Source organism: Myiozetetes cayanensis, unplaced genomic scaffold, assembly GCF_022539395.1.
Source record: "Myiozetetes cayanensis isolate MyiCay16 unplaced genomic scaffold, myiCay2020 scf5-8, whole genome shotgun sequence".
Classification (NCBI taxonomy): Eukaryota; Metazoa; Chordata; class Aves; order Passeriformes; family Tyrannidae; genus Myiozetetes; species Myiozetetes cayanensis.
The window spans coordinates 85,811,987-85,956,165 of record NW_026087742.1 but is presented as its reverse complement, the minus strand read 5'-3'; the positions used below and the strand labels follow the sequence as shown (position 1 = coordinate 85,956,165).

Genomic DNA, 144,179 nt, shown 5'->3' with positions numbered 1-144,179 from the left:
TTTCATCATAATATTTGTAAGTGATTACACCATTTTTTTTTTCTCCATTCATTCTTCAAGATGGAATGTGGTTGGAATTCACAGTAGCACTGAGCATCATCCTAACTCTGTTTACTCTACTCTTAGATTTGGACTAAAACTGAGAGCGCTTATTAACTCAGCCCAAGAGTCTGCTGTGGTGTCATTAAAACTTTATATTCCACAGCAGCCTGTCGTGATCTGGATACAATATCTGTTTTAATAGCTTAGGGTGAGGAAGCAAAAGCCATTTGGCAGTGGAGGTGAGAAAGTTACTTTAATAGGAACAGGCAACCTTATACAAGAAGGTTCGTAATCAAAATTATGTTGACATTTTAACTAGTCTTTGCAATGTTTTTTATTAAACTCTCAGCCACTTTGCTTAGGAACAGCAGATTGTCAAATACCAGGTGAAAGCACTTCAGTTTTAAAATGTATTAATTGCTTCCATTGCATGTGTAATTCCTGATACCTGTAATGCCTGAAACGCCCTGACAACTTTGTGCAGACTGCCTGAAAAGAGCATTATTTACTTTGCTGAGTCAAGCCACAGGCTTGAGTGTGTCAGAACCAAGGTTCACTGTGCAGTCATAACCTGCCTCTTGTCTGTGGGGTGGACACTGCAATTACACCATCACAAGCTATTTATCTGTTTGTCCCCCCACTCGAAAGACCTAAAAGTTATACCACCTGCCAAAGTTACAGGCAACTGAATGTAATGAAGGAAATTAATACAACTTTCACTGTTACCTCATCTCTAATAAAATATCACTGACTTACGGTGAAAGCCTGAAGGGAAGTTAATCAGGAAATCAAGACATTGTGTGCTGCATAAATTAATGCTATTTCATGTAGCTGTAAAAGTGAAGGTGTAAATTGTTTATATGCAACTGTCAATTCTAAGACTTTCAAGACCAACTTAAATAGAGGGAAAATTGCTTTCTCCTGGGCATACATGTCATTGGAAAAAATAAAAGGTATTTAAGCCCCATTTTCTTAAAGGCACTGTAGAATTTAAAAGTTTATTCGAGATTAGGAAAGTAGTTTGCTCTGCTGTATAATTATCAAATCATACAACAGTAAAAAGACCACACCCAACTTATTTGAGAACAAACTATTAAGAAACGTATCTTGTAGCGTGGAAACAAAAGATGAATTTAAAAAGAAGAAGGAGGTTTTCTGCTCCTGTTTGGATGTTCAGATGACTTTTTGAGTATGTTAAGGTTTTATTACCTTGGTTTTCTTTCTATCGCCCTTCCTTTTTGAAGTCACTTTTTCTTGCCTGTAGTGAAGACCAGGGAGAACCTAGACAAGGAAGGAGCAAGAGAAATGGACCATGTGCAGAGAGCTGTCAGACTCACAAATGGATAAACTGGAATTTGTGGCAGGGGCAGGAGAATAAGAAAAGGAGATTATTAAAAGCAACTGTATTTATAACAAATTTTCATCCCTTTACTTCAGAGATTACATAGAGCAATAGGGCAGATGGTGCCTATTCCTTTTGTTCTCTTTGACCTCCTACCAGCAGCTCAGCATGCAGGTACCAAGCATCCATCCACATGGGCTCAGTCAGTGCTGGCTGCAGCGCCTCCCTCTGCCCAAATGATGTCTGTAAGGAGATGGACGGAGATGGCAGATGGATTCTGTGAGTGTAGTTTGGAGAACACAGAGGAGTGGGAACTCAAGGGGTTGCCCTTTGAATCGTGAGTGATAGAGTAGGCACACGTGTGAGAACACTGGTATCTTTGTGTGTTGCATGGAAATCCCAGTCATTTAATTGCTTCTGCAATCGCTCGTTCTTTCTCTGGACGTTGTCCTTCAGTAGTAATAGAACTTTTATGAATAGTTACAAGACAGTAAAGGTTGTTAAACCTGGCCTAGAGTGGATGCAGTTGCATCATCGTAAATGTATTCAGAACATACTCGTATATACAAAGAGAAACGAGCAATACTGGTACTTAGCAATGCCAGGTTAATGGTTGGACTCAGTGACCTTTAAAATATTTTCCAATATAAATGATTCCATGATTCATGACTGAATACTGTATATTGAGAGCTGCATAGCAGGCCATTGTTTCTTTCTTTAGCTTGCACACCCCAACTCACCAGTGTATGTTTTGGGTACTGTTCTGTATTGTGTCTACTATAATGGGTTGTTTGTAGTGTGACTGGGTGTGTTTGCATCAGCTTCACCCTAGGTGGAACAACAGCTGTGAACATGCAGAGGCACGGACCGCAGTGCAAGCTAGACAAGCCCTCTGAGGGCTGAAGATGCCATATTGTTCTTTTTTCTCATTGCTCTTGTAATCCAGGGGTGAACATGGCCCCGGCCTATATAATCTTGCTAGATAGTGTGAAAGCTATTTAGCCCTAAGGCAAAGGGGAAAAGAATAAAGCTCCTTTGTTTCCCATCTCACAACTTCTTTTCCCAGGAGATCCTCTCTTGGTTACCATGGATATGCAGACTGGTGGTACAGTCTTCTGCTCCTTTATTCATACACCTACTAACATCTGTACCAGTGCAGCTTTCAAATATAAACCTGGCTTGTGCTGGATCTGGCTAAATCTGGTACTGTTTTACACATTTCTGTGACACATTGGTTTTGGCTGGTGGTTTTGCCTTCTTGAGCAGATGTAACATTTCACAACTTATCACTGAATTTTTATCCTTCCATTCATGATGGTGACAACCAGCAGCCTCATTGTGAACTAGCAACGTGAAGCAGATAAAGCAGCTTGGGAATTTCAGGAGATCTGTTTCTCAGCACCACACCCTTGAATGCTGGGTGGTGTACGCCGTGTCAGGTTACACGAAGACCTGGAGCAGGCGGGTCGGTTCAGTAGTGAAGGAATTTGCGTTTACATCTTGTTCTCAGTGGCACTTAGTGTCAAATCAAGCTCAATTAGACTCAACTGGGTAATTAAGGAACCTTTCTTTTGGCTTCAGTGGGCATTGGATCAGGGCTGCTGAGACCAAGGACACTGAAGTGATGGGTTTTCTCTATTAGTTTCATAACGGAGGTTGGAAGCTCTGGAAAACTAGGAGCAGCTCCGTAGTGTCAGCATTTATCTAAACATTAAGAGATTTGAGACCCTGCAGACCTCACGCTGTTCCCACTTACCTAACCATGTGGTGCAAAGTTGAGAGCAGGCAGGCTATTTGGATGTCAACTGAGCCACCAAAATCGTAGGAGAAACATAAAAAGGCAAGTGTATATGCAAATTTAAGCATACAGAGAAGCATTGAACCAGGAATTCTCAAGCTTTTGTTCCCTTAGACTATTTGTATAAACTCTTGGTCTTTTGTGGCATTCAGATATTAAATGAAATAAATACTTTTTCATGAAAGGAATGTTTGTTTCTCTCTTTAAAATGCCTTTAAGAGAAAGCAACAATAATAATGAGAGGATTAGAAAATGTGTTTGAGTGTTGCTGTGGCTATGATTTGTCCAGAGCCATGCAAGATCTTCTCAAGTATGAATAACACGAAGCTTTTTACTGCTCTTATTATTTAATTGTATTCTTGCAGCACTCAAAGGACTCAGCCAGCACAAGGAGCTATTGTGCTTCGAACTGTGCAAACACTCAAGAGACAGAATCGTCTCTAAAAAATTCTGAGTTTAATGTAACAGGATGGGTAAAACATGCACATTTAGGTAACTCAGTAATACCTTGCTGTTGGGCATTTAGGTGGGGTCATAACAAGACTTTTTGCCACCTTTCCTTTCCTCCTCTTTCTGTGCTCCTCTGTCCTCTTCCTCACGCCCTTCCCAGCCAGCTGCTGTTGCAGTTTTGCAAGCCCTTGCTCTGGCCTTTCCCCTGTAGTGCTGCCCAGGCCGTGTACCCTGCAGGGCACAGGCATGATGCCCATATTCACACCAGTTATTTCACAGGAGTCCTCATAGATTTTCACTGGAGAGAGGGAGACAATTGCTGAAGACTGGATAAGGATTCAAAGGCTCCAAGTCAATCTTTTTTCCACACAGTATTTGTTTCTTTTGGAAGTGCACATGCCATTAAACTGCTGTACAACGTGATGTCTTCTCTTCGTACAAAGCCACACCCAGCTTCCTGGGCTGCAAATCCTGCTTCCAAGAAATAGCCACAACACAGATCACTTCCTGTTATCGAGACAGTGTGGTTCAGTTCCTCTTGGTACCTGTCTGTCACTTTGGCTTTGTGCTTTGTTCCCATTTTAAAAAGTTTGCTACTGCAGTAACGACTCTCAAAGGTACAAGGAGACAATTCCTGTTGGAATTGGGTGGAGCAAGGCCTTACCCAGAACCTGCCATACTATTTTGGATGCCACGTTGACAGCAAGAATGAATCAATGCTATGAGATTGAGAAGTAAGCGTATTGTTTAGCTGTTTGGACCAGCAGATGGGAAGTGTAGAGGGAAGAAATCAATCTAAGAGCCAATCCAGGGAACAGACACTAAATAAAGCCAGCTGGCAAACATATGAGGGGAAAGAAGAAGGGGAGACCGAGTTCTGCTTCAAATATCTGCTCACACTGAGAGGAAGGTGGTGGGAACTCATGCCATGGGAGAGCAGACTTTGACCCTCTAGGGAGTACTATATAGTGTCAAAACCTGTGACAGTGTTGAGGGCTTATAAGAAGGACCCTAAACTGCCAAGCAGAGAGAGCCCAAGCAGCAGCATTCCTGCCTGTGTGAAATCCTGGTGATACTCTATGTAAAATAAGGAATACGGGACTATTTGGTTTCCCTATGGTGGGATTGAGAAGATCATATCTAGGAACCTGGTTTGTAAAAAAGGACTAGAAAGAAGAGCAGGGAGTAAGGAAAGAGGGTGATCTAATGTAAGTTGTGGATGCCCCATCCCTGGAAGTGTTTAAGGCCAGGTTGGATGGGGCTTGCAGCAACTGGGTCTAGTGGAAGGTGTTCCTGCCCATGGCAGGGTGGTTGGAAATAGCTAATATTTAGTGTCCCTTCCAACCCAAGCCCTTCTAGGATATCACAGATTTGGGGAGACATTAATAAATCTATTTTTATGCCAATGCCATGACAGTTTGTAGCTTTGCTCTACTACTTTAGTTCCTGGAGAAGAAAGATATATGTGGTTTTACACTCCGTCTTTTAAGTAAAGTTTCAAAAGAGAAGCATAATCCATTGAAAAGGGAAGTGGTATCTTACATAAGTGCCCAGCCTTCCTTTTGGAAACTTGCTCTCAGGGAATGTGATTTCAGAGCCCAGGAATCTAGCAGATGTTATTACTATTTCTGTTTCACAGGTCAGTGCTTTTGGTTTTTGTGCTCTGAGAAATGCCTGCAGCTGCTAGCCTGTCATTTGCGTTACAAGAACAAGTCAATTCTGTATCTTATTCTTAATTTATACATGTGATTTTTTTTTTTCTGGTGAAATGAGGATACTGTGGGACATCTGAAAAATTTAAGTTCTCTAGAAACCAACAGTCTTGTTGGCAGACTGTGTTGTCTTCTTATTTCCATGTAGAGCAAGAGTGGATAATTTTACAGTGAATTTTCTTCTAGATATCCAGGCTGGTGGCATTAAACAGGACAAATAATCCAACCACTCAGACTTAACTGCAATAAAAGGAAAAAATGTCAGTATTGCAACCTAATTTTTTAATGCCTGTGTTGATAATAAGGTTCATATCATTGGTGTAGTAGCTGTATTATGTGCATTAGCTATTGGTGTCAGACGCTTGTATGGGAAAAGGTTGAACAAAATTTTCAAGTATCTACTTCCTTTCCACCTCATCTGTGTTGCTACTGATTAGTTACTGTATCTGAGAAAGTTGTCTTTAGTTTCCCTCAGCGTCCAACAGCCAGACCAACAAAAAGGCAGTATTTCTGTCCCTCTGCTTAGATGAATAATTCATTGCCCTCCATTTTTTGTGTAAAGTAAATTTGAACTGTTTCTTTTGTAAAGTTGATTTACAAGAGGTCATGGAGGCACAGAAATAATTTTGCTGCCTTCAGGCGTATCATAATCTTTTTACTGAGAGGGAAGTAATAGTTTATTTCTGTTAAAGTTTGGTTAAAGAATTTACTATATCTAGTGTTAGAGGGATAGTATTCTTTAATTGAAGTCGAAGTCTGGCAGGTTTTCAGTGCTGTTCTGCTGCTATTCTCCCCAGCTCAGCTGAACAATGGGCTGGAGAGATGCTGGCAGTGTTGCTTGGTTACAATTCATCAGCGTGAATCAGTGCTTCACGCAGCTCCTTCTGCGGCTCAACAACCGGGAGGCTTCTCGGCACTGTATTCCTGATGTGTGCGGAGATGTGACCGGATTACGTACGATCTCAATCACTGCGATACTACACTTTTGCAGTGAGATTTGTACACCAGTGTTTGACTTCCAGTGGTTGAAGTCAAGCAATTTAGAACTGTCTGTTTTACATGGCTTTACAAAAATAGAGCTGAGTAAAGCAAATTTTTAAAAATGTGTTCTGTTGCAAGGTGCGTTTGACAGGTACTCTAGCATCCTTCTGTATTTATCAGGAAGATCAAATCCTTTATTAAGCATCTTCCCCTGGAATAGACACACTTTTCTGAAACCTACCTGTGGGCAAAGGCAAACATGTAAGAGGCACTGCCACCTTCCTCTTACTCATTGCATTTGATCAGGTCTTAAGCTGGCATCAAATGAAGCTGGTGGAGTTATGCTACTTTAGACAACAGGAAGATGTGACAGGTTATTTTTAACACCATGGAATGTATTTCCTATGCCCCACCCTGATTAATTTTACTACTTACCCATTCTTGCTGTTCAAGACATGATCGGAGGAAATGTTCAGAGTGGAAAGATGCCCAGTTTGGGCTCTCCCTGGAATCGTCATTTGCAACAGCTTTGTTACCATCTACATCCTTTTTTTAACTTTTATAAAGAACTGCTTTATTGTTTTGCAGTTCTCATTGTTTAACTGTCTGTTATCACTCTAGTCCATGTACCATTTGCACTTGCTTTTCTGCACAGGAGAAGTTTAAATCAAGGACCCTACAGTAGCTTTGCCAAGAGGGTCAATGGCAAATCACTAACTAAGCCATTTGCTCATCTGTGGCAAGGAGATCACTGGATTCTGGCACTTACCTGAAGCATCTCCCATGGCTCTCTCTCCAGTCCTCACAATTGCCCTTCAGTCTGTATTCAGAAAAATCTGAAGTATTTTTCTCATCTTCCTTCACCCCTTTCACATCTAAGTTCTTGCCCCTGAGAGGTTTTCCCTCTTCCTGTCTCTCACACTCAGCAATTCTCCATTTCTTCTCAAATCTACCATACTTGTGTCTTTTAATTTCTTTTTACCTCTGTTAAGGACCTTGTTATTAAAAGCTTATATTGGCTGCACCTTTCATTTTGCCAAGCTTCTTCTGTTTTCTCTAATTTCTTCTATTTAGTGTCAGCTTGTTGCATTGCTGTACATTTGGAAGAATTTGTAGGAAAAGATGCACTAAAGTACCAAAAAGCGGAATCTGGAGTAAAAAAATTAGTCTAGTGCTGTCTAAAATACAGATATTTCTGTGAGCAGATTCCCTGCATTGTTTTGCCTTCTGGTGATGATATCTGTAAGATGGCCTTTCGTCAGAAAATTGTTTCAGGATATCTGGACTACTTAAAAATCAGTTGCAATTCACAGAGCTATGATGTCCAATTTGCACTTAGATTTGTTACGTAATCAGCTTTTCTTTAGCAGCAAGTGAGTATATATTTAACATCTTAAAATTTCGGTTTGTTTCCTCCCAATGTCTCTTGGTTATCTATATGTTTTGGGGTTTTTTTTATTGTGACTCTATTTAAAGCCTGAATTAATTCAGCTTTGCTGAATTCAGGTCATGACATCCATAACTATTTTGTCTGAAAATTTAAGTGCTTTTGGGATAGGACTTAACACTGAGCTCTTCCTGTTTCTGCAATAAAATGAGAGAAGGGAAATGAACAAAAGAACTATAATTTTCCTATTAATGTGATGGGTTTTGGCACTTGTTCAGAAAGGTACTTGAAGCACCTTAATACTTATCTGCTTTTGGACAGTTATAATTGCTGCAGGGATAGACTGATTCCCTGAGTAAATATGGACATTTTTGGGGGAGGGAGAGATTTCAAGCGTAGCTAAGAGACTGCTTTCTGACCAGGAGCCTGTGCTGAACACACTGAACCTGGCTATATGAAAAGGACTGTCTTTTTTGGGGCCACACTACGTGCATTAGGTGTGCCATTGTACAGCTGAGCTGGGCTGGCATTCTGCAAAGACACTTGTGTGCATTTCCTTTCCATTAAAGTATTACTCTGTTTCTACCAGATAAAAGTTTACTGTGGAGTAATGTCCTTTTAAGGTCATAGCTGGATTTCTCTAGATGTGACAGGCCAGTCTTTCTGTGCCTGAGACCGCTCTTTAAAAGAGCTTTTGTCCATGTGGTTGCTGGGTGGCAGGTATACCCACTGCAAATCTCTCCTGCAGAGAGTGTGCCCTACAAAGGTGATAGGGGAGCTACTGCCCTGGCTGAGCTGCACGTCCTCATAGATATTCCTATTTGGGACTGGCAGAACCTACTTGAGCAAGGAGGGAGCTGCCCACACGTGAGAATGTGCCCAGATGCGAAGCAGCCAGCTGGAATGAAAAGATTTGTTTCTGCACTGATACCCCTGAGCCCTCCCAGCCCCTCCAGCCTGTGGGAGCCATGCCACGTGTGGTGTTCACAGCATTGCTTTTATGCTGTTTTTGCCAAGATGTTCCTTGGAGTCAGTAGAAAGGAAACAGGCATTTTTTTCCAGATAATTGCGTCTTCGACATTTATATTATGCTGCATATGAGGAGGCATAATTTCCTTCCACTCACTATACAGGTTGACTAAGGTCAGGTATACCCCATCCAAGGGACCCAGAGGCACTTTGGGTATAGCTCAGCCCTTACTTTTCATCTTTTTGAAAACACATCCTAAGGAGTTTGCAAGCTGAATAGAGTAATTAATATAGTGCCATGGCAGTAACTTAAAATATTTACACGGACAGAAAATGAAGAGTTCTTCTGTCATCATTAACTTTCTGATTTGCTTCTCTTCAGTTTTCTGTGTTATGATTCATAGCATACGTGTCTGGGATAACATTTATTTTTTTACTTTCATATGCTTAATATTCTGTCATTGCATTTGTTAATGCTGAGGCTGTGCACATGATGAGTAGCTTCTTCCACTTTATCTAATGACCAGATTTGAAATAGGAGGATATTATTTTAATGTTAAAAATTTTCTAGTTTCATTGGCACAAGGAGCATTTTTGCATGCGTTCCTATTTTCAGAACAGGTGCCTTTTTGTCATAAAAATAGAGCAGCTGCTGTCCCTTTGTCCTGCGTGATGTTACACCATGGCCTTTGCAAAGCCTGGAGGAACTTTTTGGCATGGCGTTCCCTTTCCAGGAGGGACCCAGCTAAGCTTCCTGAGCAACATCAGCCTCCACTAAGAATTCAGGTCAGGATCTCCCTGCTTGTAGTCTGTTTGTTACCTAGCAACTGGGGTATACTGGTGCTTTCTCCTCTGACCGACTCCTTCCGCATTAGATACAGGGATCACTTGGTGAAAGGATCAGGGCAGTGCTAATAACTCACACTTCGGGAAGGCAGAGAGTAGCCCTGTGCTGGATAACTGATGAGACACAGGGTGCACTGTCGAAGTCGAGCTAAATCAAGACTCAGAATTCTCTGTGGAAACTTGAAAGTATCTTTGCTGGGTTTGCTGCCACTTAAACGTTTGGCAAGGTGACAGATCCCTTTTGAAACACCAGTAGCCTTTTGTGAAGGCTACTTTTTGAATCTGGCAAACAGGAACCTACGCAGGTAAGCAGCTGAAGAAAGTTTATGTCTGAAGTGTTTTAAAGGTTGTTTTCTGACAGGTGAAATGTGTTTCTTGGTTACACAGGTGCACAGCGTTCAGTTCTGGGAGTATTGACCAGCCTTTGTACTTATTAAAGTTTCATCATAGGGTAAGTAAAAAAGTTAAGTGGAAAGATGAACCGTCTTCCGTAGTTCCTCGTGGTGGGTGTTTAGAAATTGTTGAAAACAACCTTTACACTTCTCTAGTTAATTTATTGTAGAATTGGCTAATGGCAAATCTTTAAGTGATCAAGAGTTATAAGTTGCTATGCTCTTGCTGCAACTCACTTCTTGTGCCACATTTACGAAATGGAACACAGTAAGTTCCTCTAACTATGTATTGTTTGCAGAGGCCAGCAACCATTGTCTCTGGTTGGTAACACAATGGGATTTGTCACTACTTTTTGTTTTCCTCTGATAAATTACAAGTAGAAGCCCTTTGTCAAATGTAAAAATTAAAGTGATATGCCATTCTAAGAAAAATATTTACAAAAAAAAATTGTCTTCCTTTTGCTGTATCTTCTCTACTCACAGATAGCAGAGATGGTGGGAATTAAACTACTGCTGGCACAGTACCAGCATAATAGTTTTGTGAAGGACCACTCCTCAAAGAAAATACAGTTTTCGTATTTTGAAAAACATGGAGATTAATCTCTCCAGGTGCATGCAAGCTATTTAACTTGCCTTTTTCAGAAGGCTGTAAGGAGTCCGTTCCAGCTCTTCACCATTATGATTTGGTACAGCTCCAGTTAACTTGAGCAAAGGCCTGCCAAGTGACCAAAGATCTGGCTGCACATCTCTGCACATGTAGGACATGTACACTGCAAGCATGCTTACAAGTTTTTTGCACAGGAGGTTGTAGTGGTGGATTTTGAATAGGAACATAAAAGATCAGATTATTTTTAAGCAATGTATTTTCATTATCTCTAATATGAAGCTGTTTAATTTGACTGCTGACTTGAAGTCATTCAGAAGCTGATTTCTTCAGAGGGGCTAAGTGCAGTTTCAACTGATATTTTCCACATTTAGTATTCAGAAAAACAATTCTCAGAGTCTCACATTGCATACCTGATACAGCAGCTGCTTTTCAAAGCGTGCCTGTCCAATCTGGTTTTTGTCTCTATCATACATACGGGAGATACATATGGGAGGCTCATACATTCATTCCTGGGACTTACAGGGTATGCGTCCACTTAAGACGAGAGGAAAAAAGTATGTGTCAGGGCAGTATCTTCATGCAGTTCAGGACGTTCTTTATTACAAAAAGCTCTCCCAAGTGTGTAACTTCATACTACTGTGTGGTTAGGTGATGTAGGACAGAGAGGGAGAAATACCTGTTTGAGGAGGTGCTTCACATTTCATTTAATTGTTCCAGTCTCAAGGTCAACAGCTTTCAGGAGAAACTTAACAGCAGAAGCCTCTTTAGGAGCTTTGATCTAGCTCTTTTAGTAAAAGAGAACCTTCATAGGATAGGTGGGACACAAGAGATTAAGTCACCCAGCACTTCCTGATCTTTCCTCTATTCACAAAGCCTGATAGTGTCCTCTTAATAATGCTTTTCTGCCAGAGCTGGGAGCTCTGTTAGATATATCATTTCCTACCTCTTGCCTCTTGTGACTCACAAATATTTTTTAAAATACTGAAAGGAAGGAGACCCCTAAGCAAAGAGGGTCAGAATTTCCTCAGGCTTGAGCTAGTATATTTGCCAACTGCATGTGAAGGGCTAAATGTTTCACGTTATACCTACACCAGAGACACTCTGCAGATACACAGATGGCCGGGCCCTTGCAAATCCAGCCAAAGGAGCGTATGCCGGCACTTCGGGGTTTGAAAAGAAGCTGGAATGGGTCCTGTAGTCTGGCATTGGCAGCCAGCATCAGCATCTGGGTGCTTGGACATAGAAAAGAGCCAAGTCTGGGGAGGTTATTGGAACATTGTCCTTGCACGGAATAGCGTTTCTTGATAGTAAATAGCTCAAACATGTCCTTGGACTCTGCAGTAGAGAGCAGACCAGAGGCAGCAGGTAAATGCTTTCCTCTGTGTTTGTCTGTCAACATGTGCAAGCTTAAGTAGGAGCTGGAGAGCTTAAATCCAAGAATGACTTTTGTGTCATCTAGCTATCGAGGCTGCCTGGGATCCAGTGTCCAGTTCTGGACATCTGACTGCCAGAAGAGATGAGCTCAGAGTAGGGTGGGTGCAAAGAAGGGTAAGTAAGATGGCCAGGATAATAGAGAGCTTATCTCTGTGAGGAAGTTAAGGTGCCATGGCTTGTTTGGCTTTGCAGATGAAGGCTGAAAGGGGAGATGGCCATCTTTGCTAAATACCCCTGGCAGAACAGAAAAGCTGTTACAAAGAATGTATCGCATTGACACAAAAATAAACAGGTATAGACTAGTCATTTAGTCTGGGAATTTCTAACCATAAGAGTTACAAAGTTCTTGAATAGCATTTGAATTTGAATAATTTTCAAAATCAGACTTTAAGCAGCCTGTGAAGGGATTATGTGGAGTGTTTGCCAGCAACAACAGGGGATTCAATGCTCAGGAAATTCCCCCTGGTAGCATGTTCCCAAATTTTATCCTGAAACACCTATATGAAGCTCAAAGATTTAAGTGTACCAAAATATACTGCTCCTCAGGAGAGTTTACCATATGAGAGAACTGAAAAAGTCCAGGCTGTGCATGCAGTCCCTGTACTAGAAAGGGCCTGATAGGTCGGGGATGCATATGATAGTGATAGATCTTGCAAAAACACAGAGGTAAAGAGCCTTTGTGGGCAAAATGATTCATCACTGCCTTTGGACCTGCCCAAGGGATCAGAAAAGACCAAGAAATGCTGGGACACTTCAAAGGTGCCATGAGATTGGTCACTTTGGACATGAGCTTTAATTTGTTGCTGTAACTAGCTCTGTGCACACAGGTTTTTCATCAGCCTCCCTGGGAAAGCAAGCAAAGCACAGCAGTTTGAGGCAAGGAGTTCCCAGGAATGCTGAGATGACCTTGAAGGTCTGTGCCATGCCTGAGAGACAGGTTGCTCCTAAATAAAACCTCTTTACTGGTTTTAGTCTGCACCACCTGCCTCAATAGGAATCATGGCAGACCCATGGGAGGTGGGAGGAAAGCCCACGCAAGCAGCTTTCATTTGCATAGCTTTGATTAGGAACAGTGCTCTGCTACCCTCTCTCCAAATGGTGTCCCTTTCACTCCCCAGGGGGAGATTGTGTGCTTCTCTGTTCCACTTCCTATGTCTGGGCTCCTTCTAGAGTTTGAATGCCAGTGCCATTTAATCTGTGAATGCTGCAATACATTTTGTTGTGCTCATTTAAATCAGGCAGAGCTCAAGCATTGTACAGGCACATGTAAAGGTGATGACAGATGAGCGCTCTTTATGTCACGCTGGATTTCTGCTGCACTCTTCTATATCTGCCAAATTACAGGCAGGAAATTTTTGAATTAATGACAAATATTTCCCAACAGTAGTTAGTTAAGTGCCTGCACATGTTAAATTAACCATAATAATCTTGTCATAGTCATGAATTAATAACCTGCATCTCATTGGGCTTTGGAGAATTGAAGTAAAACATTTGTGGTGTATTCAAAGAAAGGAGCCTGGGGACAAGTGCGATAAGTCTTCAAATGGCTCTACATTCCCATCCCCACCATCCTACCTCCCATTCCAAGTAAGCTCCAGAGGCTATACAGGAACCTGAAAATCATGTTTACAAAGGGCAGAAAGGAAGAGATACCCTCTGCATAGGGCTGTCTTTTGGAGTAAACTGATTTAGACTTATTAATTCGTGAAGTGTCTTCCTCTTTCTATTGTCTAGAGGGAGATGCAGCCAGGGACAAATGTGCACATGAGAGCTTTCTGCCAGAGATCTTAAACCAGTGAGGGGTTTTACAAGGAAAATGTTTCTCAGGTCAGAGGAGGATAGGGAGAGCTTCTGTCCCAGTGGCAGAAATGAGAAGACTGAGGGCGATTGCTGATGTGGGAAAAAGGAGACATTTCTCCCCCTGTATTCCCTGCCAGTGATCTATGGAACCTCTTCCTGGGGAGATGCAGGGAGCATGATCGAGTTCCCTTTGCCTCCTACATTTCACTACACCACAGGGTGCCATGGGGACCTGGGCCCTAGACCAGAGAGGGCACCTCAGTCTATACCACTGGCTCCGGCAAAGCTCAGCCTGGAGCTGAGCGCTGTTTCTACATGGCAGACTGGTCCCTACTCTGAGATGCTGCTTGAAGAACATCAGGAAAAGCATTTGATCTCTCTTATGAGGAGAGACTCGGGGAGTTGGACTTAGTCTAGAGACGGCAGGACTGAAAGGGGATCTCATTAATGCATACAAATATCTCAAAGGTGGGTGTCAAGATGACGGTGCCAGGCTCTTGGTGGTGGTGCCCAGGAACAGGACAAGGAGCAATGGCCATAAACTAAAACACAAGAAGTTTCACCTCAACATGAGGAAGAACTTCTTTACGTTTGAGGGTGACAGAGCAGTGGAACAGGCTGCCGAGGGAGGTCATTGAGTCTCCCTCTCTGGAGACATTCAAAACCTACCCATCTGGACATGTTCCTGTGTCACCTGCTCTGGGTGACCCTGCCTTGTTGGGGGGGTTGGACCAGATGATTTCCAGGGGTCCCTTCCAATCCTAATAATTCTGTGATTCCGTGAAATGCTTTCTATTTCCTGGTCCAAGGGAATAAGTGGGCTTGTGCAGGTGGTGTAGAGTGCACTGGAGACTTGGCTCTAGATTTCTGTCAAGATGGCAGTAAAAACTATTAAGCTGCATTCAGGATTTTGACTTCCGAAAGTCTGTAAGTCTGAAGTGGCGACTGGAGGTTATACATGCAGAATGACTGGCCAGAGGTTATATTTGCTGAGATTGTTGCTACAGGGAAGGAGCAAAGGAGAAAACAAGAATCTGAGCAAGTGGCAGTTATTTCTATTTGCTTATATCCTTGCTTTGGAGCACAGATTGTCGTTTGGAGCACAGACCTGCAAGCATATGAGGAGAGAAGAGCTACAAAGTATTTTTTGTCTTTCAAACACATGAAGACAAATATGTCCTGAGTGGATAGTAAGAATTAAAAGTTTGGAAGTACACGTCATGAAGGAGTAAATGACAAAAAGTTACGTTTGTGGAATCCTGTTTTTCCTATAGAGTGTGAAGGAAGGTTCCAAACAATGATGAAGGGACTCAGCCATGATGTTTATTGTGGTATGGATAGAAAGCAACCTTCCAGTCTTTTCATGTAGGAAATTATTTGGGTTATGAAGACTGTCCAAATTAACTGGACTCCTATCTGAAATCCCTGAGGTAGTCATATATTACTGTGACCTTGAGTTAAAAATCTCATGCTCTTTTCTCAGGAAGTGCTCTGAGTTTTACTTGGAGGAAAGATAAAGGAGCCCCTGGCTCATCTGTCTCCCATCAGGGCTCAAGAAAATGATTATCAGTTGAAAGCTGAGAGGGCCTGAATTAGAAAGGGTCAAAAGAGACTAAAGAAGGTCCTTTCCAAATAAGAGCCTGCTACATGTACTGCCTCAGAGCAAGCCTTGTACAACAGTCAGACAAGAGGCTGTTCAGCTTTGCATTTGACCTGTGGGGTTTAATGCAACAGGAATGTGGAATGTGTTTACAAGGTAGCAGTTATTGCTGAAATATGTGAGTGCTGTTGCCCGGGGAAATTTCAGAGGATTGAGATTGCGCTGACAGTGGCTGTACCTCTTGGGCAGACCGTGTGGATGTTGGGTAGGAAGCTGGCCTCAGAGTCTGCAGTCTACAGAGGGAGTGCAGGGGACAATGCTCCCCTTCCCCACCACGTCCCGCTGCCATCCCGTGGCTTCAGATGGATCTCACTCCATCCTTGCCGCTCCTTCGTGCTAGGATGACCCAGGAGGGCGAACCAGTCCTTGGGCTGAAGACATGGCTTCTTGTTATCCCTGCATCCGAGGTGACTCCAGGTTAGCGCACGACTGCAGCTGGTTCAGCAGAGTGGTGTGGGCTGAAACGAGGTAAAGCTGAGGACTGAGGGCCCCTGATGGCACCTTTCATGAGCAGCTCCTGGAAATCAACCTGCTTACATTCTGTCTAGTCTCAGCTGGCTGGCTGGTGTATCTCTGCCTGGAAGGGCTTTGGTTTCTCTTAGAAATGTTTATTTAATTCTCTTTGCATTCACTACTTCCTTTTTTTTTTCCTTCTACTTTAAATATATGGTATTTAAACTGTTCTGCACATGGTTCATAGATGATCACAATAATTATTTCATCCTTCCGGCATAGGAATTCCTAAGGAAGCTGGTAAAACCCAGCTTAGTCTCTTTATTTCATTCACTTTCCTCTTTAATTGTGCCCAAACCAGACTCTAATTTTCATCACACTAACAGCAAAATATTTGGAAGTAGGCCTGGGATATAACTATATTCTGTGTTCAAATGAACATGGCATTTTAAAAGATTTGTCATTAACTTTCACAGAAACTTAATAAAACTGTTAAAATGACACTGTTGACAACACCACTGATTATATACCTGTGAAAGTTGGGCCAAGTTCAGCTCTAGATGTTAGCAATCGACTTCCTTATCTGGTTAACTTGGCCCACCGAGTTGCCTTCAGAATAGCAGATAAAGCTGAACAGGGATCTCATTCCATGTACTTCTAAACACTTTTCTGCATCTTAAACTCCCATTAACCTCTGCACTGCACAAGAACACACTTACATTAGGCTAATTAATGGGGCAGCAGGTGTCAGTGAGCCATTGCTCAGGGCTTGCTGTGGTTCCAGGGGAATCTTACTCTTTCTTTACCACAAAGTACGTGTGTGTGTGTGTGTGTGTGTACAGAGGTGTATAGGCAATTTATTGTATTCATGGTTCAAAAAAGCAAGGAAGGATCAATGAAAGCCCTGTTCTATTTCCTTGAATTTAAAGGCACTGAAACCTTTATAACAGTGTTGATATTTCTACTCATTCTGAATACCAAAAGACCTGGTATAATTATTTTTGTGAAATAGCTTCAGGAACGTTCCCAATGCTGAATTCAACAGTAATTGCAACTGCGACATGTAGAATCAAATGTAATTTTGTTCTAACTAAAGCAAGACATTTTACTTTTTTTTAATTGCTTTTCAAGGAGAGGCACAGTGAATTTTTAATACTCCACTGACCCTTGACTCTGAGTGTCGTTAGCCTTCTATTGTACAAAAACTATGAACTTCTTCAGGACGTTATTAACCAAAGTACTCTATGTGAACACTTGATATTATTTAAGTTAAAAATACAGATTGTGCTTCTGTCAGTAAAGATGGCTGGTACAAACCTAAAACTCTGGTAGTATGTTGAGCTGTTTGTGCTCCTAAATATAGCAGAGGATCTCTGGTAGGGAGCTAGCTGGGAGAGGTCTTGTGTCTTTGTGTAAAACAGTGATGTCTTTATTATCCCTTCATGCTGAGGAAGAAGGAGACCCAATGTGACTTTTTTTACTTTAGCAGATCTTAATAATAATGCTTTCCATGTTGGTAGAATAGATCTCCCAGCCCCTTTATTAAATCACAAAAAATAAACAAATGAAAGCAAGAGGGAAAGGGTTACTGCGTAGCAATAAGACATTTCACATGAGTTTGCTTTATTATTTGCCAATGCAAACTCCATCCCCTTCCTGTAATTCTTTCATATGGTTGTTTGCTTTGCTTTGTTTTTGGTGTGTTGGGTTTTTTCATTTGTTTAAAGAAAGCATGCAAGTCAAGCTAAGGCTTTTCCCATTAACAAAATACAACCTTTGTCAAGGTGTTTACCCTCAACTTACTGAGCTCTATCAGGGAAGAAAAGTTCCCTTCACCCTTCTGGGGGAACAGTCTATTCTCTGCACTATGCTGGACATCAGACTAGGCAATCCTAGGTGTGCCCACTGACCTCTTATGTTTGTGCGTTCTGTAGCAATGCAGTGTTTTAAAAACAGAAAGCTCCCTCTTCAAAAGCTGCTAGGGAGGAAAGTTTATTTTATGGAATGTTTCTCACTTCTCTCAGAAACGCTGGGGGAAGGAAGGACTATTAATTCTTGAAGAAAAAAAACCAGGTAGAAATGCAGTGTTTCCCCCCCATCCTTTGGAAATGCGTCGTGCTTGTAATAGGGAAAGGAATGCGCTGTTGGCAGGGGCATGGCAGAGGGGCTGGTGAGGATCCAACAAGAGAATCTGCACAGCTTTGGAATAATAGAGGCAGATGCACCAGACTGGAGTCTGGGTTGGTAAGACAAAGGAAAACACACATTGCCCAAGAGCAGTGAAAGAAGCACGTGAGAACAACTGAATACCCAGAAAGCCCATTGAAAGGCTTGGGAAGATGCACCTGGTACATCTTCCGTTTTTCCTGTTGTAGCCCCTAAAGCCTCACATGGTGTTCATGGCAGGCCTTGCCCTGTTTGCACAAAGGCTCGGATGTAGAGCCCATGCAGCAAACTCTATCCAATGTCCTCTCTCTAGTCTTCCTTTTAGGAGGTATTTTATTACTCAACATCCTGTGGTCTCTTCTCTCAGTGATCACAGGGACATCCAGCACCACCATACACGACCATATGCGACAGGGATTTGAGTGGTAGATATGAGTACTGCAAAAGCAAGGGCTGGTGCAGAGAGGCAGGAGTGTGTCAGTAGTTACTCATAGCTGGTCCATGTACCACAGCTTCCTACTCCTCCACCTCCACCAATGCTGGGGGTTGAAGGAGTAGCAAACTCTGGCACAAGGAAGAGGATTAGAAGAGATTATGTGCTGGGGCAGCTAACTTTTGTTAGCCATTTCTGAGAGAAAGGGCAAATCAATCACAGCTAGCTCTATTAATTTTGTCAGTGACTGGGAACAGGATCGGAGGATCCCTAAACGGCAGAATTTTAAAAGAGAAGGACATTGACTTTGTGTTCAGGCTGGGTGCTCTCACCTGGATGCTGGCCTAGGACCTGTGCAGCCATGGAGAGGATGCTGGCAGCAAAGCTAAGTGCAGCCAGCCTTGCTCTGAGCGTGAGGAGTGGCACACAGGCTCTCCCCACACCAGTGTGGTTGTGCAATATGCAAATTTTCTTTTACCATGAGAGCATGCTACAAGGGTAGCATTAGCTGGAGAAAAATGTTAGCCACAAGCAAAGAAGCAATACCTTTTATTTGCCAGTAATGCACATAAGAAAAGATTGGGAAAGTGTACCAGCTTCAGTGCGAGACAGATAAGGATGGATAGCAAACTGTCACTTAGACAGCAAACCATTTGTGAAAATACCACATTTTGAAGATGATGTCCCCATGGACATCAGTCGGCATAAACAAGTAGGTGCTAACAGCATCTGCACTAAATTATTAAAACAAGCAGAGAACACATGAAGTCAGAGCCTTTGCAAAGTAGTAGTTTTTGCTTGCTGATTCACAACATTTGAACAAAATGGAAGGAGGTGATTGCCTGCCCAACTTTGAAAACAAAAGTTAAAGTCATGTACAAAAAGTGAAAGGGTGTTTTTCTTCTTATTTTGGCATGAAGTTTATTTTTGATATTTTATATAGATTTTATAGTGGAAACCAATGTAGTTTTCTCAGGAAATGTCTTCTTTAGTTAAATTATTTTTAATAATCCAAAAAGGATGGGGACACAGGTAGAATATGTACAGATCTTGTATAGGTGCTGACATATGGTAGAAAGGCAGTCACAGTGTTGGGAGTCTGGATAAAACTCCTAGGATGGCTGTGTGTATGTAAACATGCACTCAGGTGCAGTTGTTCTCTTGATTTAAAAATTGGAGGCAGAATAAAAAATGAAAAGTGAAACTCCTTTGACATAAAGAAAGGCTTGGAGCAGGAAGATGTATGGCTTTGGAAATGGAGTTGCAGTGTTATCAAATTCTCCTGTCCTTTTTGTGAGCTTTTTGGATGTGTTTATACAAACTAATTGGATTCCCAGAGACTTGCATCTCACTCATGTGGACACTCCTAATATTTGGGCTCATATGTGCTGTGCTAGCTCAGGGATAGCACTTTCACTATGCTTCCCAGACCTCCTGTTGCAGGAGCAGGGGTGGAGAGAAGAGGTTTATCTTAGTAACATAAGCTCAAGATGATGGATGGCTTTTGGAAAGGATTTTGTAATTGGGCACACTCTGAGAGGTTTAGTTTTGTCTAGGCCTCAAGCATTATCACCTGGGAGCACTGAAGGTTGTTTGGGAGCTTGAAAGGAGGGGCTGATGTTGGGATCTCTGTTAGTAGGAGAAAGCGTGAGCAGAGGGGGCGTGTTGAACAGCAGGGTTTCTTGCACTGTGTGAATACCTGTCTGCTCTCCTGCACTTCCTTCTATCACACTCCGCTGTGCAATGTTTTCAGCACCAGGTCTCCCCTAGTTGCAGGGATAAACCTTTGCGTGGGAGGCAGGTGATCACAGCACGCTTTTGAACCTATGCTATGCCGAGGCATGGAGTCCTGGGGCTGTGTTTGGGTGGTGCTCTCGCTAATACACGTGCTGGAGAGCTGGAGCATCTCCAGAGTTGGAAAAGCACTGCTGACATTCCTGGAGCTGGCAGGGGGTCATAGCAGGCACCCTGGGCTTGCTACCTCTAGAAACTTTGAGCTGTCCCTTTTCTGCAGTCCAAGTGACAGAAGAAGGGGCTGTGTGGCCCCTGAATGGTGCCTTAATTTCAGGTCTGAGCCCTCAGAGAGTGGGAGGATGAGAAACACCTGCCTGAGTCTTTGCCCCTGGTATTTTGGATGGTTTTGGTTTGGTTACTATCTCAGCTAGAGGAGAATTCCTGTTTCTTTTTTGCCTTTTTTTTTTCTTCCCCTTCCTCCCCCTTGATCTTTAATGCTATGTAATATCATTCTCTGCTGGGAGAAGCCCAATATAGCAAAAAATACTGTTATAAATGGGTAATATTTAGCAGTTTAGTGTCAGACATTTTTAGCTTATAAAATCTCATAATAAATTGATAAACGAGGCACCTCTGCTATTCCATTGTGAAAAAATCCACACATATAATGGAGGGGGAAAAAAAATAAAAGAGGAAAAGGGTGCAACTGCCAGCAGTGTGGTGAATCTTGCCCTTGCTAACAAGGGAGAAGTGATGCAGGCTGCTTCTTTAGGATGCAAATCCTACTGAGTCTTCAGATCACAGGATGATTTAGTTAAGTGATGGACTTCAGTAAATCCTTGGGGAAACTAGAAATGAGAAAGCTCGGCAGTCCTGCTGTGCAGCCAAGCCTCTAGATCCAAGCATAAGTGCACAATGAATACCCCCTATCCCAGTGGGTGCTGATTCAAAGCTGCTGGATTTTGTCAGTGGTGTCGTTGCACAGCTGCTAAATTTGTAGACCATCACAGATTTTAAACAAAGCTTGAGGAAGAAAAAATTTAGCTCCAGAGCAAAAAATCAAGTCTCCTTTTACATCAGGGAAGTAAGAAAGTGAGAAGCAGTTATAGCCATACCAAGGGTAAACTCTGGACTTTGGGTTTTTTTTTTGTTTCTCCTCTTAAGTATCGCATTTTGATCAAATCTTTCCTGTGATGAATGTATTAATATTGGAGGGTTTGTTACAGACATTGAGCAAAAAGCTTGAAAGATTGAAAAAAGATATTGTTCAAATACATTATAGTGAAGGAAAAAAGGGAAGATACAGATAGAACAGTTCTCTGAGTTTATATATTTGGGAAAGAAAATAGAGTTATCTCCTGGTGGTGGTATTGAACAGGTGAGCACCAATGTTTCTCTAGCAGTGTTCAGCAGAAGAAGCATTTAAAAGAAAAAACCAGCTTTCCTCTATGTTAATAAAAATGTCATCATAAATTTTAAGGTGGAAATGAATGTGATTGTCTACAGCTAGGTTTGGTGAGATACTAAGCCAGGCAGCACCTGCTTGCAGAGCATTGTGGAGGGATCTCTGGCAGCCACTGGATGCTCAGTGGGGGCCAGTATCTCTTCACACTGTGTTGGGATATTGCTCCTATGGGAACCTCCCTTGGCAAAACTCTCAAGCAAGTGATTAAGTCTCAGCTTCAGTATTTGCTTTAAACCAAGGTTTGCTAAAAATGGATTTGTTGACTTTCGAGGGTATTTCTGAAAACTGATCAGCAGCACACTACCCCACAAGTGCTTTGCAAGTTCTTCCAGTCTCCTCTGCTGATTCCCCCTGCCACCGTTCTCAGGTTGAGGAAGCATGTGTGACACAAACAAATCTCCCCTTGGTAATAGCAGCAACAAAGCTCCTCCCTCACCCTTGGTACGGGGCAGGTGGCCGCGCCTCACTGTCCTTGTAATGCTTGTTTGCACAACATAGTGACTGCTACCAGGGCTGCTGCCACCTCCTCCTTTATGTCAGCCACCATCAGCCTGGGACAGTCACACCCAGCTGCAGGTCTGGGCTAGAAACTTGCCTTTTCAACTGAAAACCAAATCCTTACCATGCTGAGTTGAGGGGTTGTTTTTATAAAAGCCTTACAGTCACACCACTGCAAAAACAATATTGCTTACCTGACCCAAATGTCTGGGGCCATAATTTAAAATAACCATTTCCTTGCTGGGTATATCAGCCTCTGGGTTCCTGTGCAGAAGGCAGAGACCCTATGTCGTCTCCTGCACCCTGGGTGCCACTGACCCTCACCTTGAGTTGCTTTCTGCTTCCATCCAAAGTTATCTTTTCTGGACGGCCTTCCTCCCTGCCTAGGTCTCTTCAGCAGCTCCTCCCACAGCAAAGCAGACATATCTTCCCCCAGGTGGACACTGAGCTGTCTAGGGATGACTCTGGCAGTGCTGGTGGGACCTGGTGTTATGGAAATTACACAGGCCAGCCACTATAACTGGGTTCAACTAGTTTTCCACTGAACCAATAAGCTGAAAGGCAGACTTCTCTGTAAAAGTACATTTTAAAAGATGCCCTGAGCCGGGCATCTCCCAAGAAAGTCCTTGAACAAAGAAATCCCTGGATGACCTGCTAAAGCAGTATATGGACAAACAGTATCTTTCAAACAATCTTCATGTGTCTTGCTTGGCAAGTAACAGATCGTTTAGGTATTGTACAAGTCTAGAACCTCCAGGTAATATAATATGTTTCTAATTTTCTCTTTGTCATGCTGGCATGTAATCCGTAAAATAGTTTCAGTTGTCAGAGGCAGCTTGGTCCCAAATACACTTGCTGCTGTATTTTATTATAGTAAATAATAACATATTAAAATTGTGGTGAGTCATTCCTCCATACCTCAACAAAACCTGTTACAATCTTTCTCCGTAGTTGCTGAGCTTTCCTCTGGCCTCTGTCTACATTTCTGTAGTTCAGTTCAATTTACCCTTGTCTCCTCACAAGCTCTAATCACATTTATCAGATCTCCAAACACTGTTTGGCAATTACCTGTGTCTGACCAGCATCAATCTGAGGCCAGAAATCTGACCACTGCCTGGCGGTAGGGTCAACTTCATGTTTTTTTCAAATGTCTCATCTTGCTCATGTAGATGGAACAACTCCCTCAGCAGCAGGCCAGCATTGGTCCAGGATGGATCATATCCAGAACAATTAATATAAAATAACAATGCATATCAGCTTGAACCTAGGCATATGATTTCCCCAGGATTCCAGGGGTGATGGGTGTGTATACATGTAACACTTGAGGTATGGGTGGAGCGTTTCACACAAAATACATGCACCCCACCACCACTGCCTCCACTGTGATAGGATTAAGGATAGCGTTAGACACCACAGCGTAAAGCCCAGCAGAAGCGTTGGGGACAGCAGAAATAATTGGTGAAGAACCAGCAAGCAAGAAGGAGGGAGAAGTATAGGGTACTGCTGAGACTGGTTCTGCAGGCATCTTGGTTAAATTACTCACAATTGCTGCAGCTAAAGTTCTTCCACAAGGTTTTCATATTCGTTTTCTACCATCTTCTTCATGGTGGTCATATGCCCAATTATCCCATACATACCAATAATCCGTTTGCTGCAGTTTTTCATTTTCCAAAATTTCCTGTATCATAGCCACCTTTTTAAATTCAAAGGGTCCTTAATGGAGCCATACCCCCGCTCCTCTAAGTGCTGGCCAGTCTTCCTTATGCTATGTTATTGTTGATTTTTTTGGTAGACCTGAAGTGACATCTATTTTCCTTCAGTTTTTTGGTACTTTGGCTAAGGGCATCCCTTTCTCTTTCCTGGGTATGTTCCCCGTAACTGTATGTGAAATTTGTGTGCCTTATGCGGATAAGGCCTCACACACTTCTCCTAGCATGCTTCCAAGGTGGGAGTCAAACCCACCTGGACCCAGAACACCTAGAATTTGGTAGCAGAATTTTAACACTCACTGGTTGGTGCCTCCTATCCCCAAAGTTCCCAGGTGAAGTCACTCAGGGCCAGGAGTTGGACATTTGGAGATGAGAGGATCTGATGGCGGTTGCCTAGAGTCCCACTGCATTGCCAGACTTACGAAAAACTATACATGCCAGCCATCACAGTAGGGTTTTACTCTAGGTTTCTACTGAATTTGTAAGCTGAGAGGTAGATTTCTCTATAAAAGTAATTTTTTATTAATGCAACTACGACTTGAGCTGGGTGCCTCCAAGGGGGAGCATCAAACCAAGAAACCCCATGGCAATTATACCCTTACAATCAAAATTCCTCACCCTTCATGCAGCAGTTCAGATCAGTAGTACTAGGATCTGGGGTCTTCTGTTCTGCTTTGTATCCTTTCACTGCCTCTAGGCAGGACATTTCTTATCTCTAAAGCTGTGCAATTTCTGTTAATGAAAGTTGCTTCTGTATCTTCTGTCTTGACCTGGCTCTGCAGCCTTCTTTTACTTGACTAGATAAAGTTCAACATATCTAGGTGAAAATTCACAGCTTGTGGCCTAAGGCTTCAGCAAATTTAGCTCCTGATGCTCAGCAAGTTACGCTAAACAAGTTCTATATGAGGAGTTCACCAAATTGCACAACACGGGCCAGGTACCTCACTCCTTCTTTCTGCACCTTTGCAAAAGACATGCCCAAAAGCACAGTGGAGGCAGGCTGCCTTCCTTGGGTCCTGGGTGTTTCCTGGAAAGACACAGTAATTCTTAAACAAATGTTAGAGAACAGCAAAAACATGGCAGACCTGAGGAATTGCTGCATGAGGACAGAAGGTTGAGGATCTTACTTCAAGACACATGGCTGGCAAGGAAAGAGCTCATCGGGGTTCAGTGTCCTTCTGTTTCCTCTATGTGTGCTGCACCCCTGGCCACATATTAGTGTCCCTAAATGTTTGGGGCACCCAGTGGAAACATTCTTTGTGACCTCAGATGTCACAAATCAGTCACACAAATTTTCTCACACATTGTGGCAGAGCTAACTTTTTTTTAAATTGGTTTTATTCTCTAGAAATTTGGCTGCCAAGGTTTGGGATGTGATGGGACAGCAACACAATTCTGGTTTGTCAGAAATATAATATACTATCTGATTGAATTTTGCCAGAGGGAACTGGCTCATACTTGCCTGAATGTTTCAAACTAACATTTTCATTGTGTGGGTATTTATCCCCCAGTGGCTTTGCTATTGAGCACTAGTGAAGTATGGCGTACGAACATTTGGATAAAAAAACCCAAAACACCCTCACCTGAGTGCAGCTGGATGCAGTGGGGCTCTGCCAGTGGGCCACAGATGGGGATGTGAGTTATGTCATCCATAATTTATATAGAGACTGACTGTAGGATCCCAGTTCTGGATGTGTGTAGCTTATGAGATGCTACAGGGCATGAATATGACAGCTAAAGCTTTAAAGGTACTGATTTACACTCCTTCCATTGCTACTGCAATGTGACAACATGAATCTGAGACACCTTCTTTAATAATTGACAGGATATGCCGCAGCCCACAAAACATATTTATCTGTCATCTCCCAGTGGGCATTTACTTTAAAAATAAATGTATCCTAGAATCACAGAATGGTTTGTGTTGGAATGGACCTTAGAAACCATCTAGTTTCAACCCCCCTCCATGGGCAGGACACCTTCCACTAGTGTTGCTCAAAGCCCCATCCTGCCTGGCCGTGAACACTGTCAGGGATGGGGCATCCACAACTTCTCTGGGCAACCTGTTCCAGTGCCACACCAACAGGGTTGATTCCTTACTGATTTTTCCTACATTTCCAACCAAAAGTTGTTCATGATTGTGTTTAATTCTGATTTGTTTTCCCAACGGGTGGTGGCAGGGGGTGTTTTACAACCAGGGTGTGGGTCCAGCTGTCACAGAAGCCCCGGAGCCTGTGGGAGCAGAGGGGCCTTTGCTGTGGCTGCCGTGCAGGCATTTGTCATGGCCCAGCTCAAGTGGCTGCTGACTGTTCAGGTGATGCGTTGTGATTTAGATTTGAGTAATAAATGTTTCATTCCCATTTCACTAACTCTTTGAATTTACGAATCTAAGTCTCCTGGTACTTCAGGGGATCAAAACAACCACAGTGTATTCACCCTCCCATCCAGGTTGTGGCATGAGCATCTGTCACCACAAGAGCCCACAGAGGGACTCTACAGCACTTAACTCACTACCCAGTCAGTGGCGTCCATGACTATTCTGCCCTGACCATGAAATTTTGGCTCTTCAGATGAAGAAAAGAGAGCACAAACAGACTGCTACTCTGGAAATGCAATTTAAATTACAGATAAACTGTCTTCAGGCTTGGGGCATGTACGATTTTGGAAATATATTTTAATTTAGGAACCTTAATAAGCAAAGTGATACTTTACTTCCAAAAATATCCCAAAAAGAGGAGAGAAGAAAATAAGAAAATTAATTGTTTTGTTACTTGTATTTTTCTGTTGACTGTACGAACAAACTATTTAGAAGAGTCATTACCTTTTCACAAGTTGCTTAAAAAGGAAGGAAAACTACAATCTGTAGAATGCTTCAAGTTGGCTGTAAATATAGGAAAAATACATGGGGTTCTTCACTATTGTTACTTGTACACTTACCCAAATTGCTATAATTATCATGTTGTCTGTGGTCTTAAATAGGCTCAGAAAGGGAGAATCAAAGAAGCCCACCTCCTCTGATGCATATTTTTAGAAGCATTTGAGAATTCACCAATTTTCAGACTGGAGGGGCAAGTTGGTCAACTGAACTGTCATGTACTATTGTCTCCTGAAAGTGGAAATAGTTTGTGGAATTTATTATACCTTAACCTAATAAGTATCACATGGGCTACTTTTACACTTTATGTACGTTTATTTATATACACACATATATTTAGAAGTGTATGTTTACATATACCTACATATGTAGGCATATGTAAACATACACATATTATTCTATTTTATATTTTTATATTTTAGTAGCTTGTCTGTCTGTATGTATGTACATATATAGTGAAGTAGTGTTATTTTGTTGATATGACTTAACACTTTTTTCCACCTCCTTTAGTGATTGTAACATGAGTTCCTCAAGGATAATGGACCCTAAGGTGCGAGAGACTGAAGGAGATGGAGAGGACACTTCAGGTAGAATTGCACCCTTTCCCAGTGAATGAGAATTGCTGTGATTTCTTGAGCTTCAGTGCTTTAGTTCTAACATAGAAGTGAATCTATTTGTTTAGAGAATGCATTCTGCCTTTCTCTTCTCCCGTTTCCAAGAGCTGTTATATATTTTTAACCTTTGCAGTGGCTTGAAATAAGAATTTTGTAGCATCTTGTGACGAAGTTAACTTTTTTACCCAACAAGATGTGAGAGTAAGTGAAATGCTGACAGGGATGCCTCACAGGGCTGTCATGCCAATTTAAATGGGACAGGCACAAGTTGTTGGAATGTCCTGTGCAAAACACTGATTTAATTTTAAATAGTTTCCTTCACATAGCTTGCAACTGATCCTAATTCAGGTCTTCCCTCACTGAGCAGACTAGAATTGCTTTTCAAGGTTATTGCTTGATTTCTAGTTTAATACTTTGTGATCCATTGAGTCTTATAATTAGCATTCAAAATATTCTGGGATGTGTTATAAAACCAACACTTTAAAAGCATTAGCCTCCCGACACTGCACATTCACCTATGTAAGCCTTTTCTACATTTAAATTGGTTTTGCTAACACTTCCCTTATCACCACTGTTTAGCTTGCTGAACAAAGGCAGTGGGTTTCCAAGTTGTAATTTCGTTTCCATATCCCAGGCTGTTAAGACCAAATTTTTCCTTCACAGTTTAATTACCTGAAGAAGCAAGTAGAAACTCTATTAGGAACGATTCTACACCATCGGTTATTTCTTATGTCTCATAAACATTGCAATCTATTCTTCAAGATAATAGTAATTTCATGCTAACAGGATAGTCTTGAAAGACGTTAATGCAAGAGTGGACTGTATTGCATTTTCCAGGAAGTTTTAAAGGAATTATCATTGTTCCCAAATTTGCACACACTGCTGGTTGCATCTTATTTATGTTTCTTCACTTAGGAAAGAAAAAATCAAAGTTCAAATCTTTCAAAAAGTTTTTCGGTAAAAAGAAAAGGAAAGAGACGCCGTCTTCTGCAAGCAGCAATCTGAAGTTGTGCCAGTCAACAAGTGATGTTGCGGCCTCTCATGAAATGCGCATTAATTATGACTCTGAAGATGAACTTGAGTAAGTCTTTGGACTCTCTCTGGTAAACAAATACAGAATTGCTACAATGTTTGTACATTTAAGACACACCAAAGTTTGCCTCCTCTTGTTCAGCACGCTGAATTTTCAAGCAGTTGCTTTTTCTAGGAAAGTGCAAATTAAAATGGCTGATGCAAGACAAATCAGAAGGTAATTGGATAGGGTGCAGCAAGAAATATGAACTAAAAAACTTTCATTTAATCATAAACAAGGCTTTGGTTATCATTTCAAAAGAACGTCATTCCCATCTTCAGAAATGAGTTAGACACTCAGCTTATATCCTACCAGGGTTGCCTTATGCCCCTAAAATGTAAGTCCTAAGGATTTTTAAAGAAATTTAGTTGCCTAACCATTTACATGAGGTTTTGAAAGCAAGGAAGGAGTAAGGGGATGACTGCAAATGAAGTCAGCAGTAACCAGAGGCTCTGAAGATTTTATTTCCCCTGTTTACATGGGATTCATTCGACCAAAGGACAAATGTCTGCGCCTGAGTTACAGATCCGTGGATTCTTAGATTAGTTTGAGTTGGAAGGGACTTTGAAGATCATCCAGTTTCATCCCCTCTGCCATGGACAGGGATTGTTAGTCACCAGCATTTTATAGTTATCACAGAGAAGTTAACATTAGTAAGAAAGCTTGTATCATCCTTGTGCATGATACAGGCTCCAAGAAGTGCCTATATCTCCCCACTGAATGTAAACAGGAGCCAGAGCTGACCAACTCTGATATAAATACCTGTGGTTTAATGTCTGAAGTTAGACCAGATGAATCCCAGCCTGTGTATCCATCTGCCTCTGAAAATCCTGTCTTCATTCTGGCTTTGCCAAAAATGTTACCCACTATGAAAGGTAATCACGAGTAGCCCAGTCTAAAGTTCAGATGTGTTCCTGGATGGAGAGAGGGACTGAAGAGTCCCTTGGCTGCCTAGAAAGCATGTCCTTGCATTGGTGGATGTTTTGCCTTTCAGAACAAGCCTCCTGGTCCTCAAGCGAGAGACTGCTGTGTTCAGGGATGAGAAAGAAAAACCATCCTGTCCATTTTAAAACATTATACGATGTGGCCACCAGGCAGCGCCAAACAACCAAAAGAAATTATTAACAATTAATTTTTGTTTGTTTGGTTTGGTTTGTTTTGGGGTTTCCTTGGGGGTTTTTTCTTCGCTTTTGTGTCATTGGCAACAGTCGCGTTAGTCCATCTTAAAGCCCCAGGAGTTCTGGGCTGGCAGCATCAAGTGGTCTGTAGTGTTGTTGTTTGACAACATATTAATAAGACATAGATGATGAGATTTTCTTTGACTTGTGAATGACTCCACGAGGTTATGTCCAAGTGAGTACAACCTTTGGCTGTTTTGGCCGTGTTGCTGTGCCCTAAATTTAAGAGTTGTTACATTATTGTTTCTTAATATTTGTTTAGACAGACAAAGACCAGGGAATTCTCTGAAAGGAAGGAAAATTAATTTGAACACTCATAATCTGAGGAGACATCCAGAGTACCTCCTTTGTGCATATGGGAGCTATGCATCTGATAGAAGGAGAAAAGGAGGATAACATGCTGGGATAAATGTGCACTGCTTATCTGGGTGCTGTCACAGTCCTTGTAAAATGTTGGTGAATTGGGCAGCCACTGCAGCCCTGACTGGCACCTACTTTGCAAATTGCTATAGATCTGTCTGACCTTGGATGCATTGCAGAGATCACCTTTTCATTTAGATAAAATGTTCTTCTAATGTCTCTAATGCATTAAGCAGAAGTAGGAAGCTTTCCTTCCTTCTGCAGCAAGAATACAGATCAACTTTTTCCTGCCATTGTTTTATCAAACATATTTATAGCAGCCATTATGAGAATAATGTTACTTTCTGCCAGGTTTGTTTATGTTTGTCTTGAATGTCCCTATGATGGTATCTAAGATCCAAAAATACACAGGGTTTTTGTGTTTTGTTTTGGTTTTTTTTTACGAATGCATGGTCAATTAACTTGACAGTTACATGAACCCAAACAGTTCTGTGTTCTGCACTCTCGTAACAGAAAATCCCAGGGGTCTTGATATAAAGCACAGCACCTTGTAAGGATCTTGTAAGGATTTATGCAAATGATTCTATGTGAGACCTACACTGCCTGAAATATTTTTGCTAATGATCTGTATGGCAGAGAAACATTAAATGATGTACCACATTTAGATAATAAAAGGTACTTATTCTCCCTGTAGTAATGGTCAGTCATTTCCAAGACACGTTCTTACATTAGCGAGAAGTCAGTCCAGGGTCTGGTACAGGCTCATTTATGTGAACTCCTTCGTTTTGCGTCTGGGCTTGCCTGTGGCACTGTCACACCACCCAGCTGCTGGATTCCAGCCAGGGGGCAGTAGCTTTTTCCATAAGATATAACTCATTTTCTGGGGTTAAACTCTCTTTAACCTTGATGCAGTTTGTTAACGTGACTGGTTACAGCATTTGCAAATTTTTTTTTTATTTTTAAACGATGTTACTTAGATTAGCCTGAATATTGTATTCATGGAGAAGTCTGGAATCTTGTTTGCGAAGTGTGCTGTGCACACCTGTCTCCCGCTCCACATTCAACAGACCACCCCAGTTAAAAGAAGTGGTGAAAAATTCTGTATGTTTTCACTCATTTGTTATATTATTCTAGGACACATAAAGGCGTTATGGGAAGCAGAGCTTTGTCACATGATAGCATTTTCATCCTTGAGACTGGGCAAGAGCCTGCAAGGCCAGTAAGAGTGTTTTCTCAAGAAAACATTTCTGACCGGATTAGAGCTTTACAGGTAATTTACACAACATATTTTTTTTCAAATGCAAGAGGTGGAATTTGTTTACAGACTTGATTTTTTGGGGGCTAATATTTGTAGTTGAACATTTGATTAGTAAGTAATATCTGTCTGCAGCTTACGTTGAATGTTACATTTGTTAATTTGACAGCAGTATCATGTTTGACAGCAGTATCTTGGTTCTACTTAAGTGATAGCTAATAATTGGATAGATTGTTGGGCTCCCTAAGAGAATATCTGAAGTCAGATGTCCTGTGCTCTGGATCATTCAATTGTGAAGTTAAAATAACGGTAACTCATTGACCCGAGCTAAAAGATGTTCTGGGAAAACCTCCATCACCATCATATGCTAATGTATTTTATGCCACACTAAAGCTGAAACTCCAGCCTACCATGAAATTGGGACCTCCACCTCCGTTTGGACTTCATGCAAAGCGAACAGAGGATGCTGGGACCAGTTCTGAAGATGATGGATTACCCAGAAGCCCTCCAGAAATGTCTTTGCTCCATGAAAGCCTAAACTCAGGCACAAGAACAAGAGTGAGTGGTTCCAGTGTTGACAAAATCAGTGTTCAATGACCTGTTTTACCTATGTGTGGAAGGCATAATAAGTTATTTGGTTTGCTATATGTATCCCTATTTTATCACTGAACAATTCAGAAATACCTTACTCAAAATGCTCTCTCTTTGTGTAAACAGCTACTTAGAATCGCTGTTCCTGTTAAAATATAAATATCACACCAGAAAATGCAGAACTAGGAAGAAGAGGATGTGTTTGTGTGCATGCATGGGAATGCTGTGGTTTTTATAGGACTACAGAGAGCTGCCAGGCATAAAAAAAAGGCTGAAAAATCTGTATTCCCCCTTGAGTGTGTTGATAAGAGAGCTCTCTAATATTTTTCTAGGTTGTCATTGGAAAGAGACACAAAATAATTTGAAGCTGTTTTTTTTTTAAATGATAGTTTTGTTACACATTATTTCATTCTTTATCTGCATGTCTTACACTTTATGTTTGCAGTGTCCTTGCTAATCTTTAAGACTATAGAGAAAAACAGCTTACATTGTCAGTACCCTTGTGCACTTTGTGTAGATGGTTTCTGCGATTATATCCACCTTGTTTGTCATCTTTTACTGAATCTCTTCCTCATTCCATCCCACAGTTCTTTGACTCTCACAAGCACCTTAGCTCTTTGAGTTTAGCTGGAACAGGCAGTGAAGAAGAAGAACAGGTAACTTCTGCCAATGTATTAAGGGACAAGCAATTACCCATAATAGTTTTTTAAAAGAAATTTAAGACATAAATATTGTTTTGTTGCCTGTTTGTTGCAAAAACCAGCTTTGTACGTATGTAATTGCATATCTGTGTGTTTACTGTGCTTTTTTTTAATGCCTGTCCATCTAACATAAAAGCTGTGATTATTTATCAACATAATTCTGATGCCACGTAATATCCTGCTGATAATAATTAAGATGTCTAGAATAGCTCATATCCTTTAGCAGACTTTACAGATATGATTTAATATCTGAGCCACAGACACTGAAACAGTATCCCCTTTTTTTACAGATGGGAAATTGCAGTAAAGGCTGCATGAGTTACATGCATAGGGTAAGGGAGAAAGCTAATTGAAGAGATGTGAACAAACTCTTGATCATATGAAATCTCCCCAGACCATGTTTTAAGTACAAAGTTACCTTGCACTGATACAGAAAGTGTTTGGCTGATGCTAGTGGCTGACATGACGGTTTATGAGTCTGAGGCTCAGCCTTCAGCAGGATTCTGGCTGTGAATTTTGCTGAAGTGATGTTTTCAGGGCTTGAGTATAGGGGAATAGATGACTTTCTTCAATCAGCAACCAGCCGTTCTGGCTGATTAAAGGGCTGTTTTGAAAAGCTCTGAAAGAGTCCCTTTTAGCTGTCCACAGCTGGAGTCATGGTGGAAACAACACAGGGGGTAGAGGGAAGAGTGTTTTCTAGAAATAGGAGGAAGGGTGAAGGGGAATTGCAGAAGAGAAATAGAGAAGCTAGTCCTGAGCTGACCATTTCTTGGTAATTATGCAAAATGCATTTCAAGGCCAGCTGCAGTAGGGCTCAGTAAAGATTTCTGGCCATACATTTTAGATTTCACACGAATCTGTTTAAAAAACCTGCTAATATGCAGTGAAATTTTAATATTTTTCAAAGAAAAACAACCAAACACATGAAGAAGGTATTTCTTGAAAACTCATTTGGGCTCACTGTAATTTTGTCCAGTCCAGATTCATGTTTGCTAAAGGAGGATTTATGTCTCCCTGTTGTTCCATTAACATGACTTTCTGACTCACTCACTGACTCCTGAGGCATGGTAGTGACTACACAGTTGCTTAGCTTTTTCCATATGCCCCATCACTTAGCTCAGAGCTCTCTTCATCCCAGTCCAGTTGCAGGGTCCAGCCAGAACGTAGCTCCATCTGAAGGCTTTCCTCCCAGACCACAGGAGTGGCATTTCAGAGAGATTAGCCCTCCTGAAAGTCAGAGGAGACCAGTTTGCAGGGCCGAGGAATTTTGCACAATGCAACCCTGAGGTTTTGGACAGCAGTGACACCTTGCTGTATCTTGGAAGCTTTCCTGAATTGAAGAAAGGAGAAAGGAATCATGACTGTCCTGTCTAGGCTTTGGGGTTGGAGCTTCCTCTTGGCCTCCCACCTTGTGCCACCCACTGTGACCAGCTGAAGGACAACTGAGCCATATGCACATGAGATTTGGAGAAAGGGGTCTGCCAGCTGTTTCCTTCTCCAGCAGGCTTTGCCAGAGCCACACTTCATGGGACAGCAACTTCTGCAGCCAGCTCAGAGCTGGCGTTCACTCAGGCTGCTTTAATTTAAGTAAGAAACCAGATTTTGGATTTTCCAGCGTAATGGCCAACACTGAGCACTGCCAATGAGAAGACATGCAAAGTTCTCAAGGAGAAGCAGGAGCCAGAAGAAAGGCAGGCAAATAATGACATGCCTTGAAAGAGAACATGTGCTGCATCTTTATCATGGAGCTGAAATGTCAATGTATTCACAGTTAGGTACTAATGTATAATGCAGCCACGTATCGTTTGTTGTACATTAGTCATGTTTGAGTAGTAGACTGCAGATATTGTAGAGTGAAAATTAATGAGACCATCCATTATTCAACATGGCTGAGCTACTTTTTTTCTTAGATAGAAAGTACGACCAGAAGCTGTGGATCCAGCCTCTGCTAAAATCAATGGGAGTTTTCCCCTGGACATTGAGGAAGCTGTAGCAGGCCCTCACTACACTAGAGTGTCTTGGCCACAGTGCATAGTGCAGAATTCTACTTGCAGAAAACACTTATGCTTCTTCTCTCCCAAAAGAAAACAAACACTAACCTGCTCTCCCCATCTCCAATCTAGCCCCCTTAGTAAAATACCACTTCTAGAGGAAAAAGAAGAAAGAAAAGAATAAGGATGCGTGACAAAGCAGGAAAGCTCCTCGAATTAAATGAATTAGAATTTTAAGCCTACCAAGGAAGTGCTATCACAGTTGTCAGAGGTCATATTAATGCTGTGACAGATAGTTTGGAAATAACATTTTGCCTATTTGCAAAGCTGAAACTTAGAGAAAAGAGAAACCCGTTTTAGAGTAATTTTTCATAAATTTTTCAGTCTCATTTTTGCATCATCCCTGGGACCAGGGTAGTTTTTGATGGAACTCACAGGTAAGCTGGATTACAGCTTCATGAAAGTACTACACCTCTTTCAGCACTCAGGAGCTGTTTCTGGATGGGTTATTTGCCTCAAGTAGGAGTTATCCATCACTTCCTTCCCCAGAATAGTCTACAAATGAAATTTTACATTTCAGGTAAACTGCCTAGTTACTTTGCAGATATATATGTATGAGGTAAAAACACAAGCTGACTTAAGTGTCAGTGCCACTAATGTTTGATTCTTTTGTCTTTAGGAGGTTGTTGTAGAGTTTGAAGGGACCTGATGACATACAGGAAGCTAAAGTTGCTCAGCACAGCACAACTGTGGGTAGGAGCCTAGACACAAATTCCAGAGGACAGACCCAGAAAGGAAAATGGCTCTTTAGGTTCTGTAACAGAGTACTCTTCATAAATCTGTCTTCTAAAACATGCTGGCCATGTATTTGTGTGCTTTAGATCTTTCAGTTAAATGTGACTTGCTCCTTCTCACTGGACAGCATATCATGATATTCAAGGAGCTAAAAATGCAGATTTGCTAACAGTACATCACGTGCAACATTAGGAAATGCAACGTATTTTAAAGGGAAGTCAAAAAGAAAAAGAGGCAAAGTTAAAATACTAATAAACATGGCCATGTATTTGTAGAATTGTTATTTTCATATCTCTGTTTCTTTGCTTGATTCTCTGTTTGGGGACTTTTTTTTTTTCAGGTTACATTGCGTCCTTCTAGAGCTCATTCTACAGATGGTCAGCTGTTCACTAGGCATGGAAGTGCCAAAACTGGATCTCCGCAGACATCTGACAGTACCATCTCACCTACTGCCAATTTTGACACTCCACCTGAACTTTCCGTTTTCTTGGATAATTCTGCTGCTAAACATAAGCTTTTAATAAAACCCCGGAACCAGAGATCCAGTAAAATGAGAAGATTTTCTCAGGTACTTGTGAAAATAAACAGTGTCACCTTTGACACAAACCTAGAAAGTTCTTACTGGACTTTGTATTTCAAACTCTGATATGATAAAGTCAGATTGTGGCATGGATGTTTCATTGGGTTTTCATAGCGATTATCTAATGAGGCTGCATATCTGGAGTAGACGTTAGGAACAGAGTAACTATTATGAGGTTACCTGTTAACTCTTGATGCAGCACTTTGTATAACAATTTCTTCTTAAATTTGCTGTGCAATACAATTTAATATCCTGTTTGTGATGCAGAAGCTGGTCTGACTGCTTAATTTCTTACTGTTTTTTAAATTGTTACAATCAACTTGTGTTCTCTTTCTAGTCTGAAAGATCCTGTAAAATCTTGGGTCTTTGAGAGACTAACTCATGGAAGAGCTGTTTTAACTTCACAAATATAATTGGGCTACTGTTTTCATAAAGTACAAAAAGAGCACGTTTTGACCTATGAATTGGAGCCAGATTCTGTACATAAAAACTGTTCTAAATTCAGACATCTCCCTGCCCCAAAACTTGTGAATCCTTTAAGTGCACTATAGAGAATTAAAGTAAGTTTTCACAGGAAAAAAAACAAAGCAAGCAACCAACCAACCAAACAAAAAAAAAACCTCTAAACAAAACAAACCCACAATGGAAAGCAAAGTGTATACTATTAAAAATGCATATAAATATAGAAACTGTATAGTATTAAAAAAAATTGTTGTTTTAAAGCATACTTTTAAACACCATTTATCTGATTCTTTGTCATATCTTATGACAGGCATAGCTTAGTTTTTCTTCTTTCCCTGTTCTCTTTTATCACTGAAGTTTGCAGCTCTTTTTACAGTATTTGTGCTTTATTGTTCTTGGGGCTTTTCCATGTTTTAAATACAGTAAAAACATTATTTAGCTTGCTTATTACCAGAAATATTATTCCCTCTCTCTCAAAATATGACTTAGTTGATATTCTGTATTTCCAAAAATCCGTGAGTGACCTTTCAGCTCAGTAGAGCACTGCTGTGAGCAACACAATGATAAGGCCTGTTATTTAGAAAAGCATGTAAAGCAATAATTCACTGGTCAAACCTCATCTTCCATTCTAACATTGTTACTGAAATACAATTGCTTTGTCCAGACTGCCTATAAACTGCCAGATGACTGAGCCCTCCTGGTTTTCCATGGAGAGTGTTCACATGTTTTGATAATACAATTTTTAATATTTTCTTGCCCACCTCTGCCTGTGCACCGTGCTTCTGGCTAACTGATGTCTTCTACTTTTATGTTCCTGTTTATATGGATTGTGAATGCAGGCGGCATTGCAACTCTGTTTTTGCAATTCCATTTACAAAACAAGAAGTTGGAAGACCCCTAAAATATCTTCTGAGTGCAGATTTTGTATTCTTAGAATTAGGGCCTACATCCAAAGTATATATTTGCCCAACAAACTACAGTGAACTAGTTAGCTAATACAGGCACCATATGAAAAGGCAGCTTAATACTGTGCTTTCAAATAATCCTGCATATTTAGCCAGTCCTTACCTGAAGTTTAATCACAAGACCTCACGGGTAACTAAGTATGAACTTATAAACTTCTATCAAATAGTCTTGAAAGAAAAAGAAGACTTTTACACAAAGGAAGCAAGGTTGTAATGCCGTATGGCAGTGGGATTAGACACAAGGCTGCCATATGGGGCAGATACTCAGCTGGCATGGATGGGTTTGTTAGGCTTTTGTACTTCCTTCTGTGTACTCTTCCCTCTTCAGAGTCATGCTTTAGGAAGAATAGATTGTTTTATTTTTAATGCTAGTATGGAGTAGCAAAATACAAAGGGACAGATTTTTCTCTTTCAAGTGCTACTTTTTGCCTAAGAGCAACACAACACAGGCAGTATACTCTGGGGAATCAATTGCCAAGGACAGTCCAATGGCCATTGTTTTGATGAACTTCCCATCTACAAAGGCATGAAAGCACTAGTTGTGCAGAAGGAAGTGTCACTCATTGCTTTTATATTGGTTAAATGCATTATTCCAGGATGTGCTTAAGTAAAAAAGCATCCAGTCTGTAGGTTAAGAAAACTGCAAGCTCATCCTTGGAGGCAAGTATTGCCTTCCTCTCTAAGATCTCGGTTGTAAATGTAATGATGATTAAGAAAAAAAGTGAAGCTGTACATGGTGATGGGGCTTTCTGAATTTCTTTCTTGCAGAGGACCCAGTCTGAATCTCTGACTGATTTGAGCTGTACCCCAGAAGAAGAAGAAGAAGAAGAGGATGATGCTGTATTCAAACCCAGCAATCAAGAACTGCCATGGAGCACAGCTGCAACGCAGGATGTGGTTTCCTGGCCAAAGCCCAGAATGCCTGAGGACCTCCCCCCTGCTTTGAGACCAGTGATGACTCAGCCTGCTTCTGAGCCTGCTGCTGTACAGGAAGCCCTGCTTCCAGATAATAAGCCGCAGGACTGCCAACCAATGCTGGAAACAACATGTGAGGAGTCTGAGTCCTCATTGCTGATAGAAGACAAAGAGCCCGCAACTTCTTCCTACTCCAGTCCAGACACAGAAGTACAAAAGCAAGAAGATTCCTCAGAAACAGTGGGTCTGTTGTCTGGGGATGTGAGTGATGTGTCAATCAATATTTTAAATCAAGAAAATAAGGAGCATCCTACTGTGTTTCCAGTAAATAAAATACCATCCGAAGAAAATATTTCAATTAGTAAGAATAGTGTTGTTTGCTTGGGAAGGTCAGAAGAAAATATACAAAAGGATGATCAGGTACCTGTGGAAATGCCCTGTAGGGAAGATGCAAAGAAGGAGTTTACTCTATTGTCAGAGTCCAGCAAGGATTTTTTCGTGGGTTCTTCCCAGCCCACAGACTCATTCCATGTTTCACATCCTGCTTCCTCAGTGTGGATGGGATCATCTACTTCCTGCTCTCTAGAGAAAATAAAGACTGCACAAGAGGCAGCTGCTTCTGGTAAGGAGAACAGTCAGTCACTGGTCCACAAGGAGGAACTATTGGGGAAGAAAGCTGAAAAGGCAGTCAATGAACTCAGTGCCTTCAGAAAGTTTTCTGTTTCCTCTGCACGGGAGAGACCAAGAACCAGAAGCCTACACTTCCCAGAAAGATCAGAGTTGGAAAACCCGTTAAATACTGGATTCTTGCTGTCCAAAGAAAAGGTCTCCTCAAGAAATGAGAAGTGGAAAGAAGACTTGCAGAAGGGATCAGAGCTGGATGAGGAAAAAAGTAGCAACAAAAAGCAGACTTCGCTGGCAGAGTCTGACTCTGAGAGCACAGAACCTACAGAAATTTTGTCTGGTTATGTTTCTCCGGCTGTTGATGCAGTGCTGATGCCAAGCAATTCTTCAGTGGTATCCCAGAATCAGCCAAGCTGTAAAGAAAAAAGTCCTTTTCAAGTGAAACTTAGGTCCACCTCACTGTCCTTGCAATACAGAGACAACTCATCACCAGAATCAAAAGGGACTAAAAGATACAGTGCAGAATTTAATTTAGAAAATGAGGGATTGACTTCTTTTCTAAAAGGTGATAAGGCAGAGATCAAAAAATCGGCCAATACAAATATTGGTGATTCTTTAAATGAAAAGATCAAACCCATAGCAAAGTCCTCTGAACAACTTAGCAGCAAACCTCCATTGCCTAAAAAGCCAGCATTGCAAAACATAACCATCCCAAACACTACTGCAAACAAGGAAAAGCAGGACAAAGCTATGCATTCTCCCAAATCCAGAAGTGAAGACAGAGACTTGGAGAAACAGTCAAATCCTGGTAAAGTGCCTGGTAAGACTCCCAAAATTTTCTAAAATTACCTTCACTTGCAAAGAGTGACCTTATCCCTGAGAGGGTGAGAGGCAGCACTGTTGTGTCAGTCACGATTCCAATGAGCACCAGCTGATGGCTCTGCCTTCAGTGATGTTACTCCATGATTCTCCCTTGCTGAAAAGATTATCAGAAAGACAGCAGGAGAGAAACAGCAGACAGAATAAGATATTTTTGCCTCTGATTTTTGCATTTCAGGGCATTGTTTAAAGGATGTTTAAAGTGACACTCAAAAAATAAAGTACATTAGCAAGTACTGGGAAACGGAAATGCCAGGCCACTAACTGTCCCCATTTAGAGCTGCTGCATGGCACTTCAAAAGCCAGGAGCACATATTACATGTAGTGCCCTGTGTGGGATGAGTGACTCGGACCTCTAGACCTTCTTTTGACCATAGCATTGAGACAGAAATGCAATGAGGCCCGTCTTTGCCTGCTATGATCAACACACCATTTATTTATTGCCTCCTGCGAGCTTTGCTTATTCATTTATCCACCTTTATCATTAGTCATTGCTTGTTTAAAACAAAAATTAATAACCCTGCAGCTTCCTGGAGTTTAAAGCCAGGAGATACCATAAGCTCATGTCTACTGCAGATTTTTAAATTTCACCCTGTTATCTATATTATATAATTGGGTTAGAGTTTTAAAAAAATTCAGTCCTCTGGAGACTGATATATTGTGGGCTATGGGCAGAGAACAGAAAAGACTGGAAGTGGCACTGAGGTCTTTGCAATGACAGTAAACAAATTTGATGAAGCACGCTCAAGCACTTCTAGCAGGAGACCTCTGCTCTTCATTTCAGAGAACAGCCAAGAGAGGAAAAAATAAATCCTTAGGTCTTCTGACATATGGGAGAAAAATATTCCCTGCCCTGGACGTGTCTGGTCATGGGTTTGATATTAAGAAGGTGAGGAGAAGATGCTGGACAAGCTGGACAAGCAAATGACAAGGTTTCTCTGTGCCACTGCAGAGCTCCCCTACTGTGGTTGCTCTTCTCTGTTTGGGGTCATTCTCTGAGCTTTGGAGTTGGGAAGCACTGAGCAGCAGAAGACCTCAGGGCACAAGAGGCCACTTGTCCTGTAGGGTGACAGAAGTCTCTTCCTGGTCTCAGAGACAACCTGCTGCTGCCCTGAGTGGCATCTGATTCCAGCTGTCATCTGCCTCAGCATCACACATGTTTTTGCAAGACTCTGGCTGTGTTTACAGATTCCTGCTCTCCCAGCAGTCATAAAGGAGGGGATTCATTGACATCCACAGCTATATGAGATCCCCACAGCCATTTAGCCAGAGCCTCCCCACATCCTGCATTCAAGGCAGGAGATACATATATATGTTGTGTGTGTAATACATATGTATATAATCCCAGTGCTCCCTTTAAAAGCATTTTCCCCTCTCTGCTGCCCTGACTAGTAGATTATTTGCGGTGATGCCCACATCTCTGATGGATTGAGATTTTGGGGATGGTCATACTGGAAACAAGTGAGGAGGAGACCTAGCACAGTAGGGTTGGTCTGGCAGGGGCTTGAGGAAAGCAGTGGGAGCACCAGTGCTCCTGCACAGAGCCCTTTATCACATTCCCTTTGCTGAGTCCCAGGGTGCCTGCAGATGAGTGGGGCAGGAGACAGTGCTGGGAGAAGGGGAAGAGATGAAACTGGGGAGACATTTCTCCTCCAGACTTTCTCTGTGGCTCCTCAGCCCTAGGGTAAAGGAGACTCCTGCTCCCAGGCTCAGAACTGCCCTCTGCAAAGTAGGATCTGTGGGCAAGAGTCATGCCCTAGTCTCCCTGGTAGGGATGCATGCACCTGGAATTTGAAACAGGGTTAAGAAGCCTGGTTTTGAACATGTATTGAAAGTATTACACCAAATCTATATGGCCTGGTGTTGTTTAACATGATGGTTCAGATGGTCTGTGATGGTAACTCATTTTTTTCCTTATTTACTGCTCCACTGATCTTATTGTATCAACTTAAGCAGAGCTGCTACAGGTTTCCTCCTATCTCCAGCTTCGAGTTGCTTGGTAATAGGTTCTGATATAAAGGCATGCCACGACTCAGAGTTTAATTCTAAATATAAAGCAGTTTGCTCCAAACTGACCTGAGGTCCTTCCTATCCCATGGCAGAACTTTCTCTTTAGACACTGACCAAGCACTACCTTCTACCCACCCCAACCATCTCCTAGTCCTTGAGTTCATCAACCCTTTCAAAGAGCTGTGGTCACCATCAGGAGACACTTTATGCTATCAAGGAGTTTCTTCCCACATTGTGGTAGGAAATCCCTGTGCTGAACAAGAAGACAAGCTGTGACATGGTGATATAAGGGGGTGCAGTTCCCTTCTCTTGTGTACTCATCTAGAAAAGGTTTGCTGTGTCCTGGAGTCAGCAGGAGCAATTTGGTTTATTCATTTCAAGTTTTAGCTTTTTGGCACTCCTGGTACCAAAGGCAACAGGAAGGCTGATGGAATGCTGGCTTACCACCCCAGGTGAAAGCAGCACTCCTGCTCCACGGAGCTTTCTGGGGAACTAGTTGGGGATTGTTTGGCCTCTTTTGGGCTGCAAGGTGGCTCTTTAATGGATGTACGAATATTCTGTGATCAGTCACTCCAGGAGGAGTGATTTTTAAGTTTCTGGAGCTAAAGGCACAAGTCCTTACAAGATTTAAAAGGTTAAACTGTGTTGTTTGTAGTTGACAGATTTTGCTATAAATCCTGTAAAGGGCAGAAACAATTACCGTAGGCTAACAGGTTATTACAAGACCGAAACCATAACCACCTATGTGAATGTGTGTATTAGGATATATAAAAATCAACCACTGAGGAGCTGTAGTGGGGAGACATGCTTTAAACAGAGAAAAGGAGCTCAGGGAAGGATGATGGATGTAACAGTGAATGAAATTGGTGCGCATTGTCTGGTAAATAGAGGCTCTGAAATTACAAGAAAAATGTTTCTATCTACATCAAAAAGACATTGCTTTAATGCTGTCCTGGCTACAGCTAAAAAGAAAGCTGTAGTTTTCTTTTCCTTTCTTTTTTTTTTTTCTTTATTATCCAAAAGAATTTGCTTTCTCAGTTGTGTCAGGCTGTTATGCAACATGGCTGTTTTCCAGCTATGAAATACACTTTGATGCAAACAGTAGTTTCTTATGTAAAAAAGGACTCTCCTGGCATCTCTGGTATAGATCCAATCAAAAGTCAAATACCTCACAGAGCAGCTTAGAGAAGAAGGAAGTGACAGAAATACTTTGCCAAATGTTTTAGAATAGCTTTGTCTGAAATTAAGGAATTGGGTGTGTATACTGAAATGAATGCAAGTAGTGCTTTAATAAACAAAGGGAAATATGTAGGCCAGGATATACTACATGCCATATGCATTTGTAAAGCCCTTCTTAAAATAACTGGTGTTTTATAAATGAGCAAAGATACAACAGTGTGGAATTAAATGTGCATACATAAGCAGTGTTATAAAACAATGATACTTGCATACAGAGGGTGTTATCTCTCTGTGTAAAGTTGTTTGGATTAGTTTTGAGCATGTTTCCTTTCAAAACACTCAGGGAATCACAAGCTAGCTATGCTTGCTTTTAGTGGTTTGACTTTCAAAAGGCCTCTCTGTTCTGCCTCTGACCTTTCACCTTCACAGATACACAGCAAGACTTACCACTCTTTGCAGTACTTGCAGGTATAAGACGTTCTTTTCCAGGTGTGAGATTTTAGCAGAGAGCCTCTGCTATATTGTCTTTGTATACAGAGGCTTTTAGATTTAAAGAAAATGGGTACATATCCGAGGCCATCTCTAAAAAAGACAATCTCAGGGTAGTGTTTGAATATGTTTTTGCTGTGGTTATCCATATAAGCAACACACACACATGGATACATTTGAATACAGAGTATATCTGTCTGTCAATAGACAGAAACCGTTATGTGTTTCTCTTTCACTTTCTCTGTGTTTGCATAAAGTGATGCACAATAACAAGTCAATCACAGATCTCCTTTTGTACATAAAGATTAATGTTTTATCTTCATCTTGTTGTTCACACAACCAGTCTGACACGTCTTACATGATAATATCCAACTATCAATGAGAAGTGTACACATTCATTTCTACAATATTTAGGCAAAAGAAATTTTGTAAGACCAGAACTTTAGTCTGAGGAAAAAAAAAAAAAAAAAAGTTGTCCTACTAAGATACTGAGGGAAACAGATGCCTGCATTAAGTGGGGTTGCAGCACAGGGATTTCCCCCTTTAGGGGACTTCTGAGGCAGCCAGCCCTGCTGCTGTCAGGCCAGTGGAGGAGAGCTCAAGGGATTCTGATGTGCGGGAGGGAATTGAGAAGGTGACAGTGGTTCATTTGGCTCCAGAGTCTATCCTTCATGGTTGGTCTGGAAGCTGTGGAAGTGGTGAAGAACGCAAACAGAACAGCTGTTTTTGTGACTGTTCATGTGTGCTTGGTAGCTGTGGGAAAGACGTGAAGGGAAGGCTTCAGCAGCCTCTGGGTGTGGTTTCCAGTGGCAGCAAAAGACCTCAGTAGTCTACACTAATTGCTGGTTTTAATTCTTGGTGACATTATGCACAGAGTGGCTTGACAAGTTCTGACCTGGTATCTTTCCGTTGTTGGTAACTTAACCCAAGGGGAAGAAGGGGCTTTTCTCTTTCAAAATAGCCTGAGGCCAAGCCAGCTCCAAGGAAACCAGGGAAAGATGCAATCACGAGGTTAAAACTGTGAGTGAATGAGAGAAAAATTGCTGCCAGCAATGTCCTTTATTAGCTTATGAAGTTATTAAGTAACAAGCTGAATAGCACATTGTTTAAAATAACATGTTGTAATAAGAACTGAAGAGTATGATTCAGATTTTAGTTTTACTCAGAAAGTCTCCCAAGCGTAACGCGGAAACAGGAGGCTTGGCCCTGCTTCACGGGAGGAGAAGTGAAACACTGTGGTCTGCTGAACTCACACAGCTTCCGAGAGAGGATGTCACTGCTTGCATTTTGTACTGCGTTACCTCTCCAAGAGTGGCATTGATCAGCTGGGCGCTTCCATGCTTGTTGCTGAGCATGTGACATGCAGCAGAAACACAAATCAAAATTGTCCGTTTGAGTACTTTTGGTTCCACTCCGGCTACGCACTTCCTTAAACACTGTGCTTTGCCACGTGGTGAACCACAAAAGCACATGGGCTATCCCATGACTGGATGAGACTAAAAGAGCTTGTTCAAGGTGATAAGACACTTATGAATGGAGAAGGATGTGCAAGCAGCACTTCTCTTGAGAACAGTCATTTCCTGAGAAAGCTTTTTGTCCTTCGGTGTCTCTTAGGGTACCAAGACCTTCATAGGACAGTCTCAGGTCACCCTAAACTGCCAGCTCATGCTATCAATTGCCATGCTATCTCCTGGATTACTTCACCACCTTTCATCCTTCTGGCTGGAACAATGGTGCATGTATACTGCCAAGAAACCTTATCTAGTTGGAGGTGGGAGGATATAAAGGACCTCTGGGCAATGGGAAAGATAATAAATAGTGAATATGCCTCTTCTACCACTTACAGTAATTCTGGCTGACAGATGAGGTAGCAAATCCTGTGTGGGTTGCATGTGATGATTTTTTTCTGAAGATAAGGCATTTCCTCTGCTTTGCCTGCCTTTCTGGCTTTCTGCAGCAAAGAACCTCACAAAAACAAGGGCAGAACGTAATTGCTTAAAGATACAAGAAAGCCTTTCCCAGATGCAGTTTAGCTCTTGATTCTCTATAGGTGATACTATTCTGTCACGTCCTAAGTCAGGCCCATACAGATATGTATAAAATCTTTTAGATTATGATAAAGAGCTTTTGTTCCCTGCTGTCATGGGGGCATTCTGATACCGTCTCTTATGGGATGATACTTGCCCCTAATTTGGCTGCTTTCTAATTGGCATGACTAGGATGTCTGGCATCTTATCAGAGAGATTTGTCTAAAGAGTAAAGGTGCTTGATGCCTTCGTTAGGGTATCTGCCTTGTTATAATATCAGCCTCCAGACATATCACTGCAGGACTGGAAACCCCATTGTGCCAGGAAGTGCACATTGAAATAATCTCAAGATGAATCCTAAATTCATGAGGATGACAGAGAAATGGAAGCACAGGTAGCAATAAGACCATTACATGTAGTACAGTAAATAGAGCCTGGACATAGCAGTCATTTTGTTGGTATTGATTGTGTGGTGGAAGCAGAGGAGGAAGAATGTTGGTGTTTACAGAAAGTTCCTGTGGTGTGACAGGGAAAATGGGACAAAACACAAAGGGGGATTTGGAGTCACACTGACTAAGATGTACATCACTAACAGCATCAAGGGAGAAACCAGGTTCCCGGTATCTTTGGAAAGTTGGTGGGTGGATTGAAAAGGGCCTTCAGGGTAAAGATGTTGGAGTTTCTGAGGACCAAAACATTACAAATGGTGAAGGAAGGTAAAAAGATGGTTAAATAGGATGCGTGTGGTGGTGTGTACAGCCAGAGAGCTCTTCCTCAGCACTAGACATCACCTTCAGTAGTGGCACTGATCTGCGTACCCTGTAGTGCTTTGGGAACTATGAAGCTTAGCACCTGGTTTTCCTGGTTCTGCCCAAATTGCTCACCACCTTAAAAGGTGCAGATGGGTTTAAGGGCAGGGCCTGCAAGCAAAGGAGGGAATGTGATGGCAGATGCATTAACAGACATCAATTCAACTCTGTGGGTGTGCTTATGAAGATCCTAATGAAGTTTGTCCTACAATACTCAGAGAAGATGGGCTAGCAGTCCTTGAGCTGCTAGTGCTTGTCTTGGAGAACTGTGGAAGTTAAGGGACACTGACTGATGTGTACAAGAAACCATTTCAGGTGAAGTGGCATAGTTCTTCCACTTCAGCTGATGCTAACACCATTTCATCTCAAGTGTCAGTTTTGAGCAGTGTATTTGCAGTAGATTTGAACCAAATTAGGACAATTCCTATAAAAGCAAGAGTGATCTAGAGGATATTAATAATCAGAAAATTAAAAAAAAAATAGGGAAAACATTGTGTTAGTCTTCGAAAATATAACAGGCTGCCGCAAAGAGTCTATGAGTAATCTGCTCGTGTCCATAGTGTGTAGGAGAAGTAGTTAAGGATTTAAATTGCAACAAGGAAGATTTAACTTCCCCAATATGTAAAAAAAAAACAGTAGAAAAAAAAGAGCCATGCCATTGGATAGGTTGCCTAGGGAGATTGAGACCTGTCCTGTCTTTGGAGGGTTAGATAGATACATATTTGTGAGGAAACAGTTTATGTGAAATTGATCATTCAACTGATCTTGCCTTGCAGCTGAAGGATAGACTGCATGACATCTTGAGAACCCTCCCAGCCTCATTCTCTTATCCTGTAAAATGAGACAAAAATGAAGCTAGGAGAGCCATTGAAAGGCAAAAAAAACCACTGATGGGAAAAAGATTATGGGAGGATCAGCTGTTGTCATGTAGAGTTAGGTGAGAGGCAGAGAACTGGAGTAACATGCTGTGCAAAAGGGAGAGAAGCTCCCTCAGTGTTCAGAGGCCCTGCTTTATCTGTGCTGTATTTGAACATCTGGACTTTCTGGCTTGTTTCTTTCAGAGGTTTCACTGCAAGATTTCATGAGGTGAAAGTGAAGGGAAATGCAGGCATCAGCTGGCAAAACATCTTGGGGGTTTTTCTCTCTTTAGCTGACATAGGCTTTACAAAGTTTGCTTGTTCAAATAACTGGTCTGTCTCTGGTGAGATATAACAATGACTTGAGAAAATAACTGAGCAAACTAAGTTTGTGGGCTTTCGTTATGTGCCTGAATTTGCCGACTCCAGCTCTTGGGAAAGCATCATCTCTTTCATCTCCCATGCCTTCATGATGCATTTCAAATGTGCCTTTCTTGATTGGGACCACGTTGCTCCAAACTAGAATGTTACCATCCAGAAATTTGCCTGAGAGCTCCACGGCATCCTGTGGCTGGGAGGCCCAGCTCTATGCCAGCAGAGAAGCTGAGCCGCAAGGGGCTCTGGAGCACTAATCCTTTCTGGGTGGGTCTGCCTCTTCCTGTGTCTCTGAACAGGATGCTGACTACACAACAAGCTTTTCCAAGGGGCGGGACCATGTGCGATTTGAGGATGAGAAGCTCTGAAATAGCCTTCTGTAAATCTTGGGGCATCAGTGAGCAGAAATGGTTGGGAAAGGCTAAATCAATTTTTCTGGATCTAAGGTTGTTAGTACTGTTCTTATTCCTCTTTTAAACTACAAAGAAGCTCCACATTAGTTGGAAAATTCAATTTTGGGTGTGGTGTGAGCCAATAAGAAAGTGGAGAACCTAAAGGATGGAACAAACAGAGCTACTGAGACTCTTCTCTCAATCCAGTTCTGTTCAGTGAATAGACAGGATTTCCCTTCACAGAATATTTGAAAAGAGGGTATTTCACTTCCCCATAGCCCTGGATACTGCATATTCCTGGGTAGCAGTTGTGAGGACAGCAAGGTACCACTTTAGAACCTCTACTCTAGAAAGTGCTTCTCTTTCTTGTCTCACCGAAGTCTCAGTTCTGGTGACTATGATGAAAGTTACTGGCACCAGTGAAAAGCAGGTCAGTGTAAGCAGGGATAAGTCAAAATAAACCTCACAACCAAAGATAAGAAAATCCCATTGTAATTTTAGTGGTATTTCTGTGTAATCAGATGCCACAGACGGCTGTACGCAGTCACCCATGGCTTCTGAAGACACCAGGGTATTCCTAAAGGGGTGGAAGGAAGGCAGGAACCAAACTAAGACATCAGCTGCTGCTGCATAGGCATCAGAATCACAGAACATGCTGAGTTGGAAGGAACCCACAAGAATCATGGAGTCCAACCCTTAGCCCTGCACAGGACCATCCCCAGGAGTCACACCATGTGCCCAAGAGTATCATCCAAACACTTCTTGAACTCTGTCAGGCTTGGTACTGTGACCACTTCCCTGGGGAGCCTGTTCCAGTGCCCAAGCACCCTCTAGGTGAAGAACCTTTTCCTAAAATGCTCCCTAAACCTCCCTTGACACAATTTCAGGCCATTCCCTCGGGTCTTGTCACTGGTCACCACAGAGAAGAGATCAGTTCCTGTCCCTCTTCTGTGCCTCAGAGAAAGTTGCAGACTGCAATGAGGTCTCCCCTCAGTCTCTTCTTCTCCAGAAGAGTAGGAGCTGAGGGCAGCCTCAGTGCAGAAGAAGTTGCCTTTGCAACAGCACAGTCTACCTGTGTCCAGCTTTAAATCAGCATCTGCTAGTCTCTAAGAGGTCATGGAAGAGGGAGGAGAAGGGGAGACCTTGGGAAATGGGTAGATTAGTGAAGTTTGAATCATGTTTGAGCATCTCCCTCACATGAGGGCCGTGACACTGCGATTCCAGCTGAACAAAGATGCAAAGAGCTTTTCACCAGTAGAGTGATAACTTAAACAAGCAAGCACAGGAAAATTGCTCTCTGGAGACAAAACTAAACAGAATTCCTGTTTATCTAGGGTGTTTTCATGTCCTCGGACCAATCAGCATATTGAGCAAGTGTGAGCTGAAGCTGATTACAACTCTTTTTCCTATAACCATGTACATAAATAATTTGTCAACAGAGAAAAGTGTGCCTCCCCCTGTGCCTACTGGAGACTCTGGAAGAGATCCTGACGCTCCATCAGAGCCAGCCTGGATTTCCATTGCAAGGCAAAAGCAGAAGGGCATGCAGCAGGAGAAGGAACTTGACAGAGAAAAGCTTGTGGCTCCGGATATTAAGTCAGATACAGAGAAACAGAATAAAGAAAAGGAACAGACAGAGGTACTTACAGTAAAAATTTTTGATGCTTTTATATCACCTTCCTATAGTATTCTTTGGATCTACTGCTATATTAGCCATCATGCCGTAATGATTACAAATACTTAATCAGTATAACCATAAGTAACAGACAGTGCTCTCAGAAATGTGTTACAGATTCAGAGTTCTCTGATTGTTCAGATATGAAATTGTGTATTTCCAAGAAATCCTGGAACTATGTGAAGTGTGTAAAATTTCTTGGCATATCTACCAGATCTGACGTGTATTGGATGCTAAAATACCCCAAATGAGGTGCTAAACTGTAGTTTCTGATCTTTCTCAAAGCAGAGGGAATATGTTCTCTTTAACTATCCTTCTAAGCACAGCATTTCATTGAACCTCCTCCTCTACCTCCTGACTGATTTAACACTGAATGAACAGCTCGGTCCCAGAAGCTCCTAGGTAACAATTTTTAGAGCCTTGAGAGTTGAAATAGGATAAAAATAACTTTTGTATTTGTAGAGAGTGCCAAGATGTAAATTCTGGTTCCCTGTATATGGATAATTCAGAAGCGCATGTGGTGCCATGGAATATGGTCTGACACTGCCTTTTCAAAGATCCCATGCAAAAGAGGGTGATACCTATAGCAAGTGATCTTCCCAGATGACAAAGCTGTGCTTGGCATGAATCCAGAACACTAATAAGGCTTGCCTAGTACTGGACTCTCACGGAGCAGAGCATGCAACTGCTGCCTGTTTTGCACCCTGCACAAGAGGAGCCTGCACTGATACAGGAACATGTGTGTCCTATACCAGTATAGCGTTCCCAGTGCAAATGGCCTACTTTCTTGCTTCATGGGGTACTATTAAAAACCCAGACAGCTGTCTTATATCTCAGAATAAGAGAAGATTTCTAGATGATGAAAAATAGCAGTGGTTAGATTAACAAGAAATAACGCCTAATAAGATGTCTAGGCAAGCTTATGCACTGCAATAATGCCTAACATCGTTGTAGCACTTAGATACCAAGGGCTTAAATGAACCCAAAATACAGTTTCTATGTCAGAACTAGAAACTCCAGATTTTATCTGGCAATGATTTCTAAAATTCGTGCCATGCATTTTATTTCCCTATAGCAGCTAACAGAGAAACATGCCAAGATGCTCCTGACTGCAGCATATGAGGCTTGGTGCCACTGTGCTACTCCCACTTTCTCCTTCTCCCACATGGCACCAGGCACTATCATTTCAGGATAGTTTTTGACACTGGCAAGAAAATCTATGGGAGGATGTGTTTGATTTCGTTTTTATGAAAAATCCATTTACCATCAGCTGTCCAAAAATACAGTGCCCTTATCCACAAAATCTGGGAGGTGGAAGGGAAACATGAGAGAACGAGTGTGTTTCCAAATCCTGTATATGCTAGTAGAGATGTCCAAAGGACTTGGAATACATTTTGCATTGAAGTCTATAATTACTTCTCATTGATACCATTATGAGTAAGAGATACAGATGGATAGTTTTAATTTGTAGAGTTGAGTATCATGGACATTAACATGAAACTACTGGAACGTTCTGAACAGGTATCAGCCCAAGGGAGAGAACTGGCACCAATGTGTGTTGAACTGTGGCCAGCACCACATCCACTCCCTTAGCTTGTGTTCTTCTCTCTGCATTACTTGGATTTTATCCCTTTCTGTGCCTAGGGGTCAGCAAAGCAACAATGGAGCAAAACATCCCACTTGGCAACTAAAGTCACTTCTGAGGAGCAGAGGAAAGACACAAAGTCTGAAGCGAAGGAGCCTCTGCTGAGAACCAATTCACTGTCGCATTATGTCCCTGGTAGGAAACAAAATGCTTAAAATGTAGGCTGTTATCTCACAACCTTGTCAGAAAAGTGTGCTTGAGTGTGCTGCAAAAGAAGTAGGGGCTAGATCCTAATCTCCTCCTCAGCCCCACATCAGCCAAGGCAGAGAGTTTTCTCAGCTCCAACATCTGGGGGTTTTTTGGGTGGCATATTCTTTTGACCAGTTTGATTACAAACAAAAGAGTAACAAGGAGTAGCCAAAACTCATGTTGAAAGTAAGGTGAATTGAGAATGCTAGGCCATTTTACATGATGAGGACCCAAATGCACCACCCCAGTGTAAAAAGTAAGCAAAAATATTTTCAGTTGCATTCAGTTTTAATGTGGCTTCCTCAGCGAGCTGAAATGATGTGATAACAAACTGTCTGACCATCATTCCTCCTACAATAACTTTGTAAATCTCTTTGGTAAATTAAAATTTGAAAGAAGGGAAGAAGTTTTGAAGGTATAAAATTCCTTTGAGTTGGAAGGAATTCAGAGGTGAATGTTTTTGCTAAAGAAAAGACTCTGTTCTTTGGCCTGGGTGTTAACACAGGGCCCAGCAAGGAATACAGGCCATCATGTTGTGTTTTGGTAAATTTAGGGATCAAAATATATTACTGATGAGAAAAACACTGTATTATTTAGAGCACGAAATGGTAATTTCCTCAATAACTTATTGCAGAAGAAGCTTCCATGTGAAATGAGAAGATATTCTACCACAGGGCAAGGCATGGGAAGTATTTAATAAAAGAGCTCGGGTGTTTAGCTGCACAGCAAGCAAGTGTAAAATGCCCATGTGTTTTATTCACAGTAGCTCCATCACCTGCACTGGTGGATAAGGAGGAAATAGGCCACTTGAAGAAAGCCAGTAATGCTGCTCCAGATGAGCCATCGTGGATGGAACTGGCCAAAAAGAAATCTCAAGCTTGGAGTGATATGCCACAGATTATAAAATAGAATGATGCAAACAAATAGCATCTGTCATAATTAAGTCAACTACTTAACTGAACTTCTACATACCAACTAATCACAGTGAAGAATCTCTTGATACAGAAGAAGGGTTTTATTATACAGCTGTGGAGAAAGTGTGCAATAGGTGCAGTCAAAAAGTTTACCTTCAACTTTCTAGCAATCAGGATTGCAATGGCAATGGATTCCTTCAATTATGCTAAGAACATACTTATACTTCGGAAAATAAAACTTTTGCCTTACGTATTTCCTGCGTTTTCTGCTTTTAATTATGTTTGCATCAAAACAGGATCTTTGTTAAACTTTGCTGAACTTCTGTTGTTGCTGGAAAATTCCATTTCTTACGGTTTTCTCTGTTTACATTTACAAATTGTGCACTAACAGCCTGATTCTGTGGATGTGTTTCACTGGAATCCCCTGACACACTTCCTACCAAATCTGTTAGGCCCATGGAGGTATTCACAAATAGCTGCTAGTGGGTGCTCCACTAGAACATGTTGCCTGAGCGGTGTGTTTGCCTGGCTGAGCCAGTGGTGCAGTTTCTGGGGTTAGGTTACATTTCAGGAGGCACAAATATGCACATTTATGCATGACCACGAATCAAACTTCCTTGTCTCCTTTCCTGAGCAACCTTGGTTGCACGATGTTTGCAAGCAAGCAAGCAGTAAGGAAACTGAACTGCAGTTGGAAGCGCAGCAATGGATTCACAGTTGCTTTCCTACATGAATTTATCTGGTTGTAACTGGCTTTCCTTTTGGTGAAAGCTTTGTGCTCAGTTAGGAGGATGGTATTAGTAGCAATGGACGATATGAATTTAATTAAGAACTGAAAATCCTTGAACTAAAGACCAAACTGAAATGCTGGGAAAGACTGAATTTCATCATGGTGTCAGCTTCACATATCATCCCCTATATAATCTTAATTCTTCTCGTTAAAAATCAGTAACATACAGATAGAATGTCTGTGCTTGACTACCTTTATGTACCTTTCTCATGCTCATTGGCCAGTTTGGGACTCCCATTCATGAAGTCTCCTAGGCTCTTCACTTCCACTTGTTTAACAGGATTGACAATATAAACCATTTGTTGCTGATTGACCGAAGCCACTCTGAACATAATGAAACAGAGAGCTGAGCATGTGAATATCCAACACACTGCTAAAGGTTTTCAGTCAGGTTGTCTGTCATCGTTAAAAACACCAGGAGGGAAAACAAGTTTTCTGTTCGTCAAGGCCTCTGGATAAAGGCAGTCAGGCTGCACCACTGCCGAAATCCACCTGCGTGGCTGCTGGAGGCCTGATGGGGCAGCTGCACAGACCTGCTCCAGCCCATCACCGCAGCTGTCAGTGGTCCCGACCCAAACAGGTTTCTGCCAGCTGTCCCAGGGTTTTCTCCTTCCTGCAGATCACAAAAAGCAGAGTGGGATACCCACTGAAATCAGAAGCGGCAAGACAGCTCTCTCTTAAACAGATCCACGCCAGAAGTAGTAATTTAATTACAAATAGTAATTTAATTACGGGATGTGCAACCTTGGGCTCAATTGTCTGAAGTTTGGTTGAGCAAAAAACTTCCACATCGCTCCCCCATGAGCAAGCATCCTTAATTTCAAGTGACTTTTTTTTTTTTTTTGTGGTATTCAAATCATACTCTAGGACCTACAGTGGAAAAAGGCACATTTTTCAGGTACAGTAAAAGCCATCTTTAACTCCCTTGCCTTTGAAAATACCCTTTCTGTAATAAATAATTAATTAGCATAAAGTGTTATTTTAAGATATGGTATTACCTTTTGTAGCAACCTTGAAAAAAACCAAACAGTGTCTGTATTAAAGGAATATACTATATTAAAAAAGACCAAATTTGTATTCTCTAATTATTGCCATCCCGTGAAAAGAGCACAGTGTTTCCAGGAAATGTAGCTAAAGGTACGGTCTGTCTCCTTACAATTCTCTCCCTGTTTAAAACAATTAAAACTGTGTTGAATCACAACTGAATTCCTGGAGCATGACCTGTGCAGCTGCATGGGGAAGAGTACAAATCTCTGGACTATCTCCTGTTTTCATAGACAGATGCTCAGGAATAATGTAGGTGAAAGGCAGAGGTATCGTGGCAAGCCCTGCACCATCTCAAGGGGAACAAGCCCTGTGTCCAACCCCCTTGCAGACGTGTCAAGGAGAGGAGGTGAATGGGCGACCAGCTCTTCACAGATCACAGCCCTACACCTCATGTGGCATTTGGGATCTAGATTTGGGAGCATGCTGAGGCAGGAAGCATTGGTTGGACATCAGCCTGCATTTTGCTGTTGACTGTGACAGTGTCCAGGTAATGCTGCCTTAGGGTTTCTGGTGGTTCCACTCGCTTCTGTGTTTTCAGTGCCAAGTGGGTGAGAATGACTTCTCTGAGTGGTGACAGCCAGCATTGTGGATTCCTGCAAGCCCATGAGCATCATCCAACCTTCAGGGGAAGGGACTGCAACCCCACAGGCTGCTCAGGCCTACCTGAAACAAACTCAGGATCTTGACCAATTCTGGCGTAATTATGGACCAGTTCAAGTGTCTCAAAATGTGCTTCAGAGGAGAAGTAACATGATGTGCTTCTTTTCACACAATGCAGAGTTACACTGGAACAGATTGCCACAGGAGCTTGCAGACACCATAGGTTTAGTTGACTTCAGGATGCAGATAGGTAAACAAATGGAAGACAAAACCCATTAAGTGCTGCTCAACACAAAAGGCCTTGGCTTGGGATATTGGGAAAGTCTTTGGCAGGCAATGTCACTGGTCCTCTTCATATTCTCTTAGCACTGCCAGTGTGCCTTGCCTTTGTGCAAACAAAGACACTTGGCTACTCAAACCTCTGATATGATGGTCAGGTGAATTTTTATTTTCTCACAGCGTTGGTTTGTACCCAGACTTCTAAGTGAAAGGGTCATGCAGGTAGGACTTGCTGTTGGTGTCTTGTCAACAGGTAAACAGGAAATAGTTTTAGAGCCCATGTATTCTTCGTTGGTCAAAGGGCTCATTTGTGAAAATGGAAAGATGGAAACACAAATAAAGTGCTCTCCTCTGTATGAACAGTGATTTTTGTTTCACATTCAATACCACCAGAAAAGCCTTTCAGATGTGATCAGCTTTCCTGAGGACGTCATCATACTTTTCCAGCTGCGAAGCAATATAACTGACTCAGCTGATCCATTTTGCTCAGGCAGCTGCAATATGTACTCTTGGAATTTAACATCTAATGAAAATAAAATGTAAAAATTCACCCTTTGTTCATGACTCATGCACAAAAACTAACAGAGCTGGAATTACACTCAAAGAACAACAACAAAATGGACTTGAAAAATAGAAGTTTCCTCTCCCAGAAGTGCTGTATGAGACATCCTTGACTTCCTGTTTAACAAGCAAGGTGCCTTCCCAGTGGTGAAGGGCCTCACACAATGCAAATGAAATTGTCTATCAGGCGTCTTTCAGTGCAAAAACTCTAAATTTGATGACTTATGGATTTTACCTGTTGGATTATCCTAAGCAGCTACCTCCTAATGTTTAGTAATTTTAAATGAAAAATTGGTACTAAATCATTTTTAATAGACAGTGAAGTGCAATTATCTTTTAAGGCCAAATATCCCCCTGGCCTTTACTTTGATATGGTGTTTTGCACTGTGGTGCCTTTGACAGTAAAAACATTTACTAAATCTGTTGCATTTTTTCAAGATGAATTTTGTTGCCAGTGAAAATATCCAGCAGCAGCGTAGGAAGCAGCTTGCTGTAATTTTGCAATGCCATTAATTCCCTCTTAGTCTCAAGGAGCACAATAAACTTGCCAAAATGTTTGCTTTGTATACATGATGAGCACTCTGCTGTGGGTAACAATAGTTTAATTACAGGATTTTCTGTTTGTGTTTAGAAGATAGTTTTGTACTGTTACAGAGTCAAAAAAAAAAATCCATTTGTGAACACTGGGCAGTGCTGCACGTTGTTAAAAACCTTAGGGGGGAATATAGCCCTGTGTGCTCCTGCACAGTGTGGCTGCATGGGATTAACTCTTGTAGGAGAAGGCATTTCAAGTTCCAAGAGGGCACAGGTCTCAGGCTCATATACTCTGAATGTTTGCCAAGATGGCAAATAAGTGACAGGAATCATTGAGTTTTTATAGTGTGGGATCATTTATTGTCTGACTTCACCAAATAAATACCACTTAAAGATTTTTTGTGAACTGTTAGTCCCAGATAATTCTCAGCATGATGTTGCACTTTGAAGCTGGGGACTGATGGTACACATATTCACAGACTATTCTGCATAGAAGACTATTCACATCTTCTTCCTTTGCAGTATCTTGCAGCACCTTTGCTGCAGATTCCAACTCTCTATTTACACTGGCTGTATTCCCAGAAGAAAATCACTCTAGCTCACCTATGGCAGCTTAAATGGAGGTCTTTCAGGGCAATGTTGAACTATCTCCCTCTCCAGGATCCCAAATCACTCTCTGATCCCAAACAGTGCTTTGAACTGTTAGGAGTGCAGCTAAGAGAATGTAAGATATTGCTGAAGCAGAGTGATAGAGAGCAATTTTTCTTCCTTCCATCTCACACACCTTCACATTGAGTACTTTCATTGTTGATTTCTTTTTGCTTTGTTTGTTTACTTATACAAATAAGTATGAAATGGTATATGTTTCAGGTTCATAATTCTACTGAAGCCTGTTCAAGGATGCTGAGCCAGATATCGTGGTATCTTAGCACATTGCTGCAAGTAGTTCCCTTTTTTTCCCAAATATGGTTTGATTTCTTAAGTTTAGCATTGACACATAAATTACTACCCTGCCTTTGAGAGTCAGCTCTTCCTGAGAAACCTCTAATTAAAGAAAAAAAAGGAAAAAGAAAGAATTCTCTGTTCACTGTCTACTGAAAAATGGCACTTTGCACCAATGGGTCCTGCAATGATTATCCGTGCAAGGCTTCCACACTGTCACTTGTCACCCATGCTGGCAGCTTTGGGATGACAAAACAAACGGGTCACACATGCTGCTCTTGGGCCAGGCCATGGAAAATTGTGATGCCTTCAGTGATGGTGAGGAGGCAGAGGAACCCAGCAAGCCCCTCCTCTTGCCAACCACCATCTGTGCCACCCTCCCCAACCAGCAGTTGGTACCAGACCATGTTGAGATGAGGCAACAGTATTTACATATTTCTGGGCTCCCTCTCCAGTAACAGGACTGTTTGTGCAAGTGGCAGCCCAAGCTGCTGTAAAGATTTCAACACTGTATCAGAAACTGGACGTCGCTGAACTGCAGAGCCAAGTTTGTCCCAAAATCATGATCTGGTGATTGTGTCTCACTAAGAAATCCGATTTTCATATTATTTTTATTCCCACTCCCCCAAATTTAACAAGACTACCAGTAAACCCTTGCAAACCATTGCCTACATTGAAGAACCAAGGAGAACAGTCTGGAAAACACAGAGGAAAACAAGCAGAGTTATGACAAGAGAAGAATTCAGTTAATAACCCTTCAGGAAAATAAAAGCCACCTTTCTCAGCAGAAATAACAGAGACTCCTATTTAATAAGCTGTTGGCTCGTCCTCGCTGCACTCAGCACCGGAGATAATTTTGATGGGCAGGCTGCCTGCAGACTAGGCAGCAGAATAAGGTCCTGAGCCTGTCCAGGCAAAACAGACATCATCTTCCCCATCTAGCCACTCCTTTAAACAAGACTCGTTTTCTTTTAACTCCTTTGCCTCTTCCTGCAGCAGTCACCTCAAGGGATTGCTTTTTGCCTAATGAAGCCTGTGGTTTGGTTCATGCCTTTATTTTGAACCACAGAAGGCTCCCAAGTAAGAGGAGCAGTGTCATGAGTCACTCCCTCTACCCCAACCTTGTGGCACTGCAAAGCTTGCTCATATGCTCCTTCAAACCCCTGGGTGGTTCAGCGGGGCAGTCAGTCCAGCTCCAGCGCTCACAGGACACGCTCACGACACTGGATGTGCTGTCCCTGCTCTTGTGCAGCACAGCCCTGTGGTGGGCACAGCCTGCGTATGGCGGTGTTACAGTCTCAGAAGGGAAAAAAAGCAACCCAGAGAAAAGAGGTTGAAGCTAGAGATAATGGAGGGAACCTTTCCACCCTAGCAGGGAATTCTGATTGCCCAGTTTTCTCTGCTGCTTCCTCTCCTGTGATTGTCTGTTTGTTTTCCAGGTGTGCTGAGGCAGCCCTCAGAGAGCCACCTGCCACCCAGAGATTCCTGTATTTCCCCACCATCAGATCCAGCTACTGAGCTCAGTCCATCAGTGGAGCACAGGGCACGAGCAGCCTGGGGCAGTGGGTTGTGAGGCATTTCTGGTGGTGGATGGTGTTGTCAGCTGCTCTCCAGAGAGACACTGAGCCTTCGAATTGCCTTTTCACGCCACAATTTCCCCGATTAACGTGAGGGTGTAATTTATCTTACCTTGTGATCGTGGACAAGAGATTGGAGAGGCAGATTTTACTGTGACCTACTTCCCTAAAGCAGGATGGGAAGGAGGGTTTTGCTTTGGCTTAGGAAAAACGCAGCGTTGGCTGTCAGAGCCTGTTTATGTGGGCTTAGGTTTTCATGCGGAGAAAGCAGAGGGTGGTTATTTAAGCTGGTAGACTAATGCTGATTTCCCCGTTTGCTTTACCCCGTTGCTCAAACACCTCCCCCAAAAACCCATCTACCAAAGTAAGCCATCCCCTCTCCAGCTCCTGTGTGACACGACCCCTGGCACAGAGCCACAAAACAGTAAGGCTCAGACTGAGTCTTGGAAGTTACGCCAAGGATATTGGAGGAGAAGAGTTGGTTTCCTCAGCAGCTTTTACGTAACTGATGGACAAAAAGGGAGTCTCTTAACTATATGCATGTCTCAGAAATTGGCTTGAGTAATTTGGAATTCTTGTGAGCAAGTAACAGATGAGTTTCAGAGAGGGCAGAAGGACACGAGCCTAATTTCTTGCGTAACATTATTGAAATACAACTGAAGTATAAAGTCAAATTTAAGAGAGAGAATAAAATCCTCCATCTTGCCTAAATAAAATGAAATAACCTTTTAATTTTATGCTTCTCTTATATGCAAGCTCATAATTTCAAATTACTAAAATATTTGATTTTAGATGTGAATGCTTGATCCCAGGACATAAGACATACTTCCTACTACTTTAGTGGGCAGTTGGTTCTTTAATTAAGAAACAATTTCTGGTCCTGAATTCTGCCTTCCCTTGAAACAACCCAGTACAATTTGGAGTTTTTATACTTGGGCACAGAAACTGTTTTAATCAAACTGGAGTCTAGTTTCTGTCTCTTCCTCTTCAGCTTGTGAGTTTTACTCGCTTGAAAGAACTTCTTGGTCTTGACTGGTGCTGGGACACCAGCCCTGACACATTCAGCAACTTCAGCCCTAACTGACAATTTATTTTAGGGGAATTTTTCTATTTACACACCCAAACAACTAAAGTCAGAGCCAGCCCTTCTTCCCCATCAGCAAGCAGTGGTGCAGAAATGCTGCAGAAGGCAGATGTTTTTATTATGCACCTCTGGCTACTTTACTAGATCCTGTTTTGCTTTTTTTCAGCCTGTTAAGTAACTGCCTAGAGGAACTCCGTGAAGAAGCACCCCTGCTCCCAGGTCCCACGTAAGGGGTGCAAACGTGGGCCTGTCACCTGGGGCACGAGCCCTGACACCTTCCAGTGGGCAGCATGTTGGAGCAGGAGCCTGCAGGTGCCACCCTCGGGCTGTGGCACCATGCGTGGGCCTCCAGCTTGACCCCAAATTTTACCTTTCATAGTTACAAGGCTCACTTCAGCTGACTCAATAGAATTGACTCAGTCTTCTCAAAATGTTATATATTGATTAATGAGTGAATTAAGCCATTGAATTCTGGCTTCCTGACCCCTCCAAGGTACAGAGTCTGAACTGTTACGCTTTTAATTGTCTTCTGCTTTGTTGCACAAAGAAGTTCGTGCTGGTGTTTGCCATGCTTGGGGACTTTGGAGTGGCATATTTTGATTACTCTAGCAAGATGCAGTTACTTGTTTTTTTTCTGACTAATACATTTTATGAATCTTCCCTGCTGTTAATAAACATAGTGGTGTTTATTTATTGAGACATTTCACAGAAATGCTTTTGAGGGGAAGACAGATTTTATGTTTTGACTAAATAATTAAACATTATGCAAATGTTTGCAACCCCAGCATTCTAGTTATACAAAACAATACTTAGATGATGGCCTTGTTTGCACACTGGGTTAGTATTGTTGGGCTGTAATTAGCAGCAGATACAGTATTAAAAATGTAAACAGGTTCTAATGAAACAGGATGGGCACAATGGTAAGACTGAGGGCCCGGCTGCAGCCACACTCTGCACAAAGGTGGTGAGATGTGTTTCCTCCAAAGAACCACATACAATCCCAGTTGTGCTCCCTGGGGAACAAGGCCAGCTCTGGGCTCCCACTGCTGCACGTGGCAACCTCACCTAAATGCAGAGGGAAGAGGAGACACATCCTGCAGCATGGGAGAGACAGGGAGGAAAGCCATTGCTTTCTACAGAAGTCCACTTCACTTGTGCCCACTGTAATACTCTTTGGTTTGCATTTTCCCCCCTTCAGCTCTGCCAGTCAGGGAAAACACCCAGCCCTTGATGGTTTTAAGGTTTAATTATCCACAAACAGGAGTCATCCTTGGAACATGTCATTACACATGTGCCTAACTCTGTAACCTGTAATCACCTTAAAAACCAAAGGATTCTGCATGTGTCAACCTTGTCATTTGTTACAGCTGTGTTTCTCTCAGGATAGGAATAACAGCAGTATCATGCATGATATGCTAGTGATACAGCTGTTGCAGATATCAAACTCTTCATCACCAACACAGTACAAGCCTCAGAAAGGGTTTATTAGCTGCTCAGTGTGCTCCATCTGCCAGCAGTACTTAATGGCTTTGATTGGAGTCTGCCCCTGACCCCTGTCCCATTCTCTCTCATTACCTGCACATTTGGTGAGCAGAATTAGCATTTGCCCACGTGACTGCACAGCACGTGGGATCACACCAAGAGCTATCATAATGAAAAGTACTTTTTGGGAATAAAATACAATATCAACACATTGTTCTTAAACTGCTGGTTTCCCATTGTGTGCCAGGAGAGTAATCTGCAGGCAATTTAGAGGAGGCTGAACACCTAGTCTGCATGTGGAGATGGGAATCTAAAGCTTCTTTTGAATCAGTGAAGAAAGAAATACACTGTTTCATTACAAAATGTATGTCCTCAGTGTCCTTCCTCGGGGAGGCAGCTGTCTCATAGTCCCAAAGCTCTTATGTTATTACTATGATTTTTGTTGCCTGTTGGAGCTGCAGCAGTGCCTAGCCTGTTGCTACTTACATGCTATTCCAGCTATACAATTAGGGCTCCTGTCTAAGGTTCATTTCTCCTTTTCCTAAAACCATGGTCCAAAAAGTCTTAAGACCTGGAAAATTGCACTCATTATTTCTAAATGCCATGAAGAATGCTCTTGTCCTATCTGTTTTCCTTGCCACCTATCATCCTCCACTACTGCTTGGATAACTACAGGTTTGCTTTTTGGGGAGGAGATAAGATTCTAAATTGGCAGAAAGATAATGAAAGAAACATCACTAAAGCCTTTAAGGCCAGCGAGAATGACTTAATACTGCCTGGATCCCTGCTGTGATAGGGCAAAGCATGAGATCTTTTCATTACAGCAGAGCAACAGCTCTGCTAGTTTAAATGGAGAGTGGCTTTGATAGTTATTTTCAGTTCTGCAGTTCACAGGCTCACAGGGATTGTCTTGACGCTGTATCTTGGAGGGATACAAGTTAATGATACATACCATAGGTAAGTCGAGCAAGGGGGTTTAAAGATATAATTCTATTACTCATTTTACCTCTCCACTGCCCCAAATCACCTGCTGAAAGAATCCCTTTGGCATACACCTTGGGTTCAAATGGCACCTCTCATCCTCCCTGGGCTGGATTTGAGTCCACTGGTCCATGGTCCTGCTGTGGTGTGGAATGATACGCACAGTGAATACGCTGTCCAGGGTGAAATTTAGACTGGGTAAGTTGATGGGAAGACATGATTAGAACGATGCAGGCTGCAGGATCATGCTTCATCAAGGTGCTCATTAATCTGTTTCTTCTTCTTCCCTTTGTACCGGTGTAAATGGGCTCTACAATTTCTGGCTGTTTTTCACAATATTGGTACAGGAGTACAAAAGCAAAGTAGTTGGAGAAGACGGGAGAGTAGCACAGGATAAAAGCAGAAGGTGGGGTAAGGAAGGTACAAGAGCAAGGGCTGTGCTGCTTTGCCTGTTGAGGAGATGTTGGTGGGCAAATTTTCACCCAACTATCATCTCCAGCATCAGGTTCCACATACACAGGTTTGGCTGGGAATTAGGTCACCAAGCATGAGTGCAGAGGGTCATACAGCTGGGGACATTCATGGAGACACAGCCTGCTTCATCCTTGAAAACAATCCATCTCTTAACTTGTCGCTACCCACCACCCAGGTAATCTTTTGCTGTGGGAAGGAATTTTCATTCCCTGCCCTGTGCTGTCTCTAGTGGCAAAAAATGTGGACCAAGTTCATTCTAGTGCTCCCCCTCTACAAAGAAAGAGATCAGGCCAGTGCAAGAAAGCATGGGAAGCTTTCCTCTCACTCCTCCGTCTGCAGAGCCGTTGTCATATCGTGGCTTTTTTCAGGCTGCTAACCCTCATCAGCAACAGAGCATAAAGTGAAGGGATGTGGCAGCAAATGCTCTATTGCAGTTTGGTCTGCAAAAGATGCCCAGATCTGCCCTTCAATCAGCAGTGGAAAGAAGAGACACCCTCTGATCAGACATCTGCTGGGCGACAGGGCAAGGGTAGGAGGGAGCTACTTGCCCCAGAGTTATATTTTAGCCAATAACCTGGTATCTGGTTCTGACTCCTTAATATCTGGTTCTAACAAAGTGGATTGAACCATGCCCTGCAGAGCCTCATCTTCCTGTGGGAAGGAGGATTGGTGATGAAGGCTGGGTTAGACAAGAGGAGAGGCGAGACAAAGACAGTGATGCAAAGACTAATCTGCAACCATCCCTCCCTTTGGCAGGGAGCATGTGCCAGAATTCTGGAGTATAAAGTTGTAGTTTGTGTCTCTTAGCAGGCATAAGGTTAGATCTGCATTGGTTTTTCAGATTTTAGCTCAGGTTTTACAAATCTCCACATCTTTGGAAAATATGCTAGAGCCTTAAATGTCCGTTAATCAAGTATTTGGGCATTTGCAGTGGGTGGAGCTAGAAAATCTTTACAGTTCATAACAATTCTGCACAAAGTAATTAAGAGTAATACAGGAGCCACAGTTTCTCTCAAAGCTGCTTCTACTAGTGAGACAATGTGCTGCATTTTGACAGACCCTTCTAAAATACCTTATTTTAGCCTGTGCAAGTTGCCTTGGATTCTTTCCCTGTGCTGTCTGAACCTATATCTAGTTTTGCTAGGAAAGAGTGAAAGGGACTTCAGAAGAAGAAGACCTTGAGAAACCGACACTTGGTGAGGACCTAGTTCAGACTTCCCTTTAACTGCAAATTCCCAGCTGTCAGTGGACCATCCACCAAGTTACCCCAAGGTAAGTTAAAGGAGACATCTTCACAGTGTGTTTTGCTTACAGTGAAGATATCCAATGTGTGAAGTCTAGTTATCAAAATTTCCCTGAAAATTTTTCTTTTAATTGTAGAAGAGAGGCGCCATGAAATAGGCAAGTGGAAAATGAGCTGGCAATCATAATCCTTAGTTCATAATGTGATTTCCTTTTGCTTGGACTATCTCTTCAGTACTAACTGTATCTGACTGCTCTTTACCCAGGCACTGGACCTCAGCTACTGTCAGCAATATTGGCACAATAATGAACTTTGCAGTTTCCAGGTTCATGTTTATGTAAGAGTACAAATGTGTTTAAAAAGCCTCTGCCTTCAGAAGGAGATGAATAAATGTAAATGTTCATCACCTCTGAGCTTATGGCAGAGGCATTTGCAGCTCAACAGAATCTCCACAGAGAATAAAATGACAGTGATGTGAGGGTGAGGGTAAAGAAACATGGACTCGATGATCTTAAAGGTCTTTTTCCACCTGAATGATTCTATGATTCTATGAGTTTGGAGATCAAGCTCTGTTCCTAGCTCCCCAAAAGACTTCTTGGACAGATTCATTGCTCTCTCTCCTACCTCTTGTTAAAGTAGAACAAAAATTTACCTACTAGTAAAGAATGGTACCATCACACCTGATTTCTTAGTGAGACACAGTTGTGTGTGGAGAAGCAGCATCACAGCATGCAGCAGAAGATTATTTCATAATGTAGGCACAGAAAGACTGAATACAGATTACCTAAATGCAGCATTTTTTGACTACTAAGAATTTGTATCTACAATCATATTTTAGTGAAATTTTCTATGTCCCTTTCCTTGTTGAGTATTGGCACTACAATAGGTGCTACACAAGTTACACATTAATACGCAAACTCTACACCTCACGGGTTTATGTGTAAAATAAGATTACAACAGTACAAACCAGAAACTGTATTTTGCAAACTAGCTCAGCCACTGAAGTGTTCATTTGGTTCAGCTTACATATGTAAAACTGTGATGAGATCTGAATTTGCATGAGTAAGAAATCTCTGTGAGATGGGAAAACATTCTGTATTGTCACACACACACACACACACCATTTTACCTAGTCATACAGAGAGGATGGGAAAACTCCCCTTCTTCTTCCCTTCCCTTCCCATGAGCCTGGTCTCCTGCCCAGCCATGGTGCCAGGTGAAGGCCTCAAGTCTGCCCTGTGCTGTACCATGATTTCAAGCCCAGCTCCTCAGCACACCAGGTTTAAGAAGGTGGTTGAAGGGCAGTTGGCTTTTCCTTTCCTCATGTCCTTATGCAGGAGACAGCCTGGGGCATACACCAGTTGCAGGGGCAATGGGGAACCATGGCCAGTCCTTCTGTGATACACACTGGGTGGATTTGTACCCCTCTGTGTTTACTGTTGATACAGGAGTGTAGGGAAGGCCCAGCAGAAACACAGCTTTCACTGAGTGAGGTGCTCAGCAACAAAGATTTGGTCATGAAAGGCTTAGAGTTAAAAAAAACAAAACAGAGGTGAAATGCAGGTAGAAACACTGAGAGGAATTTGCTCTCTTGAAAAACAAGGTGAAGTGGCAGGCTGGGAATAAATCCTGTCTCTGAGAGAGGACTCAATTTTCAGTTGGAAGATGTGGACAATTTTCAGATGGCCATTTTTCAGCCAAACAACTGTTTAGATTTTTGCTGCCACTGCCAAGCACCTTTACCTTTTTTGCATCTTTCCCAGTGCTTGAGAAAGCCAGAACACAAGCACAGTGAAGTGCAAGGACAACAGTGTTATGCTTCTGAACAAGTTAGGAAAAGTGACTGGATAAAACAAGCTCCAAATCTGATGGCAACAACCATACAGCCCTGTCGAATCTGACTGCCCAGGTGTGCCAGAAACAGCCACTGCAGCATATGTGAAATTACAGCAGGCCTGGAGCATCTTTCGCCACTTTGTCTTTTCTCTGACATTTAGGTAACACCTTAACAAAAATTTCCCAGCATGAAATCTTCCATCTATTGAAATATGATTATGTATTTATCTTCTGTGCTTCTGTGTTTTGTTTTTTTTTTTATTTCCTGCTGGTAGAGAATAGCCATCTCCTTGATTTTTTTTAATTATTATTATTTTTTTTATTCCAGCAACCAAAGCTGGAATACTAAAGATTTAGGCTTCACATATTTTTAAAACACTTCACCCCCCCAGGTCTCCTCCATTATGGGTTGTTATAGCATTTGCTCCTTAACACTTGCATTTAAACACAACTTTGGAAGTTTGGGAGTGCTTAGTCTTATTTCAGACCGATGCTCCAGTTGAACAGCAGTGGCTGCGGGATGGATGAAGAATTCGGCAGGAAGAAAGAATTTGTAAATTTGCCTGCATTAAATATTGCTCAGGCCTAAAAGGAGGCTGCCACCCTCACCAGAAGTAAGCAACATTTTAGTGTGCCAGCCAAATAGCCCCAACTCCTTAACACTGGCAGCTGCAGCATTTTCCTTCATTGTGCACTTTGCCCATGCATCAAGCAGTGGAATATGCCAAGAGGCATTTGATTATTGCTGTAGTAGGTCAGATGAGGGCAATGTTGAATTTTTTTTTCTGTCTTGAACTTTGCCTTCTTTCTCAAGAAACTAACTTAAGGGGAAGATGCCAGAGGAACAACCACGTTACACTTACTCTATTGTTTGGGGAAATTAATAGTTAACTGGATACTGTCAAGCTCCAGTCAGTAAACCCTCCTAATGCAAACATTCAATCAGTGAAAGGACAAAAAGCATGAAGGCTCAGACAGTCCTCATGAAATAACTGTCATTATACTCATCTTGTAACCCAGTCATTTCTTCAGCAGACTAAGCTCTCCCGACAAAAGGACTTTTATGTGAAAATGTCTCTGCCAGGATTTTTTTCCAGCACAGAAATGCAAAAATTCATATATCCCTAAGCAACACTAATCTATTAGATGCAAACAATAGTGCCTTTAATGTTTTTAGCTTGTTGGGATTTTCTACAGAAAACTCTGCTACAGATGTGTCTGTGTGCATGAGGACGTGCATGCTCTAATTTTTGATTTTGAAAGTTACAGTGCTGAATTTGTTTTTCAAGAAAAAATCCACTCCATGCCACTTCTTTGTAAAAGGGAGGATACATGAAGCATACATTTACATAATAAATTCTCATCACTCAATGAATAAAATCACAGAACAGCCTGAGTATCAAGACCTTGCAAACTTTTCCTCAGCTTCTTTTTTGCGCTCTGCCTGAGTTGCCACCAGCCTCTCTTTGCGATCTTTGAGAAAGACAACAAAATCACTGAGGGCTATTGTGCAGGCACCCGAATGTGTAAAAATACTGTAATGTGTTGAAGCATTGGTAAGAAAAAAATGAAAGCATATGGAGACTTGTTAAATGTCACTCTTCAGACAGAATAACTAGTAAGATTTCCCCACAGTTTCTGAAGTTCTAGTGGGGAACTATCCCACTATATCTAGCATAAGAGCCTTAATGGATAGCAAATATCCACAGGTTTCCCGAAGAAGCTGTGGATGCCCCATCTCTGACAGTGTTCAAGGTAGGCTGGATGGAACTCTGAGCAATCTGGTCTAGTGAAAGGTGTCCCTGCCCATGGCAGGGGGATTGGAACTAGATGGTCTCTAAGGTTCCTCCCAACTCAAACCATTCTATGTTTCTATAATTCTGTGGAGAGTGAAAATGTGTATTGTGGGCTTTAGGTCTGAATTAGGTGGAAGACCAGAAGAAAAGGGGAAACAAATCTGTCAGAAGGATTGAACATGCTAACCGGTTAGCACCACAGGACAAGAGCATGGCTCTTGTGAGGTAGATTGCATCCTACCCTCTACTGAGGGTGCTGTTTGATTTTAGTGGGAGTTTTCAGACCCTACAAGATGCATGGCATTCCAGGAACACATGAAAGGAACCACTGAAGATAGAGGATTACTTACAGAACAGCAACATCACAACCCTACATAACGAGCCTATAGAGCAAAGCTGCCCTGACTTTCTCTTGCTGGTTGCACAACGCAGCACTTAAAGAACCTCTGGGGGAAACTGAGTTCACTCCCACACCTCCAAAGCCGTACCTGTGTAACCACCTCGTGGGTGGCCCACAAACCACTGCCACGAGAACACCCTCCCCAGAACGGGACAAAGCACAGAGCGTTCATTTACTCGTGTGAAGCAACAAGCTGCTCTTTAATTCAAACAGCCCTGGGAGGTGTTTATTAGCACGGCGTGAACTCAAAGGTGAAATTCATGACTGTGACTTCTTGTCGCTAGTGAGCAAGCGGGTCATACTGGGCACCGATACATGTGATTTGTGCGGCACTGAGGGGCAGACGGAGAAACCCTCACACAGCAGGCCAGGGGCTCGGCCCTCAGGAGAGACAAGTTCAGGATGCACCTCCTGCAGCAGACCGCAGGGTAACGAGCGCCCAAGTGCTGGCGCCACCAAGCTCTCCCGAAACCATACACCCCTAAAAGCACAACCTAAAAAGGGGACACGCTGCGGGAAGCGCCGCACCTGGCGTACACTCCCACCCCCGCTCCCGCCGCAGCTGCTGAGGAGGGCTTGCGAGACAGCGCCATTTATAGCCGCGGCCGAGGAGAGCGACGGGCCGCCCAGCCAATGAGCGGCGCCATCCGCGGCGGCGCCCATTGGCCGCCCGCGGTGCCGGCGGGTGGGCGGGGCGGGCCGGGCGCGCTCCATGGCGCCCGGGGCGGGGGGCGGTCGCCGGGTCCGGGCGCGCCGCTGACGCGGGGGGCGGGCGGGGAAGGCAGCGAGAGCCCCGGCAGAGCCCGCACAGCCCCCGCCGACCGCAGGTCCGCCGCGCCGGAGCGCCGCGCACAGGTGAGCTCGGCAGCGGCGGTCAACGCGCCCCGCTCCGCCTGCGCGCCCCGCGCCCCCGCGGAGCGCGGGCTGGGCTCCGCGGGGTCCGGGGACGGGCGTCTCTCCGCATCCTCCGGAGCGGGAGTGCGGCGGAGGCGCTTCCCCTCGCCGCGGGTCTCTGCGGTGTCGCAGGCGGGAGGCTGGGGGCCGTCCTGCTCCGCCATCTGCCCGCCCGCACCCCTCTGCGCTCCCGTGCACCTGCGTGGCGGTGCGGGCAGCGCCGGCCGCTCCTCCTCGGGACTTGCTGCCGCCGCTTTCCTTCGCCCTCTGCCCGAGGGTGCCCGCGGGGGTCTGGGGCAGGGCGGCGCTGCGCCCCCTCCCTCTCCGGCTGGGGCGCCCGAGGGAGCCCCCTCTTTCCACCCTTCCTCCTCCTCCGCCCCGCTCGTCGGGATCCCGAGGGCGTTCGGCGGAGTTTGCAGTTTCCTGTGCCTCTTCCTTCCCCCCGCAGCCCGGCCGCGATGCCCCGGGCGCCGCGCAGCTCCCCGGACCGGCGCTCTCCGTCCCTCCCTCCCCTCCGTCCCCGTCTCTCTCGCCCTCTGCCGCCCGGCAGAGCTGCCGGCGCCCGGTGCCCATCTCCACCCCTCTGATTTTTCGCTTCCCGGACGAGATGGACACGACCGGGGCGGTGAGACACCGGGGGAGGTCCAGACCAACTCGGGACGGTTTCCAGGGAGGCAGCCGATCCCCCTTCCCGGTTTTGGGGCTGCGGGGTGGCGGGTGGCGGCGCCTGGCTGCGCCGCGGGGTGTGCTGGAGCGTGTCAGTGCGAATAAGGTGGGAAAGCCCCCGTTTAGCAAATCCCCTCCACCTTTTCCTTCTTGCTGTGTTTTACTCGAGTGCCGCTCTCCTTACTTGCCAGAGTAACCTTTTCGATGCAACGCTGCTGCCGTGGTAGGTGCTTTCGCGCCCTCCCGGCAGGATGGGATGGATCTGGCTCATCCTCTCCTAGTCTGGCACTCTTCATGCTGTGATCCCGCACCATCCAGCCCTTCAGCGGCTGTGTGAAGAGCCTTTGCAGGCGCATTGAAGTGCATCAGTTTTTATGGTTTGCGGTTTGGGAGTGTCTGGATGCGTACAGAAACTTGCTCGTTTATTTAAGACGTGATTCAGTAGGGTGCTGCTCAGCATCCGAGAGGTGCCAGTACCTTCAGCACCCATGGCCTTCAGCATCCAGCCGGGTCATTCCCTTCGGTCTGCAGTGGGAAAGGTTCAGGTTATAACGGTTCTGGCAAATTTCATAGGCTTCATCTGTCTAGTTATGCCCTATCATACCCTCATCTCAGACTAGATTACCCCTCAGTTAAATTTGTTTAGATTGTGTTGTAAATTATTGAACAAACCTAAAGTGATCACCTGGGAGTTAAATCATCTATGTGCATCTGCACATGTGTTTCTGCTGGCTTAGCTATATGCATTTTTAAAAGCTGGGACATGTCTGGTTCATGCATGGCCTTGATGTATGCAGTTTGATATAGTGAAATGCTTGAATAACCATCTAAGCACTGCTGAGCTGCTGCTGGTGCCTGTGCTAAGAGGAGTGGTTACAGCACCCAAAGAGAAGGATGAAAGCAGAACCAACCAACTCAACCCCATGATAATAATTATTGATTTGACATGATTTTGTGCATGTTGACTGCCAGTTTGAATCATGTTGCTACTGTTCTTTTTACTTTTGGCTTTTCTGAATTTTTTCTGACTGTATTTTTTGTGGATTCCAGTAGCACAGTGAGAGGCCCTGATCGCAACATCTTGATTTTGTTGCAGCAAATGTAAAAATGATGCTCACATTTTTGGCAAGGCATACGGTTGGCTTTCCTTGCATTATCAGATGATATTTCTGCTTGCCTGCTTGTCCTCTCCTGTTTGCATTTTGGACCAGCTGTCAGTTGCCCCCACTGGGATAATCCATCTAACTTGCAGCCTGGTCCTTTGTGCACACCTGAGCTGCTCCAGAGACATCGGACTGATGCTAAAATAATGGGAAAAGTAGATTACAGTTTAGGCATCCTTGCTTCAGAGACACTTTAGAGTTAAATTGTTGGTGCCACTGATCTTGTGGATATCCTAGTTGCTTATTCTGGTAGTCTGGGAATCACCTGAACTTCCTAAATTCCTGTAGAAAGTCCTTCATAAAAACCTTGGATTTGGGATCCTTGCCTCTCCTCGCTATTAAAGTTTATCCAGACTTTAACCTTCTCATTGGATTACTATTGCCTACCCTTCTGGCTTTTATTATGTCCATCTCCTTTTCAAAGTGCTGGTACTGATGATACTTCCTCTTATGCCATGCTCACTGTGTTAGCTTTCTATAGGCATCTCAGTTGTCTTTATCTCTCACTGAGTTGAATTCAAGCTTCTGTTATCCTAAGGCCTTTCAGAGCTCTTTCTACTCCTGCTTATTATTTTATTTTTTACTGAGTTTTACCATCCACCGTGTCTGCTTCCCATGTACTTGCATTTGTTCCTTTCCTCACAGGTACTATACGCTTTCAGAGTTAATGTTTAAAGCCACAAACCTATCTGTGCATAAAGTTTCTCAGAAGAAATTATGCTGATAACATTATAGGTGAGGTAATTGTGGTCCAGAAGGTAAACAAGTTGTGCAACGTGGATGTTGTGACCAAGATTTGAACACAAGAGCGGGTAGTTCTGCCACTTTGTTGTTCTGTTCTGTTCTTTTTTTTAATCATGCCTGTTGGCTACGTCTTGTTTTGCAAGCTCTTTGGTAAAGGTAATGTGTGCTGATACAAGCTTGGGAAGAGTAGTTCAGATTTGACTCTTTTCTAAATGCAGCAAGGCAAGAAAATGACAGAGATTGCTTCCAAGGAAAATTCAGACTAAGTTATTTATTGCTGAGTAACATACTTGTATCAGATATAGTTTATAGTGGGGAAAAAAACTGGCAGTGCCTTGGAAGAACATTGACTGCTAATGTTTGAACTATTGTAAGAGATGATTTAGTGCTTTGGAAACAAATCTCTCCCCTTCCTTTTTTTTTTTTTTGAGTTGGGTAATTTATTGCCCTATATTCTTTGTCTTGCTTAGTTAGGACAGGATGATTAGATGTTGACTGTGTTTGACCAGTGGAGGATTTTCTAGTCCCGGGATATGGAGCCGTCCTCAGGGATAAAACTGACCTATAGGTAACTTATGTTTTATCCTTGTGTCTGTGTGGTGGAAATAGAGGAGGGATATGGTCATATTGCTTTTTATGGGGCTTTTGGGTTGTTGCCAGCTGGTATAGATTGAGCAGTCACTGTATGTGTGACTGTAGTCTGTGCATTAGCTGCAACTGAGATAGGAAAAAAAAGGGTATGGATGGATCAAATGGTCTTGCACTGAGCAGAGAAAGATGAGTGATGTGGGTTTGTAAATCTGGCCTCTCAGTTTGCTGGGAGTGGTTCTGCTCCTGCGGTTACACGAGGCAGTTACACTGATTTCAGAGGGGTTTTGTTCAAGTAAGGACTTAAGTGTGGAGCCTTGAGTTGCTGCTTCCTGAAAGCAGTTCTTGTGTCAGTTCATTACCTGCTGGGTGACACGTGACCTTGCTTGAGTTTATAGTAAAATTATAATGTTGGTGATATGTATGCTTGTCCTTTAATGATTGAATTTATGTGGAAATACAGCTTCTCCAGACACAAACTGTCTTAGAAAAGGGACACGTTCCTCTAACAAGTTCTGTTCTCTGAGCTGAGACTGAGTCAGTGAGAGTGAGGTGCACGTAAGACACAGCAATGAACGTGTAGTGTATTTCCATTCTTGAGGGACTCTTGGAAATATTTTTTTTTTGCATAATCTCTTAAGTTTCGTTTCCTTTGAACAGGACTAGAAGAATAAAGAGAAGTTTGATTGATGAGAACTATAAGAAACCATACAACAGTTTGGAATGGATTGATTTATGATACCTCTGGTATGTGAGAGCTACATTTTGTGTCGCTATTGTCCAGCTGCTCCTGGTGGACTTCAGCTGACTTCATTGCCGCCCAACAGATAGGTCCTCATCACTAATAGAACATAAACAAGTGTGATGCTGAAATGAGATGAGGCTCCGAAATGGAACTGTGGCCACCGTGTTAGTTTTCATCACTACTTTCCTCAGTTTGTCCTGGTATACTGCATGGCAAAATGGGAAAGGTAAGTAAAAAGCTCCAAAACCAAATTAACCTTCACAGGGCTGCATGGCTGTGTGCTGCTGCTGTATGACAGCAGTCTGTAAATTGCTTGTTGACTGGCTCTGCTGCAGAAGGTGCTGCCTTGGTGAGGAATAAACACCTGCTAGTCGGTTCAGGAAAATAAACTTGGAGTGATCCTGATTTGAAAAGAAAAAAAAATGAACCTGAAAAAAAACCAGATGCTGCTGTTTGAGGAATGGGTTGGTCAAGACTGAATAGTTGTGGTTTAGTTTTTTTTCCTGGTGTATGGTTGTTGGAAAACCATATGTTTGTTTTTGATTCGTGGTTTATTTATTTATTTACCCATGTAACATATGGCCAATGGACCCGACTAGAGAATGTTATTTTTGGTGCTGCTTTGTCTTCCCTGATGATTTAGTGATGGCAATGGCAAACTGCCAGTCAACACCGTTGAAAGACTTTTCTTGCTGTCTTTGAATGAAATTTAAAATACTTTTTGTCAGAGTATCATTTAAGAAATGAAGTAATATGAGCAAATTGACCAGGTAATGGGAAATGCATCTATTATAATGACATAAACAATTTTATAAAATAATTAACTAAATGTTGTGTGCAGTAGACTTTCACCTTTTTATATATCTTTGATCTTACTGCACTCCGTGTGAACCCTGAAAAATTCATTTTTTCTGAGGGTTGGGACTGTTTACTGAAAGTAGGGTAATTTGGTTTTGTCCTTCAGTAAAGCAAATAAACTTGTTCAGCAGTATTTTCTAGAAGAAGAAAGGATTGTTCTTTTATTTTATAAACATCTGATCTCTTGCAGAATACTAAACTATGTTCTTCAAAGATCAAGTAATTTTAAAACTAATTTTGTCTTCAGTGATTGTTTGTTCTTATTATTCTGCTGAGAATATTATCTTCAGTTGAGCCTCAGGTCCAGTAAGAGGAAGCTGAGACTTTCCATGAATACTGTCTGTTGTAGCATAGCCAACTTATAACCCTTGTTTAAGTGTAAAAGAAGCAGATGAGTTCTGTGTCATATTGAACATTTTTTTTCCCATTGGGCACTTGTGGGAGGAGCAGATGCCTTGTGGTGTGATTGTGCCGTAGCAGTTGGTTGGTAGGCTACCCTCCTGAATGCAAGCAGCAGGAAAAAATGTCAGCTTCTCAAGGTTGTGGTAATATATAGATATTTTAATTGGACAACAGAAGTGTAGACGTGCCAAAGACAGACAAGAAAAGGGTATCTGAATAGCACTGTGAGTAGTATTTTCTTCATTTTGACTAATAACAAATTCAGTAGCTACATTTTTATTAATTTCTTGCTGAAGAACCTCATAAGAATTTTGCTTTCAGTGTAGCAAAGATAAATATCTATGAAACTCTTTGTTATGTTTTTTTTTTCTTTTTCTTTCTTACCTGATACATGATTTACATGCCTTGGTCTCTTTTGTCAAAGCGTAACACAAGGAAAAGTCTCTGTTAAAAGAAATTAACAAAAAAATCTACTATTTGAGGCTTTTGTTAGTCAGACTACTCTTTTTTATACTTTTTTTCCCCCATCTGCATGCTCAGGATCAATGCTTCCTTAGTGTTGGTATAAAATGTCTGCATTTATCTTCTTCAGATCTTACTGTTGAGCATTAAGATGGTAATTTGTTAAATAAAAATCAGTGTAACGCGTTATCAGTAATGTGTTAATTAATCATAAATCAAAGTTACAAAACTAAAGTCTAAATCACTTGTGCTTAAGGTGTTGCTTCAAGAGAAGTTTATACATAGAACATTGTTTTTTAAATTTTGCACAGGTTGTCCAAAATCAAAACAGATTTGAGTTAATTTAGTACCACATTTTCAATCATCACACCAATGGAAAAGATTCAGAAACTGATGATAAATATTTGCTAAGGTTTTTTGTCCAGCTTGATGTAATTTTATATTTATTTAGTAAGCCTTGTGGGATATATTTTAATTAATTGACAACGTTTTCATTACAAATTTTTTGAGTGGCTCAGTTTGAAGAAAACAGTGCTTGCTGTTCCCATTCACAGAAGGGCTGTGAGGTGTCACATCCTTTGATTATCATATTTTATTATTCGTTACATTTAGATTGCATTTAGATTCCTGTATGTTTAAATCTTTGGATAGCAAAGTAAATCTCCAGTAGGAAAGAAAATACTATTTACACTTTTTGAAAGAAAAAGCAACCCCCCTCAAATTGCTCAGTGATAACTGAAACAAATTTTGGTTTTTAAAGCAGAAGCATAGTGCTTCTAACAACCCCACTCCAGTCTTCAAGTGATTAATTTTAATTTAGAAACTAAGATCTCAGATAATTATCACCTAACACGCAGAATCATTTGTAGAATACCAATCAAGACTGGGATTATATGATATTTTTGTAGATCATATCTTCCCCTAGTAAATATACCTAGTTTTAGTCTATACAGAATAGGATTTAGACACTTCAAAGTGAGACAGACTTTGGTACTGCTTTAAAGTGCAAAAATTTGTCTCTGCAGAACAATACTTTACAAACTTCAAGGATATGCTGAAAAGTTGCCAGGAGCTGACAGAAATACTCTGTCTGAAGTGCCATCGCTGGAAACAGCATGGCTTTAGCTTACCCTGTGGTCTGATTATGTAAATAACATTTCACAAGGCAGACACGATGGCTAATTATATGTTTTACTTTTAAAGGGAACTGTGTTTGAAGAGGATTGACTGAAATATCTGTGGTCCTTTGAATGAGTCTTCAAAATTAGCTCAAGATCTTTGTCACTTTCTGGACCTCATGCAGTGTATTGGTAGCATTGGAGTTGTAAGGAAGCAGTACAAGCCCTGAACACATATGGGAAAGACCTCTCCTGGGGGATTCTTGAACAACAGTTGTAAGGCCTCTTTCTAGAGTTAAAAGTGTGCTGTGATTAGCATAAGTTAAGTAGATGTTGGAAATCAAAATTACAAAATGCTGATTGCTGTGGTGCACAGAAGGACCACTTTTAAAGGATCTGCAGTCACTTCACATTCACAGTTCAGTGTAAGATGTCCTTGAATTCCTCCTAAGACTGAGCTCTTATGCAAGGAATAACCTTACGCTTAATACCATCTCTTTTGACTGAATGGTGCTTTCTGGTACTGCTGACCTGTTCAGGGTCACGGGTGTTCACCACCTCCTTTGTCAGCTCTGGGAAAGTGGGGTGTATTTTATACTAAAGGCACTGCTCTTAAGAAGATCTAACCATTACAGATCAAGTGGTGGATACCTATTACACTAGTTACAAAAATCACATCAAAGCTGTTGTGTGCCATATGTAGAGTGTAGTCTTGAAGCTTTTTAACGTGACTATTGGTCTGAGTATGTAATGTTCTGGGAAGAGCACTATGCTCCATAATGCTCAAGAACCTCCTCTTCTTACGTCAACAAACTTCCTAATGCCTGTCAGTGTGGAAATTGGGAAGGAAAGTAAATAACTTTGCTGAATTAGGGCAAGCGCAGTAGGATGTGGAATTCAAGTATTTTTTCATTTAAAGTATGCAGGTTTTGTTCTTGGCCAAAGACAGTTTTTGGCAGTGTCTTACTTTTAGAAGGCATTTGGCTACTTAAAGTATGAGAACAGGTGTGGAATATGTATTGTGAAAATCTGATGCAATTTAGCCCTTCAGGATTGGCTGGACTATTTCATTTTTGTAGCACTCTGAAACCAGTAGTGTATTTCATCATTCTTCTTTAACGATGAAGAATTAACTGGAAAAGCTTCTGGTTTTCAGTTCATCCAAGGGTGTTGTCATAACTGTAGAATTTTCTCACTGTATGAGGATGGCTTATTTTGGTATGCTGATATAAATTCACATGTGAAGACCTCTGAGAGAACTTTTGAGATATTTAGCTAGCTTCCTAGTTTGCTAAATATTCACTCATACTAAAGTAATGAAGGTTGGAGCTACTGTTTTTTTTTTAAGCGTGATATGTTCTCTCATTTGGAGAGAAAATAGCCTGGAATTTATAATAAAATTGTTGTCTTCTCTCTCCTCTGGCTGTTTTCATAAAATTAGAATTACCACGTTGTTTCTCAGCCACAATAATCGTAAGTGTTCAAAAACATCTAAACTTAGCAACAATGATAAGAAAACCTGAGAGAACCTGACAGAAAGCCTCAGAGACCAGTGGTGGAAAATTTTGGGGTAAAAACCAAAATTATTTATTCCCAGAGGAAGAAGAGTCCTATAGAAAGAACCATAGAGCAAACAAGATAAGGAGGATGGAATCTCTCTCCCTGTTCCTCTCCCTCCCCCCCCTGCATCTTTCTCTCTCTGTTTTTTCTGCCTTGGCAGTGGTTATGCAATATTCCCTTTTAAAAAAAGGTGAGAAATCTGAGAGATACATGTTAGTATTTTGCAACCATAACCCACCTTAGTTTATACTTTGATCCCTAGAGAAGCTGTTATTTGAGTGAATGCTGCTACAGCCTTCTGGCTGCATGTTCTGATTTTCAGAGTTATGTGCTGATTTCCCACTGATGTGAGTTAAGACAAACCAACCAAAAAAGTTCAATGGATTACAAACTGGGAAGAGTGAAGGCAGAGGAAGGGCAGGGATGGGCTGGTATTCAAAAGTAGAAAGTGTTATAACAATTTATGCCATTTTGGAGAAGAGGGGTCTCTTTCATTTCTGTTAAATAGAAGGGAAATGTTAATTTTCTTTGGAAGGTCTGTTGCAGATCTTACAGGAGCTTGAAATTAAAGGAAAGAAGAGTTCTCTTTTTCTTTTTAACACCAACACATGAATGTTACTCTGGTCTTTATCTAAAATACACTTCGAACTTCTTTTCAACAACAGTTTGGCCTATAACTTATAGATATTAAAAATAGGAATTGAATTTCATTAAACCTGGAATGTAGGTTTGGACAACCCGTCCCAGTTGAATCAAGCAGAAGAGGTATATATCCTGCTGCTCAGGCGGGTGGTGTTTAGGTCTGAAGTGTCTTTGTGTCTGTCTTATGCCTGTTGCACCAGAACTCCTGTGGTACTTTGGAGAGCTGCAGTGAAAAGAATTGCTACCAAAGGGGCTTTTGCGGCAATGCCTTTTTCCTTGCCTTTTTTTTTTTTTTTTTTTTTTTTTTTGTAACCTGCTATCCAGGTTAGCCAAACAGTTTATGGAATTATAAAACTTGGTTGCTATCAGAGCATTTAATGTCATCTGGCTCAGCCAACATCTTGAGGTGCTGCTCTGATTTATGACCCAGTTGTTAGAGTTGGGGAAAGGCTGTGCTTTTGCTTAGTGTGGCTTCTCCTAATACTTCTTCATACTGCATCTTCTATGCTTGCATGATTCCTCCAAAATCCTGATTGCTGCTCACATCCAGGGACTATCATGCGATTAATTTAGCCAGGCCAGGGAAGACACTTGCATCTGACGCAGCTGCTCATATCCTTCTATAAGAGATGTATTCTACAAATGTACAATGGGTTGTAAGCCAGTAACTCTTCCTAGAGCAGTTACAATTGGTCACATTTTAATAGTGAGCAAGAGGGGCTTTGCAGTAATCTGTTGTATTTTTGGTGGTGGTCGATATTTTCCTTTGTGAATCTGGGTGGTGAGAGGGCGATAGTTCCTACTGGATTTCAAACAGCACCATGATGGGAGGAGCAGCAAAGGTAGACAAAGAGATTCAAGTTTAAAATAAATTAGGCAAATTGGAACCTTGTCAGGAAGGGGGGTGAATGGAGGGTTGAAGGTAGGGGAAAATGCTGCAGGCAAAACATGGGGCGCAGTAAAGAAGAAGGAAATCAAATGTTTACATAAAGATTGGGGAAGAAATCTGATGTTAGCATGGTACTTACGAGTGAAAGTTTACTGTAAATCCCATGCTAAGTGTACTCATCCCGTTATTGCAGAAAACAGAAGAATTTGAACAAAAAGGGGTGTAGGAAAACAAATACAAAGTCTACGGCTCCAGAAAGGCACAGGAAGTCTTCTTTCTGCTCTGCTTTGTACTGTGTCTGCTTCTGGATGGTGCACTGCATAGAAAATAGATTCATTAGATGGGGTTCAAAGAAGGAACAAGTGATCAAAGATCCAGAAACCCTACCCTGTATGGGAAGGGTCAGTGTCCTGACATTCCTTATCTTAAAAGAAAGGTGTGAGAAGAGAGAGAGCGAGATAATTCTGAAATATTCTAAAAATTCTTGCCAAGAAGGTCTCGCCAAAGGAAAGAAGAAAACGGACATCATCTATTGTTTGTGACCAGTAACAGAATATAAGGGACTAAAATTGAAAGGGAGAACAAGGTTAGGCAGTGGAAACAATTTTTGTAATGGCAACTATAGTTACATACTGGAGTAGATTATTGGGGAGGGGGCAGTGGTGAATAATTTCCGTGGAGGCATTTTCAAAAATAGGTTCAACTGGCATTGACAAGTAAAAGACACTGATACCAGAGGTTGAGGCTAGCACAAAAAGAGTGAGTTACGTTTGTCTTTAAAAATCAATATAACACTTCCAATACAAGTTTTAGCTAGGAAAGACCTACGACTGGCAAAAATACTCTGACTTTGAACTAGCGAGCATGCTGAAATAAGCTTTGAGAGGAGGGTTGGACTGCATGACCCCTGAAAGTTCCTTCTAACCTGAATTGATGTAGTTATTCTTGACCTTTACCAGGCTTTATCTCTTCTAGTGCCACGAGCAACATGGCAGTGTACTTCATTGCTTAATAATATTGATGTTTGCATAAGATCTGTGAGAGTTGCCCTCTATTATAATAAAATTTAATCCCTTAAAATACATAAAATACTTGCTTGTATTTTATCAGAATCCCTTATCTGTTTATTGTTAATCTCTTATTATTATTGACAATAAACAGTCAATTCTATAGCTAGGAACCATGGACATACCATGTCAGAAAAATCTCAAAAAGAGACTTATTTTTATTTTCTAGTATGATTTTGTATTTTTTTCTTTTATTTTTCTTCACTCACACAGTTTAGAGTAGTATCTTATTCTGTAACCTTATTCCTGCTGTGTAATTATGACTTTATTTGCTGCCTGAATAACAAAAAGGCCTTTTTCATTATTGATACAATTTTTAGGATTAGAGTCCTATAAGTTGCTTCTTTTTAAGATGAGGCATTGGTAAGTCTGTAATTTAGTTCTGTTTATAACGCACCATGTTTTATTTTCCTGAACATGGCAGAAAGTGAAGAGAAAGCAGTTTCCTTGCTCACAGTGCAAGGCTTTATTCCAGGTAGTCTGTACCTAAAAAGCAATTACTCTACAGTATTTTAGAGCTGTACTTCCAACTGCTTTTCTGGTTGTCTTCTTGGCTTTCATGCAGCTTTCTGTCTATTCCTGCGGATGCTTCCCACAGATGTGCCACCCATCTATCTGACTGTAAACAACAGAAACCCTATTTCTGCTTGTGACAGTATGTAATTTTTCTGTGTAATGCTCAAAAACAATTTAAAAGTTTCCTATGCTTGTCAAGTGCAAATGTTGCTGTTGTAGCCTGCAGGTACATCATGGTCTTGCACGTCAATGCCATGAACATTTTAAGTTTCCTCAGATAGTTCGGAGATGGGCTGAACTAAATATTTTCTTTCCATTACAAATTACTAGTGAAGTACTTGTGCCAATAAACAGCTCTCATACTTAGTTGTACATCCCCTAGAGACAAACTGTAGAGGTACTGTGAGAGATTTGAATAAAACAAATGTGATGGGATTACATTTGACTTACAAGGTTGTTGTTAATTTGCAGCAGTATGTGAGCATGATGAAGCTTTGATCCTGAGTTTCTTGCAAGGAGGACAAGTTAGAAAGAATATGTTCTCAGAAACAGAGCTTGTTCAACACAGTTGTCAAGGCACAGCAAGGCACAAAGAAACAAGGAGCATCAGCAACCTCAACCCACTAATGTGTGGAAACAATAACCAGACTTCTACAATGACTTGAATTTTGTGCCCAAGCTAAGAAAAATTTCTAAAAGTTTCAGCACTTTATTTGTGTTGTTAAATTGTGAGGTTGTAGCACTGTTCTTACCAGTTGTCTTTTGCTAGATGAATTTTCTTCTAATGTATGAAAATGTTAAGCATTTGGCTGTGGATCAACCATTACTAATCTCTGTTTAGTTTAGGAAGCTGGCTTTTCTTGCTGTATTTTCTGGCTTGTATGTGTATATTTGTTTCAGAGTGGAAGGATAGGAATAGTTTGAAGTAAGAGCATCTTAATTTGTACGTACAGAAACTCACTGACTTACTGTCAATTCTGTAGTAGAAACAAATCACGTTAAAGAGTTTGGAAGCTTTCAGGTTGTCAGAACTGGTTGCTTTTTCTGTGTGCTGCTGTGTTCTTCTTTCCTGTGTACTTTGTTTCCTTGCCACATTGTGCTCTTATGCACAACTTACTTATATGGGGAATATTCAGCGTCTTAACCCTCAAAATCAGGGCCCTGAACGTTCAAGGGTATGTGAGCATAATAATGTGATGATTCTTGGAGAAGGTTTGGGATACGCACACCTCTTTTTTTTTCTGGACATGATTTCTTTTTCTTCATGGAAATCTTGCCTGGGCAGAAATCCTCCAGATGCAGAGCCTGCAACCCCGGATGGGTGGATGCTGCTGCACAGGCATCCTGTTGTTGACCAAGTTACCACATTGCCAGAAATTCCAATTGTGTATGCACAGATTGCTTATGTGTAAATGACACCTTTGGGAAATTTTCTGTAGGTGTGTATTTGTGATAAGTAGTTGCTGAGAGATTGTACAATAGTCCACGTGCTTTTGGTATGTCTGAGAGGGTTCAGTCACTCAGTTACTGAACAATTGGTTGGCATGAGTGCTGTAAGTTGCATTCTGGAGGATGTGAAGAGGTGTGTGTGTTGTTTGTGTGGAAGCGTCGAGGTTAAATATTTTTGCTTTGCACAGAGGCTGTTTGCACTCTCTCAATCAGAGAGCCTCTAGGCAGAAATAGGGGAGACCTTTCTGAAATTCATATGTGTAGACATGTGATGGTAGAATAACTCTTTTCTCGTAGGTAGAGGTAACCTTTTTAGGTCAGGGCTCATTTCCCCTTGTTCTCCTCCTCCACCCTGCTTTATTGAGAAGGCAGTTGGACACAATAAACATGCAGTTTTATATTATACAAAGACACTGAAAAAGAGACTAATACTTTACCCTGTATTTGTTGTATGTTGCTTTAAACTTTACTGTATTTAACTTAGTTTGATGGAAGTTTTGGATTTGGAACCGAATGGAAGACTTCTCTCTTTCTCTTGTATTTTTGGGGATCCAGAGATGAGTTGAATTGGACTTTTTGGTATTTTAGCAATGTGTAGATTGCAGTGATCCAAGATTTGAATTGGGTGAAGTTGAGAATTTTTTCTTAGGCAGGGAAAAAATATGATGCGTGGATATTTACAATATGTTCATATATTCAGTAGCAATGTCTTTAAGTTGCTTCCCTGGGCAGTCATAATGATAAACCAATGGCTTGGATAATGAATGTAGGATGGCTGTGGTTAACTTCTTTCAAAGTTCAAAGGTCACTGCAGCTTCTTTTGCTTTAAAACGTGCAGCTCTTTACTCTCCTTCCATCTCTCCTTCATAATACGTTTTTAGTCTGTCTTTCAGGCTTTGTTCAAACGTACCGTGGAATACAAATTAACCTTTATTAGCGCTTGCAATTTGTGGAATACAAATTACCATTGTATTCCTCTGAGTTTGGAGGAAACAGACTGTTAGGATCAGGATAGGGCCTCTGCTTGGTCCCATGAAAGAGAGTCTGGCGCTCAGCAGCAGGGTTGGGGTTTGCCAGCTGTGCAGCCAGTGCTCACCTTCCCGCTGGGTAAGTGGGTGCAGAACTCTGCTGCCTTTCGTGGGAGGTTAAAGGCAGATGCTGTTAATGCATGGAAGATCTGTGTGTATGGGAAGACGTACACAGAGAACAGCACAAAGAGCTGTGTGTCCCAAGGGCTGTGAATGCTGGTTTTACTGGCTGGGACAGTGGAACAGAGGGTCCTAGAGTGTGGGCTAGAGTCTTGGGGAAGAGCTGAGGTGACTGGGATAGAAGCTTCTGTAAGTGGGGAGGGGTGGAAACAGCTGGAGGAAATCAAATGCGTGAAACTTGTGTGGCTGTTGTATCTATGTTTGGGTGTACCCTTCCCACCCCACAGTTTTGGCTCTCACTAGGCACACAAGGATACCAGAGTGCCAGGTGAGAGAGCTGGTTTATTTAAAACTCAAACACACATTTACACGTAAGTTGTATATCTTAGTTTTGGATTGTTTGTGATATATATAATAATGGCCAGTCTTCGCGAGCGAAGATCCGGGGAAGGTCTTTCCACCTTCCAGCCTGCGCATTGGATTTTTTAGGTGAGACACAGTGTGCGCGGAACTGAGCCCACCCTTTAATCCTAAGGTTCATCTGCTGGGGCCAAGCGAGCTTGGACGGTGGCAGCGAGGTCCTTAGGACGTAGGTGGGTTGCCTTTAAGGGCTAACGAGCCCCACCTGCCCGGGAGTGGCCCTGACCGGGAATCGAACCCGGGTCTCCGCGGTGATAGCGCGGCGTCTTTACCACTAGACCACCAGGGGCTGCCTGTTCGTGATACTGCTGGTTTTATGTTCGTGATACTGCTGGTTTTATCCTCCTTCAGAGTGTAGGACAAACTGCTTGTAATTTTGCTTGTGGGTGTATTTTTGTACTTGGTCCCTTTTAAAATTAGTGGAGAATAGGCCTCTGGGCCTTGCAAGAATCTGTGCTTCAGCTGTTTGCTTTTATCTGTACCTGTTGTGCATGTTACTGTTTGTCCATATTGCTGTGATTGTTATATCTGCCATAGAAGGAAAAAGGCATTCATGGCTGCTTTACTGTGTTTTTATTGAAACATTATAGATGCATTTTTCAAGTGGAAATTAAATGAAGAAGACTGGTTGTTATATTAAAGTGGCTGTTGCCATTTGTGGTATTTTGGTGGAACTGTAGAGTTGGTGGTTGATGCAGTTGACTCTACACTTCATTCTCAAAATAAATCTTTATAGCAAATTGATTTGTATACTGCAATAATGGTATGAAAGTAACAGGACACTTACTAAAAACTTCTCTGGTTGTATTGATTTGCATCTTTCAAAATTAAAAATGGATTCAATTTTGATAATGCAAATTTTTTTTTTTTTTAACAAAACTTTACCTTTAGCAAAACCCAAAGTCCTTCCTCTAAAGGAAAATCAAAGTATACTTTATTTCAGTTTGTCTTTATTAAGATGATGCCTCTTGCATCTCTTCTTCTGTGCTGGTTCTTCTACAAACTCTTTGCTTCCTTGCTACAGATGAAAGTTATAATTCTATTCAGAAACCTTAACCCATTTGAAATACAGGAGGAACTATGTTTCTCAGTGTTGTTGTAGCATCACAGCCTAATGTTCAATAATATTGATGAAGAGTAGTGTAATGGAAAAATAATTTAAAATATGTAATTAACACAGTCATTCAGGAAATTTAAATGAAAGTATTGATTTTCTGCACTGAGTATTTTGTAGACACTGTTCTTGTTACCAAAAATATTTAAAATTTTACCTTCTTATACCTTGTGACACATTCCAATGGCCTTAGTCAAGTCTAACTAGAAGCTAATATTGTCTCATCTAACCTCATGAAAACATGTTTGTTACTGTTTCTGGACAGTTCTTGTCTTGTTTGTGAGTTCTTTTGCCATAATTGAAATTCTGGTCTGTTAGTTTATTATTTGTTCCAGCATTTGGATATGACAGACATGTCAAATTGTCTGGTTCTCCCCCTTTGATCTTTTTTTTAACACTAATCACTATGGGAGGCACTGGCTGGCTTTGGTTGCAGCTGTATAACTTACCTTGTGTTTTGTTAGCAATGCTAACACATTGTTAGCAATGTGTTTTGTTGACTGGTGCAACAAGAGCTGGAAAAGGGAAAAAAAAAAGTTAGTTGATTTCAGATTAGTGAGTCATTTCAATTTTCTTATGTGTTGTATGTCATGAGTATAAGAACAATATGAGTGTAACCTTTGACTAAAATTTTATCTCCTTTGTTTTAAAATACAGCTATAACTGTGTAACAGCTATAACTATAGCTGATATGGAGGCATCAGATAAGTAGAAGATAAAAAGTGTAGAATGCAGGTTCAGTTAATCATAGAATCACAAAATGGTTTGGGTTGGAAGGGACCTTAAAGACCATCTAGTTCCAACCCCCTGCTGTGGACAGGGAACACCTTCCACTAGACCAGGTTGCTCAAGACGCCATCCAACCTGGCCTTGAACATTTCCCAGGATGGGGCATCCACGGTTTCTCCAAGCAACCTGTTCCAGTGCCTTACCACCCTCACAGTAAAGAATTTCTAACTTATATCTAATCTAAACCCACCTTTTCTCAGTTTAAAGCCATTCCCCCTTACCCTGTCCCTGTGTGCACTTGTAGGAACTCCCTCCTCAGCTCTCTTCTCAGCCTCCTTTAGTTACTGCAATGTGCTATAAGGTTTCCCTTCCAGGCTGAACAATCCCAGCTCTCTCAACCTGTCTTCGTAGGAGAGGTCTCCAGCCCTGTGATCATCTTTGTGGCCTCCTCTGGACTTGCTCCAACATGTCCATGTGCTACTTATACTTTGGCCCCACAGCTGGATGCAACATTCCAGGTGGGGGCTCCTGAGAGGAGAGGAAGAGAATCACCTTCCTTGACCTGCTGGTCGCACTGCTTTTGATGCAGCCCAGGACACAGTTGGCTTTGGGGACTGCAAGTCTGCACTGCTGGGTTATGTTGAGCTTCTTGTCAACCAACACTTGCAAGCCCTTTTCCCCAGGGCTACTCTCAATCCACCCAACCTCTACTTGTGCTTGGGGTTGCCCCGACCCTGGTGCAGGACCTTGCACTTGGCCTTGTTGAACTTCATGAGGTTCACCCAGGCCCACCTCTCAAACCTTTCCAGGTCCCTCTGGGTGGCATCGCTTCCCTCCAGCGTGTTGACCACACCACACAGCCTGGTGTCATTGGCAGACTTGCTCAGAGTGCACTCATTTCACTGACCACGTCACCGACAAAGATGTTAAAAAGTTGCTGGTCCCAGTACCGACCCCTGAGGAACACCATTTGTCACTGGTCTCCACTTAAACATCGAGCTGTTTGCTGCAACTCTTGAGTGCAGCCATTTAGTCAATTCCTTATCCACAGAGCGGTCCATCTGTCAATTCCACGTCTCTGCAGTTTGGAGATAAGAATGTTGTGCAGGACAGTGTCAAATGTTTTGCACAACTCCGGCTATTTGCAAGATGTGAGTGACAGGATTAGGGGTAGCTTGAACGATTACCAAATTGGTAATTTTATGGAAACTTGTTTTCTCCTTGAAATCCTTTTCCAGTTTTAACTTAGCAAGTCAGTAACAAGGAGGATCGAAGACCCCACTGTCATGAATTCTGTTACAGCAGAGTAATAGAATTCATGTGTTAGCAAATGGAATTAGAAGTTCAGTAGGTTATAAAAAGGTGGTATGCACAGAAATATTTTTCATTAAAAAAACCCCAACAAACCCACCACAAAAGAAACCCCAGATATTTGAAACCACTGGATAGTATGAATATTTTGATATCTTAATATAGGTGTATGTGCTTGTTTGTAGAAAGGATCTGAAAGTATTGACTGATATCTGAGGAGAAACACGAGATGTCACAGATGACTTGTAGTCAAACTGACTGTAAGGGGTTGAATTACCTAAAGGGTAGTTGCATTTGTTTACATTGTCAGCAAATCTGTAAGTATTTCAGGTGAAGGGGTTGTTTCTTGTTTTCTTTTAACAGATGTGAAAGAACTGCATTTTACCAAGATTAGATTTTGTTATTATTTTAAAGTTGAAATTATGATGCCATGCAGAGATGCTGATTATAAAGCCACGTATTGCTAGGATCAGCATAAGTGGTTATGGCTTCTTTGATTTGTCTTGTCAGAAATTAGTGTAATTAGCTATTATGTGGTTTTTAGAGGATATTCTTGTTTATTGATAGCAATAAAGTGTGTATATATATATACACATATAAACTAAATAATGGAAGCAAACATAAATGGATACAAAATGTATGTTTAATAGACACGTTTCTGCAGAAATGTAGAGTGGATTGTTTTATTTTAATGTGTTAAACAGTGCAGTGGAAATGCTTTCTTTTAGCCAACGTGCTTTAGTCTTTTGGTGTTGCCAAGAACACCGGCTAGATACTGACCTGTCCTGTATCTTAAAAGTGTGTTTTAGTGCTATGATTGTAATGTTTGCTTAAACTGGAGCTTTGTGCTTGCTTGAGCAGTGTAGAATTACAGCCTTGCTTTTTAAGTGGCAGTGAGTTTGAAAAAAAATCAAATGTGACATAATGATCTTTGTAAAAGCTGTCCCTGTAAACTGTGTTCCTGTTTTTGAGGTAATACTGTGATGTTGAAGGTTTTCTGATTTCTTTTATGCTGTTGAACACTTCAAGTCCTTGTGCAAGTTGTGTAAGAAATGTCCAAGTGGGAGGTTTTAGTAACAGTTATTTCAAGGTAATCTTTTTTCACTGTAAAGTGTTAATACCCAGATTAACAATAAATTCAGTGCTTTGTATACTTAGCTGAGCTTTTCTTTTATCAATTTCTTAAACTGCACTCTTTGTACAATGAATGTCTACAACAGAAGTTGCGGTAATTTTTGTTGTACTGCTTTGCTTTTTGGAAATAGAATCTATGAAGCTTTTATTTATTCCTTAGTGTCTCTGTTCAGGGCTAGAGATGTGTTAAATGCTGATTGCTTATTGTGGGACTAATTTAGAATATGATTTCAGTGACCTTTTTATATCACGTTCCCTTTAAAGAAGAAATGCCAACAGAGGTGACAGTGCTGCTTAGCACTGGGAATAAAATAAAAATCGAATAGCTGGAACCTCAAAAGCCCTGAGGTTTATATTCATCCATAGAGTCCTGGGCAGTGTTGTTTACTGGGCAAAGAAGTGTGAATTCTAGTCAAGTTAACAGCCAGATTAGGGCAAACAGTTTACAAATGTGAGATCTCTCTTTTTTGTTTGTTTTCCCCATCACTATAGCTTGCTGTTCTTTGTTTCAAAGGGGGACCTTCAGCTCAAGTGCTGCCAATAACTCTTCTCAAACAAATCATGTGTTTAATTATCCTTATTGTCTGAAGCCAGTGCACAGACAGAACACCATATGCTTCTGTTGACTTGACCTCCTTAGTCGTGGGTGTCTGGATTTTCTGATATATTATTCTTTTTTATTCCTTTTATCCAAAGGAACATTCAGACACCATGTCAGCCCTCAGCACTGGAGATGTGAGAGTGGTATGATAATGGGGTTTATAACAATGTAGGAAATTTTCTAAGTGGTGACCTTTCTGTACTGGAAAATTTGTATCTAGATGCAAAGGTGTGTAATTGCATCTGGAAACATTTAGATTGCTCCTTGTTGGTCTGTCTAGCTATAAAAATACCCCTAAAGTATAAATCAGTCATCAATTGTCACTATTCTAGTTTTGCTTCTTTGACTCTTCGACTGCTTTGGATTGTTTTTCCTCTAGAAAAATGTTTTATTCTGTGGCTTTTTAGAAAAAAAAAAAACTAAACCAATCTACCTGATGTATCACTTCATACTTCTGTTTTGATTGATAAGCTGCATAATTTTTAGTGTATTTATGTTAAAGATAGGAAAAGTGGGGGGGGTGGGACGTGGATTTCAGAGTCTGATCTGCTTTGTACTCCCATTTTTCTGCTTTCTTTGTATATGTGAAATCTCTGAGAAGGAGGGGAGTTCTGCCTTTTCAAGAGAATATTTACACGTAAATTAATCCTGACATTTACAGTTCAAAATAGAAAGGTTTTACCAGTTGATATTACAAAGGATCATATTCAGGTTGCTTAAAAAATTTTAGAGAAAACAACTTCAGGTCCTGCTGGAAAGGAATGTTTAAACAAAAGTATCTAGACTGGATTGGATCATGCCCTGAAAGTTTCAAAGCGAGCACTTCAGACTTGTGCTAGTGCATTAGAGGTGGAGAGAAAAAAAACGCATTATTTTGCTTATAGAGATCCTTGAAGCATAAAATGTGAAAAAGTTGCAATGAGAAACTAAGTAATCAAAATTGAGTTATTTTTTAAAAACAGTTAGGAAATCCTGCAAAACCTTCACTCAAAAAAGCAGCTGTTCTTCACAGAGCTACTTGAGTAAGGACTCTAAAATACTTCTGGTCCTAATAAGTACATTACTATGTGGAAAACAAGGGCAATAAACAGTAGCTCTACTGGATTGTTTTGGTAGATTGAAATATTGAATTGCTGAGATGATCCTTTAGTTTGAGTAACAAGATTAGGGGTAAAAGAATGACTTGTCCGCTTGCATCTTGATTTTGTTTGTTTTCTGATGCAGAAAATGTTTTGTTATGATTAGTAGGATGTATTTTTGTGTGTGTGAATCATCTACCTTAATTTCTGTCTTTAATTTTACAGAGTATTATACTTTTAAAACAATTGCATATTCTCTAATGCCCTCAAAATAATAAAATAGCTTTATGAATAGGCATAGCTACAAACTCTGTAACTAAAAAGGCCCACAGGATCAAGTGTTCAAAGAAGACTGATAAAATTTGACCTTGAGCAGTTTTCTTAAGAGCTTTTATTTATAGCATGTCTGTTGTTAGCATTTACAGTGTACTGCTTTATTCTGTATTTGCATGGTTGATTGCTTCTCTGCTTCAGATTTTGTAACTCACCATAACTTGTTTATAAAAGGTTTTAATTTCACTTTAAGACTGGGGGAGCTAATAAGCTTATGTTGAGTAGTCATCCGTGGTAATATATTGTAACATTTCAAGGACACCATATATCAGCTTTTGGCCGGTTTTGAGACAAAATCAGAATCTGACTTGTAAGCACAGTTGAGATTTGATTTTTGGGAACAAATTTTGTTAACACCTTCTTTACTCTTCACTGTTCAAAATTTCTGGTTATAAATATGGTTTGTGCCTGCATACAGGTTTTGACACAGGATAACTATCTCAGCTTGGTACAGTATTTTGCTGTATTTGTAAGTCTAAATTTCACAGGAGGATTCTGGAACATCTTTAATCTCTCTCTTGTGTGGACATAAGCTTTTTGTCTATGCCTATGTGATTGGTTTGACAATTCCTCTGCTTGCCTCTTCTCAGCTGGACATTTGAGAATGCAGTGCTTGATTTGTGCCTTCTGAATATCTTCTGACCTCTGGAATCACTTCCAAAGAGCGATGGGAGCAGTGCTTACGTTTTGTTAGTAAATGCCACTGTATTGTCTGTGCATCTTTACGTGGATGCTGGATGATTGTACAGTGCAGTAGGAGCAGAATTTTGTATCACATTATTAGGTACTTGTATTTACAGTTCATTTTGCAAAACCCATGCAAAACAGCAAACCTAGCCTTGGTCAAAAAAAGTGTCAGTTATGAGGCAAAGTTGAGAATTATTCAAGTGCTTGTGTAGTAAGAATTTCTATTTATTTGCTGGAGGAATAGAGCCTTTTTTTTTTTTTTTTTTTGGGTAGCATTGGAAATAATTTAGTCTATCACATATTAGTGTAGCAGGATTTTCATTTAAAAGGATATCTGTTTGTGAAGGTGACTATTTGATCAGGTGATACTACAAATGTGATAGCTCGGAAGGTACTTGGATATTATGGACCAAACATGGTCTAAAAAATACATCTTGAGTACATCTTTGGGATTGAAGTGCAAGTATTATCATGACTTACTCGATACTGGTGTCCTTGAAACCACAACTTCATGGATCACATAAAGCATTGAACGGATTTTACGGGAAGTGCAGAACTAATTTTTTTACCTTATGTAGTTCAAACAAAGAAATGTTCCTGTAAAAGCTGTGCCAGATTGAATTGGTCAGCATGCTGTCAAATCCCTAATTCGCTGAAGAGTAACCTCCTCTTTCTGTATCCACTGACTCTATATAAAATCCACTCTGTCCATGAAGACCTCTGTTTTTTATCAACATCCTTGATGCAAGTGTAATGAATTAATACATAAGGCTTGTTAGTGTCTCTGATCCATGGCATGGTGGTAACTACTGTAGGGTTTTTATAATGGGAGCAAATGAGTTGTGGCATGACTAATCACAGAAAGACCTGAATTAACACAGTGTAGTCTCACAGATTCAGACATTTATTTAATGGCATTTTAATAACTCTTCAATAGAGTATACAGAAAAATGAGACATTTGCTATGGAACCTTCAACTGATGAAAACTGAAAGGGTTGTCATTGAGGGGGACCATAAAACTTAATTTTACGTTGGTGAATTTAAAACTGTTGCCAGTCAGATGCTGTTGATTTGAATAATGATGTAAATATTCCCGTCTTAGATAGAGGAAATGTCTTGTTGCATCAAGTATCTGTTCCTTCTCTATGTCTTTTACTCATAGAATATTTGTGTGCAATGCTTAGTTGCCAGTTAAAGACTTTTGTCTGTGTGTCAGATGCAGTCAATCCTTGCTGTTGCTATTTGATGAAACAAGGGGGTGAGGTTTCAATGTTTCAGTTGGGTAGGAGCGGGAAATATAAATCAGGCCGACAATCAGTAAAGCTAAGCCCTCTGCTTGTCTTGCTGTCTTTTATGAGTGCCAAGTCTGTGTCTGGTTACCTTTTTGTCTTGTGGCAGATCCATCACTTTGGGTATTTCGCTGATTTGTGCTTTGAAGAAAAGCTCCACTGCCTGCTCTTGATATGGGAAGGTCATAAAGCTTTTTGTGATCTTCTTGTCTGATGCATCTGCCTTTGGAGACAACCAGCCATTCTAACATAGAGCTCTTGAGTAAATTATAGCTTGCCTATTTATTTATTTATTTATTTATGTGAATACAGCCACCTTAGTTCAATATGTTCAATTTCCAGTTGTGAAAATAGCCCGTGATTTAATGTATTTGTGAACCTGCTTGATTGATAAGATAAATAACAGCTTGCAAAGCTTTCATACTGTTTTTTGTGTTGTAGGTGGTGCTGCTTTTAGCAGACAGTAAAAGGCTTTCCCTGAGGAAGGATAGCAATACTAAGAGTCACTGAAACATTCTTGGAGCTTCTAACGGTCTTTATGCAATCTTTTTCTGCAACACCCCTCCACCTCAAAATAAACCTAAATGGGTGTGTATTTTATACAGCAGAGAGAGGTTGGTTTTTTTTCATGCAGTGAGTGGCAGGGTTTTTACTGGATTCACAGAGTTTCATAGTGTGGCTGTTGCAGGCTACATGGAGTCAGAAATTTTGCAGAGGTTGCCAGGAATGCCAGCTTCCCTTTTTATATGGTTTTTATCCCTTTTTATATGTCTGCTGTTTAGCTCATTTCTTGAGAGAGACATCTCTATAGGGTCAGAATACATCTCTGATTATGTGGTATCTGTTCCTCCTTTCCCTGGTGCAATGTAACAGAGAAGTTTGGTGATTCTGTAAATGTCTGCACTCCACTCAATTTAGAAGTGCACTCAAGGTAGTTTCTTCATGTAGTTTTCATGTTAGGAAAGAAAGGGCTGTTTCAGTTTGAAGGGAACTGCAACAGTTATGTCGTCCAGCTGCCTGACAACTTCAGGGCTGACCAAATACTAAAGTATGTTCATATGGTCATTGTCCAAATGCCTCTTAAACACTGACAGGCTTGAGGCTTGAACAATTTTCCTTTTGCTAAAAGTGTAACACGAACGATAAACTAAGGTGTGGATGATTTTCATTGACACTGAAACTGAATAGCCTTAGAATCATTTGGTTGTATTTCCAGGGTATTTTTTTCTGTTTTGTTGTTCAATGGATGTTTCACTTGGAATTAGAATACAGCAAGTGTTCTACCACTGCCAGTAATGTACCTGCAATTCAGTCTTCTATTTTTATTTCAGTTGAGCTGAGATAACCTGCAAAATACTTTTCTAAATTCAAACTACAGCATATTTTCTTTTTCCTTTACTTTGATGCCCTTTTTTATCCCAAGTGAAAGCTCTTTGCTGTTAAAAACATGGGTTGAATTCCAAAACAGATTAGACAAGAAGTACAAAAGCCTGAACTAAGAAATTAGATGTATGCTAAGAAGCTCCACACAGAGCTTAGGAAGTAAGCCATTTGGTTTAAAACTTTGCTTGTGAGTTGTCTAACTTTGGAGAAAAAAAAAAATCAAATTATGTAGTCAAGATTATCTGTGGCTAAGAGGAGAGTGGACTGAGTTTATAACTTAGGTGAATGGTGTCTTTTTGGAATGACTTTTTTTTTAACTGTTATTTAGTAGGAGAACCACAAATAACCCAAAGAAGGAAGACTAGGCTGAGAGCTGAGATTTCATCTGTGGTCAAATACCTGTAAACCTCCATAGTTTGATTTGAATTTTTACTTTTCAGGATAGTGCATCAACTTTCCAGTGAACTTGTCTACATTCTAGGTTTCTGCATATCTAATTTAGAAGAACATCTTGCAACAAGGGGAAAAAGTTGATAAAGTACTGATTGAGTTGACATAGTGTTAACTTTCCAAGAAGTGAGCAACATCAGGCCAGCTAAAATATTTAGGTTTTAGCTCCTGGAGTTTTGTTGAACCAACTAGAGTTTAAGGGAAATTTATGAAGAATTAGTGCCTTCAGTTCTCAAGTAATTTCTTAACAAGATATTTTTGTTTGAAGTATGAGGGCTAGTTATTTTTATTTGATCTTTTTGCCTTCCAGACCAAAGTGTGGAGAAACATCACCTTCTCATCTCAATGTAAAATAGTATATTGTTCTTAAATAAAAATATACCTGTATGCTGAAACTGTCGGCTGCCAAATGTGTGATACTGGCTACAGCTGCTGTTCGAGGGATGTTTTGTTTGTCAGAGAATAGATGTGTTTGGAATTCTTCCATCAGCTGTGTAGGGCAAATAACCTACTATCTGAATTCCTTCCTCTGCTTTCTTAAATTACTCTAGATTTCAGCACAAGAAAAGTAATTCATAATATTGTAGGAGCAGAACCTTTTTTGATCATGGTGACCACTGATCTCTGTTTCCTCTGTGGTTTTAGACCCAGTGTATTTCTTTTTACTGTGACAGCAATGAAAAAAAGTGTTTTTGTACTTCTTGACAAGAAATCAATTTCTTTAGGTTTTAGAGAAACATCTTAACAATAAAACCCTAAATGGCCAAATGTATTTTGAAAATATCAGCTGCTCTATTGACTGTTTTTTGTATGTACAATGCTTACAAGTCAGTTTGTCATAGAATAGAATATCTCAGTTGAAAGGGACTTACCAACAATCATTTAGCCCAACTGCCTGACCACTTCCTGACCAAAACCTGAAGCATATTATTAAGGGCATTGTCAGATGCCTCCTAAATACTCTAGAAAGGCTCTCCAGAAAGCCTATTGCAGGGTTTGACCACCCTCTCAGTAAAGAAATGCTTCCTAATGTCCAGTCTGAACCTGCCCTGGCACATCTCTGAGCCATTGCCACGTGTACTGTCACTGGATCTCAGGAAGGAGATGGAGGCTAAAAACAGGCTTGAATGTCTCTTCTTTGTCTTCATCCCTATTAGTCAGGTCACCATAACAAAAAAGGATTGATCCAATGTTTTCTTTAGACCTCCTTTTCCTGTTTATATACTCAGCAAAGTCCTTCTTGTTGTCAGATACGGCACTGGACCGTTTTAACTCTAATTGAACTTTGGCCTTTCATCATACATACACAAATTTCAGAAAGACTGCCTTGAATTTCTGGAGAGGCTTCTACAATCACTTGCAAAAAAAAAAAAGTGTAATAAAGTAACACGTTGTCCTCATAATTTTTCTTTTTTTAATGAAATGACTTAGCTTTCAAAATATTTCATATTTTGGAGGGGGATGGGGGAAGCAAATACCAAACTTGAGCTAAGTCAAAGTCTAAGTAAAAATAGGTTCTGAAATTTGTAGGCTCATTCCCAAGTCCTTAGGAGTCAGGAACTCTGGAAAATCAGAGTATTTATAAAATCCTGATGCCTTAAGGGATGCTTTTCTGAAGTCTGGGACAGGTGGTGACCACTGGTGGTGGTACTGTAAGAGCCTAAGAAGTATTTTCTCCTTTGCAAATGCCTTTTGGTTTGACATAAAATTTGATGTTGCTACTGTTGTGGGGTTTTTGTTTGTTTGTAAGTGATAAGTATCTGAGCAGTTGACCTTTGAAGTTCTGAAAGCATACTAAAGATATAACTGTCAGAAATTTTAATTTTTCTTTAATAGTTCAGGCAGTTGTATTATAAAACAAGTACCAAAAGGCCAAATTACACATTAATCTCCAAAAACATGAAAAGTACTGGGTCTGCTAGTATTAGAGATGTGTCTTAGGAAACATAAGTGCTTTCAAGGCAGAATTTTTTACTTCATTTTGCGTAAATAACTGGAAAAATACTCATAGGATAGCGGACTTAGAATCTTATTGTATTTGTAATGTTAGCATTTTCTGGTTTTACTTGACCGAATAATATTGTGACCTACTTTACAAAAAAATATCAGTCATACATTTTTGTCAGGACTTTATGCATCTTTTAGAGTAACTTCTTTAACCCAGATGCATCTACTGGTTGAAGCAACCATGAGGAGTTGACTACTTGTTGTCTGGTATTTCTTACTGTAATCAATGCTTTTGAGATCTCAAGTACCATAAATGGTACCATAAATCAATACCAGTACGGTTCACTGGAAGCATCAGGACTGGAAGGACAGAACTACTTTGTTAGTTATCACTGGCAAGTAAGGATGTCCCACATGCCAGAAACTCAGAAAAATTTTCCTGGTTTTCTCAGTGCTGCAGACTAAAGCACCAGGTCCTCTTTCAAATGGCAGTCTGGATTCAGTCAGCTGTGTGTTGTGTGCCTAGCACCGTGTTGTGGGCCAGCATCTGTGTTCTGGGTTTGTTGGCACAAAAGCAATAACCATTTGGTTTTAATGAAAAAAGGAAAATAAGGCTGGCAAGGGAAATGTTTTTAAGAGGTAGTGAACTGTGCTTTTATTTTTCTGTCTTCAAAACGGGGCTTTTTAGTTAATTATGTTTTCTAAACATAATCAGAACAGTACATCCCAGCTACAAAAAAATGAAAAAGAAGTGTAAATTGAAAGAAAATGAGGAAAAGCAGCCTTATTATCAAGGAAAAGTTGACTCCAATTCCTTTTTTACCCTCTATGTTACTGTAATGTAGCAACAGGGAGAGATTCAAATTGCTTGCTGAACTTTTGCTTCCCTACCATTGCAGTACTAAAAGTCTAGGAATGGACAGGTAAATAACAAAAAAGATATGTCTGTGGACATCAGCTGAGTGGTCAGAATGTTGATTGTGGGGTATAAAATCACTGAAGATACTCCATATCTGTGGATTGGCTGAAGGAGAGTGATAGTGATGATGGTGAGCAGGAGATTTGGGGAGATTATCAATAGAAGGAAGAAGGAAGGATGGAAAATCCAGACACACTTACTTTGCTGGTGGAAAGGGTATAGGGAACATATCAGCAAATCAGTTTTGCTGTTTCCCTCTCCCTTTTGCCCCCCTTTACAAAGAATACCTGTATGTACTAACATTAGCAGAATTTTGATTAAAAGTTTTGTTCTTCAGTTCTCAGGCATTGACCGTATCATCAGGTTAAAACCTGGGTTTGAAATTGATATGTCTGAAATACTGTCAAGTTCCACTCATTCTTACAAACTATTCAAAGGGGTCTTTCAAAAAGGCTTAACCTGTGCTTTTGTAAGGGACCACTCCCATTTGCCCTCTTAAAAGAAAGGGTTTGTGGGTGTCCCAAGAATAGTTTCAGAATTGCCTTGTGGTGCTGAGTAATAGGGACTGAAAGGTTGTCCGTGGCTGTGGTGAGTGGTATACTCCCCGCAGTGCCTGCTTTGCATCCCTGTCTGATGGAGCTCTTCCCTCTGGTGGGATTGTGCTGGGCTGAGCCCTCCTTGGTTGGATTTCAGGTGCCGCACAGCTGAGCTGTCGGTAGGTGTTTGTTTCCGAAAATAACCAGGATCATCTTTTTTTTTTGTTTTTTTTCCTCTCCAGAAAAGCTGATTGCATATCAGCGGGAATTTCATGCTTTGAAGGAACGTCTTCGTATAGCTGAGCATCGCACTCTGCAGCGCTCCTCGGAGCTGAACGCTATCTTGGAGCAGTTCAGGCGTGCAGTAGCAGAAACAAATGGGAGTAAGAACGCAATGAATAATTTTTCAGGTACGTGCTGTGATTGAGACATTTTTAATGACTCGGCAACGCCAATACCTCTTCTTATTACTATAGAATAAGAAATTGCTACCAAGAAAGCCAAATGAAACTGTTCAGCAGCGTGAATGAAGAATGTCTAGCATGTTATATCTGGTGTAGATTTTTTTGGTTTATGGTTTTTTTCCAATTTCTGCTCTTAGTGGTTCACCCACCCTTCATTCTTATGACTTTGGGGAATGAATACTTACTTCACACCTAGCTCCTAAGGCTGGAACTTTTGGTAACTTGGTTACTTATTTAACATATTGTATATATTTTAACAATTGTTTACATGACTTTTTAAATAGAGTTTGAGGGGAAAGGTGAGCAAACAGAAGAAATGGATGAACTTGAAACAATTCAAGTAGGTTTAAAAGTCAGTTGGAAGATGTAAAAACATGCAGACTAAGGTATTTGTTACGATTTGTAAGAGAACGGGTAATAGCCTTTTCAATAAGTAGTGATTAAATGTTAAACTCGTAAAGTCTTCTGGAAGTTTTTAATCATTTTGGAGACAGATACTGAAGTTTAGAGAGCTGTGTATGGCAGTATCAGAGAATGACCTTGCACTACTCACCAGGTTATTGCAGTTAACTTCTAAAATCACACTGTTACTGCTTTATTCACTCTGGAATATTCATTTCTAGATGGAAAATGAATAACAAATAAATATAAAGTTTCTGACAAGAGACCTGATTTAGTAAAATCCAGAAATTTCACTGTGTTTCCCTAATGAGGAATTTAAACCCAAAGAGTTTTACAAGTCAAAAACCAGTTTTCTACTTATATTTGTTCTATGGGCTACTATTTTCTATAGAATTTTTTGGTGGGTGAATGGTACTGACACTAATGATGAATTGCTGTCCTATACTAATGGCCTGTCCATCCTGATCCCAGTAGTCCCCTGGATCTCTAGGAATTGTATGGATAAGGGGTACATTTAACGTAGGCTGTAAATGTTTTCTTCCTGTTCTGTGTGTATGCTTTTGCTGTTAAAGTGAGCAACCATGGATGAAGTCAAGTAATTTTGATTCTAGATTTAGGATTAAGTTATTACCACATTTATTTCTAAAAATTACTTAGCTTGTTTATAGGCAATACAGTGATAGGAAGTTATTCTTTTCTGATACTGATTCACATTTTTTACATTCTACCATATCTGGATCCCAACTGGGATGGACCTCCTCTTTTTCCCCTGGGCCATGATGGGAAGTCAGCTGAAGTGGAATTCCTGAACTTTTGTGCTCAGTGCATAATATTAGATAGATTTGTATTAAGTTTAATATACTTAAATATACATAATACTATACAGTATTTTTTGTCTTTGAAGCTGGAAGAGTTCTGGATTGTTTTATGTAGATCTTTATTGATTCATACACAGAGCTGTCATTCTTTGACAGAATTTGTTCCAGTTTTTGCAGCTGAAGCTAAAAGAAACGTTGGCAGGAAAAGTAAAATATACCTGTATTGGAGTCTATTAAAATAAGCATCTCTACTTATGGCATGTATTTACAAGCTGCTTTTCAAGATTTGAAGAGGTTAGGAATTTAGTTTCACACAAAAATAAATGCCAAAAAAATCCCAAAACATACCGAACCCAAATCCATAACAAAACTCTTCTATCTTTGTAGAAGCTGCACTCAGGATCTGAGAGGAATTACATTTATGGCATTTCTTTTCTCACATCTTCACAATTTTATCTTAGAAACCTTGAGTACAGTTTTTTACTTAACTTGATATTATAAAGCCCATAAGTTTTCAAAGATCCATATGCTATCATATGTGTCATTTGAAATGAGTTGTTTTCACACTTGATGCAAGAAAATCAACATGCACAGCAGGGGAATTTAAAGACTGTTATTTGCAACTTTGAGAGCCACCTGGACATCCTGAGAGGCAGTTACTCCAGAAAGAGCAAGAATTATTTTAAGTGCTCTAATGGATAAATTAAATTCGTATTAGCTTTTTTTTTTTTGCAGGAATACTCAAAATCTCAATTGTATATTTAATGCTATTTTTATTTTGAATCTGTTTGTGCCGTGTGTTCCAATATGTATTTGTAGCTTTGAAAAGTTATTTGCGGTGGCGTCACTGCATGGCGATGAGCTCTCTAAGTGCAAGTAAAAAATAATCTAGATAAATAAACCACCCATTTTGATTCATTTAAAAAAACCCTCAACCACAAACTCATCAAATCCCCAAAGAAGTAGAGCATCCTTTACTTCTGTAAATTCACTTCTGTAAATCTTACATATCTATAGCAAGGTTAGAGGTGCAAAAGAGTCTTGGCCATTCTGTATTAAAAAATCAAAATAAGAAAAGACTTCCTTTGTGCACAAGATGTAATGGCTCAGAAAAGTGTATAATTCATTCTGGCTTGCTGTTAGGACCGAGCTTGGAATTCTGTTATGTTTATCATTTCTTAAGGCTTCATACTGTTTTCTGCATTACTGATTTCCTGTACGTTTGCAGATGAGACGCTGAAATTGTTGAAAGAGCTAACAAGTAGAAAATCTCTTCAAGTGCCAAATATCTATTACCATTTGCCTCATTTGTTGAAAAATGAAGGAAGCCTTCAACCCTCAGTGCAGGTTGGCCTTGGAAGGACGGGAGGTAAGCTGATAAGTATGGTTATTTCATGTTTTATATCTGGAGGACTTTCCAGTTTTAGAAATATAATTTACTGCATTACTTGGTAGATCAAGGACATCTCATTTAACTTGTGTGATACTGATATCCTTTGAAATTGCACTGAATTCAAGATGAAAGGAGCTTGGCTGCAGCTTTGCTCTTTTCTACGTAGCCTCAGTCACACCCCCTGCCCTGTTAAAGTACACGTTAAGAAGCATTTAGTTTGGATGAATATTTTGTTTTTAAAAGGATACAAAGCTCGAGCATTACAGATTTTGAACTGCTAATGGATATATCCCTTTGGCTTTTCAGATTTCTGGGGCAACCATACATGGATACAATTATTTTAGTGTTGATGTTTCTGTTGTTCTCAACAGTATATTTCAATGTATAAATTTAGAGTTGAAAGAACTAGCATAATCAGATATAATTGCATGAATAAAATCTGGGCAGTCATTGGAGGGGAACAAAAAATCAGTGTTGTGCTGCAATACTGTTGATCTCCTTTTTTTTTTTCTTTTTTTTTTTCCCCTATTTCTCACCAATTCTGAGCTTTGGCCATTAGGATAGCTACGTGGAATCCCACTCTTGAGCATATAGCCAAACCAACCTGATAATACCTCAAAGTGTGTGTGTGTCTCTGAGCTTGAAGGCTGCACCAATAAATCCTTGTTTCTCTCTGTGCTACCTGACTTGAAAGACTTCTCTTATTGTCCACTAGATCCTTCTTTTCTTTTTCCTTCCCCTCCTTGCTTTTGAAACAAGCATTAGCCTGTATTATTTTTGCTACTTCAGTAAGTTTGATTGTTCCTTCTTTTAACAGAAGGCATGCCTCCATGACAAATGTGTGGGCTTGAGCCATCGATTTATTTTTCTGACTATAACCACCTTTTATTTTGATGTTATCCAGGGAGGAAAAATCTAATATCTCTTTATTGTTTTAAGTGAAGCCTGTATTATATCCCACTGAGAATATATGACAGAAATTTGGAGTTACAAAATAAAAGTTGGTATCAGGTTTATTTATTTAATTAAACAGTGAGAGGAAATTCAGAGTTTTAAATTATTTTCCCATCTTTCCCTTTCCTGGTCACTGTGATTATTTGAGTGTTTGTTTTAAAAATTCAGAGCTTGTTAATGTGTTGTTGCTAGGCAAAGTGGGCTCTATATGGAAGGATAAACAACATTATTAATAGTTGCTTGATTTAATATATTTATGATGTGGTAAATCATTTCGCGTAGGGGGCTCAGAATGCTGGTGCTGACTTCATGAAGTCTGCTTCATCCTTTTACTGAGTTCCTGCTGTTACCTGCTGTGTTCCCAGTAGGTAACCAGCCCTTTGTTCAGGGTAGGATGCAGAAGAAAGAGTGTGGAAACGTTAAGGAACACGGCAGTCAAACGGTCAGCTGAAAGATGGTGTTAATAGTATTGATACTGTTGATACAGCTGGGGCTGTATTGCTTTGCATTTGAGGTGCCTTTGCCAGAGACAAGAAATTTTGTTGAGGATTTCTGTGCAGTTCTGATGCCCTGGACTTGTTTTTCTAGAAGAACCAAAAGCAGGTGCAAGGAAAGTAATAGTTTTTCAGCAGTAGTTTGGTTTTTTTTTTTAAAGATGACTTCTGAGAAGTTAAAAACTTGAGTTGTGAAGAACGGTTATGTCAGTTGGAAAATAAAACTTAAGTTTTGAAGTTTAATCACTCTCTAAGACTTGGTGAACCTTATCTGATTAATACAGTGGTTGTTGATTATTCTCTATTGTATTGGGGTTTGTGTGACAACATTTGGTAACAAGGGGGCTACAGGGGTGGCTTCTGTGCGAGGATGCCAGCAGCTTACTGACAACCAGACCAGCACCAGTGGAACAACAGATTTAAGAGGGGGGAAAAACTGTGCAAGGGCAATTGGAGCTGGAGAGAGGAGAGAGAAGTGCAAACACCAAGGTCAGTGCAGAAGGAGGAGGGACCCCATGCTGGAACACAGGAAGGGTGTGAGGAGTCCTCCCCTCGAGGACAAAGAAGTGGCAGAGACCATGAATAATGAACTGACTGCAGGCTGTGTTTTCTGACCTCTGTGCTGCTGGTGGGGAAGAGGTAGAGAAATCAGGTGTGAAGTTGAGCCCAGGAAAAAGGGATGAGTAAAGGGGAAGATGTTTTAAGATTTATTTTTATTTCTCATTACCCTAGGCTGATTTGATTGGTAATAAATTAATTTCCGTGAGTCTGTTTTGCCTATGACAGTAACTGGTGAGTGACCTCTCCCTGCCCTTATCTCCACCCACAAGCCTTTTGTTATTTTTCTCTTCCCCTGTCCAGCTGAGGAGGAGAGTGATAGAGCAGCTTTGGTGGGTCCCTGATGTCCAGTCAGGATCAGCCCAACACACCTGTGCAATAATCTGTCATGTCCAGGATTACTTTTTGTTTGCTGTGTTTGTTCTGAGCATTGGTGGTGATTATGTTAATCATGTTCCTGATGATGGGTGGTATATTTTTAAACTATTTTTAATTATGTTGTCTTTATTTTTAGTGTTGTCTTGACCCTTTAACTCTTTACATTTCTTAAGCAATGTTTTATTGCAAGGTTTTTGTTTTCTGTCTTGTGTATGAAATCACTGAAAGTACATTTCTGATTTGTTTGATTTCAGTTTCCATTGTAATGGGAATACCTACAGTGAAAAGAAAAGTCAAGTCTTACCTTACAGAAACTCTCCACTCCCTTATTGATAAGCTGTCCCCTGAAGAAAAACTGGATTGTGTTATGGTTGTCTTTATAGGAGAGGTAATTGCTTAAATATTCTTACACAATTTCTAACCTACCTTTAATTACAAGTAACAGTCCTTTCAGGAACTGATGAGGATCTACTTCAAAATGTAGACAGATGACTGTCTTCTTCCAGGAAAAGGAATAAGTGTCCATCTTGGGTTTCTGAGAAACAATCCTGAAGAGCTCAGCTTTGTCTGTTCATTAAGGGAATGGTGGACATGGTTTAGTGGATTGGTTATTTTGCAGTTCTTCTTATGCTTATACCTAGTGACAAAGATGTGCTAATCACCTTAGTCCTTCAACATCAAAATAATGGCTAAGGAACTCTGGTGTCCAAGGGGAGGATTCTTCCCATGTCCTTCATGCTACTGCCCAGGCCTTTGTCAGATGAGTGCTCCAGTCTGAGATGTTAGGCACAGATTGTTACTGATTTTATTTTCTGGACAATGTGGATGTTTGAAGCCCAGACCTTTTTAATGGATTAATTCAGTGTTCAATTGGACTGTTTGTTCAGTTTGGCTCTGATTTAGTGGAAATCAAATTTAGGAAATTGGTAGAGTGCTTTCAGAAATAATTCAGTTGGATGCTGGCAATTGCATGTACCTATTTTGTTCTCTGTGCTTTTCTCAGAAGTGTGATTTGGACAGTGGGAAATGTGTATATATGTGTTTGACCTTCATCCATCTAACAGTGTAGTGCTTTACTGAAACAGTCATTTATGAGAGCCACAGATGAAAATTCAAACCCCCAATTATAACTGAAAATGGTTTTAATTCTGGGAACCAATGTCCATTCAGAGATGAATCAGTGGAAAAACAGAACTACAAGTATTAAAATGCCTATTATCATCATATTTCAAAGCTTTCCTTGAAAAGTTTGTAAACTTTTTACTTGTATCTGAGAGCTGTTTCTTAGTGTTTTCTAATGTAAATGGCTCTATTTTCTTTTTCTTGATAGTCAAAAACTGACAGTTGAGAGAATCAAGGGAACAGTTCATTCTGAATTACTGGAATGCTATGTTTTTCTTCACTGTATTAGTTGGACAAATTTTATTGCCTTTTAGTGTGGTATCCTTCTAAGGTGTAAAACCAAAGTTTTGTTTGTTTTGCTTAAGGAGGTCTGAGCTATGAAGTCTGTTATCATTGGATTCTCTGTCCTCTGCATGGCTTGGAATAGGAGTGACAGTGTCCCCAACTGCACAATTCTCTGTTTGCCTTAAACGAACCATATTGTTATACCCAAGTTTACCATAGCTAAATAACATTCTTCCTTTGAGGTGGTGTGAAATTCTCTTTCATGTTGGGAATGATTCTGCAGAAGTGACTGCAAAGGAGTGGAACGTTTTAACATGGGAGCTGTTGATTCTGTGCCCATGGAGAATTGTGTGGTTTGCTCTGGAGTGGGATACAGTTACCCTCTCTGTCTTATCTCTGTATCCACCTTTCTGAGAGCAGTAATACCTGCTTACTCATATACCTGCTTTGGGCATTGCATGCCATGAACGTCTGGGAAAATCTGAAGGACCAAAGTTTAAATTCTTATTCTCTTATCACCATTCCCTAGATTTGCATTTCTCTTTCTTTACCCCATGCAATTTTATATCTTCCCTGCCTTACTATTTCTTTGACCACATCTTATATTTTCTTAAGTTCTTATAGTTTGTTTTGTAATTGCTGCAGGGAGCTCTCTGAATGATTAATATGGTACATTAAATACTTCATCCTAAACTATGCTGTGCTTTTTCTGATTAATGCTATATATTTCAGCTTCCTTCTGCAAGATGAAAAGTGTAGGTTTATTAAGCATTTTCTCTGGCTATTTGAAGGAAGGCCTACTCCTCTGGTAGACTTCTGTTTCTCCTTCAACAGAAGGAAAGGCTTTATCTTTTAAATAGCTTTGTCTGTGAGGTATCCTAGCCTAAAATTCATGAGACTGTTGCTGTCATTATTATGTGCAATAATGAAGGCTTATTTAAAAATACATTAGAACTTTGACCAACTCTTGTACTAAAAATAATGGCAAAAGTTTCTGAAAAAAGGTATGGCCTCTCCTCAAACATATGTGCAGTTAAACTACAGCAAGAAATGGTCATAGCGTTAGGTTATGTAATTTTGCTAATGAGCTTAAAATTACTGTGTCTTGTCTATAGCTTGTACCAACAATAAAAAAGGCACAAGACTTTAAAAAAAAATGTTTTTATGGGAAAATTATGTGAAAAATAGTATTTTAAAGGGATTTTAGTATTTTTCTTGCTATCTTTATTTGAGAAATCAAATTAACAGTGTTTAAAAAGCATTGCTGGAAGCAAGCATCCTAAAATACTCTTCTAATACTGCTAATTCTTTAGTAGTTCAATCTCACTAATTTCTTGTAATTTCATTTTTTACTAGAAAACAAATTAGAAGGCTAATGGCCTTCTGCAAACAGCATCAACAGTGTAAACAGATGATCTAGTAAATATAGATGCATTATGGTTGCTAAATAAATTTACTGTATGGATATTTCTCAGTAATATAATTATACACAGTAAATTTCCATACTGGAAGTTCAAGGAATTCTAAAATGTCTCAGCTAATGTGATATCTATTCACCACTTTAAATAATTGTTAGAATTGCTTGACAGTAAACTGTACAATTGTCCTTGTAACTGACATATGTCTGTGTTCTCCAGTTTGTTAAAATAACGTTATTGCAGAATAATTTGCAGGTATTCATTAGGATGACTAATAAATAGGCATGATTCATTATACCCCTTTACCTCAAAATCTTTTTATTCCTCCTCACTATGTAGCTAGTTCATCAGATGACTTGAAAACAAACGATTCACATCTCGTAAACCTGCTCTGTATGAGAATTTGCTTTCAGACTCTAGGTTTAAGAAACTATGAACTCGATGAACTATGAACTAGATGAAAATTGTTGCCTAGTATTTTTATTTAATAGGGTTTGTAAGGAACATGGGAACCATGGTTTTGAAGTACTTAACATGATCATAACAGAACAGACATGTATATACAGGCACTACTGAATACGAGAGAAATTAAAATACTTTTCTGGTATCTAAACAGTTCATTTTTTTCTTTCTGTGGAGACATTTTCTACGAAGAAAATGCATCTTAGACTTGTTCTAAATATATCACGTATTATTGTCAGTCCACTTCATTAATCAGAGATTGCACTTAGCACAGTCCTTTGTACAAACAGTAATCAGTGTGTACTGGAAAGACTATAAACCCCTTGATTTGACCAAAAACGTCATGATGCTACAGGTGTATACAAAAGCATTTTGCTATTTCTGTACAGTGCTGATTACATCTGACTAGGTAATGATTACCCAGCCATTTGTTCTTGGAGCACTAGGCCACATACTACACTTTCTTGAATATTGCCTATTTAAATCTTACTCTGTTGTGTCAGGTATATACAGTTCACTTAAGCTCGAAAACTTGTATATCTTGATTATCTTTTGCTGTCACTGTGTCATCTCTCTGTGTAAACAGTGGCTGCTAAATTATGTTGATCTTCAATAGTGTTTTCCCTGTGCTCCTTTTGTGGGGAGTCTTTATTATTTCTTTGGAAAAGTTTCTGTGCTGGTTGGGTCAGTGTGACACAAGCACCCAGCGAGGTACCATCCTGTGTGCTGTATGAACAAAGCCTTGGCAAATTAAGCACTGGGTGTACGTACTGGGTCAAACCTTGCTGGACCTGTTTTGTAGGAATTAACACTGCAGTGCAATATGTAAAACCTCTCCACAAAGTAAACAAGCCTGTATTTTCACCTCTTTTTTCTCTGGGCCTGGATTATAGTTCTCTTTGATAAGCAGCTCTCTTGATAGAAAACGAAAGAGCATTTTTTCTGTCCTGCTCACAACCCAGATGTATTAGCATCAGCCCAGCTATACAGATGTTTCATGCTTTCTGCTAATTGTTGAAAACTTGTGAGCTGCCCTTCCTGGAGCTGCCCTGAAGAGCGTGTTCCTAGTCCTCAAAAGATCTGACTGTGCATCTTGAGTTGGAGAAAGACCAGTAGATCTTGCCATGTACATACATATGTATGTATGTAATATATATATATTAAAAAGAATAAAAGCTAGGCAAAGCTGTTGTACCAAAAGATACATTATCTTCACCAAATAATAAAGGCCTCCACAGATGGTAGCCTTTTTTTTGGACATCTCACTCTAAGCTGACCAGGGTGAACACACCTTCTAGATACACTGCCAACTCTTGTATCTGAAAAGGTAGTTTGAGCTGTCAGTGGGAATTTTGAGATATTTAGGCTGTTATTGCAATACCTGCTTCTCTGACACCTTGTCTTTGGTACCCAGAGAGTATGGACTGCTGATACTGGGCACCAACATCAGATTTTATGCTCCTCTTTCTATGTCAGTGACTATCAAAGTTTCTATAAGGAATTAAACCAGTGATAAAAAAATCTTTCTTCGATCTAAGAAAAGATCCTTGACATGATTTGAAACTTTCAGTGTACCCAAGACAAATTTAGTATCTCAGCACACAGATAAAATTCAGGATTTTGCTCTTTTCTCAAGCCCTAGTCTTGAATGACTGAAATGCTTATCTAAGATGCTTTCTGAGATGCACCTGGGCCAATTAACTACTTGATGCTTCTGGTAAGGGAATTATTAGTAGCCAGAGTTGTATCTGATCCCTGTGGGGACATCTAGGGAATTTGTGAAATGGGAAGTATCAGTAATAACCTTGCTTCAGAAGCATTGCAGCAGGTGACTTCATATCTCTATGGCTGACTGAATTGACACTTTCGAATTTTGGACAACAATGCCATATTTTTCTATGTTGATCTGCCTTGACCTAAAAATAATGAGGACAAATTCCTTCCTTCTTCCAAATAAACAGCACATATTGTTGAAGGGTACTTTTGACTGTCTTCTGGAAAACAAACCTTTGCAAGGATTTACTGGCTCCCTCAAGGGCAAGGAAAAGTTTTCCATGTTGCAAGGCCGCATATGCTGCTTTCTGTCAGACTCCACAAAGCAGGCTTCATCTGCAATATGCACAGAACTAGTAGGAGGCTGTATGACACTATCATAACTTGCATCTGAATGTCCTGTTTTGAATTGTCCTTTGATGTTTTTTGCTCTTCTAGCCTTCGTAAGAGCTAACCTCGTTCTCTGATGCAGTGTTGTGTTTCACAGCACAATCCACGTGGCTTGTGCCTTCACGATTGAGGAGCTGGCATGCAGGGCACAGGGGCAGGGAGAAACCAGAGGAGTATTTTTGTATTCCTACTATTGTTGCCAAAGGCTTTTACACTGTGAAACCCTGTCCTGGACTGAATTGGGTTAATCAGAGAAATTACTAGAGAGAGAAAGATATTTCTTGCCTGTGTGGTAGAGTGGAGGCTTTCAGTAAGGGAGGGATGAAGTCATTAGCTCATGTAGGACACAGGCTACGTTTTGCTTATGTAATATTAGATGGCTGTGTTATGACAGTATTCTCATTCCTGGTTTTTGCTTTGCATCTTGTTCTCATGTTCCCTGTATTTAACTTGAACTCGCTGCTTCGGGTTTGAAAGCAGACACTGTATTCCTGAAAATAATTTTTTTTTCAGCTGCATTTGTTGAACTCTAAAAGATATTATTACCTTTTTTCCCTAGGCTTTATTTATATCCCTATGCCACTGCAACCACTGGAAGCCACTGCTGCACTTCTATTCCTAAGGGCTTCTTTTTTCACTGAATAAATATCCCAAAATAGGTCCAAATGCCACTTTAGTGGCTGTTTTTTCCTATGTAAGTTTTAGTACCTCGTATATGGGTTATTATATTCATATGTGCTTCCACTGTTTCAACAAGTATGTTTTCTTTGCCTTTTCTGAAGGCTGTAATTTTGCATTGTTTGTTATTATTTGAAATGCATGGTAAAATTACCCCACCCCTATTCTACAGGGATGATGAAAGATCAAATAAAATTGTAGTAATTAGTAAGCAGTGAAATGACCACACTATGGTTGTTTCCCAGAGATTTTTTTTTTGTTTTTTTCTGAAAGGTGGTCTTGAATTAGTAAAGAATTACTTCTAGTAGATTTCATTTAAGAATTAAGATCTGGATAATCTAACAGCCTAGATAAACTACCAAGATGATGAAAGGCCTCAGGGGCAAGACTTAGGCAGAGCAGCTGAGGTCACTTGGTTTGTTAAACTTAGAAGGGAAGACTGAGGGGTGACATCACAGTCTGCAACTTCCTTGAGAGGGCAGCGGAGGGGAAGGTGCTGATCTCTTCTCTCTGGTGACCAGTGACATGACACAGGGAAATGGTATAAAGCTGCATCAGGGGAAGTTCAGACTGGACATTAAGGAAATTTTCTTCACTGAGAGAGTGGTCAGTCATGGGAACAGGTTCCCCATGGAAGCGGTCATGGCACCAAGGCTGGCAGAGTTGAAGAGGTGTCTGGACTATGCCCTTAGTCATATTGCTTAGTTTTAGGTAGTCCTGTGAGTGGCATTGGTCTTGACGATCCTTGTGGGTCCTTTTTAACTTGAGATACTCTGTGATTGCACCTTTTTTCTTTTTCTATGCATCTACCACTTAGGACAGTAAATAAACCTTTGGTCTTAAATGCCACGGGTTTCTTACGTTTCGAGAAACAGTCCACACTCTGTCATTCTTCAAGGAATGAAGTAAGGATTTAACAGTATGAAAGGGTTGATTCTTAAAACTAGAAATCTTGGGTTTGCGTGACAGTTGGCTATCTGTTAATCAGAACTTTCTAACCTCTTGTTTTATCTGCTAGCTAATATATTCTGCTGCTCTGCTGTGCACACACTCATAAAAATCAATAAAAAAGGTTGGAAAGTTCACTGCTGCTCTGTTCTTTCTGTGTTTGTTATGAATAACAGTATTTGTTCAGATAAACCCTAGAATAATTGCAAACTTGAAGCGCAACCTCACTTGCACTAGAGGAAAGTACTTCAGAGAATTCTAGTACAGTATTTTACAAAAGCTGATGAAATTTTAGATTTTATTTCACTGACAGTCTGAAACTTTAATGTGTTCCGCAACAGACTCTGAGGCTTTTTTTTTGAGAGTTTCATCAAAGCATCAAAATATGCATTTCTTATCAAAATTGCTGATATGATAAGCCTTAGATATAGCCATGTTCATAAGCTTATAAAACTCCACAGATCTCTTAAGAGAAAATCTTCTTTTCTTGCTGAAAGTTTAGATGGGCTCAAGGGGATGCTAAAAAGGTATCTTGAAGATGAGTCTACCGAGGAATATTAAATACATAAAATCACATCTGTCTCAGGAAGTAACCTGAAGGTAGTTGCAGTGTGGGTGATAGCAGAAGCAGGCGTTGTGCATGCTTGTCCTGTTCTTACACTTTGCTGTGTGTCTGTTCATGGCTGCCTCTGCTGGAAGCAAGATGCTGATGTGGATCAATCTTTGTTCTTTAGGAACACTTAAAGGGAGATGTCTCTCTCCAAGTGTTACTGCATTCTCTTGGAGATCAGTAATTTCATATGCCTGGGTAGAAAGAACAGGCCAAAGATTTGAACTGCTGATACTGAAATGACCACCCTTCCTTATTTTGTTGTGAAGTTCCCAGAGATCCACTCACCAGGACAGACTTGTTTGTAATGCTTCATGTGATTCATAGATTCTTTGTGGCTGGCAGTGTTAACTCTCTGGTTGGGAACTAATACAATTTTGCATTTAATTGCTTTAAAGGGATTTGTTCTTAAAATGTTCATTTGTGCTTCTTTTTCATGGGTCTGAAACTCCTGGAGATTATTTAATCTTCAACCTTAAGAGTTTTACTAAGAAAAAATTACAACTTTGATAGTGCCTTCAGATTTGGTAGATAAAAACATTCGTAACTGTAGTTTTAGATGTTGTGCTACCATGGATGGGATCACCAGTGACATTTCCTTTTAATAGTTAAAAGCAGCACTGATACCATGGAACAGATTTAAAGTTCATCATATCTGTTGTAAAGTTGACCTAGTATCTACCAGATGATATTCACTGGAAGCCTAAAGAACAGTTACACGTGTCTTTAAAAGGGGACTTCTTTTTATTAATCTGGATTTGTCTTGTCCTGCTAAGGTTCTTGAAGACAAGTAGTCTTGAGTCCTGCAAGTTGATAAAGAGGACCTTATGTCTTATTTTGTCAAGGCAGTAAACACTTTTTTCCTCAAAAGGGGGAATAGTTTTTGGTCAATAATAATTTTTTTTTGTTGCTTTTAAGTTATTAACTGAATTTATTGATACTGCTTGAAAGGTCCTTAGATTTAATCTAGCTATTCCAGATTTCCTTCCATTGCTACCCTGCAAAGTCTTCTATCTACCTAACTCTTGCCTTGGGTATAGTCACAGCTTGATCAAATTTATTGCCTATTTTCATACTTATTTCATGATGTTGTGTGAATTAATTTTGAAGTGTCACATTCCTGGGACATGTCTACAGCAAAAGGGTGTTGGCAAATACTCTGTTTAGCGTTAGACTGGACAAAGTTCTGATGTGGAAAGAGGACAGTCAACCTGCTATCCTGAGGGGAAGAGTTTTGTGTTGAAATCCTGGTTCTGAATCTCAGATGCTACTGGTAGATAGGAATACAACTGCTTATTTAGAAATGGTGGCAAAATACCAAGTTTTTAATGCATTTGATCATGTGAAAAATAGCATCAGCTCTTCTATTCTCCATGTTCTTGTTCATTCTAAAAGTGGCATTGCCTTTTGCACTACAGTGTTGCAGTGATTGTGAAGTGGTGCAGTGAAGGAAACCTACTAAACCAGCAGTTGTGTTTGCTGTATCTTGTGTTCAGAGCAGCTGAACAAGGCCAGACCTTCTTGACTTTGTGTGACAACCCAGATTACAGTATGAATCGTAGAATCAACTGGGTTGGAAAGGACCTCTGAGATCATCAAGTCCAACCCTTGATCCACTACCACCGCGGTTACTAAACTGTGGCACTGAGTGCCACATCCAGTCTCATCTTAAAAACCTCCAGGGATGGAGAATCCACCTTTTACCTGGGCAGCCCATGAGATTGGAAGACTACAAGCTTCATCTTTTTAATGTGACCCTATTGTGATCGCAGCTCTGACTGGGAAACTGCCAACCTTTAGTGTGAAGGACACAAACAAAGAGTGGGAATTAGGGAAAAAACCCTCCTATTCCAGACCTTTTTTCTATTAATTAAATGTGCATGAACAATTCATATATGTATTTTAAATGCTTAGTGACTATCAAGGTCCATATGGACCTGTGAGTCTCCTTGTATGGAATTAACTGCAAGATGAGTTTTAAGTTGGGAATACCTTATCTACTGATTAGAACTTCTGTCCAGCAATAGGCATAGCACTTATGAAGAAAACACATATGAAAATATTATGACAAATGCTTTTTATTCGTATATTCTTGTGGTATTTAGAACCTGCTTTTGGAACAAACCCACTGTTGTTGTTGTCCTTTTTGAAAAGTGTGCGTCACTGGCATTATGTTGGATTTCATAAAACTAATATTTAAAAATAGAACTGGTGATTTTTTTAAGATCAAGGGGTAAGCACCTTTATCAAACAAGATTAGAAATGCTTGGGAGGGATTTATTCTCTGTGTACAATCCTTTAATGATACCCTGCAACACAAATTCATCAGTAAAAGTATGAACTGTTCTTTGTTTCTAGCATTTCAAAGGCAGCTCTTTCTTCAGAATCCTCATGAGCCACCAGAATCTGGGTTGATTTGTAGACTAAATTTTCTTTTCAAAAGCATAAATAGTATGTCAAATCATTAATAAGTGTAACGAAGGTCAGGGTTTTGAGTCACGTGAGTTACAAACTCTTTTCCTGGAATGCATGTGTACAACCAGGTTGAATACAGAAGCATTCAGTGATGATTTCATCATAAAGTGCATGAGAGGTAGCAAGAAAATCCAGCAATTGTCTGTTAAGTACAGATATGAGGTAAATATTATTCCTCTCTATTTACAAAAATAAAAGCTTCTTCTCATGTTAGATATGGCATAGTTACATTTGTGATGTGTTCTTGCATTACTCCAATAGCTTACACTCTGAAAGTGATTTTCAAGGACAGCTACCTGCAGTGTTTATACTTTGCTGTTTTGAAATACACCTCTGTTAACTGTTCTATTCATTTTTTATGTTTGTTTTTTTTTCCAGACTGATCTTGATTATGTTAACAGTGTTGTTGCAAGCCTGGAAAAAGAGTAAGTTGTAGTTTTATGGGGGGGTTCTTAGCTTATTGGTGGGTTTGCTTTTTGATTTTTCCTTAATCAGGTTGTGATCAGTAATTAAAAGAAACCCACTCTAGAAATAAGAGATTATGCCTTTTTGTTTCTTGGAGCTTTGGACTTTTGAGCAAAAAAGTAATAGATCACAAATTAAGAGGCAGTGATTCAGTCAAATTGTAGAACAATAGTATTAAATTATTTGGTGCAGCATAAACAGATTTATGTTTATTTTGTTTTAACATGAATGGAAATTTGTGACATTGTGTTAAGGCCTTGTATTCTGTGTGTTCAAAGAGAACTATAGAAAAAAATCACTTGGTGGTGAAAAAAGAAAGGCAAAAGAAATGTTTAGGATGTAGTTTGATTCTAATTGGCGAGAGGTGATAGCACTCTGAAGGAAATGCTAAGGAAAACAGTACTTTTTTATCTACTGCTTCTGTTCTACATGCCTTGTTTGAATAAGTCGTTTTTGTAACCAGACACGATAACTGTACCAACAGAAAGCAAGCCGGATGTCTACAGAGCTCAGAATCTCTCATGTGACTTTAGAATGTTTCTTTTGACAGGTTTTCTACAGAGATCAATTCTGGCTTGGTGGAAGTAATAGCCCCTCCTGCATCTTACTATCCTGACTTGACAAACTTGAAAGAGACATTTGGAGACTCAAAAGAGAGAGTGAGGCAAGTTTATTCCTCCAGATCTTTTCCCATCTCCTCCCACACCCACACTTTCGTTGTTTATAAAATGGCAAGTGGGATGTGAATTCTTGAAATGTTTTCTTACTGTAATTCTTGCAAGTGTGGGGATGCTAAAAGTGCTCTGTGAATCCATCTCATTCCAGCTGATTGTGTTGTTCTGTGATGATCAGAGCCTATGCTTGGATGAATTAATTTAGTGTTACATTTTGGGAGGAGAACTGAGATTTGATGTATTTTTATTCCTGTATGAAGACTCTTCTGTTTACTGTTTTTCTTCCTGAAGTACTTCCAGTAAAACCCAGTAGTTCCTGCTAAGTTGCTGAATAAAATGCACATATGTTTTTAGTGAAATGCCAGGTAGCTTTCACAAAGTCAGATTCAAATCGAACCAGTTTTATATCTGTATTAAAGCGTAAAGTGAAAACTTTGTTCCTTTTTTCAGGCAGAGGATTTCCTGAGGGAACAATACCAAAAGCAACTGTCTTAACATTTCACTAATATGCCTCATTCTTCATAGTGAGATTTACTTTATATTGCCAGTGTGTATTGAAATAACCTTTTTTCAGAAACCTTAAGCTTTTGATTTAATTTCAGATGGAGAACAAAACAAAACCTGGATTATTGTTTTCTTATGATGTATGCCCAGAAAAAGGGGGTTTATTACATTCAGGTAAATTTCTTTCCTTTATTTTGAGACAAGTTTTAAAGTGAGTTTCCAGAAATTATCTTAAACACATCAGAAAGACTTACACAGAGCATAGATAACTTGATCCCATAGTTTAAGGAGGGCATTAAGTATGGTGGTTATGGTGTATGAGGAAGTAATTTGAGAAGAACACTGTCTCACTGTCTCTGAAGGAGAAAATAATTTGTCCTATTTGAGTTAAGATGCTTGGAAAAAAAAGTGAAGGAATCCAAACAGATTAACTACTCTTTTTTCCTTCTCTCCAAATGAATCATTGTTGAGTTGCCTAGGAAGAAAAATGCCAGCATAGTTTTTAGTGGAAATCAAGCAAAAATCCGTTTTTTACTTTCTTTTGAAGGCAAGTGCAGTGTCACTTTAATATGACTGAGTATAGACACATTTTCTTTTTTCTTTTTTAAAGAGGTTTCCAAGAACAGAGTTAAGCAATTCTTCTTTAATGTAGCTCAGAATTGTTCCTATCGTGTGTTTCTGCTTTGAAGTAGAAGTCTTACCTACAGGTATTGTGGATTTAGTCACTGCACTAATGATCTTTATTTAGATTTTGTGACTGTGTCCTTGGGGTGTAAAGTCCCACATGTCTCATCTAGTTTTCATAAAGCTCTGCTGACTCCAATCTCAGAGCTGTTGGAGTCTCAGCTCTCTTGGAAGCTGTGCAGCCAGCAACATGAGACAGTCTTGTTTGATACTGAATATTAATGCCAGCACACGGGGAGAGCATGAATGCACTGCGAGAAAGGACAGGAGAAGCAGGATCCTTAATGCAACAATGGCCTGCAGTTACGAATTAAAGGGATTGTAGCATCCCATGTTGGCAGTTCTGCTGCCTGGACTAGGTGGTTAGTTTAGTCTGTGCAGCTGTGCTTTTCTTGGGCAGTTAAACTCAGGTGAAATGAATCCCAGTTCTGTAGGCAGTGTCTCAGCTTCTTGTCTCAGAGGAGAAACTCTTTCAGTGCTGTTAGGTTTGTGAGGAGAGTCATGTTTGTGTACCAGTAATACAGATATTCTGCCTGTTCTCCTGAAGATATCACTTAGACTGACATTATTTCATGGATGATTTTTCTCTGAAGAAAGAAGCTGGAAAAGCAGTGTTCTCAGCTAAGAAGTTGGATAAGTTTGCAGATTTTTACTGCACAAGGATTCTCCACACATTCTCTTACTGCATTGGTTCTCCACAAAGAAACAGACTGATCCCTACAATAGTTATTCCAGTGCTAGGATTAGAGATATGTGGCTCTGTGTTAACAATATATTCTAAACCAGTATTTCCTAGCTGTACTTTTTCCTATGGCTTTGATGAGGCTTTTTTTCTTTTATTTATGTTGATATCACTGCTGCCTTCCTCCAGCTTGAAGATGACATCGTTGTCAAGCAGAATTATTTCAGCACAATAAAAAATTTTGCGCTTCAGCTCGCTTCTGAAGATTGGATGATTCTAGAATTTTCTCAGCTGGGTTTCATTGGTAAGAAAATTTTCACTTGTATGTAGTTTGAAATAACACATTCATCCTCAGACTGTGAATGAATAGTGATTTGACTTCAAAGCTGTCGTCTTTGTACTGGAAATAGACCAAGAGGTAGAAATTCATTGATTTTTTTAGAAACTCTGGTTTAACTTATGGTTGTTGTTTTGACCCCTCATTTGTTTCATATACTTTTATATGACTTTTATTGCTTTTATAGGCAAATTCAAACTGTTGGAAAAGAGGGCATTTTTATAATGAAAAGTTAAATAATTTATAAAAATACAGTTAAACTGCAAGGCATGATTTATTTTGATTTACCTACTGTTAAAACAAAAATGTCATTACAATACAACTGACTGAAGTAAAGAAAAAAACATGGAACTAACTCCTCCTAAAATAACTTCATTGGTGTTAGTGCCAAAATTTCCAAGAATCAGCAGGCGTCAGTTGGTCTTTGTTGCAAAGCCTGCTCTATCTCCACCCTTTTATTTCATCAGGGAGAAGTTAGGACAGTCTGCTCCTTTCTAGATGTACCTGGAGTCTGTCTGGCATTTGCAATGGGCAACAGGGACAGAAGTTATGCAGGATCTCAGGTTGTTGTGGATTGACTGCCAGGGTGCTGTGGAAATTACATTATGGTTCTTTGCTCTTACACTAACGTGTTTTTATAGAGAGATAATAGACTTGAAAGCAATGAAAGAGAATTTTGGAAGGAATTCTGCAAGTAAAAAGGTTATTTCATTACTGCAGTGATGTATCATGATCTGTTTAAAAGTGGTAAGATGGAGATTACAAGAAATTCTTCTTGTTATCTTTACACTTGGGATTTACTTTCCAGAGAATAGTTTCATTTTTAGCTCAGGGACCCATAATGGTCATACAGAGAACTGAGAATGCTGCCACTATGTGAATAAATACTATTATCTTTCCAGCTCAGCATCAGATGTGCAATAGTTCCCTGATTTTCAGGGTCTCAGGGGCTCCTGAAGAAGAAAGGAAAACAATAATTATCTCTTATACATGCTATTTTAGGGTACAAAATGGTACTTTGTACACTTATCTTCCAGTTGAACCTACAGAAACAATGGAGAGGAGGAGAGGAAATGGGCAGAGTGAAGTCTCCTTATATACCTGGCCACCACATAACTAATGCTTGGTTGCCTTGGGCTACCATCAGAGATGCACTGTTGCTGAATAAATTATGGGACTGTTTTTGTGGCCTGAGAGGTGGGAGAAATAGGAAATGAAACTACCTAGTATAAAAAATTTAAATAATTTGCTATAGCCTTTGCCCTAAATAGACTTGTCTCTTGGGTTGGGGAGCCCCATGCAACATTCTGCTTGTGTCAGCAAAGACTGGTTGAGTACTGGCATCTGAATAGACTTTGTTTTTACTTTTGAACAGTTAAACACTAAACCCACAGTTTGAATTTTAGCTCCAGTCCTAATTGCACTTTAAAGGAAAATTCTGTTCCTGGGCTGTAGAAGTAATTTGCAGTTACTCTACATTTGCATGATTTGGCAGTGGAGCACTCTCACTTACAAATCGCCACTTTGTAGGACTAACATATCAAAATGTGCATAAAACAAACAGTTTAGGACATGCACTGTCTACCCCATGCAGTTGTATTTCAGATCACTTAACTCGCTTAATATTTGTGTATTTCACACCCCTTTCTGTTCTCAGTGCTGCTACAGAGGGCACAGTGTCTAAGTTAGAAGGAGTAGGTAGATACTTCTTAATACTGAGACTTGGCTTAATCAAAACCACAACTGTTTAAAAATATCTTGTTTTTCTATAGTGTCTATATACTTTTGGGCAGTGTGGGCTCTGAAAATGGCTATAGTTAAATTTAGTTGTTAGCTCCTGCTGCTTGCATCCCTGCTCTTGTTTCCTTGTATTGTATTTGTTTGCCTCTCTTCAATTAGATGATATCAGTAGAATTTCAGATGCATTTAGCTATGGCTACACATCTTAATGTTGGTTTTCTACCTAGAAAATTAAATTAGATTTTTTTCTTCTCCCAATTTAGCTACTTATCCTGCTTTAAAGTTTTGAGAGAAAAATTAGTATTCATGAAAACAACTAAAACTTTTGGCTTTGAGACACACTGGTGTGCTGTAACCATGTATTGCATGGAAACTTCATGCAAATAATGTAGGTTTGCCTCACCTCTGATTTCCCTTTATGGATCTTGATGCAGACTGATACTGTGGTTATTTGGTAATGCAAATAGCTATGGGGAAGAGCAAAAGTAGTTTGTAACTGGGGATGAGTTTTATGCATAGACGTCCAAGAGAGAAATTAGAGCACTGAATTCACAGAATGGCCTGGGTTGGAAGGGGCCTTAAAGATCACCTAGTTCCAACCCATCTGCTGTGGGCAAGGACACCTTTCACTAGACCAGGTTGCTCAGAGCTCCATCCAGCCTGGCCTTGAACACTTGCAGGGATGGGGCATCCCCAACTTCTCTGGGCAGCTGCTGCCTAAATGTGACTGATTTTGAAATAATCTCAAAAAAATAGAAGTGTGGCTGATTCACTGTAAGCTATTGGAAACCTTGATCAGCTTGCAAGTTTGCTAGGTAAAACTTTTTTTGTCATGGTGTATTTCTGACCTGAAAATCTAATTTATGCAAGTGCTACATGAGAAAGTGGCAAATGTAGCTATTTAGGCTGACAGCAGGATTATAGAATTCTGTCACCTCTGCCACAGAGTAGACATTGCTTCCTTTGTTTTTTTTAATACTGAGAGCATAGTCTTAAGTGCTGTCAAGTATCTAATGAATAATGTGTGAGATGTGTGATGTTTCCCTAAGAAGCTCTGTGGAAGAATGTGCATCTTTTGCTCCTCTGGATTCTGGTTTGCACTGCGGTCCCTGTGACAGAATGTAGGAAAGTCCTACTAGCTTTTTATGAGAAATATTGATTTATCTTCCAACTGCTTGTGAGCTGAAGTGTTTTCCACAGGAACTGCAGTACTCTGTACTATTGCTATGCCAGCTGTCACAAACAGTTAATGGAGTAGTCTGAAATCAGCCTTTACATTGTCTTACGTAGTTCCTCTGAGTTCTTACTGTGCCCTGATGTTTTAAGGCCTGTTGTTCTGATTATTTTAAGTTGTTCTGATTACAGTTTTGCTCAAGCTGTGCACATAGTTGAAGTTTGGGGAAGAGTAGATCAAGTCAAACATTTGAGCTTTAAATAACTTCAAAGAAGTTCTGGTTTTAATGCCAGTAATTTGCATATCATTAGCAGGGAAAGCATCGAAAACATCAACTATAGTTAGAATATGTACTTGTGGGTATAAATTATTGTTGGTGTAGACTCAGTGTATTTAATTATTCTTATGCAGAAGAATGAAAATGAATGATTTAGGTGTTCGAAGTTCAGAGAATTGTAGCAAACAAAGTGCTTTATTTCAAGTACGTCTTGTACTTGCCAAAAAAATACTGAGAGGGACAGAATAGTTCACTAAGGATGGCATTTAAGTGGACTGAAAAATGGATAGAAGTCTTGGCAGGGCCCAATAAATAGCAGAAAGTAGTCCACAATTATTTTTTTCACTCCAGGCTCTCATTTTTATCAATAAATAATATGGAGAATGTCTTCTACATTTTTGCATATCTCTAGAGATTTAGGGAGCAATATTTTGCCTTTGAGTCTTAATTCTTTTGGATTTTGAAGTTTCTTTTCAGTGGTAGGTTGTATGCATCCAGAATCTGAAACCTATGAAGTTTTATCAGCAGAGTCTCCTGGATTTATGTCTGTTCCCATGTACTGTACCAAGTGTGTGAACACACAGCAGGATGAGCCGTTGCTTCAACTCCTTCACGTTGTCTTTGCTTTGAGGCAGTGCGTGTTGACTGCAGTTTTTTGCTTAGGTCTCTTTGGCTTGCTGATCTTTGACTGCCTATTGGGGATGGCCAGTGAGCAATCTGTAGCCTAGATTTGGATGGCATCTCAGCGGTTCTGTGGCTCACGTGCTGCTGCGTGGGAGGCTGCAAGACTGAAGGCCCTTGGCAAATGCTGCTGGTTGTTCTTGGGCTATGGCTACGCCCTGGGGAAGCCAGGCTGCTACTGCTGCTGCTGCTCTTGCTTAGGAGAGACTAAGCAAGGGCTTGGCTGATCTGGATTCAGAGGGACTGGGTGTTGGATCTGTGGAGCAGGAGTTGTACTGGGCTGCTTTCTGTCACAAGGACTAGCTGTGGACAGTCAGGGTTCCAGAGCTTTGAAACCTTGTTTTACCAGAGACTTCACTGAAGAGCACTGTTTTTAAGCTGCTGTAGGAAGTGTGTTGTGGAGAAAAAAGGGGGAGGATGGGTCTATGGCAGAACTGCTGTGCTGTGCTGGTGGTGTCTTGAGACAGAAATGGCAGGTGAGGGATGCAGTGTTATACAGAAGGACAAGGGACTGTGGCAAAGCTGTGCTGAGCTGTGTGGAAGGTGGTGACAGCGTTTCAGAAAGTGATGTGTGGATGTCTGTCCTTGGTTACTGAAGGGAGACAATGGTGTGTCTCGGGAGCAGGGCGTTGCCTGTTCATCTTCGCTCCAGTGATCAGTAGGAATTAATGTGAGGCGGCTTTGCCTCCACTGTTGAACACTTCCATGGGGCTGGGCAGTGTAATGCAGAGAGGCCACTGAAGATGCTAGTGCAGGTACAGCCAGCTAATACTTACTAGTTTATTCTCACTAGTTGCAGTTGGATGTATCGGAGTGGCTTGGGTTTTTTTGTTTGTTTGGATTTTTTGTGGGTTTCTTTTTTGGTTGTGGGTTGTTTTTTTTTTTCCTTTCTCCTGGCGTGTCCTGTGATATCACCATGGCAACAAAATTATTCCCGAAGTCCTGGGTGGTTGACTGCATGGTGGACAGTAGTGTGCTGCCCTAGAGAAATGTGCCTCTGGGCTAGACTAGTTTGGAAGTAAATGATTTGTTGATACCCTGTTTCTATTTTAGATAAAATTAGGATAATTTAAATTAGGGGAAAGAGTAAATTTCTGCTCTTACCTTCAGTTTTGTTCTAAGCTTATTTAATTGTAGGTAAGGATCCTGTACCTTAACACTCAGTTTTAAGCTACATGGTCTGTGAGTGATGACAACTAAAGACTGTAATCCTTGTGCTTTTCAGAAGATGAGCTTGTCAAAGGAAAAAATGTCGGTCTGATTCTTTTTCTCTGTCTTTGGGACAAAGAAGAAAAGGATTCTAGAGCAGCTTGACTGTGTATAGATTCTGGAAGAGGATAAATTGTCTCTTCAGTCTGCTTGCATTGATATTGGAGCAATACTGTGGAGGTGTTTTTGTCTTCTGAGTTGCAGGGTATTGTGCATCTCTCTGACACCTTATGGGAAGGTCTACTTCCTATGGAAGCAGATGTGACTGACAGACTGCCCCAGCAGGTGTCATCTAGAAATGATGGTTTCAGTTCCATAAACATCACAAAAACATCTGATTAGGCCTGTTTTTCAGCTGGTGTTTGATTAGGGTTTATCATACTTTTTTCTTCTCCTGCCCTGTGCCATTGAAAGCAGTAGGCAGAGATGAATCACCAGGAAAATTGGGAGCCTGTTTAGTTGGACGTGTGACAAGCTGAAAGCTGTTATTCTGCATGAATATTTTGCACAACATTGTACAAATCATATGATTGTTTCCTACCCATTTTAAAATATTTACTTCCACAAATAATGTTTAACAATATGACAATATAATGTGTAAAGAGTAACAGTATACTAATAAAAATCATAACATCTTTCTTAGGTCTTTTAAGAATAAAGCCTTGCAATTGTCCCTAGTTTAGAAGAAGTTGTCCCTCGTGTAGTGGGAGCTTCAAATTTTAGTTAAGAGTATTTTCAAGTGGAGATACCTATTTGAGAACCTCATTGCAACAGCCCCTTACAAGTGATGTCAGTGTTTTGGCTATATAAACAGCCAAATTAAAGGTTTCTGTAAGTGACAACTTTGATTTAGCAGTGTCAGGTCAGTTATTGTTTTACTGCTTTTACTTTTCCACCTCACTGTGTAAATGGTCTACTTTATGAATCATCATTCCAACATGTGAAATATTTGGCACTTTTGTCAGGTGCTTCCTCCGTATTTGTTGCCATGCATCATGTTGTAGCGTCACTCAGACCCCTCCAAACTCATCTCAGAATTCCATAATAAGTATTATTTCATTGGCTACATTCTTAATCAATTTCACACAAGTCGTAAAGAAATGAGATCGCATCAGACTTGTTTTCTGGAAAGGGCAAGGCTCTTTAGGTGATTTCCTAAGTATCTATTCCCTTTCTGAGAAGATGAAGGATCTTGCAATTAGAGATCCTGGCATTCTCTAAACAAATCCCTATAATGATCTGATACCTGGTAGTGTCAGAGCACACAAAATAGGACTGCTGCAAATTTACTTTCCCTTAAAAATATCCTTGTTGCTAATACATCTAAGCTAACAACCTGGCATTCTATATCTACTCCAGTAGAGAAATGTTCCATCCCTGTTACAACAGGGATTTGAACTCCCAGCTCCTTGTGCTGCCTTGTGATAGTCTTCTTTGAATTGCAGATTTCAGTGAGGCCCAAAAGAAAGAGAAGTAACTGAATGTCTGGCTCTGAATGATAGTCCACATGTACAGTCACAGTGAAAATGTATGTTCCTAGTCACTAAAGCCTAGATAATTTTTTAAGTTTTGTGTAGTGCTGGTTCAGGGTAATCAGCACTCCAGATTTATCCTCTCTTCTGTTCATGTTAATGCAAACATCCTCCTTAATGGCTTGGTAAGGTAGACAGCTTGCACCATTTCTTCACTTCCACTCAGCCACCCGCTCAAGTAGAGTGCTACACTGCTAACAGCTCTTAAGCTTCATATAAAATGTTGTTCCCTATTTGCTTGTCATCCAGACTAGTCTATACAGCTCCTTAGTGGCCTTTCCAAGTAAATTTGTCCTCTTGTAGATGAGAACAGAATCCCCTTTTCTGATAAGTGTGGGAAGTGGTTTGGGCACGTGAGAGGGGAAATTGTTCTTAATGTCTACTCCATCTGTTTTTCTAAGAGTAGGAGAAACTTTTAGAACCTCTACCACTTGTGGAACTTGTTATTTAGAAAGCCTATGGAGGCCTCCTCACAAGTGGAAAAAAAACCCCAAACAGTTCTCATACCTGAGTGCTGTTGTACAGGACTCCAAAATGTGGAGAGACAGATGTGCATAGGAGAAGAGCTTCTGTTGGACTCTGATCCATTGATGCCCACAGGCCCCAAGAACCCATCTCTTTTTAATCCAGCACTGCTCACATCTCAGCACCATCTGCAGAGCTGAATCACTTCAGTCAGTGTCTTCCTAAGAGATTCATTGATACATAATGTCTTTCTTGCCTTCTCCATTGTAGCCTAGCAAAGTAGAGGCAGACTTCATCTCTGCAAACCTGGTGATGTTTTCTGAATCTGACTTTAAAATTTGGAACTGTTTTTGGGATTTTAGCTGGCACACATTCATAGAATCATTTTGGTTGGAAAAGACCACTGAGATCATCAAGTCCAACCGTTATCCCAGCACCACCAAATTCACCAATAAACCATGTCCCAAGAGCCACATCTGCACATCTCTTAAATACCTTCCAGGGATGGTGACCTAAGCACTCCTCCTGGCAATCTTTCCTCCCCCCTGTTTCAGTGCTTGAGTGCAGTCCCTGGTACAAGCACTTGTGAGTTGGTTTTGCTCCTGGTTGTCTTCATACTAGGCACCTTTTTTTAAGCAGTGCATTCAGTTTAACACAATAGCCCAGTGTACTGGCCACCTTTCTCTTGAGACATCTGTACTGGCAGAGAAATGTATTCCACAGCCACATAGGTGGTTGTTCATGTTGATAGTAAACAGACTTTCCTCATCATCAGTGAGTTTCCTTCTTTTGCAAAGGCCTCCTTTAAGCCTCACAGTTTACAGGTTTCCCAAGAATCCTTTAGTGTAGTGCCACCCAGAATGGCACTGTGCTATGACCCAAAAGTCCTGCTGATGGCCTGTGCACTTGTGAAAAAAACTCCAGTTGCTGTGGGCTGTCTCTCTTTTATTGAGTTTTTTTGTCTCTGGATATGTTCTAGTAGTTTCCTTCTTTCCCTTTTCCTGCACAGAAGGATTTGAAGTTAGTGGTAGGTGTTCCATCTCTGCCTTTTGTACCTGCAAAAGCTGAGATTGTGTGACTGGGCAGATAACACTTGCAACAGCTCCTCATCTCAGATGCTTGAAGCTTACATGTGACATGGGGAATAGTAGATGCCAATCCATAACTCTTCTTTCTCTATTTTAGCAAACTCACAATTTCTGTTCTTAAGGAGACTGTGTTGTAGAATACCTTGAATATTTTGATAGCACCAAGATATATTACACGTTCTTATTCTAATAGTTGTTTTATTTAATTTAAAGATATTGAACTTTTAATAACATTGAGATTTCAGGTTGTTCATTGCTAACATTTCTTGTCTTGGCACAAATTTATCATTTGTTGTCTCGCTGATTTCAAAAGACAATGTTATCTCTAATCTAAAGTAACTCTAGTTATTCTTAATGTCACCACAGGTAAAATGTTCCAGTCTCCAGATATCACTCTTATTGTAGAGTTCATATTTATGTTTTATAAGGAGAAACCTATTGATTGGCTCCTGGACCATATCCTCTGGGTGAAAGTGTGTAACCCTGAGAAAGATGCTGTAAGTTTGTTTTTATTATAAAGCTTTTAAAATGTTTTTGTGATGGTGAATGAGTTGGTTTTTGTGAGCTGGAAGCTAGCATAGCGTGCGTTACCGTTACTGCATGTTCGGGAGTCTTTCTTCCTGCCAAGATTTTTGTCTCAAAAAGAACAGTTCCCAGAGGCATTGTAACTGTTACTGCTTCAGAGTTTGGACATGGGTGCAATAGGATGAAAAGCAAAAGTTTAGTTAGTTTCTGTGTGTAACAGTGCTAAAGTAAACTCGTATGTGTAACCGCTGCTGAGGCTCTGCAGATTGTCACTGCTTGGATAGCAGTCTTCGAGAAGGTTCCAAATGGGGAATAAACTTTGGATTTTGGTCCTTCATTTCTCAAGTAGCACCCTTGCTGAAAGACTGAATAAACAAGTTCTGTGCAAGAACCTTGAACAGTGTTATATTTGCACATCAGTCTTGGTAGATTTCTGGAATGAAAACAAGAACAACTGGATAAATAGGCCTAGCTTCTTACCTTGTGTTGGTTTTTACTAATGTGATTCTTTTTTTTTATCTCACCCTTCCCTTTTTCCCACACTGTTTCAGAAACATTGTGATCGACAGAAATCTAATCTACGGATACGCTTCAGGCCTTCTCTTTTCCAGCATGTTGGCCTCCACTCTTCTCTAGCAGGGAAGATCCAGAAACTCACAGTTAGTAGCCAATATTTCCCCTTCCGTTCCAGAGCAGGCCAATTAAATTAAAAACTTTGTGGTGATTGAGAAAACAGGCATTTTCTTGTTGTCTTGCATTTCCAAGCACAGTGTATATTGCTCCAGTTGGAATTAAATCTGATGTAAACTGGTTACTACTGAGTGTAAGTGCTAGTCTCAGCTAATGTGAATTTTTGTTGGGGATTTTTTTTCTCTTTTTTTTTTTTTTTTTTACTTTTATGGCATGCTCATCTTACTGATCAGTATGAGATCTGATGCACCCAAAATGAGTAATGCATTCGTTTTCCATTTTAGGCAAATGTTTGTTTTAAGTGTAACACTTTGGAAAAGAAAATAATAAACAAGGTTTTCTGACCAGAATGATGTTTGTCTGTCTTTCAATTAGGATAAAGACTTCCTGAAACCATTACTGCATAAAATCCACGTGAATCCACCTGCAGAGGTTTCGACATCTTTAAAAGTCTACCAGGGGCATACACTAGAAAAAACCTACGTAGGGGAAGATTTTTTCTGGGCTGTCACACCAGTTGCTGGAGATTATATTCTTTTTAAATTTGACAAGCCAGTCAATGTAGAAAGGTTAGTAATTATTTGCCTTTGGTCTCATATGTAAAGTTGCTTGAACAAAGTTGCCAAGAATGCTTGAAGATACAATTTGGGACTGTCATTATAACCTAAAGTGAAATGATGTAGGACATTTGGAGTTCAGCTGAAACTATGATCATTACTGTCTTCCCTCCAAATCTTTTACTACAGCAAATTTTGTCTTGCTTTTTAATTTTTTTTTTTTTATTTATTTAATCTGGAGCCTTTTTGATAAATGCAGTGCAAAACCAGTGCTTCTCTGACACTTCGTAAGAGAATTTAAAAGATGCCAGTTTGGTTCTATTTGTATTTGGTTGGTCTGCTTCTAATCACAGTGCAATTGTACGGCATGGTATGTGGTACAGTATGTTGTGCCCTGCAGCTTCAGTCCCTTGGTTGTCCCGATCTGAAATCTGGCTGGAGCATATTGCCATGTCCTCAGACCTGAGAGCTGGGAACTCTGCAGGGTCATGTTTTTCAGATGTAGCTTTAGGACTTGGAAATAAATCACCGTGCTAAGACTCCCAAGTTGACCTATTTAAAAAACATTAAAATTGAACAAAAAAAAAAAAAAAAGGGCGGGGTGTGCCTTCAAAATGCAAACATCTGTGATTTGTTAGAGGACTAAAGGTGACTTCTTTTTAGCTATTATTTAGATTAATTAAGGATAATAGAGTTCGCACTGTAGAGATTAGTCATCCTTTAGTTTTATTGAGACCGATTAGCTGCTTTGCTGCTACTTTGATTGTCTTGCCAACATAGTAGTCCAAGACTTATAAATGGTGTATTTAATGTCTATTTAAGTGTTGCTATGTTAGTGGATTCCTTTTCTCCTTACTTCACATAACTTAATGCGTTCTTTTTAGGCCAGTGCCTATAGCCCTGTAGAACAAAGTTTCTTTGAATGAATTTGACTGGATATCAAGGAGCCCTTTTTGCAGTCCTGAACTGAATACAGTTAGTCAACTTCTGTACCTTGGTACATAATCAAAGGCTAAGTCTTCACCTTGGCTTAGTGCAACAGTGAGGATCAGTGGTTTCCTTATTACTGTGTTATTCCGAACTAGTCTGACCTGTGAAACTCAAGTTTGTTGTTTGAGATGTCAAATTACTCTTTCAGTTGATTGCTATGCTTTAAGAGACTTTCCCCATTAGCTTTCCAAGGTGCATGTGTTAAGGAATATGACTGCCATACCTCCTTGGATTAAAGGCAAAATATTTTTTTTAATTCTATGCCAATAGTTTAAAAAACACTTTTTCTTTTTTTTATTTCTTTTTGATCACATTTTCCTTTTCAAAGTTACAAAGTAAATGTTGTCAATTTTGTTATGCTTGTGTGGTGTTTATTTAAAGAAGAATCCGTGTTCTGAATAGGGTAAGTAAGTGTAAGCAGCAAATGTTGATCTTGAGTGCTCAATGACAATTTTGGAAAGCATTGCTAGCAAATGTCATAGGTCAGCACTGTTATAAAAAGGGACATGCCCAGGTCTGAAGGAAAAATTTTTTGATACATATTGCCTTAATGGTGAAGGGAACTGGGGAAATGGGTAAGTGCTAATTATCTGTGCAAAAGGTGGGAAAATAGCGTTAATTGTTGTGCCCTGGAAAATTGTAGCTAGGCGTAAGGTAATTACATCTACATGCTGTATTAAGAACAGTCTTAGCAGTAGAGGATTATACCTTTTTTTTGTTTGATGCTGTTATTTTAATTTATTGAAGAAATGCATTTTAGTATTAGAAGAAAGGAAGCATCTTGCGTTCTGTTGCTTCCTCAAAGCAAATCCACCAATTAAAATCGTGCTACCTGTTCAGGTTTAAGTTTAATAATATTTGAGCTATCACTGTAAGCCATTTCAAAGGTTATTATGAGTTTTAGCTTCTGTTGCCACAGTGTCCTCAAAAATACAGTATTTTGCCTTTCTGAAGTCAGTGACTGATTAGAGCTACAGATGTTTTAATTTCAAGTTGTTGGGGACTTGTTTTTGTCTACATAACGTGAACAGCAGCAGCAGATTTTTGCAGGTGAAGGTCTAATGAAGCAATGGTATTTTTGGATATTTCAAGGATGCTTGCTGAGGCAGTCAGAAATAAAACTCTGACTTGCAGGTTGAAACACAAAAAAGGGAAAATGGACCAAGCATTAGGAAGATTTACCTGATGGGGAAATACATCTGATGGGAAGAATTAAGAGTGGAAAATACACCTTTTATAGCCATCTCGTGTCAGTGAAAGGACACAACAAGTTGTTTGTGGGGTTTTTGTGTTGTGTTTTTTTTTTTAAGTAATAGAAAAGCTCTTTGAATTTAAAGAAAATTTTGTCTGCCAAGTCAGTTTGAGGTGTAACTGCTTAGTAACTCCCATAACAAATTCTTGATGAAGAAGTTTTTTAATGGAAATACTGACTGCAGCTCTGACTGAATGAATGGCAGGTCTGTTACACTGTGACAGAGCATTAATTTGTTCCTGTAGTTTATTTTTCCATGCCAAGTGTTTTGCTGAACTGAATATGAGTTTTCTGCAGTTCGGTAATTAGCTTTCATTAAGCCTTTAAATATTTATGTTTACGATCTGAGAATATTGTCAGGGATAACACTGGCAAGGATCTCTTAATAGCTTAAAGTGAGAACTGAGCTCTCTTCACTGAGCAGAAAGCAACATGTGTGGCTATTTTATGCAAGACCTTGTTGGCAGATCCCTGCTGAATATTGAACAGTCAAATAGTTGGGCCTTGTTCTAAACTACACCTGGAGAATGTGTAAATGGAAATCTTCTAACAGTTATTTTAGTAACAGCTCTTGCACTGAACCTTTTTAGGATTTTTCCAAGCAAAAGATCTCCTGCCACAATACCGATGTCCCTTAATAGTATGATAGGGTCTCAGTCTTGTTTTTGCAGCAAGAAAATACATACAGTATTTTCAGTGCTTTCAGTAGCATATCCTTGAGAATGAAAGTAGATTGAAGGATTTTCTTCCTAAAAGCAAATTGCACAGCAATGTTGAAATATGGTTTGTTTTTGGTTTGTTGTTTTGAGGTATTTTTTAAATAAATTGATAAATACTCAAAATAACCTACATTGCAAAGATAAGAAATACGGAATTTCTGCCCCCCCAGGTTGTTATATAATTATTGAAATCCACTTTGCTCTTTCAGTAGGTACACTGCTGTTCCAAACACAGATTTAATTATTAAAAGTGACAGTTATATTTAAGAGTTTCTTTATGAACCAGCCAAAATACATCTGAGAAAGATGTTCCATTGCAGCACCTAAGTGATACTGGTGTCCATCATCATCACAGCTTTTTTAAGTGCCTAAATTTCAGAGTCCTCCTTATGGATGTGATTGACACAAATCAGATACAGTTTTCAAAGAACATGTGCACTAATTACTTGGAGGAACCCTTGGAAGTGCATAACCCTCTGACTGTTACAATTAGATTATGTTTACACTTGTCAGCTATTCTGCAATAGGAATTTAGAATGAATATTTTTTAAAAGAGCTTCAGGTTTGCTTCAGTATAAATGGATTTTAAATGCTGATCTTTATTTTAAGAAATAAGATGCAGGAAAGGACAAGAATGTATTTTATACTGTGGAAAGAAAAAAAAACAGCAAAAAGCAAAACTCACCCCTACCTTGCTAGTATATATATCCAAGTTTGCTTTATATTTTTAAAGTATGAGGCTCATCATTTCTTGTATGTAACAGCTTCACAGAATCACAAAATCATCAAGGTTGGAAGAGGCCTTCAAGATCATCTCATTCAACCCTCAACCCAGCAGCACCATAATCATCCCTAAATCATATCCCCAAGGGCCACATACAGACAGCTCTCGAACACTTCCAGAGATAGTGACCCCTTCACCTCCCTGGGCAATTTATTCCAATGCCTAACCACTCTTATCGGTGAAAAATTTTTTCTGGTACCTAATCTGAATCTCCCCTTTCTCAGTTCAAGGCCATTTCCTCTGATCTCTCACTGCAGGCACAGTAGAAGGGCTGGTCAGCCCCCACCTGGCTACAACCTCCTTTCAGGTAGTTGTACAGAGCAAGGAGGTCCCCCCTGAGCCTCCTCTTCTCCAGACTAAACAACCCCAGCTCCCTCAGCTGCTCCTCAAGACACTTATGCTCTAGACTTTTCTGCAACACTTCTTGGTAGTGTAACTTGGAATATTTTCAGAAGGATTAGCAGTTTGCTTTTTTGAAGGGAAGGGAAATCTGGTTTTTGTTTGTGTTTTTGTGAGTTTTTTTCCTTCCCCCCCCCCTACCCAGCACTGCTTTTAACTCTGTAGTTGCCCCATAGTTGTCCTGTTCTTTTAGCAACTTACTGGGTAGTCATCCTAATGTGACCTTGATTATGAATAAATAAATAAAGTAAAACTTGCTGACTGAAGTTCAGTTTTAAAGTGAAATCTTAATACTTTGACAAACCAGTTTGTAGATTACATTTACTACCCTGTGCTTTGATATTGGCATAGATACTGGATATGCAGTATTTGATACTAATAATCTAATTTGCTATATTGTTGATCCTAGAATCCCAGGGAACATGTGATGTTAACCTCCCATGTATTTTTATCAGTCATGCAAGAAATATATATTTGACTAAGCTAGAAAATTAATGTGAATAGGATCTTGTTGGGCTTCTGGTAACTAAACATATACATTACTTTGTCTGCTTTGAAATTATTGTGACAGTGCTGAAAAATACCTGCATAAAAAGTAACAGATGCTTGGCTGGTGTTTTGTAAAGGAAAATAAATGCAGCTTTTAAAACAGGTTCTCTAGCAGTGAAAAATAAAAGGAACTTTTTTATTTAAGTACAGTAAAGTTATAAAAAAAAGTATAATAGCAGTCAGTCATGCATGCATCTAAAATATAATTACCCGTCCTATGGGATGCAAGTCCTGTGGGTAGAGAGATACAAGATCAAATGCATTACAAAGGAAAAAAAGACTTTCTAACAGCTCTCCAAAACTGTAAGTGGAACTTTCTCATCATTTGCTTTTTCAGTAACAATCACTCAAGGCCTAGGGAACTGCAAAATTGTTTTGGTTTTAGTTTAGTACAGTAGTGACTTGACTGATGTTCTTTGTTCATAATCACTGTTCAGTGTAGAAGCTCCCCTTTGGGGTTGAGTTTTAAACCTTTCATTGGCAGTTCTAGCTCAAGAACCAGCTATAGGTGCACACACACTGAGTGTATGATTTAGAAGTAATATTTGGTTTGATTCTAAAGATATATGTTATTAAAATTTAACACCATCTTCATTTTATTAAGCTTTTAATGGTGATATCAGTTGATAGGCAATATTTCAAAATCTCTTTATTTTTTCAGATGTTTTGGTGTTTGTCGGTATATTTCAGTGGGATAATACTTTTAGTGTACATAAAAGAGAATTGGAGGAGTTCAGTTTCTGTGTTTACATAAGCTCCTGTACTAATGAGTTGAACATCCTCAAATGGATGCACTGACAGCAGGGATTTGGCAGGCAGGCTCCCAGCCACTGATGCTGTTTGCTCTGGGCATGGAACTCTGCCCATAACAATGAGGCAAAGACTTCGTATGAGAAAGGAAAAAAAAACCTCAAAGTGTGGATCAGAGACAGAAGAAAAGAGCTGCCTAAGCCAAGGACATGCTGCTTCCTCCTTAATGGCAATAATATTCAAGATTTGTGTGTTTGGCAGTGTTCCTGGACTTACAGTTCTTAGTCAGAAATCTTGGAGGTTCAGTGCTGTTGCCTAAATGTTAGACGTCTAAGGCCACTTGAGATACTCTGAAATGTTTCACCTGCTTTCCAGAAGGACTTGAATCTCTGAGATGTCATAATTGCATCTTTGCAGCCTGTGATGAGGTCACATACCCAAGTGCAATCTCAAATGGTGGCAAATGCCTCTGAAGGGAGTTGTTATCTGTGCTTCCCCAGCTAAGCGGGGAGGGGTAAAAAATGTTTATGTGCATACACCCGCATGTATACACACACATACTAAAACCAAAACCCCAACAAAGCCTTTCTACATTTGACTGGATTAAAAATTCAGTAGAAGTAACCTTGTAAAGAACATAAGGCCCTTTTAACCCATGTGGTGGGTAAATGAGTAAATTCATGAAAGAGAAGAACAGAGATTTCTAGACAGACAACAGCCCTTCCCCTAAAAAACAACCAACCAGCCACCACCACCAAAAAGATCTAAACAAAAAACCCCCACCCATTCACAAAATACCAAAAAAACCCAAACCACCTCCAAAATGAAAAATTTCAGACTCTTTTTTTATTATTCTTCATGTGTGCATACTCCAGAGAGACAGTGCAGCATAAGAAAGCGGATGTCATGGTCCTCACTGGGAAACAGAAGGCACAAGTAGTCCGGGGAATGAGCTTTTCCTACACAGCTAAATGCCTTCTTTACAGACTGCACAGCTGAAGAGGGTTAGGAAATGGTATGGTAAAAGATTGAGTTTGGGAGTGGTATGAGAAAATTAATTTCTTAAGTGTGTGCTGGGTAAAAAAGACTAAGACCACTATCCAAAATCCTCCCATCACCTCTTCAGTCAAGCTATTATGTGCTCTGTTGACACACGTGAGAAAGTTCCCTCCTTTTGATGTGCTAGTTCTTTGCACAGAAGTTAAAGGGGTGGGGTTTTTTGAGGGTGTTTGTTTGTTTGTTTGTTTGTTTGAGGGGGGAAAGTTGTTGTTTGTTTGAGGGTTTTTTTCTGAATTGGGAATTATAATATGATAGGAAAAACTACTACATTGCTTACTTAGGTGAGTACTTGGCAGGTGTATATATATAGACCTGAGGAATTAGGCTTTTTTTGGAGTTTAAGCAATTTTTTTCAAAAGACTGAGTAAGATGCATAAAGAATAGGAGAATAAATTGAACTTGAGAGAAGGAAAAGAAATTATTTATCTTCTGTTTGTATTTTGAATGAGGAAATAGTTTCCAGTGACAGTAGAACAACATTTCCTAATTAGGATTCTGGGAAAGTGACATAAAGGAGTTTTGGTTTTCTTTTACTACATTTGCATCCAGTGATCAAAAATACTGGATAGGATTGGTGAATAATGACCCTTGCAGTGGATGATGACATCTATAGAGAGCCAAAAATTTGCTGACTGAATGTTGCTTTTATAGAAATTCATGTTGTGCAGAATTAAAAGCTGCTGTGCTGCATGTTGCTATGGATAATTTGCTCAAACATGGAAGGAAACGTTTCCTCTCCGCCTTCCTACTTATTTTCCTTTTCTGAAAACGGGATATACTAAAATGTATCATTTTGCTAAAAAGAGACATAGGGAGGATATGTGAAGGACAGGGTTTGATTCCTGTTGTTTACAGAGCACAGAGGCCTGCATTTTAAATAGATTCTTTGAATATTTGTGTTTAGCATCAAGTCAGATAACTTGTTTCATTCAACCCAAATATATTGACAGTGCATGTAAATTGTGGTGTTCAAAGAATTTTGGTATATTATTTCCTTTGATAAAACTATGTAATTTACTGATAAAATTATTGTGTATTGTGTTTTAATTTTTAATTAGAACACTTTCTATATATTAAAAAATAGTTGGCACTTATATTTATTTAGATAAAATATAAAAGACAGAATTTTTTTTTATGCTTAAAAGAAATCAAATCAGGGAATAAAGAGAGTAATAGTGTTTTGGGCCTAATTATGCTTGGATGTGAGAGAAAGAAAAGAGATACATCCCTTCACCTAGTACCTAGTCATTATCTTTGACCTGTGACTCTAAAAAGACACTGCTGAGGAAAAGGTTCTCTAAGATTCAGGTACATTAGTACTACATTTACTATTAGTAAGTTAGAGTTGCTTTTCTCTGATGACTTTCATAAAAAATGTTCAGTTGTGCCTATCTTTGTATATTTTTTTTTTGGTCACTAAAAAAGCAGTGAAGTAATATTCCATAACGTAATAGTAGGGTGTGTTTTTTTTAACTTTACGTGAATTTGTGTTTGTTTGGGACTACTATATTTAGAGATTTGTGGCTTTTGGAATTTTAATTTGAAGGAGTGGTTCACAAGGTGTTATGTTTAAGCAGCAGATAGAAAAGAAAATCTTAATGATTCCACCCTAAGAAAAATGGCTATTAATTAGGAAGGAAAAAAACATGTTTTCACTATTTACATGGCCTGTCATATATAAATCCTAGGACAGGTGTCAGAGTAATTGTGCAGATGAAAGTTAAACTACTTTCAAGTCTTTCAGTATCCCTATTGAGAAATACCTGTCACAATCTGAAAACCTTAGAATCATGGAATCATGTAGCTTGGAAAAGACCTTTAAGATCATTCAGTCAAACTGTAAACCCATGCTTGTCTTGAAAGAAAAAGGACTGGGCCAGACATCTTATTACTGGAGGGGGGATTAAACAAAAGGAAAAAAAGCCAACCTTGTAATCCTATGGCCATTAGCTGAATTACTCTACGTTAGTGATTTAATGAAGACCCCAAATGTGCTGTGAATATCTCTGTGGTTTTTAGAAAAGTCTGTTTTATTTAAGAGATGTCAGATAAATAAATCAGTTCACGAGTTAGGGGACATATGTCTTTCCCCCACCTGGGAGGGAGAACTCCATAATACTGTCTTGTCCAGTTAAATATCTAGCATGTCAGCAAATTTGTAAAAATTGTCTTGGCATATACAGAGTGCAAAACCTAAAGGTTTGGGGAGGTGAGGACAGGTTCCTTAAAAGCCAATTCAAGGATTTTGAGATGGCAAATTGTTTTGTTTGGCAAATTTGTTTCAAAATGAGTTTTACTCTCTCATCCCATTACCAAAGAATCTCCACTGGAAAATCTTCCTGTCAGGAAAGTGAGTTTCACAAAAGAAAGCTCATGACACTTCTTTTAAAAGTTGTAGAATATCTGTTTGTTTGTAAATTAAATTTTATTTCAATATAAATTTTCTAATTTGTAAATTTTATGTCTAAACAAAATATCATGGATATGAATTGATTGTGTATGTGTATTTATATTTCTGTTTTCAATCTGTGTAACTTATGTTTAAGTAGGTGTTATCTGTCAAGTGTTGAAGCAAGACTCAGATATAAAAATATCCCTTCCTTCCTAAAAGTAATTTAAAATTTGACATATGCATGTGTTGCATTTTTGTGTGCATATGGATTAACAGATAGTCATAGAAAACACAATAAAGAGGCAGGTTTGATTACATGGAAGTCTGGAAATTAGGTTTGATCAATTACTGCTCTAAATTGTTTTGGCATTGTGCCAACCTGTGAGTGCCTTGCTCCAGTGGAATGACAACTGCTGAGGGGAGGAAACTGCCCTTGGGCCTCAAAGTTGATGGCACAGTAGGAGAAATGGTTGGCTGTGGTTGTATGCTCCCAGGGTTGTTTTTAAAAACAAACCAACCCCAAATAAATAAGTAACACTCTTCCCCCAGCCCCCCCAAAACAAACAAACCCCTCACAACCGCTGCTTCCCCCCTGCCTGACTTCCCCCCAAGTGTCCCATCCAAACATCCCAAGTCACTTATTGTTCATTGAGAGCACAGTGATCGCAGATGACTCAGAGTTTGTCTTCTCAGAAATGAGTGCTAAGGAAAAGCGGTGAGTCTGTGGTTTCGGTGGAGCATTTGATAGGAACACGTGAGATAGCAAGTGTTTGATCACTTGCATTTTAAAATAAGTCCCCTTCAAATTTTCAGTGTTTTCAAGAGAAAAAATGCCCAGTCTTGTTCAGGCTATCTGACAGACCTAAGGAATGGCAAGTTGTATCTACTATGTCAGAAGAGAGCAGAATATACTTTTAGTTTTCCGGTCAGCTTGGTCAAGAGTTTTCTTTTGCTTACTGTTGAGATGTGCAATGAAGACATCTTCCTAGAAAGGATGATTCTTTGGCGTTTTTTGGATGTCATTAATGTTTAGGAAAAGTTACAAGATTTTTCTCAAAAGAGCTGTGAATGTTTTAGGTAGCTTGCATACTTCATAATTTTACAATCTTTACATTACACTGTAAGGGGGAAATTATTTTTCTTGAAGCACATACAGTTCTGAAGCTTACTCAGTCCAGTTCTGTTTTGCAGTTCAACTGTGCAGTTCTGATGAAACCAGTGCAATAGAAATCAGTGGGGCTGTCTTGTATCACAGTGGGTGCTTTTCCTTCTTTTCTGAGCCTTGATAAAAGAAATGTTCTAGGTGTGTCTGTATTTTCTTGAAGTACTTATATGATTTTGGGATCACAGACATTTCCAAGTCAGGGTCAGATAGCTCTGTTTTCTTCTACTTGTCTTGTAGCTATGCAGTATGGATTAATGGCAGGTATTTACCTGGTTTCAGACACATTGGATAAAGACAAAGTGGAATTTACATCTTCAACTACATCTTAATAAATTGCAAATTGAGCTAATGTTTGTAATTTTAATCAACTGATAATTTCTGAACTAAATTTGTCTCTGGCTGGTGACATGTTTAATGTCGAAAATGGTTCTCACTCTTAAGTTCTGATTGAAGAAAGGTTTGAAATGTGTTGATAGATTTTTACATATTCATTTAAACATAATAAAATAAAACGGGCTTGTTAAAAGTGGCATGTGAGTAGGTGTAGTATCTAGGTAGTTTTTGACAGTAATCTGAATAAACTTTCTGGTCCACTAGAAAAAAGGGTGAGTGATGAACAATTTTTCAAGCATTGATACCACCTAGTGGTAAAATATATTATTACTTGTTTACATAATATGTATTCAGAATAATATGAAGTTTGTGTTATATATAAATAAAGGGGAATTAAACAGTCTGTTTTGCAACATTATCTATACATGCAGGACTGGAAAAGCTGTTTTGAGAGTGGGCAGCTAGAATTTGAAAACTTGCAGTTCACTGATTGATGTGATAGGATGTTTAGGGATATGTTTAGATGCAGTTTTAAACATATTTACTCAATACCATTAAAAAAATCATTAAATGCACAACTGAATGAGGGAAATTGGACTTTGTACAGATGTTAGAAGAAAAAAAAAAAAAGGTCCTTTTAACATAGGCACGTTTTTGTTTGTTTAAATAAATCTGTCTTTGGAATAGAAGTTTGGATTCAGGTAACATTGAGGGTGTGGATATGGGTTGGTAATTCCTGGCACAGTCATCAATGAGATTTTGAAATGAACCAGGGTGGAGAGTTACACTTGGTAAGCACTGACCTGGCAAAATATTGACTTGGATAAGTTCCCGGAACTGTTTCAGAATGGATCTGCAGAGTTCATCCTGTGGGCACCAGGAGAGGGTGTGGTGTGGAAGGGGAGAGGCTGAAGGAAGGCAGGGCCACCAGTGTGTGTGCCAGGCATTACTGACTACAGCGATGGGTGCTTTGTATAATGCAACCTGTCAAGATCACATTATGGAAGCTCCCTTTCTCAGTAAAATGCTCCCCAATTACTCTTTAAAAAAATGAAAAATTTTAGCTCTTTCAATTACAGTAGTATGTGAAAACCATCTTATCCCCATCTGATGTAGGTGCAGTTGCTTATCCTTGTACCACCTGTAATGTGATGATTGACACATAAAATAGTAACAAAGCTAATTCTGACTGATGTATGCAGGCTGTTTTATTTTTCCCCTTTCGTGTGTAGGTACTTGTTTCACAGTGGCAATCCAGAGCATCCAGGAGACATCCTTCTAAACACGACTGTAGAAGTTTTGCCTTTCCAGGTATGAATGTATTGATTTGTGTCTACTTCATTACAGGATAAAAGCGAAATCTCTTAACTTTATTATCTCTTAACTTTTCAAAAAGGGTGAGGGAGACATAAATACTTCTTTTGAGTGTATGAACTTTTTGCTCTGATGCTCTCACAATTTTTCTTGTTTTAATTGGATCGGTTCACAGAAGACTATTGTTTAATTCAGAGTGCAGTCTGCTACAAGTGCTGTTGGTAATTTGGTGGTGAACAAAGTAATTTTCATCCAGTTTGCTGCTACTATACAATGCATTAAAAACCCTAGTCTTCCCTTTCCCGTGTATTTTGGAAAATGGGAAACCTAATTTAATCTGCTTTTTGACTTAGTAAAAAAGTCCTAATTCAGGAATTGACATGCATCCAGACCTTACTATATACTGAAATATATAGGTTCTTAAACAGAATGTGCACCTTTCTCCTGGTTATTGATGTTTTTCCCCATGAATCAGTCAGAGTTTTGTCACAAGAGAGCACTTCTTTATCTAAAGTATATTCTTGTTTGACACCAGATGGTATGGGTTCTTTTTCTTCAACCAGATATTACAGCTAATCACTCATATCACAAAAGTCTGTGGGAAGATTAAGATATTACTTTGGACAAGTTTATTTTATTTAGTCTTAAAATGGCAAAGTATTTCTATCTTCTCCCATTTACCTGGTGTAGGAATCTTGACATCTGTGCCTAAATTGCCATATGCTGAATCTCTTTTTTAAACTTACTTTTTATTTATTTTTTTAAATTAAATAATCATGGAGGAGTTCACGTATCCATTTCTGCAGTCTGCCTACCTTGGAGCGAGCAAAAATAGGAAATTCTGACTACCCCCACTGCTAGAAAGAAATTTGTTAGTTTGATTCTAATTATACAACATGACATGTGGGATATTATATCATAAGATCTGTGGGTTTTGTTTCTCAAGACCTGGAAATACATTCAACCACAAAAACAGCAACAGCCCTCACTTCATCTAAGCCCAAGATACAACACGAATATACAAGATAATGAGCAAAAATGTGCATCAAAAATCTCCTTTTTGGCTACACTTGGCTGTGAAATGTCCCTGAAACTGGAGCATCCCTTAAGGAAGTAATGCTCCTGAGCTTCTGTTGCTATTGATGCAATATGTGGAAAAAGTAAACAAAAAAATTCTCTATCTGGCCTGTTCTTAAGCCACTGGTGTCAACAAAAAATGTTGCCAGTATGGGGACAGCAGCTCCTGAGGGACCTATTCCTCCACCATGGACTTCAGTAGAGCTCGAAGCCCATTCAGGTATTTCAACCCTGGTTCTCCTTAAGCAGAATTCAGAAAACCAAAAAGCAACCCTTAGAAACCAGAATGCTCCCAGACTGTGTTCGTCTGGGACTCAAGCAACATACTAAAAACAAAACAAAACAAAAACCAAACAAACAAAAACAAAACCAAAAACAAAACACAAAAAAACCACCCACAACAAAACACCAAACCAAGGTAACAAAAAACCACCCAAAACTCCCAAACCCAAATAACAGCAACAACAACAAAAGAAAACCAAAACACCACTCTCCCAAATAAAATAACCACCAAACCCACAAAAAAATCCCCACCACTTCTTCAGGAGCTTCCCTTCAAAGTAGGAATTAAAAAAAAAAAAAGAAACTGATGGATTTAATCTCCTGTTTTGCTAAGCATTTTTAATTAATTCCTAGGAAATTATTATAGTGGGTCTTTCAGTATTGAAAGCAATTGTGGTTGTAATTGTCAAGCTGTTTTTCAAGCTCTACTTTACAATTTAATTTTTGGTGCTTATTAAGAGAAACTTACTGATCCCCATCCCTTTTCAGTGAGGCAGTGGTAATTGCAATGCTTCCCTCACTGGTCTGGTGGCTTTTCATCTCACCCAAAGTCTTAGATCAAAAAGTAAGCTGTAAGTTTCATTTGTCCTGAGAGAAATCTGCTCTTGTTCAACCATAGGAAAAGAGGCAAGATCCTGTCTTTGCTTTTGTTCTACCATGTATGCCAGTGTCTGCTAAGTGCTGTGTTCATGTGGCAGTTACTGTGCAAGTTACATGGACCGCTTAAAGTACACACATTTGTCTTTCCCTGGTGAAGTCATATGTCAAATGATCTCTTTTATTCTGTGTTATTCTAGAATGAAGAACTGGTGTTAAGCAAAGAAACCAAAGACAAACGCTTAGAGGATGGTTACTTCAGGATAGGTATGTCCCAGTGGAAAGAAATCTGTATTGTTACTATTACAACTGTCAAGACATTTCCATTAAAACCAAAACAAACCAAAACCTGATTCTTCATCACTCATTTTTGGGTACCTGACCTTGTAGGCTTTCCTTAATATTATTTTCACTATTACTTTTCTGAGATTGATGTACTAAACAAAGATTTGTTGAGACTCTCTTATTTGAAGTGCAGTTACGTCCAACTTTTCTGCCAGGATTGATCACGTAGATTATACTGGAGGTATTTCCAGGTTGTATAAGGTCACCTCTTCTGCCCTGTGACTGCACAAGTGCCTTGTTGTGAACTGTGTGCTTGGCCTGGATTTGAACTCACTCTGCAGAAAATCAGCTGTGTCATCACAGGATGAGATTGGCTGTGGAAATGCCAAGTGGCTTTTGGGGAAGGTGCCTGGATACGTGTCAAGGAAATTTACTCATGGATTGTATCAGTTGCTGGACAAAGGTTGGGCAGCCCTGTTATAATGAAAGCACATTTTTCTGTCTCAATAAATTACAATTGTTGTGTATATATAAGTGTAAAATCTAATTTGGCTTTTAAACTGCATTCTTCCTCATCCTAATATAATTGAAGATGCTTTAAATAGGAATATGTTTTGCTTGAATGATATCCATTGTCTTTACTCCACCTTGAAACCACATAAGGCAAAGGCTTCATGTTTAGTTCCATGATGTTAAATGAATACCTGTGCCAGAATCTTCACAGAGTTTAAGGTGCTAATGCCTTTAGACAGTTTCAAAGCTTTTATTCTTATATGTAATCCTGTTCAGATCAGTGTGCTCTGATGATACACTCCGTGTTGTTTGCTGCTGCAAAGCTGAATCTGAGGTCAAAATTGCTCTCTGTCTTTTGTTTCAGGAATGGTACCAGTCAGCAGGTTTCACCTGTGAATTGAGATGCTATAGAAACATCTTTCTGGACACAAATTTTGTACTTCATTTTGTTGAACATGGACTTAATCGAGGATATACTTTTGCTTCCTTTGTAGGGAAGTTTGAAAACGGTGTAGCTGAAGGAACAGTTGACCCCAGCCTAAACCCAATTTCATCATTCCGGCTTACAGTGATACAAAATTCAGCCGTTTGGGCAATTCTGAATGAGGTAAGAGGTGGTATAACATTTAAAAATATAACCAGCAAATGTGAGATTTCTTTATTCTGTCAGTGTTTTGAAGCTCAAACTTTTTGGCTAACACTAAAAATAGCTACCTCTTAGAAATGTAATACACTAAACCGTGACTTATTTTTTCTGATTTTCTGTTTCAGATTCATATTAAAAAGATTACAAACTGATCGTGGAATTCTGCTTTAGAGGAAAAAGGATCCTTGAAAACTTCTCCTATAAAATCTGACATCCTTAGCAAATCACAAATTGAAAATACTGAGCATGCACCTTAATTCCAAATTTCATTCTTTTTCACTTGAACTCTACCTCTTGTGAAATCTACTGTAGATGAGAAGATTGTATTTACCCCTTCTTATCTGATCCATCCAGAAACTGATGCTCCACACTGATAACGTTCGTCTGAGGCCCAAGTTGTCCTCCACTTTAATGTGACTTTACCATCTTATGGTTACAGAACCCTGCTATGCTTAACCTGTACTATTTTGATAGTATAGTAATATAGAGAAGTTGTACATATTGTTACATTCCTTGAAGAAGAAGAAGAAAATATAATTATTGTTAAATATGTTTTATGAAGGGGGTACTTTCGGAGTTCCATTTATTTTCTATAACAAGAACCCTCTTTTATAGACTGTCAGGGATATATATTAAAAATGTTAGGGATATTTAATTTATTAAAATAATTTGAAAAGTACATATTTTTATGCAGTAAAATTTTAAATTGATATAGTTTTTTTATGAATTCTCTAGTTTAAGTTATCTTTCTACATTTTTCTTTGGAGATGCAAACATAAATTAATACCATATTTCAAATATACTGCCATGTTTAAAAAAAGCTAGATTAAGTTTCTAAATTACATAGTTTTGTACACAGAATCTGAATGATGTTCAGAGGCATAAACAAGAGTTCTGAAGAGCATTGTTCTTTGGGGCTATGAAATTCCACTATGTACAGTTTGTAGCCACATAAAAAAGCATGTTAAAATGTCGTTTCATCCATGTACTGAATTGGCAGTGATTTTAGATCAAATCCATTGCATTTTAGAAGAATTTTTTTTTATTCCAAACAGTTATTTCTAAAAATCTTTGTAAACATTTCCTAGCCTGAACAAATTCATTTTCTGTCCTGAAAAAAAATCATTCTCCAGCTTTGTTTTGGAGTGACAGAGGTTACCTTTCTTCAAAAGAATGAATAATACATAGATACATTTGATCTGTGGAGGTCTCCTTTTAAAAAAAAAGTTCTGTTAATGCAGTGTTCATTTTGGATACATTACAGTTTATTTTTATTTTCTTATGTTGTTCAAAAACAAGCTTTTAGCTTTGACTCCTTTACTGATGAGTGTAGTAACTCACACTAACTTTTTACTAGGAACTAAATTTGGCCTCAAGTTAGTGCCCTACCTTTTCGTTTCAAGGGAAACAACAGTGATCTTAAATAAATCATACACTCAGTCAGGAACAGAAAGTGGTTTGGATTACATCCAGAGGGGAATTGTTGCAGTACTGATGTTGCTGGTGCTGCTCTAATAGTCTTTCTACTTAGGTGCTTGTGTATAAGGACACAGGCATGGGAAGATTTCAGTTAGTCCGAATGGTCAGGAAAAAGAGAGGCAGGAATTCCTCCCTCTAAAAGGAAAGAACTGCCTGACTGACACTGGAGGGAGGCATCTACCTTAGCTTGGGGATTCTCAACTAGGCTGTGAACCAGCCTCCTGGAACTAACATCTCAAAAGCTGGAGAGTTTTCTGTGTGGGGAAAAAAACCCACCCTGCTATTCCCAACACAGAATCATAGAATCATTTAAGTTGGAAAAGACCTTTAAGGTCTTTGTGGTCAGGGTACAGATGCACAAAACCTGTTGCAGGGTCCCTGATCTAGAGCAGGGATCCTGAATTTGTACCTCTGGCATTATTCAGCTAATAGATTTGGCCTCTCTTTCATGACAAGTTTATAAGGAGCAGGAGCCTAAACCTGACTCTTCAGCTCTGCAAAACCATCACCACTGGGGTATAGAGTCAACCTGTCTTTTCTTCTGCCTTGTTGGAAAATGGTGGTGTAGCTTTGACAGTTTAGCAGTATTCAAGTTGAAGAGCTTAACTGCTTAACTGCAGACTGTTGTCATTTTGGTTTAGCTACGTTGTCTGGGGACACAGGGAATACAAGATTTGTACACAGAGACAAGACCTTCTGTTTAGACTGACTGGTGTAAGTTCAAGTTAGAAAGCTACCAGGCAGGCCTTGTTTACTTTTTCTGATCACATCAAGTGGTTTACATAAAATGTTACTTGGAAAGCTCGTGTTGCCCATAGAGACTGTGGGCATAAGCTAAGCACTGGCCACATAAATGGAGTTTATTCTGGATTTAGGAACCTGGGTGACTAGGCTCTGAATCCTGTGTGACTCTAGCCGCGTTTCTCCCTTGTATAATGCCATGCCATCAAATTATTGACATTCAGTGGCTTTTTATCACACATTAGCTAGCAAAGGTCTGAGAAAGTATTGAGGCTTACTTCTCATCTATGTCTGTGGATGAATGATGCAAGTTATTTACACCAGAGTTATTTATTACAAATCAGACTGCAGAAATATGTTAGATATTGAAGTTTCTTAATATAATTAGATAATTAGTTTTGCTGACAGTGACCTTTCCCATTTTTCCATGATTTCAGAAGTTTACTGGTACAACTTGTTGGAGAAAGCTGTGTGCTTATTCTCCGAGCTCGCTATTCCTGAGGTTTCACAGTAGTTAAGATGTTTCATTGCTAATATACCTAAATACATAGATCCCTACCACACTGATTGTAGAACTCCTGGTTAACAGTATATTTAGTTTTCAGAAATGTTGAGATTTATCCAAGACAACAAATTACTGCTTGGTAAAATGGGGCTGGTTTCCTAAAGGCTACTGTATCTTTATTATATCACAACCAGCAGGAGTTGAAAAAGTGGGCTGCTTTAATAGTTTCAATGTTCCTGAGCTTATATGCTCTCTAAATTAAAGTGCCACATTAACACAAATTACATTTCATGGATTCAGGCAAATTCAGAGCTGGTGTAATCAGGTAGTTCCGAGCAAATTTGCTTGGAAATTTTGCTGAGAAATAGAAAAAGCAAGGAGGATACTTTCTATCTAATTATTTCCACAGACAGCTATTTTGGGCTTTCTACCTTTCAAATTCCAATCCCCAAGTCAGGCTAAAGTGGTGAAGTAAGTGCATAGGCAGTTTGGCTGACCAGCCTTTATCCTGGGTGCTGTTTGTGATGGATGTACTCCAGAGGGGCCGGTGTGTCTTGCACTTGCCCATCATAAATGACAGTACTGCTGTAAGAGATCTTAAACAGTATCTTAAACCTATTAAATTATTTGGGGGAGTTTTTCCCTACATGTATTTAATTTCAGGGTTTTTTTGTTGTGG

At 40.2% G+C, this 144,179-nt stretch overlaps 2 protein-coding genes and 1 non-coding gene across 8 annotated transcripts; 2 read left to right on the top strand and 1 right to left on the bottom strand.

Annotated features, from left to right (window-relative positions):
• Nucleotides 1–9,550: 9,550 nt before the first annotated feature.
• Nucleotides 9,551–52,546, top strand: CRACDL (CRACD like). 5 transcript variants are annotated; one of them, XM_050332225.1, is made up of 12 exons: nt 9,551–9,832; nt 9,915–9,978; nt 27,261–27,337; nt 28,280–28,445; nt 31,109–31,244; nt 31,623–31,787; nt 32,408–32,476; nt 35,648–35,875; nt 38,083–39,673; nt 49,310–49,509; nt 51,190–51,325; nt 52,143–52,546. In XM_050332225.1, exons 3-12 carry the CDS (start codon nt 27,271–27,273, stop codon nt 52,286–52,288), a joined length of 2,904 nt encoding a protein of 967 aa, XP_050188182.1. In that variant the 5' UTR covers nt 9,551–9,832; nt 9,915–9,978; nt 27,261–27,270; the 3' UTR covers nt 52,289–52,546. The 5 variants fall into 5 exon arrangements, with proteins under 5 accessions (XP_050188182.1, XP_050188180.1, XP_050188179.1 ...); XM_050332223.1 differs by having other exon boundaries at nt 49,205–49,509; nt 52,146–52,546; XM_050332222.1 differs by having other exon boundaries at nt 49,205–49,509.
• A 16,102-nt stretch (nt 52,547–68,648) lies between these two features.
• MGAT4A (alpha-1,3-mannosyl-glycoprotein 4-beta-N-acetylglucosaminyltransferase A) lies at nt 68,649–141,843 on the top strand. 2 transcript variants are annotated; one of them, XM_050332255.1, is made up of 17 exons: nt 68,649–68,774; nt 72,635–72,721; nt 72,802–72,945; nt 97,006–97,173; nt 99,676–99,816; nt 102,479–102,612; nt 112,764–112,810; nt 113,401–113,514; nt 114,127–114,202; nt 115,584–115,698; nt 124,264–124,394; nt 124,974–125,081; nt 125,488–125,681; nt 137,294–137,372; nt 139,532–139,598; nt 140,624–140,736; nt 140,901–141,843. In XM_050332255.1, the coding sequence occupies exons 3-17, from the start codon at nt 72,852–72,854 to the stop codon at nt 140,925–140,927; spliced, it is 1,608 nt and encodes a 535-aa protein (XP_050188212.1). In that variant the 5' UTR covers nt 68,649–68,774; nt 72,635–72,721; nt 72,802–72,851; the 3' UTR covers nt 140,928–141,843. The 2 variants fall into 2 exon arrangements, with proteins under 2 accessions (XP_050188212.1, XP_050188211.1); XM_050332254.1 differs by lacking the exon at nt 68,649–68,774 and adding an exon at nt 69,421–69,438 and having other exon boundaries at nt 72,635–72,945.
• Nucleotides 83,468–83,540, bottom strand: TRNAD-AUC (transfer RNA aspartic acid (anticodon AUC)). Its single transcript has one exon. It is a non-coding gene; the product is annotated as a tRNA-Asp (tRNA).
• Nucleotides 141,844–144,179: the final 2,336 nt, after the last annotated feature.

Bases quoted from the DNA above. Each gene is read 5' to 3' on its own strand.
- MGAT4A (XM_050332255.1), top strand. From the start codon at position 72,852: ATGAGGCTCCGAAATGGAACTGTGGCCACCGTGTTAGTTTTCATCACT. The intron at 112,811-113,400 runs GTAAGTTGTAGT...TTCTTTTGACAG, and splicing joins GTTGCAAGCCTGGAAAAAGA to GTTTTCTACAGAGATCAATT. The intron at 113,515-114,126 runs GCAAGTTTATTC...ATTTAATTTCAG, and splicing joins GACTCAAAAGAGAGAGTGAG to ATGGAGAACAAAACAAAACC.
- CRACDL (XM_050332222.1), top strand. From the start codon at position 27,271: ATGAGTTCCTCAAGGATAATGGACCCTAAGGTGCGAGAGACTGAAGGA. The intron at 27,338-28,279 runs GTAGAATTGCAC...TTCTTCACTTAG, and splicing joins AGATGGAGAGGACACTTCAG to GAAAGAAAAAATCAAAGTTC. The intron at 51,326-52,142 runs GTAGGAAACAAA...TTTTATTCACAG, and splicing joins ACTGTCGCATTATGTCCCTG to TAGCTCCATCACCTGCACTG.